Raw genomic sequence first — 144,179 nt, forward strand, 5'->3', positions numbered from 1 at the left:
TTATAGGGGTTCCAGAAGAAGAAGAGAAAAAGAAAGGGACTGAGAAAATATTTGAAGAGATTATAGTTGAAAACTTCCTTAATATGGGAAAGGAAATAGTTAATCAAGTCCAGGAAGCACAGAGAGTCCCATACAGGATAAATCCAAGGAGAAATACGACAAGACACATATTAATCAAACTGTCAAAAATTAAATACAAAGAAAGCATATTAAAAGCAGCAAGGGAAAAACAACAAGTAACACATAAGGGAATCCCCATAAGGTTAACAGCTGATCTCTCAGCAGAAACCCTACAAGCCAGAAGGGAGTGGCAGGACATACTGAAAGTGATGAAGGAGAAAAACCTGCAGCCAAGACTACTCTACCCAGCAAGGATCTCATTCAGATTTGATGGAGAAATTAAAACCTTTACAGACAAGCAAAAGTTGAGAGAGTTCAGCACCACCAAACCAGCTTTACAACAAATGCTAAAGGATCTTCTCTAGGCAAGAAACACAAGAGAAGGAAAAGACCTATAATAACGAACCCAAAACAATTTAGAAAATGGGAATAGGAACATACATATCGATAATTACCTTAAATGTAAATGGACTAAATGCTCCCACCAAAAGACACAGATTAGCTGAACGGATACAAAAACAAGACCCATATATTTGCTGTCTACAAGAGACCCACTTCAGACCTAGAGACACATACAGACTGAAAGTAAGGGGATGGAAAAAGATATTCCATGCAAATGGAAACCAAAAGAAAGCTGGAGTAGCAATTCTCATATCAGACAAAATAGACTTTAAAATAAAGACTATTAAAAGAGACAAAGAAGGACACTACATAATGATCAAGGGATCGATCCAAGAAGAAGATATAACAATTGTAAATATTTATGCACCCAACATAGGAGCACCTCAATACATAAGGCAAATACTAACAGCCATAAAAGGGGAAATCGAGAGTAACACATTCATAGTAGGGGACTTAAACACCCCACTTTACCCATGGACAGATCATCCAAAATGAAAATAAATAAGGAAACACAAGCTTTAAATGATACATTAAACAAGATGGACTTAATTGATATTTATAGGACACTCCATCCAAAAACAACAGAATACACATGCTTCTCAAGTGCTCATGCAACATTCTCCAGGATAGATCATATCTTAGGTCACAAATCAAGCCTTGGTAAATTTAAGAAAATAGAAATTGTATCAAGTATCTTTTCTGACCACAACGCCATGAGACTAGATATCAATTACAGGAAAAGGTCTGTAAAAAATACAAACACATGGAGGCTAAACAATACACTACTTAATAATGAAGTGATCACTGAAGAAATCAAAGAGGAAATCAAAAAATACCTAGAAACAAATGACAATGGAGACACAACGACCCAAAACCTGTGGGATGCAGCAAAAGCAGTTCTAATGGGGAAGTTTATAGCAATACAAGCCCAGCTTAAGAAGCAGGAAACATCTCGAATAAACAACCTAACCTTGCACCTCAAGCAATTAGAGAAAGAAGAACAAAAAAACCCCAAAGCTAGCAGAAGGAAAGAAATCATAAAAATCAGATCAGAAATAAATGAAAAAGAAATGAAGGAAACAATAGCAAAGATCAATAAAACTAAAAGCTGGTTCTTTGAGAAGATAAACAAAATAGATAAACCACTAGCCAGACTCATCAAGAAAAAAAGGGAGAAGACTCAAATCAATAGAATTAGAAATGAAAAAGGAGAGGTAACAACTGACACTGCAGAAATAAAAGAGATCATGAGAGATTACTATAAGCAACTCTATGCCAATAAAATGGACAATCTGGAAGAAATGGATAAATTCTTAGAAATGCACAACCTGCCAAGACTGAATCAGGAAGAAATAGAAAATATGAACAGACCAATCACAAGCACTGAAATTGAAACTGTGATTAAAAATCTTCCAACAAAGAAAAGCCCAGGACCAGATGGCTTCACAGGCGAATTCTATCAAACATTTAGAGAAGAGCTAACACCTATCCTTCTCAAACTCTTCCAAAATATAGCAGAGGGAGGAACACTCCCAAACTCCTTCTACGAGGCCACCATCACCTTGATACCAAAACCAGACAAGGACGTCACAAAGAAAGAAAACTACAGGCCAATATCACTGATGAACATAGATGCAAAAATCCTCAACAAAATACTAGCAAACAGAATCCAACAGCACATTAAAAGGATCATACACCATGATCAAGTGGGGTTTATTCCAGGAATGCAAGGATTCTTCAATATATGCAAATCTATCAGTGTGATAAACCATATTAACAAACTGAAGGAGAAAAACCATATGATCATCTCAATAGATGCGAAGAAAGCTTTTGACAAAATTCAACACCCATTTATGATAAAAACCCTGCAGAAAGTAGGCATAGAGGGAACTTTCCTCAACATAATAAAGGCCATATATGACAAGCCCACAGCAAGCATCATCCTCAATGGTGAAAAACCGAAAGCATTTCCACTAAAATCAGGAACAAGACAAGGTTGCCCACTCTCACCACTCTTATTCAACATAGTTTTGGAAGTTTTAGCCACAGCAGTCAGAGAAGAAAAGGAAATAAAAGGAATCCAAATCGGAAAAGAAGAAGTAAAGCTGTCACTGTTTGCAGATGACATGATCCTATACATAAAGAACCCTAAAGATGCTACCAGAAAACTACTAGAGCTAATCAATGAATTTGGTAAAGTGGCAGGATACAAAATTAATGCACAGAAATCTCTGGCATTCCTATATACTAACGATGAAAAATCTGAAAGTGAAATCAAGAAAACACTCCCATTTACCATTGCAACAAAAAGAATAAAATATCTAGGAATAAACCTACCTAAGGAGACAAAAGACCTGTATGCAGAAAATTATAAGACACTGATGAAAGAAATTAAAGATGATACAAATAGATGGAGAGATATACCATGTTCTTGGATTGGAATAATCAACATTGTGAAAATGACTCTACTACCCAAAGCAATCTATAGATTCAATGCAATTCCTATCAAACTACCACTGGCATTTTTCACAGAACTAGAACAAAAAATTTTGCAATTTGTATGGAAACACAAAAGACCCCGAATAGCCAAAGCAATCTTGAAAACGAAAGAAGGAACTGGAGGAATCAGGCTCCCTGACTTCAGACTATACTACAAAGCTACAGTTATCAAGACGGTATGGTACTGGCACAAAAACAGAAAGATAGATCAATGGAACAGGATAGAAAGCCCAGAGATAAACCCATGCACATACGGACACCTTATCTTTGATAAAGGTGGCAGTAATGTACAGTGGAGAAAGGACAGCCTCTTCAATAAGTGGTGCTGGGAAAACTGGACAGCTACATGTAAAAGTATGAGATTAGATCACTCCCTAACACCATACACAAAAATAAGCTCAAAATGGATTAAAGACCTAAATGTAAGGCCAGAAACTATCAAACTCTTAGAGGAAAACATAGGCAGAACACTCTATGACATAAATCACAGCAAGATCCTTTCTGACCCACCTCCTAGAGTAATGGAAATAAAAACAAAAATAAACAAATGGGACCTAATGAAACTTCAAAGCTTTTGCACAGCAAAGGAAACCATAAACAAGACCAAAAGACAACCCTCAGAATGGGAGAAAATATTTGCAAATGAAGCAACCGACAAAGGATTAATCTCCAAAATTTACAAGCAGCTCATGCAGCTGAATAACAAAAAAACAAACAACCCAATCCAAAAATGGGCAGAAGATCTAAATAGACATTTCTCCAAAGAAGATACACAGACTGCCAACAAACACATGAAAGAATGCTCAACACCTTTAATCATTAGAGAAATGCAAATCAAAACTACAATGAGATATCATCTCACACCAGTCAGAATGGCCATCATCAAAAAATCTAGAAACAATAAATGCTGGAGAGGGTGTGGAGAAAAGGGAACACTCTTGCACTGCTGGTGGGAATGTGAATTGGTTCAGCCACTATAGAGAACAGTATGGAGGTTCCTTAAAACACTACAAATAGAACTACCATATGACCCAGCAATCCCACTACTGGGCATATACCCTGAGAAAACCAAAATTCAAAAAGAGTCATGTACCAAAATGTTCATTGCAGCTCTATTTACAATAGCCCGGAGATGGAAACAACCTAAGTGCCCATCATCGGATGAATGGATAAAGAAGATGTGGCACATACATACAATGGAATATTACTCAGCCATAAAAAGAAACGAAATTGAGCTATTTGTAATGAGGTGGATAGACCTAGAGTCTGTCATACAGAGTGAAGTAAGTCAGAAAGAAAAAGACAAATACCGTATGCTAACACATATATATGGAATTTAAGGGAAAAAAAATGTCATGAAGAACCTAGGGGTAAGGCAGGAATAAAGACGCAGACCTCCTAGAGAACGGACTTGAGGTTATGGGGAAGGGGAAGGGTGAGCTGTGACAGGGCGAGAGAGAGTCATGGACATATACACACTAACAAACATAGTAAGGTTGATAGCTAGTGGGAAGCAGCCGCATGGCACAGGGATATTGGCTTGGTGCTTTGTGACTGCCTGGAGGGGTGGGATAGGGAGGGTGGGAGGGAGGGAGACGCAAGAGGGAAGAGATATGGGAACATATGTATATGTATAACTGATTCACTTTGTTATAAAGCAGAAACTAACACACCATTGTAAAGCAATTGTACCCCAATAAAGATGTTAAAAAAAAAAAGTAATTTAACCATGCACTATAAAAAAAGATAAAAAAAAATTTCATAAAATGTTTTTAGAATGTAGAGCAAAAGGAGAAAGAGATGGAAAATAGGACAAAAAAAAAAAAGAAAGGGAGACCGGTCCAGGAGGGTCAACATTCAAATAGCAAAACTTCCAATAAGAGAGACAGAGAAAATGGAGGGAGATGTATAAAAAAGAAAAACTCCCAGAACTGAAGGATACAAGTTTCTACATTGAAAGAGCCCAAAAAGTACCTAGTAAAATGGATGAAAAGAGACACACACACACCAAGGCACATCACCGTGAAACTTCAGAACATGGAGGATAAAGAAAGGATCGTACAAACTTTCACTGAGAAAGCACACGGCACAGAAAAGGATCAACAATCAGAATGGCTTCAGACTAGGAAGCAAATTATTTTCCTAACCTAGAATGATATACAGAAACCATCAGACAAGTGTGAAGATAAAAAAGACATTTTAAAACATGTGAAGTCTCAAAAACTTTATTCTCTACATACTTATTCTTAGGAAGCTACTAGAGGATGTTTTTCATCAAAATGAAGGAGTAAACCAAGGAAAGAAAAATACAATAGGAGACCCAACATACCAGACAGGCGAAGGGAATGAATCCCCAGGGCTATTATGAAGGGAGATCCCAGGATGACAGTTCCAGGTGTTGAAGGAAGTCTGTTCAGACTGACACAATCAAAAGACTCCAAAAGGATACTATAAGAAAGTGAAACTGATTAAGACTATCTTGAAGAGTCTGATCTCACTGCAGTTTGGGAATGAATTACAGTTACACAAAAAATTAAACAAACAGGAGCGGCCAAGCAGTGCCAGGCCAGGTGGGTACGTCTGTCTGTCTTGCCATGCCCGCACCGGAGACCAGCCCTGGAGGCGGTCCGGGCCCATTCTGTGGCCGGCACCATGAAGCAGGAGTTGGCAGCCCAGAACACCCCACCCCCCAGGACGACGGCGGCCCCCAAGCGCTGTGGATTTCTGGGTACGGCTCCCTGGTGTGGAGGCCTGACTTCGCCTACAGCGACAGCTGTGTGGGCTTCGTGCACCGCTACAGTGGCCGCCTCTGACAGGGAGATACCTTCCATCGGGGAAGTGACAAGATGCCTGGTCGTGTGGTGACCCTCCCTGAAGATCGTGAGGGCTGCACTTGGGGTGGTGTGGCGTACCAGGTGCAAGGTGAGCAGGTCAATGAGGCCCTGAAGTACCTGAACGTGTGGGAGGCAGTGCTTGGTAGCTATGATACCAAGGAGGTCACCTTCTGCCCTCAAGATGCCCCTGACCAACCACTCAAGGCACTGGCCTACGTGGCCACCCCGCAGAACCCTGGTTACCTGGGCCCTGCGCCTGAGGGGGCCATCGCTATGCAGATCCTGGCCTGCCGAGGCTTCTCTGGCCACAGTCTTGAGTACTTGCTGCTCCTGGCAGACTTCAGGCAGCTCTGTGGGCCCCAGGCACAGGACGAGCACCTGGCAGCCATCGTGGATGCTGTAGGCACCATGCTGCCCTGCTTCTGCCCCACTGAGCAGGCTTTGGCACTGGTCTGAGGGGCTGAGCCGCTACGTGGACACAGGGGCCAGGTCCCTACTCCAGTGCACACAGACAGACTTGATATAGCTGGAGCCCACTGAGAACACTTGGTGGGCCGACTGGGGCCTCTCTCAAGCCCCTGCCTGTCTGCCAGCCCCCAGATCTCCTACCTGACACTGACTTACTACTTGAAACTCTATTTATTGCACCATGTTGGTGTGGTGGGCAGGGTGGGGGGCCTGCCCTAGATATAGGGACCCTGCTGAGCAGTGCCCCACCCCAGGCACCTGTTGCCTGATCAGATTCCCCCCAGTGCTGCTGCTATCCCCATACTACCCAGGCCTCCACCTCCCCAGGGAGCCTCCAAGAGCCTTGACCCCTCTGCCCATGACTCCAGACCAAGCATTCCCTAGCCCCAGAAACAACACCCGTCAAAGGTCCCAGCCTGCTGGTGAGGGTAGGAGAGAGTGAGGAGAGGGGACCCTACAAGAACTGAGGCCCCTGCCAGCCGTGCTCATCCCCCAGGTCCCCAGGGTAGAGCTGGATCTGGAGGCCAGACACAGCTGCTGAGGCTGGGCCTAGGCCTCTTACCCATTTGGCTTTGTTTCCCTGTCTTTCTGTCTGTCTGTCTGGGCTACTCCTGTCTGTTTGTTGGTCTATTCCTGGGAAGCTCATCACTATAGGTCCTGGCACCTTCCCAGTCCGTCCCATACTATAATCCATAAGCTGATCTCATTAAAAAAAAAAAACAAAAAGACAGGTATTAATGTGTAAATATCTAATTACTTATAAAAATTTTATGGAGAAAAAAAAATCACACTATATAGCTCAGCTATGAGGAGTATATATAATCATAATAACATAAACAATGAACACTGATGAAAGCAAATTCTAAGACAGCTCTATCAGGAAAACAGGAGGATTGGAAATATGTATGTAGATGACGGCCATACGTGGTGACAGAAGGCTGGGGACTGGGTTTTTCTTAGCTAACTACAGAACTAGTTGACTCTAAATTGTAGTTTTACAATCCCGATAAAATTAAAATTTGAAAGAATGGTGCTATCCATGTTCTCACAAGAGTTTACAGCCTGGTGAAAAAGGAGGCCAAGCAGCTGTGAGAACACTACAGCATCTATACAAAGATTGGGTTGAACATGTGTTATATCATTGTTCTACTGTCTTTTTGCAGACACTGACTTGAAGAAGCAGTCAGCTGCCAGGTATCAAGTTTGAAGGAGTATATTGGGAAAATGTTTCTAAGCAACTGACACAGAGGAAATGAAAAACAAGGATCTCAAAGTCAGAGAAAACTCAGAGAAAATTCATTTAGACATTTGTTAAGGTTTTTGTTTTATTTAAATAGAGGGGATCAATTCGCTTTTCTTTTTAAGGAATATAATTATATGATATAAATAAACTCAAGAGAAGCTCCCAACGGGGACAAGCTAAGCTTTACTTTGTGTAATATTGATAAGTTGAATTCACAAAGGCTTTTACAACCAACATTATTAGTACAGCTGAAAAAATTTTCTAGGTTCAAACTTCTAGTAGGCACCTAAGTTATAACTTATTTTACATTTTAAGAGGGAACAGTGTCTTTCAATAATCTTTCAAAAAGACTATAAGCCAATAAGTAGTTTGACGATGTTTTTAATGAAAAGTTTTTGTACTAAATGTTACATTACAGTTTTGGCGACTAGGTTTGATTTATCTGTCCTACGTTGATATCAGATTAGCCAAAATAGCTAAAACTCACACTGCTTTCAAAATTTCATTTCCTAAACCCCCAGTTTTTCTTTCCTGATTTTATGGTCTGGAGTACTAGAAAAGTACTAATTTTTCCTGCATGAGCTCTTGAATTTAAACATTATGTTCGCATAACATTTAAATGCCAATCAACCTTTACCTGGCTTTATCTGCATCTTTATGGTCTAAGCTTGTTGAAGTTAAGATCTGATTCTTTTTGTTCATACTAGGACAAGAGCAGAATGGAAGCTGAAATCTGAAGTAGCCCAGCACTTTACGCTAGTCATTAGCTTCACCTTGCACTAGCAGACATTAAATAGAGCTGCTCACAGCGGGGAAAGAAACTTCACCTCTTTGCAAGTTTTTGCTTATCTTCTCCATTGGGTAATACCAATTAATGAGAAAATACCCATTATTATGACATCCCTGCAAGAAAAGAATCCATGGGGAAAACATGGAGAATCGATAGTTGACTACAGATAGAAGCTGCTTTATTATATTCTGCTTAGATAGAAAATTTTTAAGATTGTTTTTATAATGTCACGTTTGTGAAAATGAAAACTTGCTAGTCCTAATATCATAACAATACTTTTGAAGGAGGGGTTTGGACTAAGATTCAATTTCTTTTATGAGGGTTCCTATTTGGGATGTTCATTTCACTGAATGTGAAATGGAAATGCAAATAGGGAAGTAAACTGACATTTATTTATTTACTGTTTCCTTTTGGTTTTAAGAGTAGGAAATTTGCCCTCATTTCTGTGACCCAAATTCCCTTTCCTAATTCTAAAGTAAAGCATTCTCGCACCCATGCTGACTGTCCTCAAATATTTGGCTTGAGGCTCTGTGGGCCAACAGGAGGTTAGACTTCAATGAGAAGAGAGGAGATGTAAATTTGAGTTAGTTAGTTTCTTTTAGGATTCTGTGCTGGAAAAGCCCCTTAACACATTAGTCTCATTATAGCAAGAGAGCCAATTCCTTCTGCACAGAAATCCTTGTTTTGTTCTTCTAGACTGAGCCAAGTTATATTGTGACTCACTCATTGTCACTCTAAATCATTACACCCTTTTCTGAGAAAGAAGCAGTCAACTGCTGAGGCAGCAAGGTAGTTAGTCAACTGGCAAGCAGGCTTGGTGCACTGGCACTTAAGCTATTGGAGAATGTTACTTTCAACTCTAAGTAATTTTATTGCTGATCTCTCACCATAAGTACTAGTATCCCACACTGGTATTTCCAGGAGATTGAGCAATGGGATCCCACCTGTCTTGATTGGAAAGTGGAAGGTTGAAATTTTTTGCTCATCATTTAAAACATATTTTATAGTCTCATTCATACTATTCTATCATTTCAAGTTCTGATAGAAGGGGATAGCAATCCTCTTTGTCGCATCTTCTGACTGTCAGTCACAGTGCACCTTTCCCTCTTGTTTTTTTTTTTTTGGTTAAATTGTGAGCTGACTTTCAGTAGAGACTTTCTTCTCAGATGGGAGTCCTGATGGCCTTAAAGTTCAAAACCATTGCATAAAGGCCGTTCTGCATTTGCTTCCGCCAGTTACCCTGGGTTTCACCAGTTCTGGTCCAATTTTACATTAATTTACTGGTTTGGAGAATTCTTCATGTACACAGTATAAATTCGGGCCCTGGATTTCTCACAAGAGGTCGCCCAGAACCCAGGTCAAAGAGAACTCTCTCATCACTTGCCCCTGTGGAAATCTTTTTCTAGTTCCCCTTTCATTGAGGGACTTGCCCTTCCAGGCTCTCAGCTTTGTGCAGGGATCAGTTACAATTCCCCATCTCAGGTCAGCCCAAGGTGGTCTCTTCTGTCCTTGTGAGCATTAAAACCCTCAACTTCTTGGGCTTATATCTGTATTTTATCCCTTGAGGGTTGCTACAGCTTCAGCTTACATGCTTACTACTCTGCCTTCATGTTGCTCAAACCCCAGAAGGCTTATATTTCAAAGAGAAATTCAAAGTGGTGAAAACGAAACGATACTCTAAGCTAGGACCTTAAGCATTCTAAAAAGTCAATATTTTCAAGATGGAGAGGCTCTTATAAACTTCATAAAGTTCTGAGCTCCTCTAAGATGCCGCTACACTTACCACACACTTATCATATTTAAATCCAGAAAACTCAACTACTTATGGCTGTGTATTCAAAGATGACCTCCACACAGCTCTACTGAAATCTATTCTTGTGACATTCAAATTCCCTATGAAAGTCTTAGGAAAAAAAAAAGTTTGCACATAACACCTTGAAACGTTTGTTTGTTGAGTAAAAAGAACGTAACTTTGTGTCAAGGCGTGACTTCTGTGTGTATTTTTAATGAAAAATAAAAGTCTTCTCCACAGATTTATTTCAAACCCTATTCCATGACCAAATCTAATATAAGAAAGAGAGGGGTTGCTTTACAGATAACATTGGCAAGACATAAACCTGTACCCCCTGAGTGAAGTAAAAGTCTAACCTGCAGGTTGTTCAGAGGCTCCATCTTCATGACTGGGCCCAAGGTGTTGAGGCAGGGAGACATCAATGTTCTGGTTTGGCATCAGTGGTGTATGGATGTCCAGAGGAGTGCTGGGGATGACACCAAAGCTAGGAGAGAGGATGAAGAAATCCCAGAGGTTAATCAGGAGGCAGGATTTAGTCACGTCTTTAGGTTTCAATGGCTTTTTACTCCATTTGAAGGAAACATAAGGAATAGTAGGCACTAAAGTGCCCAATTCTAATTTGCTGTAACACTAGTTACAACATAACCTCTTTTTTCCATTAAGAAGATTTGAGGAAGGAGAAAACATTCATAAGCAGAGAACTGGTTTGCTAATGCTCTGATTCTGAAAGTTTCTTATGTTTATCATGCCACTAGAGGGACAGGTTTGATAAGCATCTTTTTCTTTTACATCTTCCTTTAGATAATCTTTGGGAGAAAGAACACTTAAGAATACCCACCCTGTAAAGTATAATGATATTATTTCACTTGCTTGATAACCTGCCTGATCAGACCAGAGGGTGATTTACTGGTAACTCTCATTTTCTTTCTTCTTTACTTACTTACACAGGATACAATCATCGGGAAAGAGCCAGCCTAAGTAAAGCAGAGTTGATTGGCTTAAACATTCCAAACAACACCCCAAAGGATAAGTTGTAGACTCAAATCTGGCCACTTTCTTCGCCTAAGGCAGGCAGTGAGTACCCACAAGTTTGACTTCTCAGAGAAGCCTGCCTAATAATAATACAAGAATAGTAAAGAGATGGGAAAAGCCTGAGTCTGAAGTTACAAAAAACCCAAAAATATATGAGGGAAGACAGACATGTCTTACGTCTCAGGAACATAAGAATACAATTTTAAAAAGATGGAGCAGAAAGGAAAGGTAGGCCCATAGGTGTAACAAATAAACAATGATATAAATTTATAATGAATTTATGTTCTAATGAGCCTCAGGAAGGAAGATGGGATTTTAATATTTATAAAATAATTATTGAGTTTATATAGGTAGTATCAATTTCAAGAGTCAAAGACTAGCAGAAGAAACATTTTCCTTTTTGTAGATAAACTACACTTTAGAGTCCCAAATGCAATAAAGAAATGATTTTGAGTAGACACATCACTCATTTTGGTATCAACACTTATGGGTCAAAAAACCCTTTTGCCCTTTTGATCTTGCTCTCATTATTTATCTATGTGGAAAACCATAAGTAAGCTAAAAAAAGGCTACTAGAACTAATCAGTAAGTTTAATGAAGTTTCAAGATACAAGTTCAATGTACAAAAATCAGTTGTATTTCTATATACTAGCAACAACCAAAAACTAAAATATGCTTCTTACTATAACATCAAAACTATAAAGCACTTAAATGTGACAAAAGATGTGCAAGATCTGTACACGAAAAACTATAAAACACTGCAGAGAGAAGTTAAGGATGACCTAGATAAATGGGGAGACATGCTATGCTAATGGATTAGAAGACTCAATATTGTTTGATGCCAATTCTTCCTCAAACTGATCTGCACATTCACTGCACTCTCAAGCAAAATTCCAGCAGGCAAAAGACCTAGAATTGCCAAAACAATTTTTGAAAAAGAACATACATAGTAGGAGGGTTTATACTATCTGACTTCAAGACTAACTACGGAAAAAAAGTTTACTTTGACTCTTACTTTACACATATTATCTCACCAAAAGTACCTCAAAATGAATTCTAAAAGGTAAAGGTAGGAGCTAAATCTATTAACACTTCTATGAAAAACATTAAAAAAAATTGTAACTGTGGGTTAGGCAAAGATTTGTTAAACAGAACACAAAAAGCAAAAGACATAAAAAGGAAAAAATTGTAAAGTAAACTTTATTTAAATAAAAAACTTGGGCTTCCCTGGTGGCGCAGTGGTTAAGAATCCTCCTGCCAATGCAGGGGACACAGGTTCAATCCCTGGTCCAGGAAGATCCCACATGCTGCAGAGCAACTAAGCCCGTGAGCCACAACTACTGAGCCTGCACTCTAGAGCCTGAGAGCCACAACTACTGAGCCCACATGCCACAACTACTGAAGCCCGCATTCCTAGAGCCCGTGCTCCACAACAAGAGAAGCCACTGCAATGAGAAGCCCGCACACCTCAACGAAGGTAGTAGCCTCTGCTCACGGCAACTAGAGAAATCCGGCACGCAGCAACGAAGACCCCACGTAGCCAAAAAAAGCAAAACAAAACAAAACAGTGTATATGTGCCAATCGCAATCTCCCTTAAAAAAATAAATAAATAAAACAAAAAATAAAAAACTTGTTCTTTGAAAAACACTGTTAAGAAAATAAGGCAAGCCACAGACTGGGAGAAAATATTTGCAAGACATATCTGACAAAGGACTTGTATCCAGAGTATATAAAGAAATTTATTACTTGATAATAAATCAATTAAAAAGAAAAAAAGAAAAAGGAACGATTTGAGCAGATACTTCACCAAAGAAGATATAAGAATGGTCAATAAGATTATGAAAAGAATGTTCAATATCACTAGTCATTAGGGAAATTCAAGTTAAAATGGGATACTACTATACATGTATAAGCATGGCTGGCATTGGTAAGAGTATGGAACAGCTGGAACATTCACACTTATTACCATATGACCCAGCAATACCACTGCTAGGTATTTATCCAGGAAAAATGAAAACATATATCCACACAAAGACCTGTACGTGAATATTCACAGGCGCTTTAGTCATAAAAGATAAAACTGGAAACAACCCCCAGTTCCACCAACTGGTGAAAGTGTAAACAAATCACAGTATAAGCATCGATGGAGTACTACTCAGTAAAACAGAACAGACTGCTGAGACATCTCAAAGCGTTATGCTAAGTGAAAGAAACCAAATGCTAAAGACTCCATACTACGTGATTTCATTTACAAAACATTATAGAAAAGGTATGATTATAATGGCAAAGACAGTTTTCTTATTCCATATGGATGAGTTTTCCCAGCAAAATTCCCTAGGGCCTCCAGTGTTGAAGCTGACCACTGAACAGATGTGCAACAGCCTCCACTCACTCTACATCAAACATCTGCCAACACGAGAGTTTTTACCCACTGCTAAATAGAACACTCTCTTGTTGGACACAAAGTACACTGCTGTGTCAGGATCGAGCTGGGGAACTCAGATTTCTTACCTATTCTTGTTAAACTGAATTGCAAAGTCTGTCATGTGCTGCAGAGCTTTGTTGGTGAAGTTCATTTCCATATAGATGTGCCCTTGGTGGTGAGTAAATATTCCCAGAATCTCCAGGCCCTTAGCCTTTACTGCAGGCAGCCAGACCTGAAACACAGTATAAAGCCCAATGAAACCAGACAGGACGCTTCTGAATAAAGATAAAATTAAGATTTCACTTCCTTAGGCAACTAAGGTGATTTTTATACCATAAATACCAAGCCAAATGCAAAAGGCTCCGGATAAAGTCATATTTGCTGAATTTTGAGATCATTCTCAACTATTTAAGAACCAAAACGAACCCACCAAAAATCAAAAAACAAACAAAAAACCCCCAACCAAACAAAACAAAAACCCAACCCAAAACCAAAGCCAAAAACAAACAAGAAAAACAAGCCCCAAAATAGTCTATGGGGAGCCATGGCGAAAGGAGAAATTCCAATGAGCATAACATGGGGTTTCTTTGGTTAGTAGCTTTGGTAAAAGGCTTAAAAGGGGAAAAAACTGATCTAATGAAAATCGCATGTTTACAATATTTGAAGACTTTTAAAAATCATTACCAAATTCATTATCAGTAATGTGTTAAGGGCAAAGACCATGTCTTATGTATATTTTTAACTCTCGTTATAGTCTCTGGGAAATAGTTAAGTATTCAGATGTCATTTAAGTAATCTGAATGCCTATTTTCTCTATATGATTCATTCGTGACCCCCCTCTGGCCCCAGAATCTGTGATACTCCTGGAGTGTACCAGTTTACACACACACACACACACACACACACGCACACACACATATAAAAAACCAACAGGAATTCATGAACTGTCCTGACTAAAGACAGAATACCCATTAGTCAGTGGGTGGCTAGTAAACATGAGAATATACTCAACCACATTACAGGAAAAAAAGGAAAAAGAAAAGAAGAAAATGACACTATTTAATAGTACAAAATACTATTTTTCATCTATCAGAGGGTCAAAAATTCAAAAAGTCAGTAATGCTCAGTGAAGGAGAATATAAGGAATCTGGCACTATTACATTCTGCTTTGGAGAACATAATTTGATGTCACCTTTTTGGAGGGTAAGTTGGTAATGTCTTATTTATTTATTTATTTATTTTTACGGTACGCGGGCCTCTCACTGTTGTGGCCTCTCCCATTGCGGAGCACAGGCTCTGGACACGCAGGCTCAGCGGCCATGGCTCATGGGCCCAGCCGCTCCGCGGCATGTGGGATCTTCCTGGACCGGGGCACGAACCCGCGTCCCCTGCATCGGCAGGCGGACTCTCAACCACTGCACCACCGGGAAGGCCCCGGTAATGTCTTATTTAAAAAAAATAATTTATTGTTTTATTTTTGTCTGCGTTGGGTCTTAGTTGCAGCACAAAGGATCTTCATTGCGGCAAGCAGGATCTTTTTGTTGCTGTGCAGGCTCTTCGCTGTGGCACGTGGGCTTCTGTCTAGTTGTGGTGTGTTGACTTCTCTCTCTCGTTGTGGAGCACAGGCTCCAGAGAGCATGGGCTCTGTAGTTTGTGGCACATGGGCTCTCTAGTTGAGATGCGCGGGCTCAGTAGTTGTTGCATGCAGGCTCAGTAGCTGTGGTGTGTGGGATTAGTTGCCCGGTGGCATATGGGATCTTAGTTCCCCAACCAAGGATCGAACCTACAACCCCTGCATTGGAAGGTGAATTCTTTACCACTGGACCACCGGGGAAGTCCCTGTAATGTCTTTTTTTTTTTTTTTTTTTTGCAGTATGTGGGCCTCTCACTGCTGTGGCCTCTCCCGCTGCAGAGCACAGGCTCCGGACGCGCAGGCTCAGACACCATGGCTTACGGGCCTAGCGGCTCCACGGCATGTGGCATCCCCCCTGACTGGGGCACGAACCCGTGTCCCCTGCATCGGCAGGCGGACTCTCAACCACTGCTCCACCAGGGAAGCCCCTGTAATGTCTATTTTTAAATGCTTAAATGATCAAGCACATTCCAAGTTTATCCTATAGATATGCTTACAAAAATATACCATGATACACATAAACAAGAATGTTCATGGTAACATCATAATAACAAAAAAGGGGGCGGGGATAGGACTAGATGAATAACCTAAATGTCCATCACCAGGAGGAAGATTAAATACTTTGTGGTACACATCAATAAAGTGGATACAGACATTCAAAAGACTGTGGTAGAGAAAAAACAAGGTGCAAAACAGTATATCCCACTGACAGTATTTAAAGGATACAAACATACAGGTATATGCACGATCTTTTTTTCTTCTGAGAGGACACAGAAAAAGTTAATAGTGGCTACTTATGGGGAAGTGGGGACAGGGAAACTTAATTTTCCACCTGATCTTTCTACATTATTTAAATTTGTCATTTCTAGGTATTACTGTAATGTTAGTAAACAAGTACGTTACATAATCTCTTAATCAATTAAAAGTCTGTGGGGATAATATCCAATGGAGTAACCTTACAACAAAGCTACTAAGTTGTGCCAAAACACTATAGCTCAGTTTTGAATCATATTTCTGGTTACTCTATGTAATGGGTGTGTACACAAAGACAAGACTCCTGCGAAGGACAACTGGTTTACTATCTGCAGCAGGGATCCCCCACACTGAGCTGGATGAGCAGGCAGAGAATTCAGAGCAGGCAGAGAGTTCAGAAAGCAACCAGGTGTGCTGCCCCTCAGAAAGGCAAAATTAAAATAATCCTAGCTTAGCCTGGAAGGCACTATTCCCAAGGGCCGAAATATGCTTCATTTACAGGGAGTTTCCCCTTCCCCTTTTGAATTTCAATCTGAGCATGACATCAAGTGAGGCTGAGACTAGAGGGACACCAATGACACTAACCTAAATCAAAACTCTAAAAAGGTGTAGTAAAATGCATGAAAACCAAATCTGGGCAATGGCACTCTAGAATCCATATGCAGTACCAATGGAAAAAGGAGTGGAAAGAATGCAAAGTAAAATGTTACTTCTCTATTACATCTCTTTCCTCCTGCTGTTGCTCTGTATATCACATCTACACTAGACTGACTTCAGTGTTGACAAGCTAGGCAATATTTCTAAACTAGAGAACAAATACTAAATGCTTAGTATTTCCAATTTTAAGTCTAATTATACAAATGGTTAATAAGGATGCTATGGTGCTTCTTATTGCTAGGTTTAAGGCCGCCTTTCATCCTCCTTGTAAATCCTCTAGAAAAAGAGCCCCAACCTGGGATTTATTATCAGTGAGAGTAACACAAATGTCAGATGCTAAATAATGATGAGTCTGGCTAGTGGTTTATCTATTTTGTTTATCTTCTCAAAGAACCAGCTTTTAGTTTTATTGATCTTTGCTATTGTTTCCTTCATTTCTTTTTCCTTTATTTCTGATCTGATTTTTATGATTTCCTTCCTTCTGCTAGCTTTGGGTTGTTTTGTTCTTCTTTCTCTAATTGCTTGAGGTGCAAGGTTAGGTTGTTTATTCGAGATGTTTCCTGCTTCTTAAGCTGGGCTTGTATTGCTATAAACTTCCCCCTTAGAACTGCTTTTGCTGCATCCCATAGGTTTTGGGTCGTTTGTCTCCATTGTCATTTGTTTCTAGGTAATTTTTATTTCCTCTTTGATTTCTTCAGTGATCACTTCATTATTAAGTAGTGTATTGTTTAGCCTCCATGTGTTTGTACTTTTTACAGATCTTTTCCTGTAATTGATATCTAGTCTCATGGCATTGTGGTCGGAAAAGATACTTGATACAATTTCAATTTTCTTAAATTTACCAAGGCTTGATTTGTGACCCAAGATATGATCTATCCTGGAGAATGTTCCATGAGCACTTGAGAAACGTGTATTCTGTTGTTTTTGGATGGAGTGTCCTATAAATATCAATTAAGTCCATCTTGTTTAATGTATCATTTAAAGCTTGTGTTTCCTTATTTTCATTTTGGATGATCTGTCCATTGGTGAAAGTGGGGTGTTAAAGTCCCCTACTATGAATGTGTTACTGTCAATTTCCTCTTTTATGGCTGTTAGTATTTGCCTTATGTATTGAGGTGCTCCTATGTTAGGTGCATAAATATTTACAATTGTTATATCTTCTTCTTGGATCGATCCCTTGATCATTATGTAGTGTCCTTCTTTGTCTCTTCTAATAGTCTTTATTTTAAAGTCTATTTTGTCTGATATGAGAATTGCTACTCCAGCTTTCTTTTGGTTTCCATTTGCATGGAATATCTTTTTACATCCTCTTACTTTCAGTCTGTATGTGTCTCTAGGTGTGAAGTGGGTCTCTTGTAGACAGCATATATAAGGGTCTTATTTTTGTATCCATTCAGCCAATCTGTGTCTTTTGGTGGGAGCATTTAGTCCATTCACATTTAAGGTAATTATCAATATGTATGCTCCTATTCCCATTTTCTAAATTGTTTTGGGTTCGTTATTATAGGTCTTTTCCTTCTCTTGTGTTTCTTGTCTAGAGAAGTTCCTTTAGCATTTGTTGTAAAGCTGGTTTGGTGGTGCTGAACTCTCTCAGCTTTTGCTTGTCTGTAAAGGTTTTAATTTCTCCATCAAATCTGAATGAGATCCTTGCTGGGTAGAGTAGTCTTGGCTGCAGGTTTTTCTCCTTCATCACTTTCAGTATGTCCTGCCACTCCCTTCTGGCTTGCAGGGTTTCTGCTGAGAGATCAGCTGTTAACCTTATGGGGATTCCCTTGTGTGTTATTTGTTGTTTTTCCCTTGCTGCTTTTAATATGCTTTGTATTTAATTTTTGACAGTTTGATTAATATGTGTCTTGTCGTATTTCTCCTTGGATTTATCCTGTATGGGACTCTCTGTGCTTCCTGGACTTGATTAACTATTTCCTTTCCCATATTAGGGAAGTTTTCAACTATAATCTCTTCAAATATTTTCTCAGTCCCTTTCTTTTTCTCTTCTTCTTCTGGAACCCCTATAATTCGAATGTTGGTGTGTTTAATGTTGTCCCAGAGGTCTCTGAGACTGTCCTCAGTTCTTTTCATTCTTTTTTCTTTATTCTGCTCTGCAGTAGTTATTTCCACTATTTTATCTTCCAGGTCACTTAACCGTTCTTCTGCCTCAGTTATTCTGCTATTGATCCCATCTAGAGTACTTTTAATTTCATTTATCGTGTTGTTCATCGTTGCTTGTTTCATCTTTATTTCTTCTAGGTCCTTGTTAAATATTTCTTGCATTTTGTCCATTCTATTTCCAAGATATTGGATCATCCTTACTATCATTATTCTGAATTCTTTTTCAGGAAGACTGCCTATTTCCTCTTCATTTGTTAGGTCTGGTGCATTTTTATCTTGCTCCTTCATCTGCTGTGTGTATTTCTGTCTTCTCATTTTGGTTATCTTACTGTGTTTGGGGTCTCCTTTTTGCAGGCTGCAGGTTCGTAGTTCCCGTTGTTTTTGATATCTTTCTCCAGCGGCTAAGGTTGGTTCAGTGGGTTGTGTAGGCTTCCTGGTGGAGGGGACTAGTGCCTGTGTTCTGGTGGATGAGGCTGGATCTTGTCTCTCTAGTGGGCAGGTCCACGTCTGGTGGCGTGTTTTGGGTTGTCTGTGGACTTATTATGATTTTAGGCTAATGGATGGGGTTGTGTCCCTGTTTTGCTAGTTGTTTGACGTAGGTTGTCCAGTACCGTAGGTTGCTGGTCACTGAGTGAAGCTGGGTGCTGGTGTTAAGATGGAGGTCTCTGGGAGATTTTTGGCATTTGATATTATGTGGAGCTGGGAGGTCTCTTGTTGACCAGTGTCCTGAAGTTGGCTCTCCCACCTCAGAAGCAGAGCCCTGACTCCTGGCTGGAGCACCAAGAGCCTTTCATCCACATGGCTCAGAATAAAAGGGAGAAAAAGTAGAGAGAATTAGTAGAAGTTTGAAGAAAGAAAGAAAGAAGGAAAGAAAGCAAGAAAGAAGGGAAGGAAGGAAGGAAGGAAGAAAGAAAGAAGAAAAGAAGGAAAGAACGGAGGGAGGGAGGGAGGAAGGAAGGAAGGAGGGAAGGAAGGAAAAAAGACAGAAAGAAAGAAGATACATAAAATAAAATAAAGTATAATAAAGTTATTGAATAAAAAATAATTATTTAGATTAAAAAAAGGGATGGATAGAACCTTAGGACAAATGTTGGAAGCAAAGCTATACAGACAAAATCTTACACAGAAGCATACACATACACCCTCACAAAAAGAGGTAAAGGGGAAAAAATCATAAATCTTGCTCTCAAAATCCACCTCCTCAATTTGGGATAATTCGTTGTCTAAAGGAGGGAGGGAGGGAGGGAGGGAGGGGGGGAGGGAGGGAAGGAAGGAAGGAAGGAAGGAAGGAAGGGAGGAAGGGAGGAAGGAAGGAAGGAAGGAAGGAAGGAAGGAAGGAAGGAAGGAAGGAGGTAAAGTATAATAAAGTTATTAAAATTAAAATTAATTATTAAGAAAGAAAATTTTTAAAAAAACAATGGACGGATAGAACCCTAGGACAAATGGTGAAAGCAAAGCTATACAGACAAGATCTCACACAGAAGCATACACATTCACAAAAAGAGGAAAAGGGTAAAAAATCATAGACATTGCTCTCGAAGTCCACCTCCTCAATTTGGGATGATTCGTTGTCTATTCATGTATTCCACAGATGCAGGTACATCAAGTTGATTGTGAAGCTTTAATCCGCTGTTTCTGAGGCTGCTGGGAGAGATTTCCCTTTCTCTTCTTTGTTCTCACAGCTCACAGGGGCTCAGCTTTGGATTTGGCCCTGCCTCTGTGTGTAGGTCGCTGGAGGGCGACTGTTTTTTGCTCAGACAGGACGGGGTTAAAGGAGCCGCTGATTCGGGGTCTCTGGCGCACTCAGGCCGGGGGTGGGGGGTGGAGGGAGGGGCACGGCGTGCGGGGCGGGCCTGCGGCGGCAGAGGCCGGCGTGACTTTGCACCAGCTTGAGGCCCGCCGTGCGTTCTCCCTGGGGAGTTGTCCCCGGATCCCGGGAACCTGGCAGTGGCGGGCTGCACAGGCTCCCCGGAAGAGGGGTGTGGATAGTGACCTGTATTCGCACACAGGCCCCTTGGTGGCAGCAGCAGCAGCCTTAGCGTCTCCCACCCGTCTCTGAGGTCCGTGATTTTAGCCGCGGCTCGCGCCCGTCTCTGAGATCCGCGCTTTTAGCCGTGGCTCGCTCCCGTCTCTGGGGTCCGCGCTTTTAGCCGCAGCTCGCGCCCGTCTCTGGAGTTCACGCTTTTAGCCACGGCTCACGCCCATCTCTGGAGTTCCTTTAAGCAGTGCTCTTAAACCCCTCTCCTCACGCACCAGGAAACAAAAAGGGAAGAAAAAGTCTCTTGCCTCTTAGGCAGGTGCAGACTTTTCCCCGGACTCCCTACCGGCTAGCCTAGCCGTGGTGCACTAACCCCTTCAGGCTATGTTCAAGCCGCCAACCCCAGTCCTCTCCCTGCGCTCCGACTGAAACCCGAACCTCAGCTCACGGCCCCGCCCGCCCGACCCGGCGGGTGAGCAGACAAGCCTCTTGGGCTGGTGAGTGCTGGTCGGCAACGATCCTCTGTGTGGGAATCTCCCTGCTTTGCCCGCCGCACCCCTGTTGTTGTGCTCTCCTCTGTGGCTCCGAAGCTCCCCCCTCCGCCTCCCGCAGTCTCCGCCAGCGAAGGGGCTTCCTAGAGTGTGGAAACTTTTCCTCCTTCACAGCTCCCTCCCACTGGTGCAGGTGCCGTCCCTATTCTTTTGTCTCAGTTTTTTCTTTATTTCTTTTGCCGTACCCAGGTACGTGGGGAGTTTCGTGCCTTTTGGGAGGACTGAGGTCTTCTGCCAGCATTCAGTAGGTGTTCTGTAGGAGTTGCTCCACGTGTAGATGCATTTCTGGTGTATCTGTGGGGAGGAAGTCAATCTCCGCGTCTTACTCTTCCGCCATCTTCCCAGCACCCCCCAGAGCTCTTTCTTTCATACAAAGGAGAGAGGCTCCAGGGCCTGTAGCAAAAGACAGAAATGAACTTCAAGGCCCTAAGGTGAAGTCAAATACATGGCTAATTTAATGGCAATCACCCTACAGAGTCTGTAATAAGCACTACATGATTAAGAAGGGGCAATTTCTATTCAAAATGGCCCCCTGTAGATGACCTATTAAACACTAACGTGAAAATTAACGTCTAACCTAAACTTTGATTCAGAAGATGACCAATTTCTGCTCTTAGTGTCAAGACACGCCTCATCAGTGATGGACAACCTCCCAGTCCACTTTTCATGGACAGATGGTGAGCCATGGCCTGCCCTTGACTCCACATACTCATATGGATGCGTCTTCACACTAACCATAATGGGGTCAAGTGAAGGTTTAGAGACTTGGGGAAATAGCACATTAAAAAGTTCATTCATAATTTGTTGGAGAAATGGAGAAAACTGAGAGGTACAAGGGGTGGAGTGGGACACCTCTATTTTCTGTGAAGTGAATTTTCTGACATCCTTTAACTCAACTACTGTTGGTCAACTGCTCCTTAAAAGATAATCAAGCGATAATTCTCAGTAATGTTTACATGCATCAGTAATCAGACACGACAATTATCTTAATTTTTAGTTCAGGTCTTCTTCACATTTGAGTTCATTGATTGTAAAACATCTGTACTGGAATCAAGTGTCAGAAAGTAGCCTTTGACTCTAGCAGTTTTCTTGGCTGTATTTTTTTCAGAGTTGTATAGCATATTCTATAAACAACTCATTTAATAATGTTGGCTGCTTTATAGTATTCCATTAAGTATTCAAATGCCTTATCTGCCCGTCGAACTTCTTTTCCTTAAAATGGATTCCTGGCATTTCTAAAATTAAATACTGTCAGAGGAAAGAACTTTGCATTTATCAGGTATCAAATGATGCGCTTTGACCACTTAACAGATGATGTATTGGCAACTATTCAAGGTTCCCATTTGTGGTCTCAGTTTGGAACTGAGTTTCAAGAAGTGTACTAAGTGCACACCCCAACCGTACTAATTAATTACAGGATTTACCATATTTAGTCCTCCAATTGTGTTCATTATTGATATGAAATAAAGCTCCCCAGAGCAAAAAAAAAAAAAAAAAAAGGAAAGATGACAGCTCAGAGCTAGGTTAAAGAACTATAAAAGAGATCAAATGCTGTTAATATACAACTATAAAGAGATGAAAGAGGAAAATGGTAAATTGAATATCTGAATCAGATTCCATGTGTAAACACACATCATAACTCTTGACAACCTGCTAAAGCCAGCCTGTTCTCAAATTCAATTAAGAACATTACTGGATCATGATGGACTGATCATTATACTAGTTACGTCAGAAAAAGTAATTACTTTGATTTCTGTGTATCCAGCTGGTTGCCACATTCCTGAAATCAGAACCCTCCCTAAAAGGACCAAAAATACTAAATAATTAAGGAAGCAGCATTAGCACTTTAAAAGTACTTAAAGAGAAACACAACTTATCTAGAAGGTAGAACAGCACACGAGATATTTGTCAAAGCATTTACCATCTCTACAGGGTACTTTCATTTGAAAGCTGAAATTAAGTCCCCCAGAAGGAGATACTGTGAGACTCAATGTCATTTTCACAAAGTCATGTCCTTCATTAACACTAAAGAGTCTAAGTTCAATTTTCATGAATTATCATTAAAACTGGAGTCAGTCGATTCATTTAGAAGCCATACAACCAGTTCTAATTCAGCAGAATATGTAAAAGAGGCACTGTTTTTATTTTTATAACAGAATCTAAAGACTGCACTCCTTCCGTTTAAAATCTCTGCAAATGAACCTTCTTGGAAGAAGTTTCACAATTTCCTAGAATTTAAAACAAGACAAATCAACTCCATGCTTTTTTCAGACTTCTTACCTGTGCTGCCAAACTCAAGACCTGCTGTACCAGCTCCTGCGTTTCTGATGGTTTCCTGAGAAACAGCTTCACTATGGCAGTAAGCAGAGTGAGCTGTACCTAAGCAAATGTAATTTAATAGGTAAAGTGAAAGGCATTTGCATTACTCCACACCATGAATTCCAAAGTGATATTTTCCCAAATATGACTTACTATGAGGTCTTTCTGATTTTGATTAAGAAACAAAGGTTAAAACTCAGCCAATATCCACAATAGCAGTCAAAGGTTTTCATCAACTGAAAACTCACTAGCCTCCTATCTCCAAATTGCATTTTTTGGCATCAAAAACTGCCGGTTTGTTTCTGGCCCAGATAATCACCTGTATTTCTTAAAGTACACGCTAACATACTGATGGCAATAAAACTGGTTCCTGACCAAATCCTTTTTTACTTCCACCAAAAGCTACAACTTCCAGGGAATTAGGGAATCATTTATCATACTGAGGCAAGAGCCAAGACAGTAGAATTGTGCCAGATCACAACCAATTAAGAGTGGCATGCTAGGGCTTCCCTGGTGGCGCAGTGGTTAAGAATCCACCTGCCAATGCAGGGGACACGGGTTTGAGCCCTGGTCCAGGAAGATCCCACGTGCCGCAGAGCAACTAAGCCCATGCACCACAACTGAAGCCTGCGCGCCTAGAGCCTGTGCTCTGCAACAAGAGAAGCCACCACAATGAGAAGCCCTCGCACCTCAATGAAGAGTGGCCCCCGCTCGCGGCAACTAGAGAAAGCCTGCGCACAGCAATGGAAGACCCAATGCAGCCAAAAATAAATAAATGAAACAAATCTATTTAAAAAAAAAAGAATAAAATTTTAAAAATAATAATTAAAAAAAAAAAGAGTTGCCTGCCAAACCACGAGACTACTGGCTGGTATATGTTCCTTGTAGGGCCTATTAAAATTACTATGATAGATTACACACATGAACTTCAATTTGCATTGAGTACAGATGCCGGGGAAAAAGCTTTAATAATTTATCTGCTTCTCTGGGCCTTTGACTCGAAGGTCTCTCAGTTTTGGTAGAAGACAGACAGAAGATGGGAAGGAGTCTAACCATCCACAAAGAATCTTTTCAAACTGCACATGCCAGCCTTCACCCCAGACAGAAACCCCAGCTGCAACTGAGCCACAACCATTGCTAACAGCAATGGGTAATCATCTTTAGGTGACAGAAAATTAAAAAGTAATAACTACTGCTCTAAGTCAGTAGTTGTCAAAGTGTGGTTCTGGACCAGCAGCAGCAATAGCATCACCACCCTCAACCTTGTAAGAAATGAACATGCTTAGGCCCATCTCAGACCTACTGACTCAGAAACTCTAGGGGTGGGGCCCAGCAACCTGTCCTTTAACACAGGTTAAACACCAGTGCTTAGGTGCTTCTAAGGCTCATTAAAGTTTGAGAACCACTGTCTAAATTAGGCAGGCTTGTTCCAACAGAAGTTAGCACAACTGAAAAAGGTCACCCCTTTTTGGGAGAAAAATGAACATACTATATGTGTATATAAATTCGCACACATGAAACTGCCTAACCTTTACCTTTCCTGAAGTCGTCCCCAAAACATCTAATACATAAGATATAGATGGGAACTTACCTGGGTGCTTTCATCATGAAAACCTTCCAGGAAGCTCTCTAGTAACTCATCTGCATTGTCAATTCTTTCAGCATATTCTCCCACAATCCAACTCATAGCTGCTGGAGTGTCTGGCTCATCCAGTGAGTCTAAGTTCTCACACAAAGTGGCAATGATACTTTCATATCTGATATAACAAAATGGACTATGGTTACTGAAGGCAAAACTGAGAAGTGTATTTAACAGTGAAGCCTACAAAGCAAAAAACCATGGACAAGGTACCCTAAACCACCACCAAACTACAAAGACTTTTAGCCAAGAGAATGTACAGGCTTTAAAGCCAGAAAATTATAAACGTCTTCAATTTTCCTTCAGTTATGTTTTAATAACTAGACCATAAATCTTTATAAAAGCTTATCAGATATTCTTTTCACAAGGAAAAACTAACCTATGGTTTAAGATAATACCACTACCTTACATTTCTCACAGTCTTTCTCATAACTAGATCAGAGAAATTTCCTATTACTTCATTTTACCTTCATCGTAGAGGAACAGAAATTCCACTTTACTATTAGGAAAATGGAGTCAGACAGTAATAGCATCCAGAAACAGTAATTTTGTCTCTTATCCACTATCTCTGCTTTCTATAGAGATCTTTATGTTCTTTCCTCCCAAGGCACCCACACTAATGACCTGTTTTTCTGAAGAAATAAGCAATTCAAGTATTTATTTTCACAGGTCTATAGCTCTCATTCTTTACCATGTTAAATCCATCTCCTTGGCTAATGTGTTTTTTTTTGTTTTTTTTTTTTTTGCGGTATGCGGGCCGCTCCCGTTGCGGAGCACAGGCTCCAGACGCGCAGGCTCAGCGGCCATGGCTCACGGGCCCAGTCGCTCCGCGGCATGTGGGATCTTCCCGGACCAGGGCACAAACCCATGTCCCCTGCATCAGCAGGCGGACTCTCAACCACTGCGCCACCAGGGAAGCCCGGCTAATGTAGTTTTAAACATCAGAATGAAATTGTATAATAAATGAGATATGGACAACTGAATAATACACTTAATTGTTTGCCCTATTTCCACTGATTAAACCAGGTTCTCGATAATGCTTTCTTAAAATTAAACTATCATAATCCCTCAGTAATACTAATCAGAAATGGACACATTTCTTTACCAAGCATATTAAGATATACACCTCCCCACTTAATCAAGAAGTTTAGAAACCCAACCCTCCTCTTTCCTGGGAGAGTGGTAAAAGTATATGATCCTTTTTCCAAAAATACCATTTCTAGAATTTAAAAAATATATATATATATATATATATAGAGAGAGAGAGAGTATACATAATGCTTAATAACCCACTACCTTATTAAAATATTTCTTCTAATTCTGAGTCCACCACTAAGCTAACTAACTGTAAGTCACTTCATTTCACATTATCTTTAACGATAATCAGAAGCCTTAGCACAGTTCATCTCTATGATTATAAGGTAAAATGAGATTTAGGATGCTTATAAGATCTGCTCTTATTTCACTCTTTTCAGGTTCCTTAATTGTTTGCCTTCAAAAGCAAATCTGAAAAAGTATTTTTGTTTCATAACTAAGAGGCCTCAATGTGAAAATTTTTGTGGAGTGAAAATGTAGATTTTGTATATCTTAATGGAAGCAGCTACAATACTTCAGAAAAGGCCTGAAACTCTGACAGTTCATTGTTGCGTGTTCTATAATTTTCTACAAGTACTAGGTAACATACTAAGTGAATAGTGAAGCTGTCACCTCCCTGGCTTTTACAATAAGGTGACCATATAATTTATTATTCAAACTGAGACGTTTCTGAGAGTGAAAAGGGGCACAATTATTAATTATGCCTGGTAAGAGGCATAAAATGGATTATACCCAGACAACGTGGAATATATGGGTATCCTTATTTAATAGTAACTTTATCACCAAAGAATCTGGCTAACTTTAATACATGCCAATTGACAATGCATATTCAGACAGAGCTTCAATTCTTCTAAAAGTGATAAAGCAGAGTGAAAAATCAGATTTTAATCCTTGTGCTAACCAACTTATATGTTTCTGATTTTTAATAAAGTATTCAATTATGACCAGTTACTTTACAAAGACTAATTCTTACCTAGCCAACCTCAAAGTGCCTTACTTAAACATTTCCTAAATGATCTGAGGAAGAGGGGCAGAAGTATCTGGACGTACTTGTTGGGGTATTTGCGGAAGATATAACAATCGCCTCTTGGACCACATAATTTACTTTGGTTTGGATGAGATCAAGCAATGTGCTTACACAGCGCTCTGCAGATTGCTGCAAAGAGGAACATAATGAGAAGTCAGATGATCCATCCAATAACACAACCTCAACATAAAAAATATTTTTTTGGGGCTTCCCTGGTGGTGCAGTGGTTGAGAGTCCGCCTGCCAATGCAGGCGACACGGGTTCGTGCCCCGGTCCGGGAAGATCCCACATGCCGCGGAGTAGCTGGGCCCGTGAGCCATGGCCGCTGAGCCTGCGCGTCTGGAGCCTGTGCTCCGCAACGGGAAAGGCCACAACAGTGAGAGGCCTGCGTACCGCAAAAAAAATAAAATAAAATAAAAAAATAAAAAATATTTTTTTGGAACACTCAGGTGTTATCAACTAAACTAGACTAAAAGATGAGGCACTTAATTTGACCACACTATACTAGAGGCTGGGTTATCTGATGGAGATATACAGAAGTTCTAGATATACTCCAAATTTTACTCATTACAAGAAACAGTTCAAGTGAAAAAAATCATCTTGGATAGCCAGGATGACAGAAATGAGAAGAAAGCATAAGTCAAGGTAGAAGGAAAGAATAAGAATGAAAGAATAAGCCAAGCGAAGAGGTCTTTATCTGCAGTTCATGAATGAGCACAGACAGAAGGCATCTTTAAACCTCTTGAAATGTAACTGCCAAATTTCATTTGTGCACACAAGCATATTTTCCTGGGAGGTTTACAGTTTTCATTATATTTTCAAAGTTCTCTGTGACTCAAAAAACTCTAAGAAAAATTTGCCATCTTCTGGGCTATATAACTGCAAGTCTATGGCCTTAGATAAACTGCAACTTTCCACAGCCTATGGCTCATCTATAAAATAGAATTTAATCTATTAGTCTTTTATTAATGAAGGGAATATGGAAGAATACAAGTGACAAAACTAATGTATTGAAACAATAAGTCACAGTTTTTAAAAGAAGGTTCCAGAAGAGAGATCCTAAAAACCAAGAACTGACTTATCATACATTACAATGTATTATGATGGGTCATTCCATTATATGCCTCCCGATAAGATGCAATAGGAAATTCACAGCAGCATCTAAGAGGTATTCTTGCCAAAAACACTGAATATGAATATTACCAAGCCTCTAGATTTAATTTTCTAAAGGGGATGAAGGAATGAGATAAACAACATCACTAAAATACTATCAGCCAAATCTAGACTCTGGAAAATTCTACAAGCCTAATGATCTAGTCCTTTCAACAAATGGCACCCAAATAAATAAATAAAGACTTAAGAGACGTATTAACCAAATGCAATGTATAGCTAGCGCTCATTTAGATTTTGATTTGAACAAGGCAACTGTAAGAAGACATTTAGACACAATTAGGGAAAACTGAACATGGACTAGGTATTTAATGAGATTAAGAGTTACTGTTTGTTGAGTACGGTAACGATATCATGACAATTTTTTTTTTAGAGGACCTTATCTATTAGATATACACATTGGACTACTCTAATAAGATCATATCTGAGATCTGCATTAAAATATAACAGTAACCCACTCCCTTGAAGGGGGAGGGAGAGGGAGAAGATCAAATGGGAACAGCAATGTGTTGATATTTGTTCAAGATGGATGGTGGGTATATGAGAGCTCATTAATCAATTTTACCTTAGTGTATACCTAAAAATTTCTGTAATAAAATCTTTTAAAGGTACTGTAATTTAAACCATTCCAAGCAATATAACGAAAACAAAATTGCATCTTGAGGTTATTTATATGAGGTCATATATGATTCTGTTCTCTTTTATTATTGTAGTTTTCCCATTTTTGAATTCTATTTTATTCATTTTCAACTAGTTATTTCCTGTGCTGTTATTACAACAGCAAAACAGTTGGGAAATTTTAAATATAAAAGTTACGATAAATTATAAAGCATGTAAGGGTTAAATTATCAAATTACACAGTACAAATAAAGTACTCAGCATAAGGCTTGATAGAAAGCTAACATTTACTGAATCCTTAGTTTCATTATTATAATAAAGATAAACAAAAGGTCATCTCCCATGATGCATCAATATTCAAAAACAATTAAGTCTAGGATAGTAATTTTCAAGCAAATTGTCATCTCACCTATATTGCTTTTGATTAAATTTTAAAAACACCATTAAAGCAGTATGGCAGAGGAACAAAAGTAAATATCCAATCATTGTATATACAAAGTAAGTCCAGAAACAGAGAAAGGCATACAGACATATAAAATTTAGTATATGATAAAGGCAACATTTCATAACAGTAAGGAAAGGATGAATTGTTCTTGTGTTTGATCCCCACACTCTTATCTTTAACCAAACCATTGCCATTAAAGTAGAAAATAAAAGTGAATTTTATATAATTTTGAAGTGAAGCACAATTTTCTAGGTGGTCCACTAAAGATATCATTGGGAGAGGGACTTCCCTGGTGGCTCAGTGGTTAAGAATCCGCCTGCCAATGCAGGGGACACGGGTTCGAGCTCTGGTCCAGGAAGATACCACATGCCACAGAGCAACTAAGCCCGTGACCACAACTACTGAGGCTGTGCTCTAGAGCCCACGAGCCAAAACTACTGAGCCTGCATGCCACAACTACTGAAGCCCGAGCACCTAGAGACTATGCTCTGCAACAAGAGAAGCCACCACAAGAAGAAGGCCGTGCACCGCGACGAAGAGTAGCCCCCACTCTCTGCAACTAGACAAAGCCCACACACAGCAACGAAGATCCAATGCAGCCCAAAATAAATAAATAAATAAATTTATTATTTTTAAAAAAAGATACCATTGAGAGAAAATGGACAGAACTCACTACATAAGGAAATGTGAACTCCTATGCATCAAGAAGTCAAATGAAATCAAAAGGAAAATAATTGGGAAAATAACTATTAATGAAATGAAGGGCTATTAAATGAATTAATACCTTTAATTAATTATAAAAAACTTTAAAAAATCAATGTGGAAAAGATAACACATTGAAACAAGATACACATGCCATGAAAAAGCAATTCCAAATGGCTAAGCATAATGAGAAAAATGTCACCTCAACTAGAGATCAAAGATTTAGCTAAAAGGGTCCTCCTTATAACCATTATTTGGAAAAAGAGCAGAAACAACTTTAAGGTCCATACAGGAAGGGAAAGGCTAAATAATTATGAAGCAATCACCCAGTATATCTACAAACCACTAAAAATGATGTAAAATATTATCAGTAACATGAGAAAATGTCCATGTATAATAAGCAAAAAAAGCAGACTACAAAAACATAAATAAATAGCATTTGTAGAATGATCTCATTTTTGTAAAAAGCACACCTGTTTATGGAGGACTATGTAAACAAAGACTTAAAATCATGTCCACATCATCTCTGGAAGGGTAGAACAGGGGTAGGAGAAAGCAGAGTGTTCTACTTTTAACTTGCCTTTTTTTTATGATTTTATGTAGTAAATACATATGCTTTTTGTTTGCATAAGACGTAAGTCAGTACCTTATCTTAAGCTACAAAAATGAGAAATGGTAAACACCAAAGAACAGAAGAGTGGGAAGTGAGGAATACCTTAACTTAGTGACTTAATCTCTCTCAAACAAAACCAAACATATAAATAAATCTCGCAAACAAAATCATTTTATTTGTAAGAAAAGGAGGGCAGGGGTTTATTTCCTCCTTAAAGAAACAGGTATACACTGTAATATATACAGCTTTAAATCTGTCAATCATACCTCAATAAAGCTGGAGGTGGGGTGGAGAGTAAAATCTATTTAAAAAAACAACCAAACAAAAAAGAACAGGCAAAAGTTACTGAAAAAGCAGTACCATGAAATTGCTTTTTCAGTGTTACTTATTGACTCAATGGCTTATGCTTAATCTTTAACCTAACCAACTTAATATGATAAAATTATACATTTTTTTCACCTCAGGGTACTTAAAGCAACAAGGAAACACCTGTACTTACAGTCATGATAAAAAACAACTCCAACTCTTAACACCCAAATTTTACAATAGGCCCTGTTATCTTAGCTAAGCACTAAACTAAAATTCTTTTTTTCTCATCTGTCATATCTTTGAAACCAACTACACATTAAAAAAGGGTCAGGTGCCCTGAGAGAAAAGAAGCAGCTCAGTCTGGAAGCTACAGAGAAAGGCTATTACAATTCCCTCGCTGGTTCTTGCCCTTGTCCCATGGATAGGTTAGTTAAAAACAGGCAATCACTGTCTCTCCTGCCCCAATAACTGTGTCTGGACTAGGCAACTCTTTCCAACTAATAACTTTCATGATTTAACCAGTTCTAAGAAAAGTTCTTAGGCAAATCCAGGTAACTGGAAATAAGAGAACACTATCTAAAAGGCAGGATTCTTGAAGGCTGATCTTAATCTTCCAAAGGAAGTTCATTCCTCACACACTCATATTCCCACCAGGGCACCCTGAATCAAAGGAAGAAGTGAGAGCCACCAGAAGTTCATCTCTTCCAGAAGATGATGGATAACTTTTCCATTTAGTCACAATAGACGGTACTAACAGCCACTAGGAATCTAGATGCTTTGAGAACACTTTCTAGTAATTCCAGGGATAGAAAAAGCTCTTTAACTTTGGAATGAGACTCTTTGCAAGAGCACTGTCAGAGAGGTTAGTAAGACAATGACATTCTGGCAGTGAAAAGCACAAAATGACTCTTCTGCTACCAAAATAGCTCTGAAAATTGTCTGCATTAATACCATTAGCAGGTGGCTATTCCACAATGAGAAAAGAAAAAGAAAAAAGTTAAGTAGTGGTGGTAAGTTAAGAAGTGTGGGAGTAAAAAAAAAAAGATGTAACACATCAAGATCCAATAAACAGATTTTCCCATTTCTCAAATGGAGCAACAGAAGTATATATTAAGTATGTGAAGCAACCGAGCTGGCAGAACCAGAAGTAGAAACCAGGATTAATTGACTTCTTGCTATAACAACTAGTCTACTAAACGATTTATCAGTGGTAACCATATGAAGCAGCATTCAGTAAATAAAAACAAGGAAGGCCAATTAGGAATTTGGCTTTCAGAGGCACTTCTCTGACACAGCATCTGTTTCCTTCTGTTCCTGTGAAGCACTGGTCATACCGTACAAATTATTTTAGTAACTATCCTTGTGAAATCATATGGCCCAATCTGACTCAAAGTAGAACCGTAGGGACTTCCCTGGTGGTGCAGTGGTTAAGAATCCGCCTGCCAATGCAGGGGACACGGGTCGGAGCCCTGGTCCAGGAAGATCCCACATACGCCGAAGCAAATAAGCCTGTGCACCACAACTACTGAGCCTGTGCTCTAGAGCCCACAAGCCACAACTACTGAGGCCCGTGCACCTAGAGCCCGTGCTCTGCCACAAGAGAAAACACCGAAATGAGAAGCCCCCATGCACCTCAACGAAGAGTAGCCCTCACTCACTGCGACTAGAGAAAGCCCACGCGCGGCAATGAAGACCCAACGCAGCCAATAAATAAATAAATAATTAAATAAAATGTCAAAAGAAAAAAAAAGCAGAATTGCACGTAGTCAAGTAGTAAGAACAAATATGGAGCTCTGAATCCACAGTATCGTTGAGCACAGAAGCCATCATTAATTGCAACAAACTTCTGAATGAGGAAAAACAACAGAGGCTTGGTGACTGATGAAGCAGTGCATTGTAAGTTGTAGCCCTTAATACCTACTGGAAGGCTGCAACCAAGCTAGAACCAATCTGCCCTCTAAGACCACAAAGAAGCTCTTCAAGAGGACTTCCAAGTAAAGATCAACTCCCTTCCCTAAAGCAGAAACCTGCTAGTCAACAGTCCTGCCTATGTGCACAGAAGTCCTGACAACTTTTCTGTCATCTCATTTTTAACACAAATAGGCAGGAATTTACTGTAAGTATGGTATACACTTCAATTAAAAAATCATAGACATGCAACCATCACCATAAAATACTCCAGATAATTAAATTCAAACTGCAGAAACAAAACCAAAAACTGTAATTCACATCACAAGAGATTTAAGAAACTATTGCAACCACAAAAAACGGAATGCTATGAAAAAGTACCCATAACAAGAAACAGCAATGAAGGGAGGCTGTATGGAAAGACGGCTGTGCAGAACACAAGAAAGCAACCACCCAGACTGGAGTAAGGACTGGAAAGACAGAGGACTGGAAGAGAGAAGGGTCTAGAACAAAAGAAAAGTTTTATTAATTTGATATTATGCTTGAAAAGCTGGAAGAAGATAGGAGTGCAATGAAGGCACAATGAAATTAAAAAAAAAGACAAAGGTCATTATAAACTACAGAAAAAACAAAAGCCTTTATAAGAAAGAAAACGCAATCATTTGATTGTGTAGGCTCTACATATTTACAGGCATAATACGCACAGCAACCTTTGCAAGACTCTAGTTGATAGAACAAGAAACAAAGGTATATTATCTCAATTTACAAAGATAATACAGGAACAAAAACCTCATGATATAACTATACAGGGGATCTATACAGAACGGTAGAAGTAGGAGTGATGGAGTATATGAACCAAGTTGCTTCTCTCATAGCGGAAAGTTAATAGACAATGTCTACAATTGGTAAATCAATAAATAGTAGCATAAGGATATTAGAGATATGGAAGTAATCAAAATAACTAAAACTAGGAATAGAGTTAAACATGATTCCCTCGGGAAAGAGAGGGACCAGGGACAGCTGTTTTTCATTAAAAATTCTTTAATATTTTAGCAACGTGCTTTATTATTTTGATAAACTTAAAAATGTAAGGAAAGAGGTGAAGAGAATACCTAGAGTCCCACAACGTGATCAAAACTACCACGGGACACTTGCCTCCACCTTGATGGCACACCGTCCAATGGCCCGCAAAAGTGTGCGCACAAAGTCGACATCCACCTCTGTGGCATATTCCTTCAGTTCTGCCAGAACCTGTTAAAAATCCATGAAGTGAATAATCATTAAGGATTCTCCAACAGCAATTTCATGGCCTAGGTTTTTCTGAAGGCCAGATCTTAAGATCTAAGTTATTAGATCTTAACTTGAATATACTTTAAGTCTGACCTGAGCAATGTTGGCTTGGGATGCCAAACGAATCATGATGTCCAATTTCTCTAGTTTCACATAGATGGGATCATTGTACTTCACAAAGAAAACTTTGATCTCCTGCTTCAAGATTTCAGGCCTGTGGTACACAGAAACACAAGATAAGGAAGGTGAGGCGTATATTGATATTCCTTCTGAGTCTGCATTAACACCTAACCTGTGCTCCTCTGCTCTCCATTCACACGCTCCACTCCAGGGAAAACAACTCACAAACTTCCTCTACACCCCTCTAACCAGATCCATCTGGCAGACTATTTTTATCCTTTTTAAGGAGTAAAGTATATATTGCCAAGAAGAACCACTGGAAGAACAACAACCTGATCTACATTACAGCCTGAACCATATTAAGCAGACACTAGCTATCATACAACTAAGAGTTCCTTCAGAAAAGGAACTAAACTGTAGAGCAACACCAGGCATTCATTGTAGGAACACTCTAAAATCAACTGTTAGCCTCCTGACCCTGGGCAAGTTGCTCTACCATACAGTATTTTCATTTCCACACATTAAACAGAGTTTTAACACAGTCCTCTTTAATAATGATGTTATTAAGTTTAATTCAAAATTACAAACACTTTAATCACCAATTCATTTTTTCCCAACCTTTTCTGGACGATCAGGTTGATGTTCCTCAGGGCGACGTACTGCACCTCTGGCTCCCCAGACAGCAATGTGACAAGTGGAGGGGCCAACTTCTTCAGCAGCATATTGTAGTAGTCAGAGTCCTTGGGTAACAACTCTAGAAATTTCATTAGGACTTTTACTGCTGAAAGCACCACTGCTGAGTTGGCGTGAGATAGCCGAGGAGTTACCCGCTCACAGATACTGAGGACAGAAAATGAAAATTAGTGCCTTAAATTATAATTTCTTTGCTCAATCCAATCTATAAGGTAATGTTGTCAGAGGTTTCCATGGCCCAGGTATAAAGAAATTAGAAAATCAGTTAGAAAAGTCAAAACTCCATACATAGGTAAATTTGGGATCCAACACTGCGGACGCCTCAATCCTAGCAAACTACAAACAGAGCAGGGATATCAGAAGACTTTAGGAAACCAGCAATAAGGGATGTTCAAACTGGAAGGGAACTAGCCAATACCCCAAACACCTGAAGCTCACACCATTTACCTTCCTATTTTATAGTCCTCTCTATCTCGCCATATTATGTAAGGACTCCCTGCCTCACAGCCCATTTCTCCTCAGCCTATAGGAAGTCAAATTAAGCATTCTGAGAGTTATTTCATAGTGAGAGATATCAACCAACTGTGGCTGAAGTTTCACTGTAAGATGCAGAAGGAGATGGGGTGACAGGCAAAACCACCCAACCTCTTGCATCCAGCATAATAAGGGAATCTCGGGAAGGGTGTTTGTTTGTTTGTTTGTTTGTTTTTAACAACACAACACCACTGCAATACTCTCTCAACCTCATCCCCTTCTCCTAGTCCCTGCCACCTACACTTAAATGTCTCATAAAATACAGAATATTTAGTTATCCATTGAGGGTTCTTCAGAAATTAACCTAATTTTGATAGCTCTTAGGCAACGTGAGTGGCTAGCTGACTCAGTTAAGGACACAAGGTAAGTAAGCTGTGTTTTTCTCCCTTCCTCCTGTATCTACTTGGCTGACTCCCTGACCTCCTTTAGGTGTTTATACAAATGCTACCTTCTCAGGGAGACCTTTCCTGACCACCCAGCATTTGTTAGATCTCCTCCTTACTTTATCTTTCTTGTTAGCACTTATCATCATCTGACCTATTATATGCTGTATTACGTATACATATTATATATACTTCTGCCCTATCCCTCAGAATAAGTGTTCCATAAGAGCTATGATTTTTGTCTGTCCACTGCTATATCCTCAGAGCCTAGAACAATGCCTGGCATACAGCACAGGCTCAATAAATATTTGCTAAGTGAATGAGTAAGTGTGAGATGTCAATGACCTAGAGAAAATAAAATTGTATGTAAAGTTCTTTCCAGAAGATATTTGTACTTTCAGTGATGGAAAGAAACTATCAGGGTGAGCTTTGGTTAAATCCAGAGGGAACAATTTCCCAGACAAGTGAAGAGCACTTACATTATAGTAGCTCGAGCTTTAGCCGGGCAAGGAAGGTTCCTATCTACCATAATTAAAATGAAGAGCCAGGGTTTCCCTGGTGGCGCAGTGGTTGAGAGTCCGCCTACCGATGCAGGGGACACGGGTTTGTGCCCTGGTCTGGGAAGATCCCACATGCCGCGGAGCGGCTGGGTCCGTGAGCCATGGCCGCTGAGCCTGCGCGTCCGGAGCCTGTGCTCCGCAACGGGAGAGGCCACAGCGATGAGAGGCCCACGTACCGCAAAAGAAAATAATAATAATAAATAAAATGAAATGAAGAGCCAACAATTCTTCAGAATTATTTTGCCTAGTACAGTGCCTATATACACAAAATGCTCAATAAAAACTGATGATACCTCCAATTCTGTAAACTAAAATGTATGTATGTGTATATGAAATTTAGTAGTCAGTATCTGATAGTCAAAGAAAATCTGCAACACTAAAGTGGTAGAGCTGAGCAGAACAGTCCAGGTGTGCCTTCCAAAATCTTCTCCAAATTCAGACTGATGAGATTCCTATATCTAACGGAAGACATCATACATTTTGCTGGCTCCAACACAGTTTCTCTAGTACTAATTATAGGTATAAGGCAGCTCAATAACTAGTATCAAGCCACTTACTATGTATCTAAAAGAACGAAAATTTTGTTACTACAGTGAGAGACACTCAAAAAACCTTTGTTTGCCAAATGGCTAGGAATTGCTGTATGGGAGATGTGAGACCATGATGAGGGAGTTTTTCAGAGGGTTGTAACTATACTGTTCAAAGAAGAAATGAAAAATACACATCTCCTCTTAGGAAGAGCTATTTTTTGCATGGTTTACTCTACCACCTAAAATGTTCCTAAATACACTGAGAAAATACCACAGGATAGCAATATATATCCCATAAGCCACTGCTTTTCCCAACGTAACAGACCCTTATTCTAATACAGACTTACTAGAAATTATTGAACCGGGCAAGACTCCTAGATACTATCCAGAAAAACAGACTGACCTCTGAGCCTCCTGGTCATCTTTAGGGTTGTAATTAGACAGGCAGTCCAGAATGAAAATCTGGCCCCGTTCGGTACACTCATTCAGGGCTGTCAGTAGCTTATTAATGTTCTGTGGATTCAGATCGAGTAAGTTGCTGTTTGGGTGAGGTTCACTGATTTCAGATAATGCTGCTACAGCATTAGCCACCACCTGGGAAAGAAGCAGATATGACCTTGATTTGTCAAGAACAGTACAACTATTTCTCTGGATCACTTCATAGATCTCAACCCATAACCGTTCCTGAACATTTTACGCAGTCAGCTAGAAAGAGATACACTGCTTTCAAAATGTATAATAAACCACCAATGATGGCATATATAGCTTCCTCATGGTCAAGCAACACAGAATTAAAACAATTCACATATTAGCAGAGAGTCCCTCATGATTTACTATTAAAACAATAATAATTTTAATAGTAGTCAACACTATCAGTAGAATTAAGACACATGAACAGCTGTAAAAGAAGTGAAGGTTAGGGACTTCCCTGGCGGTCCAGTGGTTAAGACTCATGCTTCCACTGCAGGGGGGCATGGGTTCGATCCCTGGTTGGAGCACTAAGATCCCACATGCCTCGCAGCCAAAACAAAACAAAAAACACAAAACAGGGAAGTTTAAATATGAAACATGTACATTAGGCAATGGAAAGAAAAATCTAGGCCAAACAATTTTATAGGTGTATGGGCGTGCATGTACTGGGGGGTGGGGAGGTGATACTTCAGGTGTCAATCACACCTTAAGTCTCAGAGTAAGAAAATGTGACCTTGAAACCATAGTTCACTGTAACATGATGTTAGGAAAGCACATAATCTCCATGAAATTCAATTTCCTCATGTGAAAATGGGATAATTTAATCCACCTCACAGATTAGCTTTAGTTTGAGGATAAAATCAGATGACTTATGTATAAGTGCTTTCTACAAAGCCTTATACAAAGTTAAGGTGGCAATATTACCATAATTCATCAAGACTAAGTTGCACAGTTTTTCATATTAACATCTCTGAAGTTGGGATATATTTAATAATCAACGGCATGTCAGTTTAATAGGAGGTATTTTTCTTTCTACGTAATACAGGAAATAATAATGCATCTTAGAATCAATGAAATATGGTACCTCAAATGTATCCTTAACTCTGGCAGTATGATAAATGAAAAATTGCTACCAAATATAAGAAAGTACACTTGTTGCGTCCGGAGCCTGTGCTCTGCAATGGGAGAGGCCACAACAGTGAGAGGCCCGCGCGCAAAAAAAAAAAAAAAAAAAAAAAGAAAATTCTGTTGAGGGCTTCCCGGGTAGCGCAGCGGTTAGGAATCCGCCTGTAAATGCAGGGAACACGGGTCCGAGCCCTGGACCGGTAGGATCCCACATGCCACGGAGCAGCTAGGCCCGTGCGCCACAACTACTGAGCCTGCGCTCTAGAGTCCTCAAGCCACAACTACTGAGCCCGTGTGTCACAACTACGGAAGCCCGTGCGCCTAGAGCCCGTGCTCCGCAGCAGGAGAAGCCACCACAATGAGAAGCCCGCACCGCAACGAAGACCCAATGCAGCCCTAAATAAAATAAATAAATTTAAGAAAGTACACTTGTGTCCTGACTTAACAGACCCAGAAATCCACACTAGCTGCAAGAAAAAACAGTGGACACTTTATCAAAATTACAGATTATGTCTAATTTAACTAAGAAATCTACAACCAATGAATGTTTAAAGTAATTTTAAGATTATAAAAACACCCCAAAATAAACAAAACAGACAAAAAACTATAGCTCTGTAAAAATGAATTTACAACAACATTTTGCAGTGAGGCTCTCAGCTGTCGCTAAATATTAGCACAGTAAGGCTATATATAAATATTCGGTAAGCATAAATGAGATGCAATAGGTAGCAGCTTCATTAATTATGTATATTGAAAAGATTCTCAAAAATGTCAACTCATTTTTAGTTCTGACTGAAGTCCCTGTTAAAAGCTTGAGAAACTAAGAGTTGTATGATTATCCTTTTGCCAGCAAGAGAAGAAACATAATGGTTACAGTTTAGCTATTGATTTTAATATCCATATCACTTGGGTACTCTGCAGATTATCCCAGTATATGATTTTACCTAGAAGATAAATTCTAGAGAATATGGCTTTTTAAATCAAATAATACATTCATGACAGTATCCATTAACTAAGATAATGATGCCACAAATGGAATCACTTTCAGTTATAACTTAGTGATCAGGACAAAAAATTCCAAGATGAAAAAAAATCAAAGGTTCACTTGGTAAGTATGATTATGGATATAATATTTTATTGTTATTAACACAAATCAAGAAGGATTATCTAGTTCACCTATCACATGATAGCATGCATGAGGTTCTTTCCTGACTTAATTTTTCTTTGCCAACCACACCATCAAGCATGGCCTTTAGTAAAAATTAAAAGCATGAAAAGTGAAACAATAATCTCCATCATCTCAGTGCTTTACATGCAGGGAAAAGGTACTGTGTTTCCCCTGTATAATATACTTAATACACTGGATTACAGGATAAAGGATCAAAATGTCACACTGGAAGAACAAATGCCTGTTTTCCTTTCTTGCTGCCAACACATGCCCAGTCTTGGTCACCAGTTCGTCCAAAACAAATGTCCTGTCACAACTTACCATTTCTGCCACTCAAATCTTTTTAATGTTAAAAAAAATTAAATATGAGGTCTGTTAACAGGAAATGAACAGAATGAACAATTAGAACTCCTCTGCTACCATCACAGGTAACTAGAAATTAAACCAAGTATATAATGCAGCTAATGACGTATATGTTCTGGTGGTAAAACAGGCAATTTTCACTTATTATCACATTAAAACAAGAAAAGAAAGAGGGAAAAGTAAATCTAATTAAAAGATCCAGAGAGATCAGATTATATGATTATGTTTAGAAAAGTCTGCATGGGGAAAAAAGATCACTGCCAAATGGTCACTGAGCCAATGACTGACCAGATGAGATACACCCCCAGTAACAAAACTCTACTGCTATTCCTCTAAAATTCCTTCTATTCTACCTTTCCACTTTCATCTCCTAATCTTCACATTCATACTGCTAAGTTTTCAGAAATATACTGAGGTGGGCCCATAAAGAGCTGCTTAGAGTTCTCCTGGTCAGTAAGCCATGCTTCTCTCACTCTAATGGAAACTTAAAATGAGCATCGAATCTCAAGCAGGCAAAGACTGACTTCAAGACAGCAGCTGGGTAGCTGGGGTATACAGGACAACTCACCTGTCTCTGTGTTTCTTTGGAATTTTGTATAGAATGTAGTACATATATTATCTGTTTGTAAAAATAAACTTTAAAAATAATGGATTGAAACATGATTTACTTCCTCTTCCCAGAGAGCCTTCTCCAAACAATAATTCATTATCAAAAGAAAAAATATGACTCTTGCAGTAACTGCCCTGGTTTACTAGTGTATTAAAACAAAGGTTATGTCTCTTTCTCTTGTACCATCACTTTGAATGTGAACTAAGACTAACATGCATAACATTTTCCCCCCAGAAAACTGGCAGTTCTTTTAGGAAACACTGCCATGAAAAGAACAATGGCCTTTAATTATAATCTCAGAAAAACTGGAGTTCCCAAGAAAGAAAGGGGTTTCTAAAGGAAGTTTTGCTTTAAAAATGGATTTATAAATAGGGTTTAAGTGAGTTTTCTCAGCACATTGGTTGACTTACAAAGAGCTGGCATGTAGGCTACAAAGGAACATGTCCCATAGCATCAAAAGAAATTTTTTTTAATTCATCTTGCCTCCCAATTATGGTAAATTCTGTTCTTTGGAAGACTGCAATAAAACATTCCTCCTCCCCCATCCCACTCCTACCCCCTGTAGACCTAATATAATATGTATACTTTACAGATACAGATATTAAACACAAACATATACATACATACAGAAGTATGCGTGCACGTGCATGTGTGTGTGTAAAATCACACTCAATACTAGACAAATTTTTCTCTGCCTTAACTACAGACTTCCCTTCAATCTGACAGTTCATTGTGGACCCTTGGAGTCTGCTGAATTTTTTTTTAACGTAAGCAATTTGTTTTGACTTACTTTATACTTTACCTAATAGAATTGGACAAAGAGATAAAAGACAATAATAGCTAAAACTTACTGAACACTTACTATGCCATTTACCTTCCCAGCAACTCTAAGGTAGTTGCTATCAAAATCCACCTAATGCAGATAAGGAAATAGGCTTTAAAAATGAATTTATAAATAGGATTAGAGAAATTCAGTGACCTGCTTAGCCAACAAAGCTGGAAAGGGAAAATGCTTGAATACAAACTCAAGGCCTGGGGCTTCCCTGGTGGCGCAGTGGTTGGGAGTCCGCCTGCCGATGCAGGGGACACGGGTTCGTGCCCCGGTCCGGGAGGATCCCACATGCCGCAGAGCGGCTGGGCCAGTGAGCCATGGCCGCTGGGCCTGCACGTCCGGAGCCTGTGCTCTGCAACGGGACCGCAACGGGAGAGGCCACAACAGTGAGAGGTCTCCGTACCGCAAAAAAAAAAAAAAAAAAAAAAACAAACTCAAGGCCTGTATCTGATTCTAGTGTCTGAGTACTAATCACTCTGCCGCCTGCATTTATAGAAGTTCCAAGAGTTGTGAACATCAAATGGGGGAAAGGGAAAGAAAAATCGGAGCTGGGGAGAATACTATAATCAAAACATTATTTGCAGGCAGATTTATACAAGGAGAAAACTGTATTCTCCTACTTTATATAGTTCAGAGATAATCACCTCCTAGCAGCACTTCAAAGAGGGAAGACTTACTATCCAGCTACAAAATCTGATTTATAAGCTACCCCTGTCTCATATGCAGCAATTCTGAGGACATAAATTTGACATTACTTTTTTTATTTTTATTTTTTGGCTGCGCCCTGTGGCTTGCGGGATCTTCTTCCCTGAAAGTGGAGTCTTAACCACTGGACCACCAGGGAAGTCCCAGACCTCATTTTTCTTTTTTAAGGAGCAAGCTGGAGTGGTGGGTATGATTAAAATAAAAATGATCCTGTAAAAAAAGAACTCTAGAAGGAAATCCAGATATACGTTGGGAGTGGAGTATCACAGACAGAAGCTCCTTTAGGAGAAATCTCTCACACATTTCCCTGTTCCTTTGAATGACCTCTCTAATTTCACTCATTTTCATAGCCTCAGAACCCAAGAAAGATAGCACTTCCCAATATAGTGACTTCCTCCTATTAACTATATTTAGAAGACTTTCATTTCTAGCAATGACCTTCAAGGTCAAACACTCTGAACAAACACTTCAATTTTCCCGCTCAATTTACAATCCTTTTGGCTGCTGCCCCTGAAGACTTGAATAAATTGAACGCAGTAGAATAACTGACCAAAACTATTATAATGGAAAATAAAGGTGATTTGCATACTTTTATCCTCTTGAAAATCAGCAACAGTTCAGAATCTCACTTTCTTCTTTATGGAGTTGCCTCAAATAACACGTTAAAGCACAGGGCATTTATTCTAAGCATGTTTCAGTCATTATCATCTCCTTAAGAACAAAATGACTGGACTTCCCTGGTGGCGCAGTGGTTAAGAATCCGCCTGCCAATGCAGGGGACACGGGTTCGATCCCTGGTCCGGGAAGACCCCACATGCCGCGGAGCAACTAAGCCCATGCGCCACAACTACTGAGCATGTGCTCTAGAGCCCTCGAGCCACAACTATTGAGCCCGTGTGCTGCAACTACTGAAGCCCACGCACCGCAACTACTGAGCCCACATGCCACAACTGCTGAAGCCCCCGTGCCTAGAGCCCATGCTCCGCAACAAGAGAAGCCACCGTGGGCTTCCCTGGTGGCGCAGTGGTTGGGAGTCTGCCTGCTAATGCAGGGGACACGGGTTCGAGCCCTGGTCTGGGAGGATCCCACATGCCGCGGGGCAACTGGGCCCATGAACCACAACTACTGAGCCTGCACCTCTGGAGCTTGTGCTCTGCAACAGGAGAGGCCACAATGGTGAGAGGCCCGCGCACCGCGATGAAGAGTGGCCCCCACTTGCCACAACTAGAGAAAGCCCTCGCACAGAAACAAAGACCCAACACAGCAAAAATAAATTAATTAATTAAAAAAAAAAGAGAAGCCACCGCAATGAGAAGCCCACGCACTGCAACAAAGAGTAGCCCCCGCTCGCCGCAACTAGAGAAAGCCTGCGTGCAGCAACGAAGACCTAACGCAGCCAATATAAATATATAAATAAAAATTTTAAAATGCATTGTTAAAAAAAAAGAATACAATGACTATACTGTACCAGTTAATTTTACAGTCATGCTTTAATCCAAGACACTGTCCAGACTGCCAACTAATAATATGCTGACTACATATGACATTCTGCAATGTTCCGTTTTTTTCCCCATCTTCTTTCCCAGAATGAGGAAGCTAAGTGAACACATCTACCTAGTGGAGTCAACACATACCGTTAACAGCAAGAGAGTCTGAATATCTGGTAACAAGTAAGATTTAAAAATTAGACTCAATAAAACTCATTACTTAGTTAAGGGGCTTACATAAGTAGCTTAAGATGTGTTTTGATGAAATGCGAATATTCACAAAGCTAAAACACTACAAATAAATATCTACAAATGGACAAAAGGCACTCCTAAGAAGCCAAGAGTTACTTGGCCCACCAGCCCTAAAATCACACAAAAGCATGCTGCAAAATGAACAAAACAAAAAATTTATTATTACACCATTATCTCCCTTTTGAGAGTAAGTAATCCCCTGCCAAATTAGAGTCTTGAGATCCCCTGCCAAATTAGAGTCTTGAGTAAGTAATCCCCTGCCAAATTAGAGTCTTGAGAAATGAATAAGCCGTGATCTTTCGGTACACTACTGAATTACTATGTACAACAGATCCAGTTTTCAGGAAGCTGCCTACGAAAACTGCTTTAGGCATATCCTTGAACAATTATCTTTTAAAAGTAATCCTGCAATGATGTGTTAAGTAATACTGTAAATAGATTTACTTCATTTGTAGATAAGCTGCCCTCAGAATCACCCTAAAAAATAATGTCTGGCTTTAAATAATGTATACAAAAGAATTAAATATCTTTGGGACTTCCCTGGTGACACAGTGGTTAAGAATCCGCCTGCCAATGCAGGGGACACGGGTTTGACCCCTGGTCCGGGAAGGTCCCACATGCCGCGTAGCAGCTAAGCCTGTGTGACACAACTACTGAGCCTACGCTCTAGAGCCTGCGTGCCATAACTACTGAAACCCGTGAGACCAGAGCCCGGGCTCTGCAACAAGAGAAGCCAATGCAATGAGAAACCCGCACACCGCAAGGAAGAGTAGCCCCTGCTCACCGCAACTAGAGAAAGCCCGCACACAGCAACGAAGACACAACACAGTGAAAAATAAATAAATAAAATTATAAAAAATACTAAAAACAGCTTTAGTTAAAAAAAGAATTAAATACCTTTAAAAAATAAATTTGCCGTTGAAATATTAACCCTTCTAAAATCATTAATAACCAGCACCACGATCACTATACAATAAAGAAACCTTTGTTATTATTAAGGGCTTACTCTATACCAGGTTCACTATTAAGTGCTTTGCAAGCCCTCTTTTATTTTTCACAACGTTCCAATGATGGAGGCACTGTTTATAATCTCCATTTTGTAGACGAGGATACTGAGATGTTTAGGGAGACCACCAAGCTAAGAATGGCAGACCAGGATACACATCCAAGTCTGGTTGGCTTCAGAGCCTGAGTTTTAACCCTCATGTGTTAGTACTGGAGCGAAAAAAAAAAAAAAAGTTCACAGTTACAAAGCACTTTTCTGTTTTTGAGATACTTTCATAAAGAGTGAGTCAACTCTTTATAAAAGGAAGTGATTAAATGCAATTTGGTATGCTGGACTGAATCCTGGAATAGCAAAAGGATATTTGTGTTGAAACAGGTGAAATAAAGTCTGTACTTCAGTTTATAGTGATGTACCAATGCCAATTTCTTAGTTTTGACAAAGGTACCATGGTTATGTAAGATGTTAACATTAAGTAAAACTGTGTGAAGATAGGTATATGAGAACTTTCTGTATGGTCTTTGCAACTTTTCTCTAAATCTAAAAACCCGCCCCCAAAATGAGATTTAAAAAAAAAAAAACCTAAGTTAGTAATAACTGATAAAATGAAAACTGATGATTAAAATTCCTAAGGTGAGAATACACATAAAAAGATCTCCACAAAGTTTATCATAAAGGAAAACAAAAATTGTTTCCTTCCTCTGCAAGAATTTAAAAACCGAAAAGCACTGAGACGGGCACTTGCCCTTATAACAGAGCAGCCTCCAATGATTCCACTTACTCAACACTCTGATCCTGCAGAAATTACCAGCAACTCATCTTTTAGTACCAAATACAACATTACTTACTTGGGGCATCCAGACACAGACTGAGTGAACATGTTACCTCCTACATCATTCTTACCCAGTGCCTACCACATACTGACACTCTCACACATGCCTAAAATTCTACCAGCTCTGGTACTCCTTTATGGACGCTGGGCATGAAGAGCATCACGCATTTCTAATTTCGCTTCTGTATAATATTTTAATTTTATAACTCTTCTTCTATTTATTGATATATGTTTAGGGATAACAGAATTCATATAAAGTACTAAATTAAATGAGGTCATTAAGAGATGATTTAACGTTGCCCACGAGGACAACAAACATATTCTGACAAAAATCCTTCTAAAATTTACAAAGTGATCTAGAGAGACTTCAGTTTTTCAGCATTTAGCATCTCAGACTGACAGCAAACCACCACAAACCTTCTAAAGCCTAAACAGAAATTACAATAATCAGAAAGTACGTCACGTTAGATCTGTTTCTCAATAGCTGTCATTTATTAAGCATTTACTATATGTCAGGCATTACTTCAGTTTTTAAAACAAATTAGTCCTTCATGTTGTTGTAGGGGGCTCCCTGTGCACTGCAGGATGTTTAAAGTATCCTTGAACTCTACCTACTAGATGCCAGTAGCAACCTTCCCATCAGTTGTGACAACCAAAAGTGTTTCCTGACAATGCCAACTGTCTCCCAGGAAGCAAAATCGCCCCCAGTTGAGAACCACTGTCACATAATCTCATGTGGCTTCTACATGCTGGCTAGCACATGGTTAAAATACATACTTTTTCTGAGAAAAAAAAAATGTTATTTTTCATAAAACAGCTTTCCAAAATAAGTTCATATTAAAAGAAGCTGGCAGTTTAACTAGAACCGTTGCTAAAGGCCATACCGGGCCAAGTTCTGAGAGCATGCTGCTTGTGCAGAAAAACCCTCAACAAACGAAAATATGTTTCTGGAGTTTTTTTGGTTTTGTTTTTTTAACTAATTCAGTAGTCTGTGCTTTGGCAGACAGGACAGAGCAATGGAAGAAGGGCATTCCCAGGGGCAGTTCTCAGAGAGATGGTAGAACTCAGAAGGCTTAGAAGACAAGATCAAAGGGGCTAAGGCGCTGAGCCAAAGGATTTAGGAGACCTGAGCTCACAAACAAAAAGCAAAGTACATGTGGTGGGGCTGTCAAGAGAGTCTCTGGAGTGGCAGATTCTGGGGTAAACGTTAACTGAAGTTGGAATACCTCAAAATGCCTCTAAGAGAGAAAAGGAAAACTGCAGTAAGGAGGGAAAATCCTAACGCATGGGCAAAAGCTAGAGAATTATCACTATCACCCAAAAGTGTATCTTTCTCGCAAATATCAATTTAGTGAGACAGAATTTTCAAAACTCTGATTATTTGTGAAGAAATCATAGCTATTTTCCTCTCGTGCCAAAGTGCTTCCTCATTCTGAATACGTTTACTTTCAAAATAATGGACTAATAAATCTGTGTCTGGAAATAAGTTTAGCTTTCATTCCCTCAGAAAGATTTTACCATATGAACCTGTATAGCTATCAAAGAGGTCAGAACCCTTTAAATTAATATTGTAGCAATAATGTTATCCTTTGCCTAATGTCTACTTCATAATCATGGCAGCAGCAGCCATCATTTCATGAACTCTCATAAGCCAGGCACTTTCACAGATGCTTTTTATGCAAGAGCTCAATTAATACTCCTAACGACTCTCTAAGTTGGTACCTCTCACTCTACAGAAGAGGAAACAGACTCAGGGAGGTTAACCTAGGACTTAACAGTGAGAATTTTTTTACTTCAAACTATCTTTTCTCTTTCAAATAGTATTTCACGGAGAGTCAGTTTTAACTAAAGTTAACATATACACACTACTATATATAAGACAGATAACCAACAAGGACCTACTGTATAGCACAGAGAACTATACTCAATATTTTATAATAGCCTATAAGGAAAAAGACTTTAAAAAAATTTTTAATGAAACATAAAAATATTGGGCTTCCCTGGTGGCGCAGTGGCTGAGAGTCCGCTTGCCGATGCAGGGGACACGGGTTCGTGCCCCGGTCCGGGAAGATCCCGCATGCCGCGGAGCGGCTGGGCCCGTGAGCCATGGCCGCTGAGCCTGCGCGTCCGGAGCCTGTGCTCCGCAACGGGAGAGGCCACAGCGATGAGAGGCCCGCGTACCGCAAAAACAACAAAAACAAAAAAAATCAGGAATTGGAAAGATATGTCCCACTCCACAAATATTAAGCAGGGAGAAAAGAGGGCTGGATATCTGGGGCCTACAGCCAAGAAAGCAAAGGAGAATCTAGAAGCTGGTTTGTGCCCAACATAAGTTCTTTGCGCGAAGCAGCAGAGAGGGCCCTCTGAAATCCTGATTAACATACATTCTCCTTTCCTAGCAAGTGCCTCCAAACACAGTACAAGTAGAACACTTACCAAGAAGGAACACCCCTTAAATTGCCCTATATTAAAAAATTTCTTTAAACATTATAAACCTATACACATGCTAACTTCCAAAAAATGTAAACTAAATTCTTTCCAATGATATCATCCATCTATGAATCACCAGACAGAAAGAATGAAATGTTACAATGATCCTGTACATTGTAGCTAAACACAGAAAAAGAACAAAAATTCCATGAGGAGGAAGAAAGCATGTTTATTTTCCAAAACAATTTAATAGAAGCTAAATTTAGAAATGCTGTCTGATTTTTGCTTTTAATGTAGACTAAATTCCAGGCAGAGGAAAAGGAAGTAAACAAAACAAAACAAAACAAAAACCCTAATAAGAACAACCTTATTACTGTGTTCATCAAATCTAATGACAGGAGAATTCTGACTGGATATCCAATAATATTAAGGACTTTCTTTAATGATCAGCTGATTAAATGAGTTTTTCATTCTTAAGATGTTTGGGACTTGCTTTAAAATCATCCAGTAGGAGAGGAGGTGGGGGTCAGGAAAGCATGTATGGAGAGTTAAATTAAACAAAACTGGCCATAGGTTGGTAACTACTGAAACTACAAGGTAGATATTTAGGAATTTATTATACTATTCCCTCAACCTGAGTATGTTTGAAAATTTCCACAATAACAAAAAAGTTAATCAACTACTGTAAGACCTATTCAATAAAACAAAATTAAAAGGCAGCTCCTGTAGTTTCCACTACGTCTGAACCATAAGCATAATTTCTACAAAGATAAAATAGGTAAAACCCCAGGTTACTGACACTACAATGATATGCCCAACATTTGTCAGCCTTGGAAGATAAAACAGTGAGGTTTCACCTGGCTTTCTTCTCCCACCTGGCAAGGATGCACCAAGCCCAGCTGACAGAAGGCTCACCATATGGTCTGAACTGGAAGACAAACTCTGGCATACAGAATGCTTAAATCATGAATATTCCTACTCAATGGCCAATACTTCTCTAGAGGCCCTCTTTTGGAACAGAGGTTGCTTATTTGCAATGCAGACACTAACCATATCAAGAGACACTTCTGAAAAGGTTTTCTGAGGTACAAGAGACCGTTCTTGAGTCCCTGGGGAAAAGTTACCTTCACAAAGCTGTTGACAGCCATGATGGCCATGTCTGGCTGACTCTTGGCATAGTTCATCAAGTAGAGATACACGAGCTTCTTTAGTTCCAGGTTGTCAGTCTGCATACAATTCACTACATCTGGAAAGAGAGCTGAGAAAAGAGGAAGGGAAAGCGAACAGATGTTGGTGCCAGGCTGTTGGACAGAACACAAAGAAACAGCCTTAATTTAAAAAGTGATTTGATGTAAGGACAAATGTCCACTAGTGATAATACTTACCACAGAAATGAATTACTAAAGAATTTATAATAATGGTCCCAAGAAGATGTCTAAAAATAGATTTTTAAAAAACTTTTTACTATGAAAATTTTCAGATTAGAGACAGCAGTTTAATGAACCCATGTATCCATCACCCAGCTGCAAATAAATATTGATACATACCCGATCTTGTTTCATACACAACCTCAATCCACTTGCCTTCTCCCAGTCCCTACCCCATCTAGTTGCTCTAAACAATTTCTAAACAAATCCTGCACATACATTTCATATAATATTTTAGTGTATATCTTTACAAACTTTTTAAAAAAATCACTATGTCACACAAAAAAATTAACCATAATTTTTCATATCAATTCTTTGCAGTTCAAAGCACTACAGTTGTTATGCTTTTTAATGCACATATTCTTCCATCCCTGACCAGTGGGAACTTATTTGATTAGTTTCCTTATTAAAACAGTTCTCAGATAATTAGGACCTTTGTTCAAAATTTTAACCATTTTCAGAACATGAAACAGTTCTAAACGTGTGTGCCATGTACACATTTAGATTCTATTGTATATATACACCCATGAAGGAAGTGACCAGTAACAGGTATTGGGACTCAGACCCTAGATTAGAATCCTGGCTACATTACCACTAGCTGTATGACTTTGGGATTATTCTTTAGCCTCTCCAAGTATACACTGCTTGATCTCTAACATGGAATAACTTCTGATTCAGAAGAACCTCTAGTTCAGAAGACATGAGGACTATAAAAAACATTGTAAGTAAAAGCATCTGTCCCTGTGCCTGACACAGAATGCACTTAAATTTAAACTTCCCTTTTCTTAATGACATTAGGAAGGTCATCATTAGCCTTAGGACCTTCTCAGATGTTTGAGTTACTACACCTCACATCCACCACTAGATGCTGCAATTTACTTGGCATTCTTGCACTCATCCATTTCTTATCAGCAGCATTTGACCCAACTAATAAAAGGAAGATCAATGCATTTCATATTAACATAAATATTTTAAAGTAAAAATCTACCTATTTTACTTATTTTTTTAAATTAAGATGACATTGTTTTAATTTTTGCCAATCTCTTTAATGTCTACTGTAAACAAAAACGGCTGGATTCTCACACATGCTCCTGCATTCAACCTGTTGTAGAATGTTGTTTAGCTGAAGTGTAAGAAGAAAATCCATTTGCATACACGTATATAAATTGGAAAATGGAGGAGTATTTTAATAGCTTTTTCATATAACTGGATGTTCTCCTTTGATACATTAAAGCTAGACAAATGGTTGTTTTTCTTTTTGTTTTTAGTCCACAAATGGTAGTTTCTTAAAAGTTAGGTACAATATGGAATCTGAAACCATATCAATAAACTTTCTGTACTTGGTTGCATTAAAATCCATTCATTTATCACTTATTTTGAATGGATATTTTACCCATGCATAATTTTGTGATGTATGCACTGGTCATTTGGAAAATATTGGTTCAATGAGTTATGCAGATCTTCTCTATGGTGGCATATTTCATTATACAGCAGCAAATAATCACAGTCATTAATTTCACCACCAATCTCATCAGAAAAATCTCTAAGTATTGGGAAGCTATCAAGCTCACGATGGGAGATACAAGTTTTCCAACACTCTAATTTTTACTTTAAAGTCGAAATTTATCTACTGTCAAATTTTTTCCCTTGAAGTGACAGGTTCACTTTGTTCATTTTTTATAAAATGTCTCCCAAATACTGAAGTCTGATTAACGATAGTTCTGTCTGTCAATCTTTCTTTCACAAAGAAATGGTGTTCCCAAGTCAAACAATTGTGCAAGGGCTTTTTTTCAAGTCAACTGTCACACTTTGCTATGCAGTAGAAGTACCTTATGCCTAATTCCTATTTCATCACACAGAATATTAAAAAGACCTGAACTCAAGGTTCAAGGTTTACTGAAATAAATTTTTAGTGCTTCATGCAGGACAGTCCTAAGTGAAACTGCCCTTTTTTCCTACAAGCACATGATGGTGAAGAATACAATGACTACTTTTACAGTTTGGCACCACTGCCTTAATTCACACTAAGGCACCAGCCATGCAAACGTCAACACAGTGAAAAGGGTAAATAACACCTAAGTATTATTACAAGAATAGCTTTGACTTCATGGATTTCATGGAAAGGATCTCGGGAATCCTCAGGGGCCTGCAGACAATCCTTATTTATTTCCAAATGGCCTTCCTAAATTACAGGACAAAAGGGAGGAAAAACAAAAAAGACCCTTTGGATTTTGTTACCACTGATTTTCATCTTGAATTCGGCAATTAAAGGCAGAGTTGTAAAGTTGAGGGCACTGGCTTGAGCCAATTAAAGTACACATGGGCTTCTGCTTCTCAGTGTATTTTTATCATCTTCTAAAACTACCTCAGCAACAGATTTGTAACTGTGTCAGCTCTCAGGAGGTTTTATGCTAGATCTGTACGCAAGTGAAATCAAACTCGTTTCACTCAAAAAAAAAAAAACTAAGTCACAGAGTTAATATAAAAGCAACTACACTTCCTGATGTTCCCAGTGGGACAAACTCATTCTTATACGTTCTGACTGTAATAGCTTTAAATAAAAAGCACTAGGCCTTCCCTGGTGGTGCAGTGGTTGAGAATCTGCCTGCCAAGGCAGGGGACACGGGTTCGAGCCCTGGTCTGGGAAGATCCCACATGTCGCGGAGCAACTGGGCCCATGCGTCACAACTACTCAACTACTGAGCCTGCGCGTCTGGAGCCTGTGCTCCGCAACAAGAGAGGCTGCGAGAGGGAGAGGCCTGCGCACCGCAGTGAAGAGTGGCCCCCGCTTGCCACAACTAGAGAAAGCCCTCGCACAGAAACGAAGACCCAACAAAGCCATAAATAAATAAATAAATAAATACATTTAAATCATGTGGGCTTCTAAGAAGACCTCTGCTTAAAAAAAAAAAAAGGCAGTAAAAGCCATAGAGTAAGAGTCTAAAATGAGCAAAGCAGAAGAGATTACCCTTACCTAACATCTTTCCCCACAGTCATAGCAGCAATCACTTTCTTCACAGCCTCCTTCTTCTTTTCTTTCTTTTCACTGTTGAGTTCAGCCTTTAATTCAAAGACTTCTCCTAAAAGACAACAAACGGGTGAGGTCCCAGGATCAGAGAACTAGAGCAGAACACTGTACTATACAGCAAGTAACACAACAGATGACCAGTGGCAGGGCTGCAACTGAAATAAGATTATTTAAAAATTATAGGATAGGTACAGTTCAAATCCCTAGAATATTAACCAACCCATTGATAAGGATGCTATTTTGGGGTTATCGCCAGAGAGGAAGGTGTAAGCCAGATCTCAGGAAGCACAGAAGTGGGAAAAAGGAAAGATATCTCATGATATGTTACTACGATGGGGAGAGAACGGCATCTGAGGGATGATCTCCTGTCAGAATTTCAAAGTCCTGGGAAAAAAATAAATGCAGGCAGGAAACAGGTTCACAAATCAATGTTTTCAAACCAGAAGAGACTCCTCATTCACCTACTCTCAACTCCACAAACAACTGAGGCTCAAAGGTCACTAAGTGAGCGAGTGACAGAGCTGGCCTTAGAACTGTTTCTCCCGACTCTTTAATCCAGTGTTTCTCAACGTTGGCTACACACTATTACCCGGGAAGTATCTAGAAATGCCAATGCTCAGGCTCCACTCTGGACCAAATAAATCAGAATGTCAAGGAGTAGAACTCCTACGTTCATATTTTTTAAAGTTTCCTCAAGTGATTCTAATGTATAATCAAGGTTGAGAATCACTGCTCTAATTAGTACTTTAAGATGATAATGGGCTTTAAGGCCCTATCCTGTTCAATCAATCTAAGAACAGAAATAATAATCCTGAAGCTTCAAGAATGGTACAAACCAGAGTCATTTCTAAAGATATAATCTTAAATGACTGACTGCTCAGGCGCTGCACCGTGAAATGCCAGGACTGTCACCACTATTTTAAGGCCCAGGCTCACCTATCTTCAGAAAGCTGGAGCTGAAATAAGAAAAAAGGTTAACCACCCTCAACTGGTTTTAAAAGAAAGAAGAAAATATACTATAAGACCACGAAAAAGAAGTTGACTATTGTCACGTCAACTTTCAATCCACAGAATTGCCTCATTTTCTTCCACCTTTATGACTGTTCTTGATGTTCACTTTAACCTCGTTCACCAGTACAGAAATAGTGGGGGCAGCAAACTAGGTGATCTGCTGAAGCCTCTAAATGGGAAGGATGAACTGGCAAGAAGCACAGAAGTTGAGCACTAAAAAAGCCTGTTACATCAAAATCCATCGCTAACAAAGCAAACAAACCGTTACAAAAATCACCCTTTTATTTGACAGCTGCAAAAATAGCACAGACAGAAAAGCTGGGCCCTTTAAAGAGTCACTCTCCTCTTCTCCAAGTCCTCTGCTGCCAAATCCAGCTCTTAGGGTTCCCATCATTTACTTCTGAAAACAGTAAAGGACAAGCAGCACGGTTTCAGAAAATCTGAATTGTGAATAGCAGCAGGAGCTGAAGATCAAAACAGGATATAACTGAAATTATTCCAACTCCAACAGCATAAATTTAAAGAATATGCGCCAGTGGCAGTTCTGGTGGGTGTTACAGGAAGTAAAAGGAACACAGTCTATCCTTTTTTTAAAATGTGGTATTTACCCAGCCATGATTCATCTGTAAGTCTCAAACCTTTATAAAAATCCCTGAATTAAAAAAAGGTTACCAGGACCCATTATAAGTGAAGGTTTGAAAAATCAGGTGAGTTTTAAAATTACATCTTTTTGTGTTATTATAGAAACATCTTGGTCATCAAAGCACACAAAATGTTAACAGAAGAAATAAATACATTTCAGAATGATAAGAGAATAAGAAAAAAAGCTGAAAATGAATGACAAGGGGCTAAATGCTTTTGTACGCTATAAGCAGTAAAAACAGCAAGAAGTTGGGTGGAGCCAAGGAGGAGCACGGAGGCAAGGTATCTCATACATACTGCAGCTTTATTAAATTCTTATCTTCCCCCCTCCTTTTCCCCTGAATCAAATCTACCAAGCATTGCTAGCAGCTAGCAACAGTTCTCAATCTCGGCTACACATCAGAAAATTCTGGGGAGCTTTTAAAAAAAACCCACGTCTAGGCCATATCCCACACCAAAGAAATCAGGATATCTGCAGGGGCAGGACTGGACATCACCTATTGACTTTTACTTCACTGGGCAATTCCAATGTGCAGGCAAGGCTGAAAGCCATGGACTAGTAGCTAATGTAATTAAGCAACTCTCTATGGTGTTTTCTGTATTATAATAGAAGTTTACCCTTAAATAACTCCAAACGACAGAAATATGCTTGTGCTTTCTAGAAAATTTTCTGGTGCTCCAGGCCACTATGTGTGCCCTCCCATTTTCTTTTCCTTTTGAAATCATTTTAATCTTAAAGTTGCAAAATTCCCCATCTGCTAACATTATGCCACATTTGCTTTATCATACTTTTTATATATTTATACATTTTTTTCTGATTCATTGAAGAAGTAAACTGTAGACATCATATCTCTTTAGCTCTAAATATGTCAGTGTATAACTTCTAAGAACAAGGAATTATGTTACATAGCTATAATACAATGATGAAAATCAGGAAGTTTAACAGTGATATACTGTCATTATCTAATCTATAAACCTTATTCAAAGATCTTGATAAAGTCTTTTATAGTAATTTTACCCCCATCCTCCTTGGGCCAGGATCCAATGCAGGATCATGCACTACACTTACTGTCAGGTCTCTTTAGTCTCCTTTAATCTGAAACAGCTGGTCAGCCTTTGTCTTTCATGATAATGACATTTTTAAAAAGTACAGGCCAGTCATTTTCTAGAACACCCTCAGCTGTCATAGGTGTTCCCTCATGATTACACTGAGATTATGCCTTTTGGCAGCCATAATTCAGAAATGATGATATGAAATCATCATCTGTGGAAGGATAAGAAAATATCAAATTTCCATGCATTGTTTTGCATAATCATTTTTTGTTAAAAATTTGAAAAATCATATGTATTAATACATGCATTAAAAAAAAAAATACATGCATAGAAAAGACTGAGGATACATACCGAGTTCCCACCAGGAACAGGAATAGGGAGGGAGGGAACTTTCATTTTTACTTTTTATTGCTGTATTGCTTTAGTAGTACTCCTTGTAATAAAATGTTTATTTCCAAGTAAACAATTAAAAGAATTTGGTGCAACCACTATGGAAAACACTATGGAGGTTCCTTAAAAAACTAGAGTTACCATATGATCCAACAAACCCGCTCGTGGGTATATATCCAGAGAAAATTTTAATTCGAAATGATACGTGCACCCCAACGTTCACGGCAGCACTATTTACAATAGTCAGGACATGGAAGCAATCTAAGTGTCCATCCATCCACAGATGAATGGATAAAGAAGATATGGTTTATATATACTATGGAGTATTATTCAGCCATAAAAAAGAATGAAATACTGCCATTTTCAGGAACATGGATGGACCCAGAAATTACCATACTAAGTGAAGTAAGTCAGACAAAGAAAGACAAATATATGGTATCACTTATACGTGGAATCTAAAAAAAGATACAAATGGACTTATTTACAAAACAGAAACTCACAGACACAGAAAATAAACTTATGGTTACCAAACAGGAGGGGAGGAAGGGATAAATCAGGACCTTGGGATTAGCAGATACAAACTAGTATGTATTAAATAAACGACAAGGTCCTACTGTATAGCACAGGGAACTATATTCAATATCTTGTAATAACCTATGATGGGAAAGAATCTGAAAAAGAATATATATATATATACATACACACACACACACACCTGAATCACTTTGCTGTGCACCAGAAACGAACACAACATTGTAAACCAATTACACTCGATTTTTCTAAAAAAGAGAAAATAAATGTGCTTCTTCCTTTTACCCTCCTCAGATCTATCAATCTTCAATGGATCAATCTTGGATCTCTTCCTTTCACTAAAACCTTCAAGTCAAAATGATGTGCACCACAGCCGTATCTTTAAAAACCCATACTTTAATAATTTACTCAATACATTTTTCTGTAGGATATCCCCAGTGAGATGGTCCAAGACATACATGTCTGAAGAGGTCAGGAGCATTCTACTTGGAACAATCTTACACCACAACTTTTGAAGAATCTTCAAAAAAGGCTGTGATCAGGTTCTCATACTTACCTTTTTTATTGGTTGTGAAGTACTTGAAGTCAGTCATGGTTGTGGATCTTTAATGTGCACCTACAGCAAGAGAAGAGAATTCCTTTAACCAAGTTATTTATGTCCAGCAAGGCATTCAACTAATTTTAAGATCATTTATATACAAGAAGTTCTGCATTCAGAAAGTATCTTCATCCTTACCACCATCACTCGTGATCCAAAGGGATGCAAGGATAATTAAGAATGTAATCCTTGCCTCAAAAGCTAATTGGAACAAAATCCAAAGGCCTAATGGAATAGAGTGATAATCTGAACCTATCAGAGTTTTATGATTTTATCCACAATTATCTCCTCAGAGCCTCCAAGACCTAAAGCTACATCTTTTTACAAATACGTCTTCAGTTAGTCACTCCAATATTTAAAATAAGGAAAAGTTTGTTTCAAAAGATCTCCCCATTACTTTCCGTTAAAGCAAATCTGATTTACTTCCCTGCCTCAAGATGGAGTCACTCTAAGACACATATTCTGAAACAGAGTAAAACTGAAAGAGAAAAAAATTTTATCAACCTCTTCACCATTACATGCAACTGTCAATAAAAGGAATTTCTTTCAGAAAAAAGAGAGAAGTCTAGATTAGTAGGACAATACTCTTTCATGACAAACACCTAGAGAGGCAAACATCTAGAGAGGTGTTACGCATGGATTTTTTTTTAAATTATGGTTTTCGTATTTCCAACAACCTACAATTCCCCCAAGTATTCCCCCAAATAAAAAATATCAGTTTACAGTTAAAAACAATGCAAAAAACTGAGATATTTGTTCAGTCACACTGAGTGCTAAAGAGGATCAGAACTGGTGTTAAAACTTAAAAGAACATGGATCCCAGCTTCAATTTAACTTTTCTGTTCCAATTTCCAGAATTAATCCAGTTGACATAAGACTCCATTAGTAAAACGAAAACAGCATGGACTGATCACATTTCTCCCCAAATAATGAGACAATGTTTTCTGATTTGAGAAACCCTAAGATTTTGTCCAATGTACTTGACTTCTTTAAATACATTAAAACTTTCTTTTAATAATATTCCTGCTGCACTCAAAAATGAGTATCTTCTGGGATTTCCCTGGTGGCACAGTGGTTAAGACTCTGCACTCCCAAAGCAGGTGGCCCAGGTTCGATCCCTGGTACGACCAGATCCCACATGCGTGCCGCAACTAAGAGTTCGCATGACACAACTAAGGAGCCAACGAGCCTCAACTAAGGAGCCCGCCTGCCACAACTAAGACCCGACACAACCAAATAAATAAATTTTTAAAAAAATGATTATCTTCTTACTGACCACCATCATTAATAATACTTATCACCAAATTTTGGACAGATGCCCTGGCACCTACTCATTATTTTCTGGTCAAAACAACATGAGTGATAATATATTTGGCAAACTTGAGCGATAATACCTCCACAAACAATGGTAATTATGGATCTGAGAAAAAAGACCTAAGCACTCAACAAATCAATGCAATTAAGGAAAAAAGCCAGAAAATCATAAAATAATGAAAAAAGGTTGGCTCAAATTTGTTCTCTAAAATGTACTACTTGGACTATTTAAGGGAAATTAGACTCATCTGTTATCTTTCCAAGGAGCTACTTAATGTTTATAGTACTGATCCTTATACAATAGTGCTTTTAGGTTGTACAAGAATTTCACTGAATTTACCTTGTTAAAAGAAGTGAGCTAGAACGCATACAAATCATTACAGAATACAGAAATTTCTGATATGACACTATTTGTTATAACTTAAAGTGAGCCTGTAACAGAGGCTTGTCTTATGTAGTATTTTCATAATGTCTTTTCTAGCTAAAATTCAAAGAATTATAATCTTTTAATCCATTTAATCACTTAATCCATTCACAGTGTAAAGTAAATGTGAAGTAGGCAAACTGAAGAAAGGAGTCCTTCACATAAAAGACCTGGAATAGGGACTTCCCTGGTGGTGCAGTGGTTAAGGATCCGCCTGCCAATGCAGGGGATGTGGGTTTGGTCCAGGAAGATTCCACATGCCACAGAGCAATTAAGCCCGTGTGCCACAACTACTGAGCCTGTGAGCCACAACTACTGAGCCCACATGCCACAACTACTGAAGCCCACAAGCCTAGAGCCCGTGCTCCGCAACAAGAGAAGCCCCTGCGATGAGAAGCCCACACACACCGCAACTAGAGAAAGCCCACGCACAACAACGAAGACCCAACACAGCCATAAATAAATTAATTAATTAATAAAAAAAAGACATGGAATAAATGTGAAGTTATCATCTAAGAACTTATATATACAAAGAGGAAAACCAGTATACAGAAATGATTACAGTACTAGAGCCTGACAGGAGGGCCACAGCTCAAGGCCATTATGGTCTATCCAGGATGTTGTTACACCACTCTAATCCTTTGGGATCATCAAAAGTTAAAACTTGCTTAACATTTAAAGACAAAAGCTGCTTGGAATTTCTGTTTCTTTGAAAAAGCGCCCCCAAATCGTTGTTTTCTAAAGCTCTCATACACATTCACATATATTAAATTTTTAACAGAAAATTTCAGCACAATCTGTTAAACATTAAATTAACCTCGTCTTAAATCGTACCTTTATTAGTGACCCACACATTTCATTACTTCCCCTAACAAATTTCATCATCGAGGAATAGATTTCTGTCCTATTACATTGTGAGCACTAAGTTCTTACTAGAGAATAATGTACCAGCCCACAAAATTTCAGGGAAGAGGAGAGAATCAAGTACATGATCTTAGACCCTAAATTAAGAACCCCTGCTTTTCAAGAGAAAGGAGAAACACACCACTCTCTTATCTCGCACTGTCCTACACAACAGTAATGAAATATCCCTTACACATATTGGCAGAGCAACATTTTATCATGTCAGTTCCTGACTTAAGCCAACAGAAACTCCCCCAAAATAAAAGTAAACCAGCCTAAACAAAAACAAATGAGAAGAGTCGGGGTTGCACAACACTGTGAATGTACCAAATGCCACCAAACTGCTCACTCTAAAATGGTTAATTTTATGTTATGTGAATTTCACCTCAAAAAATTGCATATGTATGCATTTTTTGGCTGCGTTGAGTCTTCGTTGCTGCACGTGGGCTTTCTCCAGTTGTGGCGAGCAGGGGCTACTCTGCGTTGCTGTGCGCGGGCTTCATTAGTTGCAGGATGCAGGCTCAGCAGTTGCAGCACATGGGTCCCAGAGCGCATGGGCTTCAACAGCTGCAACGCGTGGGGCCAGTAGTTGTGGTGCACGGGCTTAGTTGCTCCGTGGCATGTGGAATCTTCCCAGACCAGGGATCAAACCCCATGTCCCCTGCATTGGCAGGCGGATTCTTAACCACTGCACCACCAGGAAGTCCCTGTATATATTTTTAAATGAGACATTGTTTCTTTGTTTTTGTTGTTGTTGTTTTTGAATGAGACACTCTTAATCACACACCAGAGATGAATATGGTCAGATTCTCTAAAACATAGGGTGGTGAAAACTGTTGTCTGGGACTTCCCTGGTGGCGCAGTGGTTGAGAGTCCGCCTGTCGATGCAGGGGACACGGGTTCGTGCCCCGGTCCGGGAGGATCCCACATGCCGCGGAGTGGCTGGGCCCGTGAGCCATGGCCGCTGAGCCCGCGCATCCGGAGCCTGTGCTCCGCAACGGGAGAGGCCACAGCAGTGAGAGGTCCGTGTACCGCAAAAAAAAAAAAACAACAAAAAAAAACCTGTTGTCTGCTTTAGAAGCCAAAGAAAAAGCAGCCAAGATAGAGTTCAAAGAATAAGTCAAGTATTTGCTGAAGAGCCTCAAAAATCAAGTTCCTTCTGGGAGCTGGGGGGGAATTTATTCCTCAGGAGAGTCCCAGGGCAAAGCCAAGCCATCATGGAGCTGGAATTCACACTACCTTTTTAGCAGATCAAACTAGAGAAGTCGCCGGCTGTTCTGAGGACCTGAGGTATGACCTCAGGACATTGTTAAAAAAAAATAATAATAATGCTGCCACAGTCAAAAGCACAATCACTCTAACTTTCCTAGCCCAGAGTATGATGTCACTGCATTTCAGAAAAGGTCTCCCTGTACAGGATTATACATCTAGATTTAACATAACCTAGTTTCTACTAAATATACGTTGTAAAAGTCCCTTCTCAACTATTCCTCCCTCCTTCCGGTGCCCGTAAAGAGAATAAGGCCAGAAGAAAATTAAGAGGGTCTTAATTTCAAATGGCTCTCTGGGAAATGGCAGCTAAATTAGAGTTGGCGAGGCCACTAAATCCCCTCTTCGCATAAAGTAGGACTTTACACAGTTGGTGCTAGTAGGGAAAAAGTGAACAGTTGACCAAATTATAAAGCAGAAAGGTCATCTCAGCAATCTTTCATTACAAGGGTGAGAGGTGCTAATCAGATATTTCAATAATGCAAAGACAATGGCATCTTCAGGTATCATTTATTGCCTAAGAAATGACAGCAGACAACTCATTACAACAGACACACCTGCAATTTCCATTTAAAAATGGCCACAAAATAATTTGTTAATATTATCCGGTAAGAAAAAAGCTCAAAAGTTTTACATCCAATTCTAAACTGAAATAAACTCTGGAAAACTTACGCCTGGAAGGAGAGAAAAGAAGGAAGAAAGGAAAATGCGTCCTACCTGATTCGTTCCCTGTTCAGCTTGGTTCGTAATATTTTAAAATACGGGTGTGTCAAAGAAGAAAAAGAAAAGATGGAAGAACTGGGCTTTCTTGAGTCTCTTAAGTCACAGAATGTTAGCTTTGTATTACCTTTACCACCCAATTTTCAGTGAGGCTATTTGCAGAACACACTATACTTTCTGCTTCTTTGGGAGTTTAAAACTACTAAGATACCTGCAAACAGTTCTCATCTTACCACTACGCTTAGTCATCATTGGAATGTGTTACACGTTTTCTTGTACAGCTGCATCTCCTTCATCTGCTGCTTTCTATTATGACTCTGTAAGTGTACCCTGAGGCTAAGCAACAGAATTATACCAGGGAGGTGATTAATAATTTAAATTGTTCCTCACTGAGACCACTTCCTTTGTCATTCTTCCTTTTCTAAACTTACTGAGTTTTCTTTACTTTCTCTTTTAAACCACATGATTATAACAGTGTTTGGCATTTAAAAAACACTTCTTAAAAGTCAAAGTTTAATGAAGCATTCACACTTTATTCACACTGCTTCATAATGAAGCAGTCAGGTGAGTTGAAAAAAAGTCTGCCCCGCAAATGGGCACTGTTTTCAGTGCTCTGAAAACAAAGAGCATGAATCAATTCTTTGGATTCAAAGAATATGGAATAACAGGAAGTTCCAGTTTCTTTACCTCTGTCTTAATCTACAGTCTTTCTCAAACCAGATCGCTCCTTCTAAGACCAGAAAGAAAAAACTCCGGGCTAAGATTTACTCCCACCTGCTTCCCCCTCTCTCACATCGGGTCAATTCTGGAGGTTTTTCCCTTTCTCCAATGTCAGGAATTCCTCTTCTTTCCCCAGGTGGTCAAGATTCTAGGGATATGTTCCTCCATTACGAGGTGAGGGAGGAGAGGTGTCTCAGCCTCAAATTACAGAAGACGGGTGAGGTCTGCCCATCTATGAGCAAAACTCTGGGGGAACTCCTTTCCCCTTCTGGTACCTGGTCACGTCCCAGCCTCTCAGTGAACGACGCCAAACCGGGAAGAAGGTTCTCCCCTCGGCCTCCAGTCTCTACCGGCCACACCCCTGGCCTCTGGCCCTCCTAATCCCCCACTTCGAACATATCTTTTCCCCAGTGCCCCACAACTCCCAGTTGCCACCCCGCGGATTCCCTCACCCCACTCCAGCGGTGGAGTCCCTTTCTCCAACCCTCTTCCTCACAACGGTCACACCTGACGGCTCACTCCATCTTCAATGGTCACGCTCCTAAGATTGCTCTCCTCCGCCCGTCTCCAACCAAGCCTGGCCCCCTTCCCCAAAAGAGGGACACACCCCAAAGTTAGCCGCCCTGAACTCACCGGAGGCAAGGGCAGGGGTGGCAGCAGCAGCCAGAGAGCACGGCCCGAGCGGTGCTGTAATGGTTTCCTGCACGCCACGACTCCTTCTCCAGGTCTAAGCCACTGCGCAAAACCCACTTGGCCACGGACAAACACGGTGGACAGGAAACTCTGACGTCAGACAGCCTCGCCGTGTGACGTCATCCAGGGAGAACCAGAAAGGCGGTCCTCTCGGTCGCCTTGGAGACGGAAATACTTTGCGCCGTCGGGAAGCGACCTGAGGTCCGGGCCTCCTAGGAAGTTCACTGACTATCGGAACGGATCTATTAAACAAGCTGACATTCCCTGGATTTGTTTCCTCGCACAGGAGTTCTCTAAAAACTTACACATAGGCATAGTGAAACATCCTGTTTTCTTAAAAAAAAAAAAAAACCCAGCTAATTTCCCTGGCCAGTTCAGGAATGTGGACAATGGTGATCCAGCCCAAGACCATGCAAGGGCAGTGGGACTGGAGGAGAGTGGTGCAAGGAAAAACGGTTGACATGGCCTCAGATCTGAGTCTGAATCCATCTGAGATCGAATCCCTGTCCTGAATGTGATTAGCAAAGTTACTTAACGTCTCCTCAACCTTAGTCTTACTTGTGAAATAAATCCAGTGATATAACTCTCTCCAGCTTGTGAAGCTTGAAGTAGGTAAGGCGCCCAGCATGTAACAGGCGTGCTTACACAAAAGTAAGTTCCTTTCAGAAACCAAGACCTAGATATCTCTGTACCTTCCCCTCAAAACGAAAACTTCCCACTTAAAACTGCTCTAAGTAATAATAAAGTCTTTAACCAAAAAAGAAGAAGAGGAATGTGAAGAATGAGAGCCTGAGGTAGAAGTTGGGAAACCAAAGTGCAAAGGGGACTGAGAAGTAGAGAGGTAGAAGGAAAAGCAGGTGGTCATAATCATTTAGGACGTTTTTAGAGTTCTATGAAAGTATAGGAACTATATATCTCTGAGGCCTAGCCGCCCCCTCCCCAAAATTTGTTGAATGGATAAATGTATGAGTGAGTGGTCAACAACAACAGTTGCTAGAGAGAAAAGGAGGAAGGGCCGAAAAGTGTCCAAGGATTTAGCAGCACTAAGGTCTTCGATGTCATTGCTGAGACCATCAGCAGAGATAATGAAGGCAAAAGCCATGCTGAAGAAGTTTGAAGATAAATGGGAGGTAAGGAAATGAAAACAGATAACTCCATAAGAAAGTATGGCTGAAAGAGAAGAGATATAGGATGGTGTCTGAGGGAGAAAGTAGCAAGCATTTTATTTTTAAGTTCTATATTCATACATTTTCTTTACACTAACCCTTTAGGAATACCATGGGTTCAATCATTTTTCCTACCCATATGACTCCAAAATATCTATCTCTAGCCTTGACCTAGTCCCCAAACTTCACCACCAAATTGCTAACCGCACTGATCGTTAAGGCTGCACATATGGCCCACCCAAATTAAGCAAATCATAAGAGTATTGGGGGGGGTGTTTAAAAACTGTGGTTCCAGGTACAACTCACAGAAGACAGAGGTGGATTTTGTAAAGAGATGCCACCAGAAAAATCTTTGATTCATACCTCTCCCCGGTTCAAAAACTTTCAACAGCTCCTCATTTCCTAATTTGTACAGAACCTATCCTTCTCCCAGTTTTCCTCATTTCTTTGCTCTTTAGTTTTCTCATCTACAAAATGGGAGAAATACTAATATCCAATCATAATATTATTACAAGGATGAAATGAATTAGTGTACGTAAAGCACTTAGAACTATGCCTGCACACAGTATGGACTATGTAAATATTTGCTATGATTGCAATTATTTGAACAAATTACACTGCCAGAAATTACTAGCCAGAAATCTGGGGGTCATTCTTGATTTCTCTCTCTCTTAACTGCCACATTCATTCCATCTCCAAGTTGTCAATCCTACCTTCAAAATAGATTTCAAATTCATCCAATCCCTTCTATTCACCTCATTATTCCAAGCCACCATCGCCTCTTGCCTCAACTACTAGAAACCTCAACTCTCCTCCCAACCATTATTCATACAGCAGCCAGATTTTTGTTTCACTTTTTTTTGAAGTATAAACGAACATTCCAAAAAGTGCACATCAAAAATATAGAGCTTGATGAATTTTCACAAAGTAAATGTAACCACATAACCATTACGGGGTCATCTTAAAAATATAAACCTGGTCATGACTCCGGTGTATAAATCCTTCAATGACCTCCCATTATACTTTGACTAAAATCCAGTTTCCTTCCCATGGCCTATGAGTGGTTAGGCTCCTGTCTACCTCTCTTAATATCATTTTATCCTTTTCAGTCACTCCTCATTTCCTCTTCATTTCACCTCTTGTTAGCTTTTGCAGCTCTCAAATAGGCCAAGCTCTTTCCCATCCTAGGGCCTTCACAACTACCGCTCCTCCTACCTAATATTCGTTTTCCCCAACTCCACACAGGCCTGGCTGGCTTATAATTTAGGTCTCACTTTAATTGTAATCTCATAAAGGCACTGCCTGATTACCCAGTCTAAAAGGTTCTTCTCTTCCAGGCCCCACTGCCACCCCCATCATAGCCCTCTTATTCCATTTGTAAATTATATATTCGTCTCTTTACTTGTTTATTATTTCTCTCCCCAACTAGACTGTAAATTCCATGAGGGCAGATACCAAGTCTGTTTTTATTACTACTGTCTACCCAGCACCTAGCATAATGCTTGGCGCACAGCATGTATTCAGTAATAAATGAATAAGTAAATTATTCAGGAATAAATGAATGAATGTCCACAAGCAAAGTACTAAAACTAGCATTTAAGAGCCTCTATATTATGGTCAACAGTATAGACTATGTATTATTGGTCTATTTTCCTCTCTATATTTAAAGCAAACAATTTCCTCCTCAAATACAATCCACGCTGCTCCCTTAGCCTGGAAAACCCTGTCACCATGACTGTGACTTTCTCCAAATGTACTCATCTTTTGAGGTCCACCTAATCCACAAAACTTTCTCAGTGGACATTTGGTCCTGATATAAGATGCAGGAGATACCAGGTTACATCGCTGTATTAGAAAGCAACTGGCAGAAAGAAGCTGAGATAAAACGTGAGGTTTATCGAAACGATAAGGTTTATAAGAAACGATCTTCCCCTTGGTTACAAAGGCCAATATAGCTTCTGTTTAAGCTAGTTTGAACGGCCTCATTTCTCCCAGCTCTTATTGTCTCTTCCTCTAAACTCATCATATTAACCTATCTGATGGCTCTTCACACCTTTTAACGTAAGTGCAATCAATTTCTGTGTCTTGCTTATTACACCATAAACCTGGGAGTGGGATTTGTGATGAGGTGTTTATTATTTATTGGCTGTAATAATTGACATTGTTATTTTTGACTGCCTTTTTTCTCACATAACAACATCAGTTTACTTTTGCAATATTCTCAAAGGACTATTAAGGTGTCTTGCACTCTTCTGGCTAAGAGTGAAACAGCGAGTGGAGATGAAATCTGAACCAAGGTCAGTCAATAGGGATCTGAATCATAAGTACAGTGACAGAAATTTGTTGAAGCTCGTTCACTGCAACAGCGATGCCTGTATGACCCTTTGCTAATTCTTGCTAGAAACATCCAGTAGGACTGTGTAATTCCTGTTCCCTCAGAGTTGGTTTTCCTTATTTTGTTAGCTACTCCATATTCTTCTAATAAATTTTTTAGTTTAAATTAGCCTGTTTTCTGTTGCTTGTAACCAAAGAACCCTAACTGATACCAATGTTTAACTAACTTCCCACTTGTCTTAGGTGATGCTATTTCTCAACTTTGTCTTTTTGCTGTTCACTTAAGAAAAGCCTCTCTGTAAGAGCTACCACTGACCAAGAACATAAAGCTAGGTGTTTTATATAGATACATTATCTCTACTCCTTAAAACTCTGTAAGATAAAATCTTCCATCAATGTGACTTTCTCCAGCAGGTATCCAATCAGACTATAAAACACTTTTTTTTTTTTTGGCCACGCTGCATGCAGGATCATAGTTCCCCTGGCCAGGGATCCAAGTCATGCATCCTGCAGTGGAAGCACAGTGTCCTAACCACTGGACCGCCAGGGAATTCCCTGAAACACTTTTTGGAACCACAATTAAGGTTAATTTGCAAGATTTTATTTATCCTATTGAAACAACTAAACCCAAACCTTGTTCCAGCGTTCTCATTATGTGAAACAATTAACTATCTTTATACCATAAAGTCCTCTATGGTATAAAGTAAGCAAACTTCTATTTCTAGCTATTTAGCCCAGGGGTTGAGGGGAGAGGTTGGAGAGAGAGGAGATGAACTTTATTATCCAAATTCAGTAAACCTGCAGCTACTCAAGGCAATTGCATACGATGTAAAAGCAGTTTGCAAAAGGTCAGGTTAATTACATTAACTTTGGTATACAATGAAAAGTACCTTCTCTGCCAAGCCTCCCCAATTCATGCTAGTTAGAATTCAACAGCATCACTCCGTTTTAGCACTGTATTCATATCGCTAATGTGACGCATCCTACCGTGTTCGAGGGCAGGAACCATTTTCATTTAGTGTAGCAAGTGCCCAGAGTTCTGCTTGAACGTAACCTAACCTAGAAGACAATTAAGGTACCAGCTTGAATGAAAAATAATCGTCCCAAATTCTGAACAACAGCAGGAATTTTTTTTTGTTGTTAATAATTGGCAGCCATAAGGCTAAGCCTTCTATCTCGGCTTTGTCGCTTCAAATCCTTCCCGAAGGCGGCAAAAATAGTGAGCCACCACCCCCGCCGCAAGCAAAGTGAGCCTTCCATCTCCACATTCCCTTGGGTCCCTCGCCTCTCTCTATCGCCCCAGGGAACAAAGGCCTCAGCAACAGGCCGAGCTCTGGCTCCGGGCGCCAGACGTCAGTGCGGCGACCCAACACCTTGCCAAAAAGACTCTGTAGAGAGATATCAGAGCCGTGGCTTTCCAACAACACAGCGATGCAAAACCAGCTAAGAAAAGTAAAACCTACCAGCGGAAAACTCCTCTCCAACCGAGCCCGCTGGGGGCGGAAGCGGAAGTGCCTTGAGATCATAGAGTTCTCTAGTTCCGGTCGCGGAGCCGCGTTCGGGGCTAGAGCGCCTCTCCACGGCCGGCGGGCTCCAAGCGGCTTCTATTTCCGGTTGCGGCTTCTGACATAAAGCCGAGACCCCCTTTTAAACGGGGCGTCGCGGGTTCCTCGCTCCTCGCCTGGGGTCAGCTCGCAAGGAGTGGCTCGGGCGGGGGGATTGCACAGCCCACAGCTGAGCCAGGCCGTTGGGGCCGGCCTGCACTGGCACCTTCGATCCCTCAGAGCCGCCTGGCTTTTGAGCCCTCCGGATTGGGAGTCCGTGATTGGCCGCCTCCAGGACTGCCGCTCGAGAGGCCAGCGCTCCTTCGCCGTACCTGTCCCCCCATAGTCACGCTTTTCCCTGTGAGGTGCAGCATTAATCAACTCACCTCTCCCACACACTACTTCCCTAACGTGGGTGTCCGCGTTGACTTCATTCTTCACCTTCCCTTGAGACCCCTCCCCTCTGCCTCCGGAAGAGGTCTTTTTTGCCCAGTTCCTGTAAAATAGCACCCATCTGGCACCCCCAGAAAGTTCATGCTTACTAGAGAGTTTGTGGGCAAAGTAAAACCCAGTGCACACACGAAACTATGGCTGAGCACGGGGCTCACATCACAACTGCTTCTGCGGTGGATGACCAGCCATCCATCCATCTTTGAGGTGGTAGCACAGGACAGTTTAATGACAGCAGTGAGACCTGCTCTTCAGCATGTGGTCAAGGTAAGGATTTAATTCTCTGAAAAGTTTTAGGAACGTCCGGGTAAAAACCAAGCCAATAATCTGAATTTATTTCTTGGCCTAAGTTTTGAAATAACCAATTAGCATATAATGCACATCACATGATTTAATGGTTATGGAGTCTCTTGTTATGTGTACTGAATACCCAGCACTTCAGGGAGGTTAAGGTAGACCCAGAAAGAAAAGTGTGGAAATTCAGAGGGAAAAAAAGGAAATATAAATACAAGGCATAGTAGCTGTGTAATGGAATGAATTTCATTTATTTATTTTGCTTTAGGTTCTTGCAGAATCAAATCCTGCCCGCTAGGGCTTCTTGTGGAAGTGGTTTGATGAAATCACCCTGCTAGGTCTTCTGCTCCAGCAACATTATCTGTCTAAAACCAGCGCCTCGTTTTCTGAAAACTTTTATGGCTTAAAGAGGATCGTAATGGGAGACACACACAAGCTTCAGAGATTGGCCAGTGCTGGTCTCCCAAAGAAGCAGCTTTGGAAGTCAGTTATTTTCCTGGTTCTTCTTCCCAGTCTGAAAGTGAAGCTGATTTCTAGCCTGAGAGAAGAGGATGAATATTCCATCCACCCCCTACTTCCCGCTGGAAACGATTTTACAGAGCCTTTTTGGCAGCCTACCCATTTGTTAACATGGCCTGGGAAGGCTGGTTTCTTGTACAGCAGCTTCGATACATCCTAGGAAAGGCCTGAGCATCACTCACCCCTGCTGAGTCTGGCTGGGGTTCGGCTAGATCGACTTACAGTTCAGGATATACAAGCTCTGGAGCACAAACCAGCCGAAGCCAGCATGATGCAGCAACCAGCTGGGAGGTAAGCCTTAACATTTCCCCAACATATTTGATTAATAAATCCTAAAATCTTATCCCAATTTTATGAAATTTACCCCCTTCAGTCCACTTTGGGGTATTTCATAAAATCATCGAAAAATTCTTGTGTCCATAAAACAAGGATTGCCATCCTGGTAACCTTCCTCATCATAATGGCTACATTTTTGCACACACTTGCTATGTACCAGGCTCTTTGCTAGGTGTTTACGTATATTATCTGAATCCTCATCACAGCTCAATGAAATAAATGCATTAGCACCACTTAACAGTTGAGGAAAGTTCTAACATTTGAGTACCTTGCCAAGGCCACACAGCTAATAGGCGGCAGAGCTGAGATTCAAGCCAGATCAGTACAATTCTAAAGACTGCTCTTAACCGTGGTGCTATCCTGCTCCTAGTGTCTGTGTTCTCTGACAAGTTCAAATATATTCCTCAGTACTGCTGAGTTGTTTTTTAAGTGAGTTATTTCTTTTTCTGGATCTTCCACCCCCATAAAGGTCTATATAATCAATGGCTCATTAATTTCTTTCTCAAAACACAAAGCAAACAAAGCCCTAGTCATTAAAAACAAAGCTTAGCTCCTAGAACTCCTAAACTACGGTAGGTCAGAAAGAGGGAATTGTTTCAAATAGACACTTACAAGAGAAAACGCCAGTCCAGCAACTATTCAATCCCCAAGCTGAATCAACGATTCTAATGAAAAGTGTAAGAATTGCATGTGTATTAGTTGTTCTGTGATTGTACCTAAATAAACAGTTTCTCCTTTTGCCTCCTTATTCTGTTCTCCAAACAGCGTTGGCGAGAAGATAAAGTCAGCTCTGAAGCAAGCCATGGGAGGTGCCGCCTCATGCCTCTCTACTGGCCTTTCGGTGGGTGTATTCTTCCTGCAGTTCCTTGAGTGGTGGTATTCATCTGGAAACGAAGAAACCATCAAGTCATTGACTGCCTTGCCTACTCCACCACCACCGGTACATCTAGACTACAATTCTGATTCTCCCCTGTTGCCCCAAATGAAGACTGTGTGCCCACTGTGTCGTAAAAACCGGGTGAATGACACCGTTCTCGCCACCTCTGGCTATGTGTTTTGTTATCGCTGTGTGTTTAATTATGTGAAGAGTCACCGAGCTTGTCCCATTACAGGTTATCCAACACAAGTACCGCATCTGATTAAACTGTACTCCCCTGAGAACTGAAGGGGATTAGCACCTTGTCTCACAACGAAATGACTGCGCTATAAGGCCAGAGGGCTGGTTTTCCGCACAGTAAATAGCATTGTTTAATCATCCTCAATTAATAATTGTATGAACTTTAAACAGCCACATGGATTTCTTTAAAAGGATGTACTCGTTGATCTTAACCTTTTAGCTTGCTCCCTAGACACCTCTACTTAGAGTTGACCGAGCTGGTCAGAGTGAGAGAATCAGGACTGGCAGGGGATGTGAGGGTCAGCATAGAGAAGGTGATCAAAGAGGGTACTCGGCACAGAAGCTTTTCCTGTCCCCTTCCTTAAAGGACAAGAGGTATAGAAGCTCTCAGGAAAAACCCAAGTTAGACCTCGTAGAGTGGGTAGTGAAGGGGAAGCAGGCCTTTTGAGAAAGGAAAGCATTTATCTGCCTATGAGGAATAGGTTTTATCGGTTTGCAAACAGTATGAAATATGGACCTGCTTTTTTAAATTTTATTTTATTTATTTTTTTAATACAGCAGGTTCTTATTAATTATCACTTTTACACACATCAGTGTATACATGTCAATCCCAGTCTCCCAGTTCATCCCCCGCCACCACGGACATGCTTTTTATAGAAATACTTAGAAACACTTTCTCCTTCCATATGCTGAGACTCATTTGTTAAGTAACATTTGCTATAGTCTATCACCTTTTAAAGATCCCTTTGTGAACCACACATACCTTCCTTGGGAAACTGGTTACAGGAAAATAGGGGTTGAATGTATATACAGAATAGTCTGAAGACTTCAGTGTGAAAGCAAAGCTATTAGTGAAGAGATGAAGTAAAATACTGCCCTAACTATGACTGTGTAAAGACAGGATCTTTGCATAAGCTCTTTCTGCTTGCTGTTAAGAGCTTGCTAAGCTGACATGAATTATTCTGGCTATTACTAAAGTTTCTATGAAACGCTTAAGTAAATTTTAAGAATAAATGTTTTTTGGCAAAGAGCTGTTCCATGTCATGATTATGTGGAAACTGAAAGATTAGTCGAGGTATTTAGAGTAAATTTTTCATTCAGGCCACCTTTGCGTTTTTTTTGTTTTTTTTTTTGCGGTACGCGGGCCTCTCACTGTTGTGGCCTCTCCCGTTGCGGAGCACAGGCTCGGGACGCGCAGGCTCAGCGGCCATGGCTCACGGGCCCAGCCGCTCCGCGGCATGTGGGATCTTCCCGGACCGGGGCACGAACCCGTGTCCCCTGCATCGGCAGGCGGACTCTCAACCACTGCGCCACCAGGGAAGTCCCTACCTTTGATTTTTTGAGGCATTCTGTATTAACATTTTGCTTTTTTTGCTAATCCAATATTGGAGAGAAATCCTCCAACAGCAAGAATTCAATCTTGAGTGAAATACCTTATTTCTCAAGTGAAATATTGCACAAACACTTCAGTTGCCACCGGATTGGCAGGGTTAAACATACAGGTTAAAAACATACGGGTTAAAAAAAAAAATCATTACTACAAGAGGAAGGATGAAAATTATTTTTAAGTGCCTCTGCTGAGACAGGTGTTGTCCAATACAACTCATTTCAGCAATTCAAAGCACATTTTCTGATAGCACTAAGATAATAGAACTAAATTTTGAAATAGAATATTCTATAGATTTTAAAATATTAACACTTTTATGTACCATGAGAAGAGTATAATGGATATTTGCAAAAATTCTTATTAAACCACAAGGTTTTACCAGAACAAATACCATAGTTAAGTAAACTTTTTTTTAATTTAAAATTTTTTTAATTGTTTCAAAGTTAAACCCAAGACACACTGACTTCACAGGACATCCAATGAGAAATGTTTTTCTAGGCTGAACACGTGTTTCCCCTTAGTCTCCCCCCAAAAAACATGTACATGTTAATTACTTTCATTTTACAATCACTGCTAAATAAACATTTTTAATATAGTAATGAGTCAATAAGGGAACCAAACCAGATTCAGGACTGAAATAATGCAGTTTTCCATGAAGATATCAAAGCCATATTTTTCACCTCAACCTACAAAGAAAAACAGGAAAGTATCAGTAATTCAAAAGAATATTAAACACTCTTACACATAATAAAACCAGTATCCAAATAGGCTAGAACATATCAGTGTGGAAAAAACCACAACCAGAATCAGCTCAGAAGATTAAGGGGTCATGCCCTGGTCAATGCCAACACTGAAGCAATGGCAATGCCAGGTCAGACTATACTTCACTCATCATTGCATCATTGCTTTTCACCTCCTTGTATTATCTAAGAGCAGCCCAACACCCTATTTTCACATCCAAGAAAACTTAGGTTTACCCATGAGAAAAAAAGACTTCTTTTTAGATAAGTTGCAACCATGGGCTTTCAATATTTGATCTTCTACTATTCACCTCAAGCAACTCTGCTGTACAAAAATGCAAACTTGAACAAGTTTTGTTTTGGAGGTGCTTTTTAAAAATTTTTGTAATACAGAGTAGAGTGGAGAAGCATTTACAGTTCAGAAAAACATTTCTTGTTTTAGTGAGTCCAAACACCATGCATGATAAAATCTCAGGGATGTCTGTGAAGGGATTTATAATCTAGTTCTAAAGCAAAATCTTTAGAAAAGATTTTCTCCTAAAATCCTTTATAAAGTAAACTCCAGTTCATTTAACATACAATTTGATTTACAATTCTGCTGCCAACAAAGATGAAAAGTATAGTCATAAAAAATTTTATACAAGAGTCTGCTAAAGAGTCCAAGACCCAGGGAGGCTAGGATTTGACAAAGGTCCATAGCAAAATAACAGCAATGCTGGAAAGAGAAACTGAGGTCTGATTACCAGATTTATATTTTTCCACTACCAGCTAAATACAAGGTTTAATTTCATTTTTCTCCAGGCCATGGGCAAGATAAAGGAAACAATGCAAAGCCTGGGTAATTCACAACATGGATGATCAATTTCTGAATGAGAAAGCTGCCTGCATTTTATTCTAAATGACACCTCGTAGTTTACTATCGCTGACATGCTATGCTAAAGTACTAGGATCACAAACAATGTCAACCTCTCTAGCTTTTCAGCATTGTATCTAAATAACAATTCCGGAGACACAGCATGCCTCCTTCAGCCATTTATAAATGTCAATAGCTTGATACTCCATAGTTAAAAACGTACAGCTATGGTCTGTGTTCTCCATTCAGCAACTGAATTCCACAAAGAGAGGGAAACTAGTAAAGTGCCTGTTTAGAGGCTTGAGCCTTTATCTCATCAACCTGTGCAGAAGTAAGTACACGTTACAAAAAGCAAACAGGCTAAGAGAACTTAAATAACCTTGTCTAAAAGCATGAAACTTGTGAGCAGAGCTCCAAGTGTGCTCCAGCCACAGAGGGCACACTTTCCTTGTTCTCTTCCTCAGTACGCTTTCCTCTGTCTGGAGCGCCTTCCCTACCACTTTCAGTCTGGAGAAAGTCTGTAGTTCTAAAACCTTGTTCAAACGTCACCTTCTCTGTTAAGTCGTCCCTAACTCCCTCAGTCATCCCCTCCTCTGACTCCCACAGCACTTTTTCCCACCACAGTACGCATCACACGCCAATTATTCATCTATTCACGTCCCCCACCTCCCGTCTCTCCCACCAGCCCCATTACGCAGAGCTCCTAAAGAACCAGGACTTCCTCTTACTGGCCTTTGCATCCATTACACTCAGAATGATGCCTGGGACACAGAAGGCGGCTCAATAAGCGACAGTTTAATTCAGTCAGTGAACGACCCTCCCTACTAAACCCTAAGCGCCTGGATTATACAAGCATCAGCACAGTTTATAAAGCCGACTTACCTCCAACATTTCACGTAGGTTAAGGACGTCCCTCAAGTATCTCTAAGCCCTCCGTCCTCCAACTTCTAACTCATGGCATTCTGCATGGCACTCTGCACAGGACCACCAATTCTTATACACGGTGTATCCTCAAAACGATAATAATAACAACAATAATAATACTACTGCTGATAATAATAATAATAACATCCAAACCCCACCAACTTCAGGAAAGACTGAGACGCCATCCTTCCGGGGAAACACAAGGCCGGATCCAGGGCTCAAACCAAAGCCTCAGGCAGAGGGTCCGCAGCCCGATTTGGGAACCCCCCAAAACTCTTACGCCCTAAACTCTCAGGAGGCCTGCCCAGGCCTGCAGAGGCTGACCTCAGCCCACCCGCCGCCGTTCAGTCCCAGAGGTACGGGCTTGGGGCTTTCCACACTGCTCCACCTCGCTACCCCGCCGGCTGCCGCGGCAGCCCGATCCGGACAACCAATCCCGCGACGGCCAGTGGACCACGTGGGCCGCAGCCCTGAGGCTCGGCTGGTGCGAGGAGCAGCCAATCGGAGGGCTAGGCGAACGCCGGGGTTGGGGTGGGGAGGGAGGACCGGAAGGCGCAGGCGTCTTTGCAGTCTCTTCTTGGCTTGGCGGGCTACATGCTCAAAGTTGAAAGCAAGACCCTGAGTAGTCCCCGCCCGCCCTCCAATTCCCTGATCTCCGACCTTGCGGAGACTGACATCCGGAGTGGTTTTGCTGGTGCCTCGTTTCACAACTGGGGAAGGGCATCTGAGGCGGGCCGTAGAGGGTGTGTGTGCCCTGGCTTTCCAGGAAGAACTATCGATTCAGTGTTCCGACAGTATCGTGCTTGCGCCGAATTCCCGCCTGAGGGCTAGGGGTTGGGGTGGACTTTGATGAATGTGTCCCTCTCTCCCCGACCAGGAGAAACTCATTGGCTTGTCAGGGGCTTGGACGCTTCCTGAATAAGCAAGAGGTGCCACTAAATATCAAAGAACTGCGAAAGAGAGCAAGAAAGGCTTCCTGGGAGAGGTGGCATTTGATCTGGGTTTTGAAAGATGCGTTGGATTTGGAGATTCTGGGAGAAAATAATTTAACTCCCGAATTAAATGAGAAAGCATAGGGGAGCTTACCAAATTTAGGTAAAGTTGAAACTGGTGTAGTGTTTTCCAAAATTCAGTGAGTTGGAAATACCAGGAGGAAACTTAACAACATAGATGTCCCCCAGCATCAAAACCAAACGACAAACTCCCGCAATCCAGACTTACAGAATCATTAAGCTTGAATCTGGAGTTGGAACCCAGGCGTGTATATTTTTAATAAGTACCCCAGGGGAGATTCTGATTCACACCAAAGTTTCAGGACCAGTGTTAACGTAAAGAAAGGGGGTGATAAGAGATTTGAAAGACAGGGCAAGACTTTGTTAAAGATAGTGGCTTGCTGGCTGTGTAGTTTAGACTACTCTGGAGAAAGTGGGAGATTTAAAGATTTCAGAGTCTGAGGAGATGGGTGATCACAGCTGAAAACTCAATATGCAACTGTGTTTTAAAAATAGATTGAAGGAAGGCAGAGTGAAAGAAGGGGAAGCTATTGCCAAGTGATTGCAATGGTCCAGGTAAGAGCTAGTAAGAAATGGAGAGGTGGCATATGAAGGACAGCAGGAGGAATGTGATGAGTGTCAGATAGGGATGGGGAGAAAGATATGAGGAAATAAATGGAGAAAAATGGAATGTCCTCTGTACCAGACCTATGAAGGACCTCCATTGTACTTTAAGGATAGACTTTAGGCAGTGAAGAGAATGGGCCTTTGCAAGTGCTGTTTCCTCTGCCTGGTTTTCCCCTTCCTTCTCCAACGTCCTTTCTCAACCTGGTGCATTCTTTTATTTATTTATTTTTTTTATTATTATTATTTTTTTCCCGGCACACGGGCCTCTCACTGCTGTGGCCTCTCCCGTTGCGGAGCACAGGCTCCGGACGCGCAGGCTCAGCGGCCATGGCTCACGGGCCCAGCCGCTCCGCGGCATGTGGGATCTTCCCGGACCGGGGCACGAACCCGTGTCCCCTGCATCGGCAGGTGGACTCTCAACCACTGCGCCACCAGGGAAGCCCTCCTTTTTTGTTTTTTTAAGGTAAGTTTTTTGCTTGTCTTTATGGAAATGAGGTTAGTCATTTTTTATGTTTTCTATTTATTTTATTTTTGGCTGCGTTGCCGTGCGCAACCTTTCTAGTTGTGACGAGTGGGGGCTACTCTTCGTTGCGGTGCGCGGGCTTCTCATTGCGGTGGCTTCTCTTGTTGTGGAGCACGGGCTCTAGGTGCGCAGGCACAAGCATAGTCACTGTCACTCCTTAGAACACCCCAAGCACAATGTTCATATGTTTCTAGCTCTCCAGAATGGCACTAGAGTGTAGTGATCATGTATATGGACTATAGTATTTGCAAGCACCATAAACTCTCTGTTCCTCAGTTTCCCCATCTGTGAAAAGGGAATAATGACAGTACCTACCTCACAGAGCTGTTACGAGAACTGAATGAGAACAATGCGATAACACCTGGTGTTATCACATATGTTGTATTGCAATGAGTTCTTTAATATATGTGTTCCCCCTCTAGATTGTGAACAGGACATGTGTCTTATTCTTCTTGCTAACAGTAGAGGCTGCATGGCAGAATGATAGTAAATGGGTTTTGGAATCAGATAGATAGGAGTCCAAATCCCAGCTCTGCTATGTACTAGGTGTGTAATCTTCAACTTTACTTCCCTGAACTCAGTTTCTTCATTTATAAGATAGTGAAAATAATGCATGTCTTATAAGTTGTTACGAGGACAATTTGAGATCATCAAAGTTGCAGATCTGGCCCAAAGAAGGCAGTCACTAAATGGTGCAAATGATGGGTGGCCCCAGGACATAGTACCATGTTCAGAACACAGTAAGTGCTTAGTAAGTGATTATCGAATGAAAAGCTGATGTTATATGCCAGGCACCATGCTAACCTTTTTATATACATCATCGCAATTCATTCTCACAAGAACCGTATGGAGAAGACACTATTATTATCTCCACTTTACAAAGAAGGAATGTGAGGTTTGGATTATCTTAACGAAGCTTTCTAAGCCAAAAAGTGCTAGAGCTAGGATTTCAAGGCCCTTGGTGCTTTAAAAAACAGCTGACTGAATGAGAGAATGAATGAAAGGAGACTTACCCAGAGTCAGGTGGTGGCGTGGTAGAACCAGCACTGTTACTCTTGGTCACCATGCTATCTAGTCTGCTATTCTAGCCGAATCATCTTGACAAATGAATTGAGAGTGAGATGGACGCTGGTATTTGGTAGTTTGTGTCTACTGACCAGGAAAACTGTGCTATACCTATCTCGGCTGATAAATTGAAATGCTCGGTGAATAAACACAAATAAATTGGGAGCTCTAGTTCTTCGCCAACTGTCAGCAGTGTGGCCAGATCATTTTCCCAAGACCTAGAAAAAAAACACTGTACAAGCTACTGATTTCAAGTTGCTTTGTATCATGAACATTTGCTTTGAGGTATCAGAGCCAGAATGTGAGCTCCTCGCTGGCCTGATAACGTACTATTCATAGCCAGAGGACTTAACTAAGGAACTCTGAAGAAGGAAGAGAAACCCTCTTTGCTCATCTTTCACAGTATCCTTCCTTCTCCTGATTTGGTCCCTAATAGTGCATTAAAGAATAAGAAGGAGAAAACAATACAGTTCCTAGTTCTTCTGCCCCAAAAATGTCCTTCCTGTTGATTGGGAAGGAAAAATGAGGTACTTAGGTAGATTTCGGATTTTGAAGACTCCAGAGCAATCCAGAATCCCAAACTTGAAAGTCAGTGGAAGGAGTAGGGGCATTTGTATTAAACAGACCTGGCTGTGCATGCCATCTCTTCCACTTAACTAGCCATGTAATCTCAGGTTCCGTATCATGTGCCACACTCCCAGCTTGGTCCCTTGTGCCCAAATGCATATGTCCAGTAAATGATGGTCCTTTTTATCTTTCTAAAAGTAAGTGATATCAGAAGGATTTCAGTGTGAGAGTGAAGCTGAGAATTAAGGTAGGTAGTAGAACTAAAAATGAGACTGGGGACTTCCCTGGCGGTCCAGTAGTTGAGACTCTGTGCTTCCACTGCAGGGGGCGCGGGTTCGATCCCTGGTTGGGGAACTAGGATCCCAAATGCCGCGTGGCATGGCCAAGAAATAATAATAATAAATTTTAAAATGAAATAAAAGTGAGACTGAATTTGGAAATGACATGAGTGAAAAAGGGTTAAAGTTGAAGCTGAGAGCAGACCTCTGCAGTTTACTATGTTGCTGTGCTGATTTATTCGTCATAGTATGTATTCTGCCTCCTATCCTGGAAATAACTTTTGAGCCAGACAGGTACAAAATGTCATGCCAACAAAGCAGAACTCCATAGGAAGAGTAACCTCAGTTAAAAAAAAAAAAAACCCGAGGGGGTATTCAGAAACCTATTTCAGAATGCCATTTCAGCATAAGCAAATTGGAGTAGGAACAAAGAGTTGTTTGATGGTTTGACTTATGCAGAGAGAAGTATGTTAGTTTCCTGTGCCTGCAGTAACAAATTGCCACAACCTTGGTTCTCTCACAGCCAGAAGTTTGACATACGAGGGCAGAAATCAAGGTGTCAGCATGGGCTGTGCTCCCCTCAGACGCTCCAGGGGAGAATCCATTTTGTGCCTCTTCCAGCTTCCTGTGCCTGCCGGCATTCCCTCACTTGCGGCCACATCATTCCGATCTCTGCCTCTGTGGTCACATTGCCCCCTCCTCTTTTGTAGGTATCAAATCTCTCTCTACCTCATTCTTTTTTTTTTTAAGATTTTTTTTGATGTGGACCACTTTTTCAAATCTTTATTGAATTTGTTACAATATTGCTTCTGTTTTATGTTTTTGGTTTTTTGGCCACAAGGCATGTGGGGTCTTAGCTCCCTGACCAGGGATCGAACCCACACCCCCTGCACTGGAAGGCGAAGTCTTAACCACTGGACCGCCAGGGAAGTCCCTCTACTGAATTCTTATGAGAACACTTGTGATTGGATTTAGGGCCCACATGGATAATCCAGAATAATTTCCTCATCTCAACATCCTTTCTTAATCACATCTGTAAAGACCCTTTGTCATAGGTTCATCATCATCATCATCATCAATAATTGCTGGCAATATTCACTTGTTCCAGTTTAACCAGCATCCCCAAAAGAGATAACTGTCTCTTACCTGTTTATTTTTTTCACTTAATTGTTTTTTTTAATTACGCAAACAATTGATGTTCATTGTAGACCATTTAGAAAATACAGAAAAGTTAAAGAAAAAAAGGATGGGAAAAGAAATTCAGTGAAAAATCATCTGTAATCCTCTCACCCAGGGGTAGCCAGACCTTCACCAAAGAGTATTTTTCTAGGCTGGGTCTTGTGTCCAACAAAGAGGAAAAGTAGGAAAAAGATAATAAAAGTGAATAGAATAGGACAAACGATTTGGAAGGTGATAGAATAGGTTAATATTGTTCATAATAGATATGTACAGGACAGCTTAATCTAAAATAAATGTAGAGCTTTGAAATGAAATTAACCATGACAGGAGATGCTTGTATGATATATAGAAATAACACTCAGCCCTTTAGAGGAGGGACGTTTTAGCTTTGGCCTCTCACTTGAAAACCTCTGAATTTCCCCACTAATACTTCATTCTCTCCCAGAGGTCAGACCCTGGCCTGCCAATCTGCCCTGTCATAGGCTTTTCTTGAGTCTTTATCAGCCTTCCTCAGGGGTCAATGTTATGAAGACTAGGGGAGTCTGGCAGAGTTCCTGCTCCTCCCAGGCTGATATCAAAGGGCAACAGGGGCTGTGACAGAAGGCAAACATTCAGACCAAAGCCAGATGTGGAACTGAAGCAACAAGAGGAAAAGCAAGAGCATCAGGTAAAAAAAAAAATGTTTTTTTAAATCTCATTCCTCTCAGTTTATGTCTGAGAGCATGAAGAGCTTAGTAAAATCATAGCTCAGGAGCAACTTGTAAAGGAGAATGAGTGAGAAATTTGGGGAAATGTGGAGCAGATGTTCATATGGAGCTAGACTCTCAGAAAACTTTGTATCTATCATGGTTGTCATCAGCAACCAAGTAACATCAATGAGCCTTGGGAGTCATGAGAGTATAGTTCTGCTAGTTCAAAAGCAATTAGATTTGTTTGTGAGTCCCAGCAGGTGGAAGTTATAGGGAGTCAAATTATAGCTGAAAATAAGGAAGCTATTTCTTTCTTTCTTTTTTTTTTTTTTGCGGTACACCGGCCTCTCACTGCTGTGGCCCCGCAATCCTGTTGCGGAGCACAGGCTCCGGACACGCAGGCCCAGCGGCCATGGCTCACGGGCCCAGCCGCTCTGCGGCATGTGGGATCTTCCCGGACCGGGGCACGAACCCGAGTTCCCTGCATCGGCAGGCGGACTCTCAACCACTGTGCCACCAGGGAAGCCCAAGACATTTGGACTGTTTTGAAACTTGGGTAGTATAACATTTGAAAAAACAATTTTAATCTGGAGCAAAATAACATTTGAAAAAAACAAGTTTAAGTTGGCAAATTGATGACACAATCGAGACAGCAGAAACCTGCTACAGTTTCCAAAACAAAGCCTGTCCGATGCAGAAAACGCACATTTGAAGCAAATTAAAGAATTTGGACATTTTTGAAAGCAGGGCCCAATATCTTGAAGTTACACCACAAAATTTTGAAAAAGTGCAAAGAACTTTTTTCTTTTTTTCTTTTTCTCCAAAAACGGATCTTTTTGGTTTCTTGTTTTTTTGGGTTTTTTTTCTTTTCTTGTTGAATCTGCCCCGAGAGCTTCTTGTTTTTTGGTTGTTGTTTTTTCCTTTCTTCTTTCTTGATCCTCTTTTTTGTTGTTGGTTTTGAATTCTTGTTGCCCCAGCCCCCCTTCCTGCTCCTCCCCTTTCTGACTCCCCGTCCCCCCTCGCTGGGAGTGGAGGTGCTGGGTGGGGAGGAGCGGGGAGGAGTGAAGACATTTAGGACAGGACCTCGGAGGGAAGGAGACAAGCCTGAACTGTTGGAAGGCCACTGGGGGTTCAGGAACAAAGGGAAGAATAGGATTGGGGGAGGACACAGAGAGGGCACTGCCCACCTAGGAGCTCCTGGCCAAAGTCAGGTGGAAGGAGTTGTCATAGAAGGTCCTAAGAGACAGGAGGCAGGAAGCTGTCTGTGGGGGGATGGAGAGGAGTGTCTCAGTGACCTGTTGGTTGACCTTCTGCCAGGAGGGAAGTTCCTAGCGGCATGAGGGAGGCGGGCAGAGGCACTAGGGACCAGCTGTGGAGGCCCAGGCCTGGATCTTATTTGCCCGAGTGCCCAGGCTGGTCAGAGATTGCAGGTGTCAAGAAAGAGGAGGGCCTGGAGGCCAGGGGTGACGCCAGCACAGGCACTGTGGCTGCATCGTGGAGGAGCTGCAGGGGCAGGGACCCTGGCCAGCCCTCTCAGACTCCCACCCTCTTCCAGAATTAGTTACCCCTCAAGGGGCCTTCTACACATGGGAGTGATCATGGGATCCTTTGGGGACATGGCAAGAGAAGGGTCCAGAGCTCAGGACTTAGGCCAGTTTGGGGGAGAGCTGCACCCTGGCTTTATTAGGCAGGCTGTTTCCCACCCTGCCGCCTCTGGCCACAGTAATTAAGCTGGGGGTTGCCATGGTAACTGGGGATGAGACCAAGCCCCCAGGGACCCTAGGGCCTGCCACCCCCTCACCCACAGAACAGGCTACCATGTGGAGCTGAGGCCCACGGCCTGAGTCGAAGGAAACGCCTGGACCCTCCCAGGATCTCTAGCTCCAGTGGCAGCCTTGAGAGCTCGCTCTTCCTAGGAGCAGGAAGGAGATTTGCTGTGTGTGTGGGGGAAGGGGTTCCCCTGGGTCCAGCAGATGCCCTGAGGAGGGCCAGCCCCCAGCCCTGCCTCTGCTAGGCTTCTTGGAAGGTCTGCCAGGCATGGGGAGAAGTGCTGTAGGGCACACCGGCAGGAGGTGGGGAGGGATCGTCTGCCAGGGTTAGCTGGGGAGGGAGGGAGGAGAATCCGTTCTTGCACCCCAGGGATGGGAGTGACATGTCCCCTGAGCTCTGGGCTGGAACTCAGCAGGCCTGGGAGCTGGGCGGTGCTGCTTCTGGTCTGACTGTGTCCTTGTCCCCCACCCCCCGGCCCACCGACCCGCCCCCTCCCCACGCAGATATCCGGGACTCCGGGAAGAAGCCGGTGATGCTGTTTCTGCATGGAGGCTCCTATGTGGAGGGCACCGGGAACATGTTGGATGGCTCTGTCCTGGCCACCTACGGCAACGTCATTGTATCCACACTCAACTACCGGCTTGGGGTGCCTGGTGAGGGTGGGCAGCCAACTCTAGGGGCTGGAGTCTGGGAGGAGGGCCTGCTGGCAGGGTTCCTCTAAACCCAGCAGAAGCAGAATGGCTTCTGGGTTGGACTGAGCTGCCCAGAAAGAGGGCAAGCGTGCTGTGACACCCCCAGGAAGCCCCCTTTCTTCCTCTACCCCCAGGTTTTCTCAGCACTGGGGACCAGGCTGCAAAAGGCAACTACGGGCTCATGGACCAGATCCAGGCCCTGCGCTGGCTCAGTGAGAACATTGCCCACTTTGGGGGCGACCCCGAGCACATCACCGTCTTCGGATCTGGGGCAGGGGCCTCCTGTGTCAACCTTCTGATCCTCTCCCACCATTCGGAAGGTACCAGCCACCTCCTCAGCCTGTCCCTCTTGTCCCCTTTCTCACACCCTCAACCCCAGCAGGTCCCCCTTCTCCTCCCTCAGGCTGATACAGCCCAGCCTAAAGCCTGCCTGTCCCATCAGGGCTGTTCCAGAAGGCCATCGCCCAGAGTGGCACTGCTATCTCTAGCTGGTCTGTCAACTACCAGCCTCTCAAGTACACGCGGCTGCTGGCGGCCAAGGTGGGCTGTGACCGGGAGGACAGCGCCAAGGCCGTGGAGTGTCTGTGCCGGAAGCCTTCTCGGGAGCTGGTGGACCAGGACGTACAGCCCGCCCGGTATGGGGGTGGGAGAGGGCCAGGTCCAGGCCTCCATTCTCCTTGCTGGTTCCAAGGAGGTTGAGGGTGAGAGGTGCCCACAGGCCACAAGCATTCCATTTAGCCAGGAGAGGGGGACTTCAAGGCCCTCCCGGGGCCCTGCCTTCTCCCAGAAGCCTTCCCTAGGCGGAGGTGCCTAATCAGAGCCAGTGTGCACGAGGCTCCATGAAGTGCTTGAGGGAGGACTTCCCGAGAGGTCAAGTACCCTGAAGGGCTCAGAAGGTTTTAACTAGGGGAGAGGAGTCTTCTGAGCAGAGGACTCAGCAGGCTGTGAGCTGAGAGGAGGCCGGTGAACAGGTGATGCGACCTTGACCCCTTCTCCCCAGCTACCATATCGCCTTTGGGCCCGTGGTGGACGGTGACATAGTCCCCGATGACCCTGAGATCCTCATGCAGCAGGGAGAATTCCTCAACTATGACATGCTCATCGGTGTCAACCAGGGAGTGGGCCTCAAGTTCGTGGAGGACTCGGCGGAGAGCGAGGACGGCATGTCCGCCAGCGCCTTCGACTTCACCATCTCCAACTTTGTGGACAACCTGTATGGCTACCCGGAGGGCAAGGATGTGCTGCGGGAGACCATCAAGTTTATGTATACAGACTGGGCCGACAGGGACAATGGCGAGATGTGGCACAAGACCCTGCTGGTGCCCTTTACTGGCCACCAGTGGGTGGCACCGGCTGTGGCCACCGCCAAGTTGCACGCTGACTACCAGTCCCCTGTCTACTTTTACACCTTCTACCACCACTGCCAGGCTGAGGGCCGGCCCGAGTGGGCAGATGCAGCGCACGGGGATGAGCTACCCTACGTCTTTGGTGTGCCCATGGTAGGTGCCACCGACCTCTTCCCCTGCAACTTCTCCAAGAATGATGTCATGCTCAGCACCGTGGTCATGACCTACTGGACCAATTTCGCCAAGACCGGGTGAGGGCCAGAGGGGCTGGGTTGGGCATCCCTGCAGGTCAGGGCACACACCGCCTCCATCCTCAGCCCCTTCTCTCCCTCTCCTTCACACGGCCATCATTCCTCCATCAAGGCACTCTTGCCTTCTCGACTCAGACACCTGCCGGACAGCTCTTCTGTGTGTGTTGAAGACTCAGAAGAGTTGGACAGAGAGGTCCCTGTCTTTTCTGGGGGGTGGGGTCACTTGGTGCCTTCGGCTCCGTGTCTGTCTCTCCTTCCCTCCCTTGCCCACCCAGCTCTCTCCTTCTCCTCCCAGAGCTCGGCCCGCTGTCTGAGTGCTCCCATCTGTGTATCTGAGTGTGTGTGAGGGTTTGTGTCTGTCTATTGCTGTCTCTGCCTCTCTCTCTTGAAATCTATTGATATCTCTGCTTGCTTTGATCTGGTTACTCTGTACTCGCTGGTTTCCCCCTGGCTGTCTCTCATGTCCTTTTGTGTCTCTGTTTCCATATGTCTCTATCTCATTCATTCTCAGACTCTGCCTCTGTCACTGGTGGTCTGTCTCTGCCCTCTCTGCCCCTCTGTCGTCATCTCAGACTGTCTCTGGCAGTCTGGCTCCATCCCTATTTGTCTGTCTGTCTGTCCGTCTCTGGCAGTTTCTCTGTCTCTTCGTATCCGTCTCTGTCTCTCTTCCCGTCTCCCCAGCTCTCTGTGGCCTCGCCTGCCACAGATGACAGACACACATTCCCTGCCACGGGGAAGAGAGGAGATCTTGCATCCCTGTGCTGCCTGGGAACTTGTCTTCCCCTGGGTCCAGGATGCATTTCTGAGTGGAAACATGTTCTTGCATGTGGATGTACGTTTTCCCATGCAGACAGCCCCTTTCTCTCCAGCACTTCCCTGCATCTTAGGGCCTCAGGCCCAGCACTTAACTTCTCACACAGCAGGTGTGAAAGGACTTCAAACTGACAGAAGCTGAGGGGGAGGGACAAACGCTGAGGAGATGAACAGAGCCTAAGCTCTTCCCTTCCTTCCCCTAGAGTTCGGGGGGTGGGGTGGGGTGGGGCCTGCGTGGCACCTGCCACCCACAGAGGCCGTGCATGTTTGACCAAAGCCCTCACCGCGGTCTGAGGGCAGCCCTTCTTCCCTCAGTCCTCAGACCGTCGCTCATCCGTGCCAAACTGCTGAGGTGGGTTTGAGGGGCGAAGACCCCCCAAAACTTGCCAAGGATTCCTCAGCCCTGGGCCAGGGCAGGTAGGATACAGGAGAGGGGGAGGTGGCAGCTAAAGGGGTCCCGCCTGCATCCTTCTTCTCGCCATGTCTCATCCCTCCCTCTCTGCCCCTGTTTTCCCTCCGCCCTTTGCCGTCCCCCTCTGAAGACATCCCTTCCTGGTCTCAAGCCAGCTTCTCCCCTCAGCTGCCCACCCCCTCCTTTGACCTGCCCCCTCTCCCCTGGGCCCCCGGGGCTGAAGGAAAGGAGCAGTGGAGGGGGGAGGGGAGGAGAGCAGGGGAGAAAGACTTCCCCGGACAGGTTGGGGGAGAGAACGGGGTCAGCTGTACTGAGGAACAGATGGAGGGGGCAGTGGGGGACAGCGCTTGGGCAGACACCAGCAGGAAGAATTTGATTTGAAAGGATGTGTGTAAGGTGACTGCCCAAAGAGAAACGGTTTGGGCCTCTGGGGAAAGGAACAATGTCGGGAAGCGTTTCAAGGGACACCAGCCGAGAAGGAGCCAATCCTCGTCTGCTGGCATTTTGTGGGTTCATTGGTGCCAAATTTGAATAGGGGGTGGAGTGCTGTCTTCCACTGACCCCCAAATCCCTGGTCTTGGCTCCCCAGAACTTTGCCTCCTGACTGTCCCTTCTGCCCCCACCTCCACCCATGGAAACTTAGTTCTTTTCCTACCCCTTCCCCTGCCTGGTCTAGCTCCTTTCCAAACAGCCCTGCCTTCTAAATGCTAGGGACCTGGGCCCTGAACCCTGTAGACAGATGCCCCCCAAACTGGGGCATGGGAGGGGGGCTGGGGGACCCCATGATTCAGCCATGGACTGCAATGCCCAGCCCCTGTCCCCAGAACAATTCCTTGACAATCCCCTGTCCCCACCCCAACCCTTCGCGGCTCTGTACACATTTTTAAACCTGGCAAAAGATGAAGAGAATATTGTAAATTGTCGGAGTCCAGCTCCAACGAGTCCAGGTAAACCTGAGGGATGGACGGCGTCAGCGAAGGAAACAAGACCTGACACCCTTTGTAGATGTCAGCACGTCAAGCACAAATTTATTTTTCAGAGCAAGTATTTATATATAGGCAGGTTTCATCATCATGTACAAAATCAAAACATCTCAACATGTTCTAACCTCAAAATATTTTTGTCAGTTTTCTGAAAATGTCCCCAGTTTCTAGATGTACTAACAAGATAATTCCCCAAGTTCTCATTAGTTGCAGGTTATTTTCTAATAGTTAAGCCAAGCTATTATGTAAGGTCTTTAATACAGAAGTGCAATCTTCATGTTCTTTCTGCATGGGCAAGTTTTTTTTTTTAACATCTTTATTGGGGTATAATTGCTTTACAGTGGTGTGTTAGTTTCTGCTTTATAACAAAGTGAATCAGTTATACATATACATATGTTCCCATATCTCTTCCCTCTTGCGTCTCCCTCCCTCCCACCCCTCCAGGCGGTCACAAAGCACCGAGCTGATCTCCCTGTGCTATGCGGCTGCTTCCCACTAGCCATCTACCTTACGTTTGGTAGTGTATATATGTCCGTTATATATATGTCCGTATATATGTCTCGCTTTGTCACAGCTCACCCTTCCCTCTCCCCATATCCTCAAGTCCGTTCTCCAGCAGGTCTGTGTCTTTATTCCTCTCTTACCCCTAGGTTATTCATGACACTTTTTTTTCTTAAATGCTGGGCAAGTTTTTTGAATAGTGCCTTAAAAATATTTACAATATATCCTACAGTTCCTGTGTACCTGACTCCACTAGTAGCACTTACAATACCTCCTACGCTCCTGTTTATCACCTGGCAATTGTTGCCAGAGTATTAACCTTTCTTTATAGTGGACCCATATGAAAGCAAAATCATCAACAGCCCCTTCGTAGGGCCACTGTTGTTCAATTGGGGGTGTTTTCCATAGGAACATCCCTATATTTCCATTTGTGTATTGCGTTCGCAGTTTCCTGGGGCTGAAATAGGTACTTTCCATTTTGTAATAACAATAGTGGGGGGGGGGTAGTAGTTTTTCTCATTTTCCTAACCCTGGGCGCAAATCTCCCTTGTGCTGTTTCCATAGATAAGCTTAACACAACCAAACAAATCAATAGAGATGTAGTCCACCGTCCTGGCACAGTGCTGCTTTGCAGTCCTGCCTTTGATTGCATCATGACTTTGTCACGGCGCAGGAACTCCAGGATGGAATATTGTAAATATAAAAGTTTAACTGTTGGTTTTGCCTGCTGTTATGTTGGGAGGTAGGGGTGGGGCTCTGAAGAGACAAACCCTGGAGAAGTGACTCTGCCAGTGAGGGAGGAGGAGGGGGTCCGAGCCCACAGCCCTTTCCAGTGAACAGCTCTGAGGTCAGAGAGAAAGGGGGAGTGAGTGCTGGGGTGAGGTGGTCATTGGTAATGGGGTTGTTCAGGGAGTTAAGATCAGGACCAGTGTTTGTGCAGAGGTCAGAGCCTGGTGTAGAGGACCAGGCAGGGGCTGATGGGGACAGACACCAAACAGGCCAGAGGGCCTATGGGCTGTTGCAGGTGGCTGGCTACAGGAGAGACATGCAAGGTGAAGGGTTTGGCCTCTGCTAAGCCCTGGCCCAGGCTGGAGGGTCAAACACAGGCCCAGGACTCTCCCTCTTGGCACACTGTGAGGGAGAGCCCCACATCGTTGTGACCCGCTTACCCCCAGGAGCCTCTGGGACAGGAAGGCGGCCGGTAGTACTGTGGGCACAGTAGGTTGGGGCCCTAGGGACCCCCATGGCCACGGCCACTCAGTCACTGTGTCCTCCCCCACCTAGCTCTGGCGCAGACTCCATGGCTTCTTACACCAAGTGTTTCGTGTTATTTGTGAGAAAGGTAAGTGGAGGATGGGGAGGTTGGGGAATAGGAAAGGCAGAAACCAGGTGTTCTAGCCCTGACCTTAAGTGGACCCCTTCCCCTCCCGCTCTCCCTGCTCAGACACCATAACTATGCAGCTTTTCTTCCTGCAACCTGCCTCTCCATTCCTGGAGGAGCCAGGCTCCCCACCAGCCTCTCACCTGTCCCCGATCCACAGAAGCTTCTAAGTTATGCTCACCTGGGAAGCAGACCCAGCCCCCGAAGCAGAGCGCCCCTGCAGTCTGCCTTCGGTGCACCATGGACCCTGTGAAAATGATCGTGTCCCCCCCACCCACTCGCCGCTATCGCCGTCGAGACTCTTCAGCACGCCGCGCCCACTGCCCCATAGCCTGGGCCCCTGACAACTGACAGCGATGACGAGAAGCCCCCACGTCAGCACACAACAATCTGCCCCCACAACTGGAATTGCCCCAAGGACTGGGAAGGTTTTCAGTCCACCCAGGGGTTCTGGACTCTCTGGGCCCAGGATGCTGTGGAGCCACCTACCCAGACCATCTGCTTCCAGCAAACTGTAGAGGGAAGGCCGCTCAAAAGAGAGGCAGTCAGAGCTGGGCCTACAGGCCTACGCGTACCCTGTGAACCCCCGCCCTACAGCCCTCAGGCCCTGAGCCACAAGAACGGTTGGGGGGTGCCCCAAGCAGAACAGGAGCAGTGCTCGCCAGCCCAGCCACCCATCCTGGGCCCAGCCCACGTCGCAGACATCCCCCAGCGCCACTCCCCAGGGCGCATAGCCTATAATGCCAGAGACGTGAGGCGGCAGCTGTGGGAGCTGACCAGGGAGGTGGAGGTCCTCTCCCACTGTTACCCCCTGGTCTCTGGATCCAGCATGGCTGAGGGGACGGGAAAGGCCTAGGTATACCGTTCCCTGACAGAGAGGTGACTGGGAGAAGAATAAAAAGAAGAGAGGAGGTGGTTTGTGGTGGTTTGGGGGGTGCCAGGGCCCACACAACCACAGGGAATTCCCAGGATGTCCAGTGATTAGGACTACACGCTTTCATTGCTGACAGCCCCAGTTCAATCCCTGGTCGGGGAACTAAGATCTTGCAAACCACACTGCATGGCCAAAAAGAAAAAAAAAGAGAGAAAGAAAGAGAAACAGCTAGCGGGCATTTTCCGTCAAGACTCCAAACACACAGCAGGTGCTCAATATAGACCCACTTAATGGAATCAGCTTAAAATGATCGATAACGTTAGTCAAATGAAAATGAACAGAGAAGCAGGGTGATTCATAAAAGGCCTATCTGCTCACATTCCAGGAACCCATCTGGTATGGAAGGTGAGGTCTATATTCCTCTATATCTGTTGAGATGTTCATTGTGCAAACAAAATGACTTGAGGTTCACCAGGTACCACTTTCACAGACCCCAGCAATGAACCCCAGCAATGATCCCAGGACTGCCTCCACAAGAACTCAGGCCTTGCCCGAGACCCAGGCCTCCCCAAGAACCCAGGCCTTGCTCAAGATCCAGGCCTCCACAAGCTTCCAGGCCTTACCCAAGACCCTTACCTCTGCAAGAATCCAAGCCTTTCCCATGACTCTGACTTTCAGAAGAATCCAGTCATTACCCAAGATTCTAGCACCCAGAAGAGCTTAGGTTCTACTCGAGATAGACGTTTCTTTAAACGTCCATATCTCATCCAGCCCTCTGGTCTCCACAAGAACACACCATTTCTCCAAACTTCTGACATTCAGAGGAGCTCAGGCTTTATGCACGATTCTGGAGTCTATAGGAATCTAGAAAGAAAGCAAGAGACTGTATTCTATAAAAGTCAAGAGCTCTCCCTAAAAACTGGCTTCCATAATAGCCCACACCCTTCTCAAGATTCTGGATATGACAAGAGTACAGGTAATGCCCAAGATGCAGGAGTCTCTAGGAGTCCAGACTTTACCCAAGATTCTGGGCCAGAGAAGCGTCCACACCTTGCCTAAGACTCTGGAGTCATCAAGAGCTCAGGCCCTTGCCAGGAATCTGAAGAGCCCAGGCCTTGTGGAAACCCCTCGCCTCCATAAGGGCTCAAGCCTTACCCGAGACTCAGGAGACTACAAGAATCCAGGTCTTACCCAAGATTCTGGAGTCTGCAGGAGCCAAGGCCTTACTCAAGATTCTGACCTCCGTAAGTATCCAGGCTTTACCCAAGCCACTGAAGTCAAAAGGAGATGTGGCCTTACCCAAGATGCTGGAAATTACAGGAGCTCAGAACATACCCATGACCCTAACTTCCACAAGTACTCGGGAATTAATCGCGATGCTGGCCCCCATAAGGGTCCAGCTCTTACTCAAGACTCTGGCTTATCCAAGAGATCAGGCCTCCATAACAACTCATGCCTTATCCCAAACCCTGGCCTCCACAAGAACCATCTGGAACTGACTCTGTCCAAGTTTTGGGCCCACATCAGACCCGAAAGTCATTTATATCTGAGGCAGTTCCTCGAAAGGAGGATGCTGGGCAGCACATACCATGGACTTCTGTCCCACCCAGTCAGAACTCCTGCTCTCCCAGGGCTCAGGTGGCCTACAATGACCTGCAAACCTTCTCAGAGGTACCTGTACTAATTGAGCTGCAATCACCCTCCCGGCGAGCAGGCAGCCAAGACTGGGTGTACTTCAGTTCCTCCAGCCTGCCAGAACTATCGCCAGATGTCTACGCCTCCCAAAACCAGCTGGAAGCCCTACTGTCCTGGGTCAGGCACCCGGCTAGGACATGTGGTCTTTGACGCCCGCCAGAGACAGTTCAGAGCAGGCAGGGACAAGTGCGAAGCTCTGTCTCCCAGGCGCCTTCACCGAGAGACATCCAACAACTCACCAGAGACCATCAAGGAGTGGGGATATCAGTGTGTGATGAGCAACTTAGAAAAAGAGGGACAGATATGCATGAGGAGTAAAGAGACAAGAGAAGTGTTCTGTGGGTGGTTGAGGACATCCACCCCAGCCCAATTCCACAGGACCTGATGAGGACCTAAAGTATCCCCGCTTTCCCTCCATCGCTGTCTAGCTAAATCCGTTATCCCCAAGGCCCTAGAGCTGCACTGTCAATTACAGTAGCCACTAGCCAAATGCCTGTTGGAATGTAAATTAGTTAAAATTAAGGAAAATTAATTCTGTTAAAAATTAAGTTAAAATGTTAAAAATTCTCTTCCTCAGGGAACAGAATTTCCCTGGCATCCAATTCTGTTCCCTGGTGGTCCAGTTGTTGGGACTTGGCGCTTTGCCTGCTGTGGCTGGGGTTCAATCCCTGGTCGGGGAACTCAGACCCCGCAAGCTTCATGGCTTGGCCAAAAAAAAAAAAAAATTCTGTTCCTCAGTGCCATGACCTTCTAAGGGCTCAGTAGGCACATGGAGCTAGTGGCTACTGCATTGGATGGCACAAATTTAGAACATATGCATCATCATGGAAAATGCTATTGCAGAGCAGTGCTTTAGAGTTTAGAGCAATTTTCCTTTCCCTGTCACCCACCCCCAGCATCTTAAAGCTCCCCCAGAGCCTAGAGAACTTAGCTCTTTTTAGGGTGGTTCAGAAGCCACCCTCTGGGGAGGAGGTAAGATGTGGGGCTGGACACCTAATGCCTGATTTCCCCAGACTGTGAGAAAGAGCCCAGGCTTCAGCTTTCCTCATCTGGTCTCTTGGGTCACGACCAGGTGTATGGAAACTTGCCTCCCCCATTCTGGGCTGTGTTTGGGGCTCTTGGTTACTGAGGGAGAAGACCTCTCTTTGTCAGTGACTAGGAAACCTTGTGTTCTAGGCTCCCCAAATTGAGCGCTGGATTCTGAGGGTCTCCTCCTTCATAGGCCTCTAAATTTTTCGAGGTGTCTCCACTTAATTTTCTTGCCCATGGACTTAGGCCTAGTTCACTGGGGGACAGACCCCTGGGACAAAGGAATGTAAGAATTCCTGGGCTGCCGGCCCGAAGCCTGGCTGCGCAACTCCCCCCCCCCCCGGCCCACGGACGGAGCCTCCCCAGCTGTGCTCACAGCCAGCCCAACCGCAGCCCGCACCCCTTCATGGGACACTTGAACTACTCCCGGGATCCCCACAAGGTGCGGCGCCGGGCAGCCGAATGGGCCGAGATGCTGCCCGTGCGTCGCCCTCTGGCCACGTCCGCCTCCCTCACGGTGCTGGCCGAGGCCTCGTACAAGCGGGCCCTGGCTCCCAACTCAGCGCTGCTCCTCCGCCCCTCCCAGCCCCTGCCCGACGTCCAGGCTACCGAGCACCCTCCACCTCCGCCCACCTTCATGCCACTCAGCCGGAACCCGGGGGGCAATGCCAACTACCAGGTGTATGACAGCCTGGAGCGGAAGCGGCAACCGCAGGAGAGCCAAGCGCGGGCCAACCCGCTGCTACCTTCCACCTCGGCCTCCAGGCCCTCTCTGCACAGTAGCCAGACTGGGAAAATGAACTGACCGGGCGGCAAATGGGGGCGGGCGCGGGGTGGGGGCAGGGCATGGAGAGATTAATAAAGAGCGCCAGAGTCCAGGAAACATTGGTGGTCTGTGGCTTGGAAGCGCCACTCCTTCTGCCAGCCTGGGCCCCTGCCCTTGGCTTCCTGCAATAAGAAGCCAGTGTCCCCTTCTTGGCCTGAGGGTCCCCTTGGTTTAGTGGCCACAGTTCTGCCAGCAGGCCCCTCCTGGTCCTATACCATGCAATAAGTACATCTGCAGCTGCAGACTCCAAACCCCTGGTCTCTGGGCACCTCCTCTGTGTCTCAGCTCTCCCTGTCCACAGAGAGCCTCATACAAGAAGCTGCTTCCAAACTGGGAGGTTCCACATCTGGGCAGGTCCAGCTCCAGGCCCAGTGAAGGGCATGAAGAAGGCTGAGGCTCTGGACTCCAGCCAGGCCTTCAGCAGGCCTCTGAGGCCAAGGTCTTCCTAGTCTCAAGAGGGGCCAAGAGACGAAATGTGTCATTTGAACAAGTGAGTCAGCGGGCGGTGAGCAAATGAATGACCACTCGAGGGGAGGTGTGCCGGCCACCGGGCCCTGTTTGACTGTCCAGGCTCAGCTTACCTGACCCTGGTTACCAGGGAATGCCACTCTGGGCCCTCCTTTTCGTCCCCCTCCCTCACTGTGACCTCACCACCTGCCCCATTATGACCCAGTCTGGCTCCCAGTGACTATGTGGAGGCCAGGGTACCCAGGCAGTCCTTGGACCCCCGGCCATGGGTGAGCGAGCCCTCTACCGAGCCGAGCCGTTCACTGGCCCCATCCCCAGGAAATGCCAGGAGCAAGGATACTCAATTCTTCTGATCCCGGTCAGCTTCATCTTGCTCAACGTGGGGATCAACGTGGTGACTATGGTCAGGGCAGGATCTGTGCAGCGCGGTTGGGGGAGCCCTGGGGTCTTGAAGGGGCTGAGGTGGGAGGGCTGCTGGGGTGTGGCCGGACAAGTGTTGGATTTCAGGGCTAACCCTGCTCCCGGTCTCCCCCCTCCCCTGCTTCCCTCAGCTCTGGAGGCATCTGAAGAGTTACTTGCGGGTACTTTTCAATCGTATTTTCCCCAAAGGTGAGTGGGCGCCAGCGTGGGCTCAGGGGATGTGGGCCTGTCCCCTTTCTTCTATCCCTGCCTTGATTCTCAGCCCCTCAGGAAGCCAGGCCCTGACCCATCTCGCCTTTCCCCGCAGACAAGCAAGCCAGCTGTGTAGGCAGCCATCGCATGTGCATGCGCTGCTCCGTGGATCCCAAGAACCTGTGCTCAAGAGTTTCTTCCCGCTTCCGCCATCGCCCAAGCTTCCTGCTCGGGCACCCAAACCACCACCCAAACTCCTGGATACCAGACACAAATGACGAGAATGCTTCTAAGTGCTGCTGGATGCCGCCTCAGTGTGGATGGGCTGGGGCTTCCACGGAGGCTCCATGGGGACTGTGGATGGAGCGGGTAGTGGGAGCTGGGGAGGCCCCTCCGGTCACAGCCTTAAAGTCCCAAGCCACCTTGTACTCCAGGCAGGAGACATCTTCCAAGCTCCGAAGGATGAGCAAGGTGGACGTGGTTCCACTCCGCCTGCCCCAAGACAGCAAGACTAAGACACCAGACTCTGACCCAGCCCAGGTCCCAGCCCGGGCCCAGACCCGCTCCCCAGTTCAGCCCCCTGCGCATGCTCCTGCCAAGGCCCAGGCCACCTCCTCAGCCCACCCCCCTGGGCACACCCGCCCCCCACCCTGGCTGAGACCTGCTCCCGAGGCCACGCCCATGAGCACACTTCCGCCCAGACCCAGGCCTTCTCCCTAGTGCACCCCACTGGGAACACTCCTGCCAAAGCCCAGACCTTCTCCTCCACCCACCCCTCTGAGCACGCCCCACCTCAGGCCCAGACTTGCTCCACATTCCACTCCCTTGAGCACACCACCCCCCAGGCCCAGACCCCCTCCCCAGCCCTCACCCCTGAGCACAGCCCTGCCCAGGTCCATGGCCCTGAGCATACCTCAGCCCATACCCCAGCCCAGGCCCAAGACCAGGATACCTCACATGCCTCAGCCCAGTCCCTGGGCCAAACTTCTGTCTGCACCCTGACCCATGCTCATCTGACCTATATCCATGCCAACACTCTGGTCCTTCTCCCAACTTCTGCCCCTGCTACTACTCCTGCCCTAGCCCCTACACCAGCCCCTGTCCCGATCTTTGCCACAACCTCTGTCCCAGGGCTGGGCATGGCCCTGACAAACACTCAAGTCCCGTCCACCACCCCTACGCCCATCCTAGGTTCTATTCCCTCTACCTTGTCTGCCTTTAGCCAAGGCCTCTCCTCCGGCCATGTGGTCTACCATGACCGCAGGGTAAAGCAGAACTTATTCCATGTGTGTCTGCCTCAGAACTCTGGGTATTCCAGAAAGAACTTGCTGCTGGATGCCGCCTCAGTGTGGATGGGTTGGTATCCCCTCCAGGCCCCAAGAGGGTCATGGTCTGGTGAGCTCTGGTACAGCAGAGCAAACACTGAAGCAATGTAGTAGGGACAGTGCCAAGCCCTCCACAGGATCCATACTGGGTTACCTGGAGTTGGGGAATATGGAAGGAAAGACCTCAAATGATGCCAAAGACAAATTTGTACAGTCCAAGACCTTCCCTTACTGCAGCTTCCATCCTTGCAGGTCTCAGAAGAGAAACACAGACCCCCAGACTCCAGTCTACCCCACATTCCTGGTGTACTCCAAGGATGCTGCACCTTCTCAACCTTGCTTTCATTCTCCAACCAGTGCCCAGAGCTCACCATGCACCATGCCTCCACCATGCACTCTTTCTCTGCCTCTTGTTTCTCCCAGATCCTTTGTCCTTCAACACAGCAACCACCAGAAGCCCTCCACCTTAATACAACCCCCCACCTTTCCCCCAACCTCCAAGTCTCCTCAGTCTGTCCTCTCTTCCCAGGGCCCCATCCCTCCCCAGTTATCCACTACTTCCCAAACCCCAAACCAGCCCCAATCCCCTGAACTTCATGAGAGTCTAGGCCTCAACCAAGGCTCTGTCCTCCAAAGGACCCCAGGCCCTTCAAAAGACTGTAGAGTTTTCAGAAACCCAGGCCTTACCCCAAATCCAAGCCTCCACAAGGACCCAGGCCTTATCCAAGACCCAGGCCTCCATAAGAACCCAGGCCTTACCCGAGACCCAGGTCTCCCCAAGAACCCAGGCCTTGCTCAAGATCCAGGCCTCCACAAGCTTCCAGGCCTTACCCAAGACCCTTACCTCTGCAAGAATCCAAGCCTTTCCCACGACTCTGACTTTCAGAAGAATCCAGTCATTACCCAAGATTCTGGCTCCCAGAAGAGCTTAGGTTCTACTCGAGATAGACGTTTCTTTATACACCCATATCTCACCCAAACCTCTGGTCTCCACAAGAACACACCATTTCTCCAAACTTCTGACATTCAGAGGAGCTCAGGCTTTATGCATTATTCTGAAGTCTATAGGAATCTGGAACGAAAGCAAGAGACTGTACTGTATAAAAGTCAAGAGCTCTCCCAAAAAACTGGCTTCCATAATAGCCCACACCCTTCTCAAGATTCTGGATGTGACAAGAGTACAGGTAATGCCCAAGATGCAGGAGTCTCTAGGAGTCCAGACTTTACCCAAGATTCTGGGCCAGAGAAGCGTCCATACCTTGCCCAAGACTCTGGAGCCAACAAGAGCTCAGGCCTTTGCCAGGAATCTGAAGAGCCCAGGCCTTGTGCAAACTCCTCGCCTCCATAAGGGCTCAAGCCTTACCCGAGACTCAGGAGACTACAAGAATCCAGGTCTTACCCAAGATTCTGGAGTCTGCAGGAGCCAAGGCCTTACTCAAGATTCTGACCTCCGTAAGTATCCAGGCTTTACCCAAGCCACTGAAGTCAAAAGGAGATGTGGCCTTACCCAAGATGCTGGAAATTACAGGAGCTCAGAACATACCCATGACCCTAACTTCCACAAGTACTCGGGAATTAATCGCGATGCTGGCCCCCATAAGGGTCCAGCTCTTACTCAAGACTCTGGCTTATTCAAGAGATCAGGCCTCCATAACAACTCATGCCTTATCCCAAACCCTGGCCTCCACAAGAACCATCTGGAACTGACTCTGTCCAAGTTTTGGGCCCACATCAGACCCGAAAGTCATTTATATCTGAGGCAGTTCCTCGAAAGGAGGATGCTGGGCAGCACATACCATGGACTTCTGTCCCACCCAGTCAGAACTCCTGCTCTCCCAGGGCTCAGGTGGCCTACAATGACCTGCAAATCTTCTCAGAAGTACCTGTACTGATTGAGCTCCAATCACCCTCCCGGCGAGCAGGCAGCCAAGACTGGGTGTACTTCAGTTCCTCCAGCCTGCCAGAACTATCGCCAGATGTCTACGCCTCCCAAAACCAGCTGGAAGCCCTACTGTCCTGGGTCAGGCACCCGGCTAGGACATGTGGTCTTTGACGCCCGCCAGAGACAGTTCAGAGCAGGCAGGGACAAGTGCGAAGCTCTGTCTCCCAGGCGCCTTCACCGAGAGACATCCAACAACTCACCAGAGACCATCAAGGAGTGGGGATATCAGTGTGTGATGAGGAACTTAGAAAAAGAGGGACAGATATGCATGAGGAGTAAAGAGACAAGAGAAGTGTTCTGTGGGTGGTTGAGGACATCCACCCCAGCCCAATTCCACAGGACCTGATGAGGACCTAAAGTATCCCCGCTTTCCCTCCATCGCTGTCTAGCTAAATCCGTTATCCCCAAGGCCCTAGAGCTGCACTGTCAATTACAGTAGCCACTAGCCAAATGCCTGTTGGAATGTAAATTAGTTAAAATTAAGGAAAATTAATTCTGTTAAAAATTAAGTTAAAATGTTAAAAATTCTCTTCCTCAGGGAACAGAATTTCCCTGGCATCCAATTCTGTTCCCTGGTGGTCCAGTTGTTGGGACTTGGCGCTTTGCCTGCTGTGGCTGGGGTTCAATCCCTGGTCGGGGAACTCAGACCCCGCAAGCTTCATGGCTTGGCCAAAAAAAAAAAAAATTCTGTTCCTCAGTGCCATGACCTTCTAAGGGCTCAGTAGGCACATGGAGCTAGTGGCTACTGCACTGGACGGCACAGATTTAGAACATTTGCATCACCATGGAAAATGCTATTGGAGAGCAGTGCTTTAGAGTTTAGAGCAATTTTCCTTTCCCTGTCACCCACCCCCAGCATCTTAAAGCTCCCCCAGAGACCAGAGAACTTAGCTATTTTTAGCGTGGCTCAGAAGCCACCCTCTAGGGAGGAGGTAAGATGTGGGGCTGGACACCCAGTGCCTGATTTCCCCAGACTGTGAGAAGAGCCCAGGCTTCAGTTTTCCTCATCTGGTCTCTTGGCTCATGACCAGGTGTACGGAAACTTGCCTCCCCCGTTCTGGGCTGTGTTTGGGGCTCTTGGTTACTGAGGGAGAAGACCTCTCTTTGTCAGTGACTAGGAAACCTTGTGTTCTAGGCTCCCCAAATTGAGCGCTGGATATTGAGGGTCCCCTCCTTCATAGGCCTCTAGATATTTCGAGGTGTCTCCACTTAATTTTCTTGCCCATGGACTTAGGCCTAGTTCACTGGGGAGACAGACCCCTAGGAAAAAGGAATGTTAGAATTCCTGGTCCAGTATGCATTGGTCTAATCTGTGCGCGTGTCTCTGGTGTCCTATCTTTCTGTCCTATTATTCTGACTCCTAGGTTCATCCTGGACTTAAGCTGTGTCCATGATAGCACTGGTCGCTGAAAGCCATTTCCTTCCACTGATAATTTTTCATTGCCCTGCCCTAGCCCAGCTGGAGTTTCCTCTGGACTTGATTTTCAGTCCTGATAACTCTTCTGTATACACACATAAACTGCGAGATTCCAAAGTGTTTTTCCTGACACCACTTGTGTGTCTGAGGTGGGCAACACTAATATGTCCCTTCCCTGAGTCAGATGTCCATCCCTGTGTCACTACATGCACACTATCGGTGTGTTCTTGTCTAACGTTACCACCACCGATTCCAAGGAGATACGTCCCAGCTGGAGAGCCCATTTCCAACAGCTCTCTGGCTGAGCTCTGAACTTGGACAAGTCATGTGCAACCTTTCTAGGCTTGCAGTCTCATCTCTAAACTGAATTTATAATTGCATGCAAGAACGCTTCTAGATTTAAATGACCAGGGCTCCTCTACTCCCAAGTGAGATGTAGAGTCCCCTATTTCTCTGCATTCCCTAGTGTATGTCCCTCATTATTGTTTGCTATTCAGATCCATCCTATTAGGCCTCTGTTCTAACCCCAAGGAGTGTTTGTGCGCTTCACCTGGCCTTGTAAAGACACAGAATAGTTTATCATAAAGACACAGAATAGTTTATCATAAAGACACAGAATAGCTTACCTCCATAGAAACTACAACTTCCATCAGGCACTACTTCAACGGAACAGGAAAGGATGTGGGGGCGTGGCCCCAATGCCCTGGTAGCTTTGAAGACAAACTACAACTCCCAGGATAGCCGCGAGATCTCTGCAGAGCGAAAGGAGTGACTGAACTCTGACTGGAGGCCGGGCTGGTCCGGCACCACCCCGACAGTCTCCAGAAAGGGGCGTGGTTATAATTTAAGGGCGTGGCCTTACAGGCAGCAGGAAGAAGTTACCTGTTGAATCTTCCTATCCATTCTCTTCCCAGCCTTTGTAGCTAACCCTAAGAGGGAAGCTGCAAACCACTAGCCTCTTCTGAAAAAGAGGTAAGGGGACGTAGACAAGGGGCAGCGAAGGAGGCTATTGCATACCTTAGGAGGGGCCAAACAGCTACTTTCTACCTGCTGAGTCAGGTGAACCGTTCCATGGGGGCGGGGACCAGCATATGAGAAAAGGGCAAGGACGGAGGAGGTATTTATTTGTTCTCTTTCAAGACTAAATTTAGGGCCCTTCGTCTGCAGACCCATTGGCGGACCGTGTCTTGGGAACCCTCTTGGCCTCTGGAAGAGCCAAGAACGGGGGCCAGTTTTCCGCAGCAAAAGGTACGGCCCGTCTGGGCTTCCTCCCGTCTGTGTATTTCCTAGCCCCCAAACGACAGAGCCATATGGCTTCCGCGGTCTGGGGGAGTGCTCCCTGGTGGGGCCCACCGCCCCCAGCCCCAGCCCGGCCGCTCACGGACATCGACTTCTGCTCTGGGGCGCAGCTGAAAGAACTAACCCAGCTGATCCAGGAGCTGGGTGTGCAGGCGAGCTGGAGTGAAGTTCCCAAGCCAGGACCAGATCTCCTCCAGGCCAAGGACTTTGTTTTCTCTTTGCTTGCTAAGTAACCCTCCCAGCCTTCGGGAACTTACAGCTCTCAGCTCCGCCTCACCCCGCCCCGGCTCTGGATCACGACTTTATGATCCCTTCTCTTTCCTTAGGTCTCGTTCACCGCCGGGACCCTCGCTTTCCTCCTCAGGCAGAGCTCCTGCTGCTTCGTTGCGGGATTCGCGAGGGCTCCCTGGATGTGGGGCCTGCGCCTCTAGGTCCCTACGCTCGGGGACCTCACTACGACGCCGGCTTCACACTCCTGGTGCCCGTGCTTTCGCTAGATGACACTGGGCAGGAGCTGCAACCGGACGTGGGATCGTGTTACACATGGCTCTTCCTCCCAGAGCAGGTACGCGGAACCTCGGTCCGGGAGGCATGGCAGGATTGCCTAGGACCCCCACTCCCAGGAGGACGTGATTCGATCCACCCAGCTCGAAGCAAAGAAACTCCCAAGGATCCGCAAATCTCCGTGGACCAGCTACACGTCACTGAGCCTGAGGCACACGAGTCTTTGGAAAACTCACCTAGTAATGTTTCAGTGCCAGAATTGCCTCACCAAACGTAACCGATGTTGGCTTTCCCTCACCACCGAAAAAAACGGATGGTGACGTCACCAAAGCAACCGACGTTAGCCCAGTGCCACAGCCGTTGGAGGCTCCGGAGGCATGGCCCACATTGTGCCCCGCCCAGGTGGTGCCTGGTTCTCTGTTTCGCTGGCTGCGGTCACTGAGTCCCCGTTTCCGGTTCCGGGTGCCCCGCGCTTGGTCCACGCAGCCCGCCACGCGGGGGTCACCACCATCCTCCTGGCTACGCCCGGGCCCCCGCGCCGCCTCCTGCTTTTCGACTTGATCCCCGTGGTGTCCGTGGCCGGCTGGCCCCAGGGGCCTCGGAGCCACTCGTGGGCCGGCCCGCTGGCCTCGGAGTCGTCTTCCTTCTACCTGGTGCCCGGCGGCGGCGGCGGCACAGAGCGGCCGGACGCCTCCGGCTGGCAGCTCTGCTTCGCCGGCCAAGAGCTGGCGCTCAAGACGCGCATATCCGTTCCCCTGCTGCAAGCGCACGCGGCGGCTCAGGCGCTGCCGCGCCCTCTGGTGGCCAGGACTAGGGTCGCGGCGCCCTACCTCCTGCGGACGTTGCTCTACTGGGCGTGTGAGCGGCTGCCCGTGCCCTCTCTGGCGCGACCCGAGAATGCGGGCGCCTGCTGCCTCGGGCTGCTGGATGAGCGGGGCCGGGTGCTCGAGGCCGGGACGCTGCCCCACTATTTTCTGAGTGGCCAAAAGCTCCGTGCGGGGGACGGCGCCGCTTCGCTGCTCGGGGCGTTGGCCCTGCTTCGCAGGGACCCTGCCAGCGCCCTGCGCGCCGCTGTGGAAGAGGCCAAGGCTGCACGCAAGGGGGGCGGCTTAGCCGGCGTGGGAGGCGGGGCCCATTAAAGACGCTGTTCCTACTAACCTGGAATGTGCTTCTGCTGGCCAGCGGGATGTGGAGGGGGCTGCTCTCCCCTCACCTGGGAGACAGGCTGAGCCCTTTGGGCCCGAAGAGCCCGTTCTAGAAGGCCTCCTCGCCGGTTCCTCCGCTTCCTCCCACCCTCCTCCCGCCCCATCCCTGGCACAGGTCGTTCCATTCTGGCCTCTCCACTTTCCAAATCTGTGGCCAGCACCCCGCCCACTCCGGTGCAGCCCCTGGCATCCACCTCCCGCCAGTTGTTATGGTCTTTTCGCTTAGGGGTCAATAGGGATGGGGGTAATATATTTGCTGAAAAAACGTGTAAAGGAGAAAGGTATGGACACCAGGGACTGACCAATTTGTCTCACACAAAAGCAGAGACATTAAGGAGGCCGGATTTCACCCCAGGCTAGACCTCACCACCACCGCTATCTCTTCAGTTATTCCCCCCACCTTCCTCATCCAGTTCTGTCCTCCATCCCGGGCAATAGGGTCCCTTTCTCCATTCTCGGGGCATCCGCCATTCCATCTATCTAAGCCCAACCTCTCCCCCCATCCAGAGTTCCATTCAGTGAAGTCACCTCCTTGTCCCTCCTCCTCTGAACCCGGAGACATGCGAGACATGCGGCCTTGCCTCGGCTCCGCCTGTCTCTAAGACCGTCGCCACTCCCTGCCTCCAAGGAACCCCGGGGTTCCGCCCGCCCAGCTTCACCTCCCCCTCTTTCCCGGCGTCTCCGCCTCCTGCCCCGCCCCCGGACCGGCTCTCGGGGCAGGGGAAGCCGCTGTCGCGCCGCCGCCTCAGCTTCCCACAGCCGCTACCGCTGCCGCCGCTGCCGCCGCTCGGTTTGGTCCAGCCGCCAGGCCCAGTGCTCACTTCGCCAGACCAGGGCTCTCTGCGGAGACACTCTCACTCCTTCCTGGGGTCCGGGACGTCTAGCTGGGCGTGGGGGGAAACTCCGCTTGTGGGGTACAGGGAGGGAGGAGCCTGGAACCGGAGCCAGCGCCAGCCGTCCCCGGATCGACAAGAGAGGACAGGTTGAGGGGCGTCGGGGAAGGAAGAGGGGGCGCTATAGGCAGTCCCGGGGAGGACAAGGAAGCCCTGTCGCAGAAAGCTCTGATGCGCTCTGACTTATAGCGCGTCTGTTCACATTTGGGGACCCGTGACAACGTGGGTGCACTCCTCTCTCGGGGGGCTGGTTGGATTGGAGGGCGTGGAATCTAAACAGCACCAGCTGTCCCCGAGGAAATTAGGGGCTGCCAGAAAAAAAGAAAAAGCCAAAAACCTATGCTCCTTATTCCGAGGTGACACAGGGCCCTCCAGACAACCACCTGGTGTAACCACTAGGAAGGGCGGATTTGGAGGTGACTTCAAAAGGAGTGGATGGTAACAAGGTGAGGAAAGGGGCTCAGCAGCTGGAATGCTGTGCCACTAGAAATGGGGGTGACTTGGTAAAAAGCGGTATCGTCCAGAGACAGGGTCTGGGAACCTCTTCTTGCTGATTGGCGACAGTCTGGATATTTCAAGGCATACTTTTTTGGGGATTTCAGTGAAAAAAAGTGGGGGATTCTTCAATTAGAGGGTGGCAAAAGAAAAGACCCCAAGGTTGGGTTCTTCCTAGACACTGGCAGCACCCCAGCAGGGGTGGGGTGAGCTAATATCCCCAAAGCTAAGGACCCACACCCTTAAAATTACAAGGGTGGCTTTGGCAGGAGTGCAGGGCCCGGAAATAGGGTGGAAAGGTGCCTGGGGATATTGGAACCACATCGTGGAAAATTTGAGGGTCTTGGCTTTGGGATAGTGTTAGTGGGGGACAGGGACACTGGAGATCAGAGAAGGGGGAGTTTTCTGTGGGGGGCAAAGGTCGAGGGTGGGGTCAACTGACAGGTACATAGGCTGCTGGGTCTGGCGAAGCTAGCACGAGGCCCAAGGGTGGGAGCTGGTGCCTGGGGTGGGGGTCGTCTAGGGCTTATCCTCAGGTCCCGTGGGTGAGGCGGCGAGTCGGACTGGAGAGTCAACAGCATGTCCTGGTGAGCTAGCGGGCTTCTCCAGGGAGGCCCAGCCCGCTCCGGGAGCCTGCCGGTTTTGGGGTGTCTCCTCCCGTGGTGCCATGGCGGCACTGGCCAGCAGCCTGATCCGGCAGAAGCGGGAGGTCCACGGGCCCGGGGGCAGCCGGCCCGTGTCGGCGCAGCTGCGCGTGTGTCCCCGCGGCACCAAGTCCCTTTGCCAGAAGCAGCTCCTCATCCTGCTGTCCAAGGTGCGACTGTGCGGGGGCGGGGGGGGGGGGGTCGGCGCGCGCGACCGGACTGCTGCCCGGGTGAGTGGCTGGGGCGGGGTCTCCGGGCCGGCGGTCTCTCTGCCTGGGAAGGTGAGGCCAGGGACTCGGAAGAGCGGGGCCCGACTGACAGGGACTGCCCGAAAGTGAAAGGAGGTGGGCCTGGACCACAAACCCTCGGCCAGACGATGCCTCAGTTTCCCTTGTCTCGCGCCCATAACCCCGAGTCTCCTCGCTTTCGAGGGCAGGGGGAAGGCTTGAGGGGCTAAGCCTGGTGCCCCGAAGCCTGGAAGCTCCCGCTCGCCCCCCCCAACACAGGAGTCCCCACCCCCACCATCCTCTGACTACGTGCCCTCTCTCTCAATGAGAGATTCTTTCAATGCCGAGTGGAGGGGCGTGGGGGTTCCGGAAGCCTGGGTCACCCCGAGGGTTTCTGCGGCTTCGGAAGCCCCGCTCCCGCCCCGGTTCCCCCGCTCCTCCGAGCCTTGGCTCCGTTCCTCCTCGCCGAGCTTGCCTGGCTCGGTACCAATCTCCCCAGCTCTCCCCCGGGTGTCCTTGCAGCTACCTCGCGAGTCCGCCCCTCTGTGCGCCCTTCTCCCGTGACGTGCACTTCAAGAAGGAAGCTGGGCACTCCCCAATGACCGCCTACGCGGCTCAGAAATCGGGCCCCACGGGCTCAGGAGACCCTCTGCCGCGAGGAACTCAGACACACTACACGGCTGGATACCCGCACGGAGACTGGCGGTCGTACCACCTACGAGGGGGTACCGGGAACTCGGCCGCAAGCGCCAGGCAAAGAGAGTTGTGAAGGTTAGCCTGTGGTCCCCGTCCCGGTGCGACAGGCGGGAAGTCCCTCTGGCCTCGCTCCCGTCCGCTCGCAGCTCCCTTAGGGGGAGACCCCCCACCACCCCGCTGCCGTCCTCCTCCCCCCGCCGCCGGCCCTCCGCAGTGGTAGGTCAGCAGCCCACCCTTTGAGTGGGACCCAGCCCCCACGTGAGTCAGCCTGCCTCACCAGCTCCCTGGCCCCCTCCCCCATTTCCTTGGTTTGGTACCGAATATCCCCCATCCCAGGCGGGTTACCTGGCTGAAGGGGAGAGGCTGAGCCTCAGGGACGGCTGGGACCCCTGCGAGCCAGCAGACAGACAGACAGACAGATGGGTCAGTGTCAGACAGTCCGGCGCTGGGCCAAGGCGAGGCCCGCGCGAAGCGAGCGGCAGCTGCAGCAGCAGGTGCTGAGTCAGCGTCAGGTCCAGTCCCACCCCCACCCCTGAGGGGGCGCCCCTACCCTGGGGTCACCTTAATGCCCCCCACATTCGCAAACACACTGCCCTTTCAGCAGCTCTGCCTGTCTCCCTCTGTCCTCTGCGTTTCCATATATCTCTCCCCTTCCTCTTCCTTCTTCTCCCCTCCCCCCATTCTGGTTGAGCTGTAGAATAGGAATTAAGCCTTTAAATAAATTTCAATCAATTCAACTGAAAGCTGGTTAGAGGAGGCAGAAGGGACCCACACCCCAGCTTCCTCTGGAGTCAAAGAGAGGTGGGAGAGAGCTTGCTTAGAGGGTCAGGGAGCTGGGGCCCTGGGACCCTCTTCCTTCCCTCCATCCTCCTTTCTTTCTCTCCTCTGATCCCGCCAAGTGTAGCAATGTTTCTGGGAACAGAGATGTCATGTTCCAAGATGAATGTCTCTCTCTCCAGAGCCTCAGCTCAAAGGCATCGTCACCAAACTGTTCTGCCGCCAGCGTTTCTACCTCCAGGCGAATCCTGATGGGAGCATCCAGGGCACCCCAGAGGACACCAGCTCTTTCAGTGAGAGGGGAAGCCAGCTGCTGGGTGGGAAGGGGGAGCACAGGCACAGGAGATGACAGTCCTATTGTGGCTTCAGGTTCTGTTGTTTTCAGTCTGGCTCTTTGACCCCGCAAAGGAAGAAGTAGAACTAGGACCATAATTGAGGGGGGGCTCAGATGGGAATTGGAGGCTTGGGGTACCGATACCCCTTCTCTCCACCCCCAGCCCACTTCAACCTGATCCCTGTGGGGCTCTGTGTAGTCACCATCCAGAGTGCCAAGCTGGGTCACTACGTGGCCATGAACGCTGAGGGGCTGCTCTACAGCTCGGTGAGACAAGGGGGCAGAGTGGCCTGGAGTCAGGGGACTCCCCTAGCTACAGCCTTCCCAGCTACAGATATTTTGCAACTCAGGGATTCCTCTCCCTCCAGCTCTTGCCGACACCCTGTCCTCACTGCCCGCTCCCAAGCACCTCCTGTAGCCTCCCTCCAATCCCTTCTCCTCCAATAGCCTCCTAAATACCCCCAGGCTCTTTGAATGTCCAACTCTTTCAATCTTTTAGGACCCCTGTGTCTTCTCCAACCTCCTCTAGACCTCATTATTACTCACTTCCCCAGAGTCATTCAGGATGCTGCGGAAGGATTCAGGAACTCCTCCAAGCAGAAATTCCCTCCAGGTGCCCTGGATGGTGAGAGGTTGGGAGTAGAGCAGAGAGAAGTTATCTTCTTATCCCAGGCCCCCAGAAGTCTAGTTCCCGGCCCTCGGGGGGCCACCAGACTCTTCCTCATCCTCCCTTTCTCCCAGTTCCTGCGTGGACTCAGAAGTTGGCTCTGCCAGTCTCAAACATATGGATTATATCCTGCCTTGTTCTTCCCAGGGCTCCCTTCTGTTCAGTGATGTGTCTTTTTGTGTTTCTGTCTGTGTGTGCCTTTCTGGGTCTTTGTCTCCTCAGCCACATTTCACAGCTGAGTGTCGCTTTAAGGAGTGCGTCTTTGAGAATTACTATGTCCTGTACGCCTCTGCTCTCTATCACCAGCGTCGTTCTGGCCGGGCCTGGTACCTGGGCCTGGACAAGGAGGGCCGAGTCATGAAGGGAAATCGAGTCAAGAAGACCAAGGCAGCCGCCCACTTTGTGCCCAAGCTCCTGGAGGGTGAGTATGGACCCCCAGGGAAGAGGTGGACCACATGGGACGGTATTGACCTTGACATGGACATTTAGTGACACACAGCTAAGGGGCTGTAAGTGTTTTAAGAGGACACATGCTATGACAGATCAAGCCAGGAAGGCTTTGGCCTTTGGAGGTTTGGGAAGCTCTCCTTCTGTGGGTTCCCAGAGGAGCAGTGTAGGGGAAGGGAGCCCTTCCGAATGATCACATGTGACAGTTTTTCCAAATGGTTAACTATTACATTACATAGCTTGCTGGTTTTCCAGCCCTCTATAGTAGTTACTTCCCTGCCTGCCACTCAGCCCCAAAGCCAAAACCACACATTTTATTCTTTGGGTAGCACAGCACCCCACTGCTAGGTACTAGTTTCCATATTGGTTAGCTTTCACTACCATAACAACCCCCCCACCTCATCCCCCAAATCGGTGGCTTCTAACAAGAAACATTCCTTTTTGCTCTCAAGTCTGCAGGTCAGTTGCATCTCTGCTCCAACCTGTGGGTCAGCTCCTTGCCCCACGTCTTCCCACTCCTGGGCTCAGGCTAAAGGAACAGCTCTTGTTTAGGATATGTCATTCTCCTGGCAGAGGATCCAGGAAAAAGAAACTTGCAATGCTTTTAAAGCTTCTGCTAAGCTATGACACACGTCCTATCTGCTCACATTCTGTTGGCTCAAGGAGGTTACATGGCCAAGCACAAAGCCAATGATGTAGGACAATATATTCTGAATCATTTTAAACAAGAATAGAGTCTCTCACAGATGTCAAGGAGCTCTTGATATATTCTTATATAATCCTTTGTTAGGATGTGGATTGCCATATACTCTACGATTTGTAGCTTATTTTCTTTTTTCTTTCTTTCTTTCTTTATTTGGCTGCGCCGGTCTTAGTTGCAGCATGCAGGATCTAGTTCCCTGACCAGGGATCGAACCCAGGCCCCCTGCACTGGGAGCGTGGAGTCTTAACCACTGAACCACCAGGGAAGTACCTGTAGCTTATTTTCAAGTTGTCTTTTTAAGAAAGAAAACTCTTAATTGTAATACAGAAAATGTATCATTCTTTTCTTTTAGAGTCAACATTTTCGTATCTTAAGAAATCTTTCCCTTCTCCAAAGTTCAAAAGATATTTCTATTAAGGTTTTCTATTAAAATTTATAGGGGCGTATCTTTTTTTAAAGAAGATGTTGGGGGTAGTTTATTAATTAATTAAGTAATTTGGGCTGTGTTGGGTCTTCGTTTCTGTGCGAGCGCTTTCTCTAGTTGTGGCAAGCAGGGGCCACTCTTCACCGCGGTGCGTGGGCCTCTCACTGTCGCGGTCTCTCTTGTTGCGGAGCACAGGCTCCAGACGCGCAGGCTCAGTGGTTGTGGCTCACGGGCCTAGTTGCTCCGCGGCACGTGGGATCCTCCCAGACCAGGGCTCGAACCCGTGTCCCCTGCATTAGCAGGCAGATTCTCAACCACTGTGCCACCAGGGAAGCCCCAGGGGCGTATTTTTAACATTTAACCATCTGCAGTTGATTTTTGCATATGGTGTAACGTAAGGATCCAATTTAATCTTCTCTTCCATATGGACTGCCGTTTTTCCAGGCCTAATTTTTGAATTGATGTGACATACAAGCCATATCACGTACCATAGCATCCTACATACGTGGTTCTGTTTATGGACTTTCTTTTTATTGGTCACCTACTTTATCACTGCATTGACCATAATGAGCCATGGTATCTGGTTAAGAAAGGCTCCCCTCTCTTTTTTTGTTTGTTTTTTTGTGTTTCATCCAGGAGTGTTCTGGCTGTTTTCACCCTCTTACTCTTTTATGCCAAGTTTGGAGCCATTTCATCAAGTTACAGGAAAATCTCTGTTGGGTACCAGTCTGTGCTCTTTACACGTGCAGCTCATTGAACCCTCACCACTACCTGATGAAGGTCAGTGTTATTTTCCTCATACTACAGCTGAGATGCACAGAGATGGACTGCTGGCACACAGCTGCAAAGCAGTAGCTCCTCTGCATGCTCCCAGCACCCAGCTCACCCAGGCAGCCCAGTGGATACACTGATAAGCCTGAGACCACAAAGTCTGGGTCATCTGCGGAGTCACTAGCAGTGCATGCTGTCACTTTGCTGAGGATCCCTGGTGACAGCAGAAACCATGCAGGTTTCTAAGTTGACCATCTAAGTCAGTTCATTCTCACTGACTGAAAAACAAAACAAAAAACAAACAGGAAACTGACCCCTGGAGATAGTTCATATTGAAAAAGGCGGCAGGCTGGCAGTGGGTCTCCATAATAGAGGGGAAGATGTGTGTGTGTGTGTGTGTGTGTGCGTGCGTGTGTGTTGGTATTCACATCAGAGCAAATGACTAGTATCTGGATTGTCTCATCAATTCCATATTTCAGTTCTTGAAAGAGCAGGTAATCTTATTACTAAGAAGATTAAGTCACTCAAGTTCTCTATCCTCTTAGTTCATGGGAGTGCTATTTAAGACCCTTCATTTGCAAGGTTATTTTGAGCAAAATCTATGTAGAGCAAGTGGCCCTCCACACTGGGTCAGCAGCTTCAACACCACTTGGCAGCTTGTTAGAATGCAAATTCCTGGGCCCCACTCCAGTCCTACTGAGTCTTATCACAGGGTGTGAGGCCCAGTAACCTCTGTATCAGCAAGAAACCCCCTCCAGGTGATTCTGGCGCTCCTGAAGGTTGAGGACCTCTGGTGTAGGGCATCCACCACAGCACCCAAAGCGGTCAATTTTCAGTGAATGCTAACAAGTTTGGTCAAAGGTCACAGAGCTAGTTCATGGAAAGCCTAGACCTTACTTGGTCTCTGGCCCTACCGAATAACTTTTTTCACCAACTGGAGTCTTATCTCCAAGGATCAAGAGCTGCAAGTTCAGATATTTGTATTAAATAGATCACCTGAAAATATTCAAGTTTAGGGCTTGGAAGAATAACAGAGGTGAGCCTTAGGCCTGTGAAGCACCATGGACAATTCTTAGCTTGTCATTTAAGACTCTTGTAGGTTGAGGCTGGGAGGCTGACCAAGTCCAATGTACACATGGCATTCTTAGAGATGCACATGTCTGTGTATACAGCCCCTCGAACATAGGAGTTGCTAAGGGTCCATTATCCGCGAGTGGGTTAAATCTTTACTGCAGTTGTCAGGCTGGCTTACATTGGGTTTTTTATATTACAGATAGCTTTGGGAACAGAAATCTTTATTATAACAACATTAAAGTAAACAAACAAAAAACCAAATCAATAATAGTCATCTCTCTCAAAGAGCTGTTCGTTTCTCACTTTCCATTGTTTAGCTCTTTGTAGACAAATCTTCATCTCGTCCCATCCACAGTGAACTCCCAGTTTTGTGCTCTTCTTTTTCACTGACTTTATCATAAATATTTTCTGTGATGTTCCCTAGTCTTCATAATTGTCATTGTGATGTGGCTGGAAAAGACTGCCTCAAACTGAGATAACGGGATTTAATTGTAGATATTTGTCTGGCTACCACTATTTCCTAAGTAACTGTGTTGTGGCTACTTTTCTATAAGTCAAATTTTCTTCTTGTTGATGTTTTTCTTTAGATTAACTTCCTAGAAGTGGAATTACAGCAAAAGAGAGTATAAACACATCTGACTACTGGAGCGATAAGAAAGATGTTTCCGAAAAAAAGCGACCATTTCTTTGTTAGTGGCAATGTATAAAACACTTGTTTTATAAAAAGTAGTCCTCAGCATTGGGTGTCATTATTCAACTCCTCTCCAACTTTTTTTTTTTTTTTTTTTTGCCAGTTTAGTGAGCATGTAAGTTTACCCTGTTATCGTTGCAATTTTCATTTCTGTAAATCCTATATGCCTTCTTCCAAAGACATCTGGTCAAACGGGCTTCAGAGAGAACTCATTTCAGTTAGGGTGTACGTGTATGTGTGTGCATGCTGTGTAGCTATGGTTCTTTGTATCTGGATACATATAAGAGTCCGAGTATCTGACCGTCTCTGTGTGTGCATCCGCTTCCATGTTTATGCCTCAAAGAACAGACGTGTTGTGGAGTGTATATGTCTGGGGTTCTGCTGCGGACCTTGTTTCTGAGCATGTATTCCTTGGAGTATGCTCATGTGTATGTGTGAATAAACTGTAGCGTGGAATCGTGGAGAAGATGCAAGTAATGAAATCAAACACAGGCCACTTGTGGCTTAACACAGTTCTCTCATCTGTACCTTCCTGCATAGCTCTGCTAACATAGGGAACCAATTAATGAATTCCAAACAACAGTGAAATGTTTAGAAGAGTTGGGACGATTTGGAAAAAAGTGGACAGATCCTACAAACCTCTAGTTTTCATGCAGAAAATAAATAAAGCTTCAGTGGGCTGGGACTTTGAAAACCATTTATCAAATGAGTGATACTGGGCAGTGATACATACCACCACCAACAACCCCCGCCCATGCCTCCGTGCTCTGTTCTCTGAGTCTAAAATGAAGATCGGAGCAAAGGATGCTTGTGAAAGTTAAATAAGATGATGCTCATAGAAGGTGCTCAGAAGACGTGGTCCCCTGTAGGAAAAGGAGTAGAGGGGACCCAAGTCCCAGGCCTAGGGCCCCAGTCTCTTCTCAGACTCTGAAATAGACAATGACGATTCCTAATTGTAAGTGTTGCCAAAGGTCTTCCCAAAATACCTTAACCAGAGCTAAAAATCTTACACGTCATTGCTAAATACATGTAGTTTGGAGGTAGACCACACTCTTCAAACCATGGGGTTTATGATGAAAAGATAGTCAAAGGTCCTCATGGGGTAGAGGGAGCTGGAAATCACTGACACAAATCTGTAGATTTCAAACTTCTAAAAAAAACAATAGAACCACCCACCCCCAACCCTGTCAACACACACACACACTTTTATCCAAACAACTTTTATGGGGAACCCCAAGCTATGAAACAGATGGGGGCGGGGGCAGGGGCAGAGGCAGAGGATAGGTGGGCCTGCCTACTCCTCTCTGGAATCTGTCGAGGGGCTCCTGTGGCACGTCCACACACCCTGGAGCCCCCCAGGTGAAAACCATGCCTCTAGATAACCCCAGAGTCCCGGCCAGCACTGCGACTCTCTAAGGCTAAACCGCAGTTTCCAAGCAGTAACAGACCGGCTAATGTTTTCTGAGAGCTTCCTATACTCCAGGTTCTGTGCTTAGCTCCTGACACATGCTATCTTATTTTGGCCTCACATGTTCTCCAGGAGGAAGACCCTAGTAGTAAGTACTCTTAGGATCCCCATTCTCAGCTGAGAAAGATAAGGCCCGATGCAAGGATACTGGGCATTATAAGAAAAGTGTCCAAGTTCATTCAGCTTGAACATCATGGAGCCAAGAAGCAAACCTAGATAGTCTGGGTCTCGAATCTGGGTTCTTAACGCAGCCTGTAAAGCCTCCCAGTTTTGAGGGTTAAGTAGCATCTTTGTGAGTTAAAGTTCCCAATTCCCCATCAATTGACATTGTAACACCATTTTTAGTTTTGGGTTTTTTTTGTTTGCTTGTTTTGTTTTCTTTTGCTTTGTTTTTAAGAAGAGGTATGGGAGTGACCCTCAATTCACCTCAATCTCTTATCTAAAACCCTCTGTGATCAGGCCAAAAGAGTAGAGCTCAGAGTTACTGTCTAACTTGAGGATCAAGCCATTGACTTTGACAGCAACCATGGCTGCTGGGAAGATTGTTCCTGCAAGTATTTTTTGATGACAGGACAAGGTGGGAACGGAAACAGAGAGTAGCATCCGATACCTCTCAGGGCTTTAAAACCCGCCTTATTCGACTCCCCTGGTGGCACAGTGGTTAAGAATCCGCCTGCCAATGTAGGGGACAAGGGATCGAGCCCTGGTCCGGGAAGATCCCACATGCTGCGGAGCAACTAAGCCCGTGCACCACAACTACTGAGCCTACGCTCTAGAGCCCGCAAGCCAAAACTGCTGAGCCCACATGCTGCAACTACTGAAGCCCATGCGCCTAGAGCCCATGCTCTGCAACGAGAGAAGCCACCGCAATAAGAAGCCCACGCAACACAACGAAGTGTAGCCCCCGCTCGCATGCAGCAATGAAGACCCAACGCAGCCCAAAATCAATCAATCAAAAAAAACCGCCTTATTTACCAGACACTACACTCCAGTGACGTAGACAGGATTATCCCCATTTCATGATGGCAAAACTGAAGCTCAGAGAAAATCTGCTTGAGATCCCCTAGGTCAGAAGCGTCAGAGCCTGGATTTGAACCCAGCACTCTCTGACCTTCCATCACTCTACACGAGACCTTGGGGAGAGTGGGTCCTTGCCCTTCTTCAGAGCCTTCCTCAAAGCCTTCCTTCTTTGCCTGCTTCCACCATAGCCCTTGTCACCAGCCATGCCAATACTTGTTGCCACTTTTGCCTCTTTTACTACCCAGAGAGCCTTGGTGGCAGAGTGTGAGTACACACAGGGCCCTCTGTGAAGGTCTGCTAGGGAGTGAACAGCCCAGTCCAAGTAACCCAGACCTCCGAGGAGATGAGAACCACTCCTCCACGAAGGAAGGATCTTAGATTACAGGAAAGTACCACTGGACTGCCCAGCACCACTGGACTCCAAGCACTGAGAACCCCTCCGGCCCCTGGAAATTCACACTTCCTCCCTCCCACACATGGTGGCCTTCTTTGGTCTCTGGGAAATCCCAGGGCAACTTTTGACTTCTAAGTGGGTGCCCAGGAGCCACATTTTCCCCCAAAGTTGAGTGTGTGATGGGGTATTCAAATTCTCCCAGCAAGAAGGACTCTTGTCTGTCTTTCCCTCTGCTTCAGGACCAAATATCGCACAGGACAGTGTGTTTAAGAACCTGGGATCTGGAGTCCACCAGACATGGGTTTGAGTCATGGCTCTGCCTAGCTCTGTGATTTGGGGTAAATTAACCTCATTAACCTCCCTGAGCCTCCAAGAGGAAACAGTTAGTAACTAACCGTGACCGCACAGTGATGTTTTGAGACTCAAATAAGATAATGCACAGAAAATGCTTAGCACAGGGCCTGGTTCAGAGCAGGTGCTCAAAAGGAGTGGAGCCTTGAAATTGAGCCCTGCCCTCTCTCAGAGGCTCTGAGCGGCTGGTAAAGGAGGAGCCGGTGGTCAGAGTGGAGCAGGGAGAAGCTCACCTGTGGGAAGGGGGGATGGGGACAGGAAGGGGAGCCCAATGCTGAGTCAGTGGGAGCTGCGGAGGGCACAGTGACTCAGACAGATGTTCCCACTCAAAGAACCTGCCCCAATATTAACCACAGGAAGCAGATAGGAGTTCAGGCAGTAGGGCTTTTCCATGGTAGAAACCCACGGGCAGTGTGCTAGGGAGGTGGAAAGGGGACACCAGGGTGGGCAGGGAGGGGAGAAGATTAAACTTCAGGCTGTAAAACAGAGAGGGAGACACAGGGCACAGTCTCTCCCACAGCCCCTCGGAGCGAGGTCCAGGAAGATGAAAAGGGCAAGCTGCCTGGGACCAGGAAGAAGCCGGCTCCAACTTCAGTAGAACACCCTCTTTCCTGTAATCTAAAATCCTTCCTTCGTGGGCTGAGACCGGAGAACCTTAGTTGAAGCCTAGAAAGAGAAGAAAGGAACTCGGGTTGACTGAGCCCCTACCCTGCGCCCAGGGCCAGAACTTTATAATGAGCTTTATCTCTAGATGCCTCTCTTGTGTCCACACAACCCAACACTGCAGGGCAGCACCCCCGTTGCATATCTAGGGACCCAGGTGAGAGAGACGGCACCAGCTAGACGTGGCAAAGCGGGGCTTCAAACCCAGACCTATATGGCTCTCTCAAACCTGTGCTTTTCCTTTCAGAAAGGCAGCACCATTCTTTAGCACTGAAGCTGTCGGTCCTGGGTTCAAGTTGACACTTCTGTCAACCACTAGATATGTTAACTCGGATCAGTCACTCATCTCTCTGGACCTCAGTTTCCCTGGCTATAAACCAAAGAGAGTAGTGGTACCCACTGTGTAGGGTGTGGTGAGGATTGAAGGAGCTCAAGCCAAGCCTGGTACAGAGTCAGTGCTCCATTTATGTCGACTGTGGAGCTTGTGTCCTTCTCCAATAAAGCCACTCCCTGGGAGAGTGGAAGAAAGCACGGCCGCCCCCACCCCGTGTAGGCTGCAAAGGAGAGAGCCCTGGGCTTGGGGGCTAAGGACATGATTTCAGAGCCCAGCCCTACATGTTACCTGGGGTGTTACCTTGGACAAGTCACTGGACGTCTCTGAACTTCAGTGTCCTCACCTCTAGAATGAGGATAGTGAGGCTACCAACTGTGCAGGGTAATGGTGTCACGCCGGGTAGGTGACAGCCCCTAGCACGGTCCAGAGGAGAGCAGAGACCAGGAGGCAGGGACTGGAATTGCCCTGTGGTGGAGACTGATGAACTGTGGGCAGTAAGAAAGAGAGGGGAAGGGGCGTGGAGGAAGGTTCAGATGCCCAAAAAGATCCAAACCCTACTGCCAAACCAAGGTGGGCATTTCCCAGCCACAGAGAGAGATTATGATATTCACGGAGCAAAGATGGATGGGAACATTACAGGACTGGGATCTTTACCCTTTTCTGTCATCTTCTGCTGACGGTGGCCACCAAGAAACTTACTGTACACAGAGACCTTCCCGCTGTGTAACCCAGGGGAAGTTGCTCACCCACTCTGTCCCTTCTCTTTTTGGTGTCTGCACTAGGAGAATGATGTTCACAAAGCTCGTGACTGGGAGGGATGAGAATGAGGAGGAATAAACTACTGGAAAGGAAAGAAGTAGAAGACCTTAGCAAAGAACCCCTCCCCACCCCCGCCAGGGCATTCAGTGGTATCTCCCTTCCTTCGCTCCCTGGCTGGGAGATGGGGGCCTGAGGACGTCACAGGAAGGTGTGGCAGAGGAGGACCAAGCCACAGAGACCAAAATTAGCAACAAGTTGGGGCAGGGAAACCCTGTGTGGGTGCAACTCTGAGGGAGGCAAAGCTCCAGCAGGGGAAGGTGGGTGTGGACTGCTGTTCCCTCCCAACTTCCACGGGGTCAAAGTGGAACCAGCATGGGCTGGGGTTGGGGGGCGGGCCGGGGGAGTAGGGCATGAAAGATCCGGGATCATATTCCAGCTGTGTCTGTGTGAGATCGTCTATTTGACAAGGGTGTACTGAATACTCTTTATACCCAAGGCACTATTCTAGAAGCTAGACAAGGGTATGACAGGAAGAAGCCCAAGGGCCTGACCTCAGAGAACTTCAAGGAGAAGAGAGATGCAAGGCAAAACCTGACCATGGTCCAAGGGCGAGACCAGTGAAATGCCATGAGGAGTTCAGAGGACAGAGCTGGGAAGGGAGAGAGATCCAGGTCAACCATCTGAGCCAGAGCTATGAGCATCACAGTTGGAAAGGACCTTAGAGGTTTTCTGATTCAAACGTCTCATTTTCCAGATTAGGAAACTGAGACCCGGGGAAAGGGAATTCTTTGCATGAAGTCATGAAACGTACTGGCATCAGCAGAGCCAGCTGAGGACCTAGGTATCCTGACTCCTCAGGCCCATCCCCAGCACTATCATGGTTCCATTTACACCCCTGACCAAGGCTGACAGGTGATCTAGCAAACGGAGCTCAGGTAGTCCAGGACAAATCCATTGTCAGAACCGTAAGAACTCAACATACTCAACCATGGCCTTCAGCTTCAGGTAAGATTCAATTCAGCTGCACAAAGAAACCCAAAACATTCCGAGCTTTTGTACCCTAGTTTTTAATCTCTCAGGTGAAAGTCTGGAGGCCTGAGGTCCAGGCTATAAGAGAGCTCTGATCCACAAGGTTGCCAGGGACCCAGGCTCACTCCAGCACCCTCTTTCCATCCCTAAGTTGCGGCCTTGGTCCTACAGCCTCGAGTGAGGGTACCTGCACTCCCGGCAGCAGGGCAGGATGAAGAAGAGGGGGCAGACCTTGTCTTTTAACAAGGGTTCCTGGAGGCTGTCACATGACACATCACTTTACAGCCTCCAGTGGGAGGCTGGAAAATAATTTTTATTCTGGGTGGCCATAAGCCCAGCTAAAAGTTCTGTGACAATGGAAAAAGGGGAAAATGGATAGTTGCCTTTTGTTTTCACTCCTAAGTTCATTTTCTGGGCCATGCACCTTCAGCCTCTCCTTCCCCAGGTCCTAAACATCCTGGATGGAGCCCTCCCTTGTTGCTTTGCCTTATCAACAGCTTGGGCTATAATCACCCTCCCTCCCCCAGCCCCACTCCCGCACCTTCCCCAGCTCAGCTGCTGTTGCCTGCTTCTCTGGTGAGCCAGGGGGCCACGTGGAGGTGGACAGAGGCAATGCTGGATGGATTAGGAGGCCCGGCATCCGAGTTATAATTCTGACTTAGCTCATCACTTATTCTACGATCTTCTTCTAATTATACCCCCTCTCTGGACTAAGAGAGAGAGTGCACTTCAGATCCAGAGGAGGACAAAATGAAAATTAAAGGGAAAACATCACCCAATTTACCCTACCGAGAACCCTGTCCATAGACCCAAAGATGTGTGTATCATCTTTTGAGCACTCGGGAAAGCTTTGATAATGGCAAAAGACTGGAAACAATCCTTTAAGTGGGAGCTGGTTAAGCACTTTACACAATAGAATGTTCTGGAACTTATAAGAAGGCTGAGACCACTTTATGTGCGCTTATATGAAACAATAACCAAAAATACAGTAAGTACTAAGAGCCAGAGACAGAACAGCATGCATAGCAGGAAACCATTTGTGTGAAACCATATGCACTCAGAGTTACATACTCCCTTGTCTGTGTGTAAAATTCCTCTGGAAGGATACTCCAGAAGCTGTCTCTAAGGAGAGGAACTCATGACTGGAGAAGACAAAGAGAGGCTTACTTTTTACCCTAAGGGCTTCTTACATTTTACACCACGAAGCTAAGAAAGAGAAAGGAAACATTTCATGATAAGTATTTAATCTTGGGCTCAGAGAGTTTTCTTCTCTAGACCTTAACTTTTAGAAAAGGTGAGAACACTTGATAAAGCAGCTGAGGCCCCACCTGGTTCAGCTCTGTCCATGATCATTGTCACGGCTGCCCTCAAATCCACCAGAATCCATGACCCTCCTCCCTTTTGATGCGGCTCCTGTGAGGAAGAGACTGCAGATGCTGGGGAGGAGGGGAGAACGTGAAAAGGAGGCTCTGGGTCTTGTCAAGCTGAGCTCTTTCTCCCAGAGATGCACCCTTCTGCTCCTCTTATGGAGGGAAGAAGATTGGTCAGGATGCACATATCCCAAGGGACAGAAATCGCTAAACTGAACTTGCTAAAACTGCCCAACTAGTTTAATGGCTCATATAACCCAGGGAAAGAATTGGATTTGGGGACACTGGATCAGGAGCCTCCCCTACTGTCAGAACTCTCCATCCAGCCCATCTAAGTTTTTTCTAATGCGGTCTTGATTCTTTCTTCCATTAGGTAAGATCCTTCCAACTATGGAGATGTAACCACCAGCAGCTCTGGGCTCACAGCCAATAGCTCAGCTACCTGGAAAAAAGGGATCACTTTCTTCCACATCCTGATAGAAAACCCCCAGGGCATGGAGGCCTGGTGACAGTCATTGACCTAGCAAGAGTCACAGGTCCACGTGTGCACTAATCAGCGCACCGAGAGAACCATGGCCCTCCATCATTCGCAGCTCAAGTATCACCTCCTCTGAGAAGCCTCCCCAGATCCTTCCATTAAGCTCTCATTGCACGAGTATCTCTCTTTTACAGCACTCATCTGAGCTCCGCTTCTGCATGTTTGCGCAATTATTCAGTTAGTATATGTCCCCCCACAGACACTAAATAGAAGCTCCACAAGGGTAAGAACTGCTATAGTTTTGCCATCGCTGTATCCATAGCACTTGGCACACGGACTGGCACATAGTGGCAGGTAGTGGAAATAGTGCGTTCCAAAGCAGAACAATAAGAAACTGAACCTGAACCATAAGGCTATCCAGGGGAGAAGAATTCCAGGTGGAAAAACTAGTCAGTGCAAAGGTCCTGAGGCAGAAACATGTCTAGAAGAACAACAAGGAGTCAGTGTGCCTGGAGTGGGCGAGGAGAAGTTCAGTGTTAAGCCTAGGGAAGAAACAGCAACCAGATCTCTACAGAGACTAGGAAGCCATTGCAAGACCTTTGACTTTAACTCGGAGTAAGTCAGAGGTTTTAAGCAAAGAATTGACATGATCTAAATTGTGTTTTAACAGGAGTCCCCCTGCTGCTTTACGGGGCAAGGACAGAACAAGGATCCAGTTAGAAAGCATTGCATAAGCCAGATGAGAGATTATAATACCATGAGCCAACATGTAGAGGGGACGGTAACTGTTGTCAGGGTTGGATATGTTTTGAAGTTAGAGTCAAAAGGATTTGCAGATGGATTGGATGTTGGTTGTCAGAGGAATAGAGGATTCAAGGATTTTTAGCTGAACAACTGGAAAAATGAACTTGTCATTAACTGAAATAAGCAAGAATATTATGCTTGTAATGCATCTTCGACATCCCAGAGAAAATATCAAGCCCCATATACAAGTAGATGGAGGTACCTGGAGCTCACGGGCAATGATGTTTGGGAGTCATTAGGTTTAACTATATGAAGGTACTGATATTCAATCCCTGGGACCCATAAAACGGTGACTTCTTATGCATCAGCCTAGAGATGGTTGTTAAAACCATCGTATTGGATCCGATCACCAAGGATTGGATGTAGGCAAAGAGGAGGCAAGGTTCATTGACTGATCCCTGGCATTCTCTATGGTTAGAATGTCAGGAAGGTTAACAGAAGCCAGGAAAGAACACTAAGAAGGAAGGGAGGGGTGGTGGTGAAGGAGGAACAATAGGAAACCAGGAGACTATGGTCTCCTGGAAGCCAAAAAAAGGAAGCATTTCAGGAAGGAAGGGGTGATCAACCGAGTCAAATGCTTTTGAGGGTTCAAGGAGAATAACTGACAACTAGCTTCATCATTGGTCCCTGGGGACCTTGACAAGCCTTACTACAACGGATTCAAGAGAGGATGGAAGAAAAGAATTGAAGACAGTGAGTATAGACAACTATTTACAGAGCCTACTTTTCTCTTAATGCCTGAAAGGGCTGCTGTATTTGAGGACTGGCAAAGGACTGAGAATAGAATATTCGTAATCATACTACATAGAGGGAAATTCAGACACAATTTCCAATCCTCCCCACTAACGGTTAGTGGACCCCTTAGCTAGGAAAAGAATTTCCATGTGTAGAGCCTACCTGGATCCGTATTCTGTATCACCCAGGACCTGCTTAACTTGACCGAACTGGTCTCATTCCACACCGGTCTGAGCTGGGAAGGTCACTTCCACGTATCAACATGTTTAATATTAATTATAGAGATTTATCTGTCTCTCAGTGTGCAATTGTTCAAAGTGCTGACTTTAAGCAGAGTTCTTATTAATTATTTTCTCAAGAGAGTTGCTGTCTCCAGTAGCCTTGCAAAACATCTGCAATTACCTGGAAAGACTTCTCTGTGTAGCTGCACTATAGCTCCCTCTGGGAGCTTATTAATATTGCCAAGGCATGAGCTCAGGCCTTCAGACTTCAAGAACCATGCCCTTTCCACTGTGAAACACTGCTTTTTGAGCCATTTTTTGAGATCTTTGGGGAAGTAATACCTGCAATGTAATTGGTATGTTTACCTATAGCTTACTCTGCGCTCCAACCCTGCCTGCCCCTGGGGTCTTCAAATAAATCACCGCAGCTAGAAAGGCAGAATGGAATTTTTACAACCGCAGTAAAGAACAATTATTTAAATCATCCCATCTTGAAAGAACCAGGAACTCAATCACCCCAGACAGATGTGGGCCATAAAAATCTGTTAGATCCTAAGATCTACCACCCCAAATACTGACCATTTGGGCTGATGAAATTCATCCTGTCAACAGCAGAATGTCCATGCTGAAAAAGAACACACGTCATCAGTATCAAGGCTGTTCGTTTGCTTGGGTTTTTTTAAAGGTCGTTGTTTAAAGGGTAGCCCCCTGTGGGAAAGAATGCATGAGAATTCTGTTGAATTTTTTAAGCCTATGACATTTAGGCATTAAATGATATTTGAAAGCTCTCTCTCTCTGCTTTGGTCTCTATCTTTGCCCCTTTCTCTCTCTCTTCTCTCTCTCTCTACCTCCCCCAGATACTTTATAGGGAAAAAGAAGAGTGGCATTTAAATAATATATGATTTTTATTATACACGACTTTAAACTTCTAAAATTATACAATAACCTTGAGACTTTAAAAATTCCCTTTGTAGCTGTCCTTGAAGAGTTTGTGGCATTGTGGTCCAGCCTGAGGGACAGTTCTAATTCACAGCCCCCTTACAGACATTTAATGATTTGCCTGCCCTGGGACCTGCTAGGGATTTACCTCCAGGGCTTGGGCTTTGCTTCATTCCTCGGGTGGGGACTCTCTCCTCGTACTACCATCCTCAGTGCCAAGCGAGCACCAAGGAACATGGGAAGATGACTTTCCCCCATTACTGAGATTTTAATAGCAACTGCATGGCAGACAAGCCCACCACAGCTTCCAAAATGAACCCAGTGGGCTGGGAGCTTCTGCTGTTGGATGAAAGTGGACCAGTGACCTTTTTGCAAAGAGGCTTTGATGAGACTCTAAGAGTCTGAGTGGAGTCTCTGCCTTATCTAGAACACCACTAATTCTGACTCAGTTGGGCGGCAGAACACCTTGTACAAATTCCAATGCAAAGCCACTCTAGATGCTCTCCAGGGCCCGATGACATACCTGGCTGGAGCTCCCCAAAGGTCTTCAGCATGAACAAAATAGGAAAGGCAACCTTACCTGGATAACATAAAGACACCCAGGGCCAATGACTCACTGACCCCACAGCACACACCAATACCAGCCTTAAAATATAGCTGCTAGGAAACTAACCAGGCTAACCTGTTGAATAGAATTGCTTAATATTAACCACCTGAGGGCCACAGTGCTTCTGCCAAGATGAATAATTTGGTAGGTCATCACCATCATCAACATCATCATCATCATCATCTTAACAAATGGTACTCACCAAGTGCCTAACCTATGCCAGGCCTGCAGCATTCAGTGTTTACATGCATTATTATCTCAGCGAAGCTTCATGACAAACACGGTGGTAGTTATAATTATCCCCATTTTACAGAGAAGGATACTGAGACCCAGTAAGTTAATCAAGGTCATCTGCCCAGCAAGGTGAGAATTTGAACCCAGATTTATTGGTTGGCAAATTCATTTTTATAATTATCATGTTGTACTGCCTTAAAAGTTAAGAATGTCATCAAATTCTTCAGCCTTACCTAGGAGGTTGTTAGTGCCTCCCTCTTGGGATAACACACCACGCACATTCACCTTCCGATCTTAGCAGAATGCAGAGAAAGTTTGACAAGTATCTCCCCGAGGCAGTGAAGTGCAGTGGAAAGAGCCCAGACAAGGGTATATTTTCTATATCTACCCTTCTTGGCTAAGGCTCTTAGTTTAGGCTCATTCATGCCCTCTTGTCCCCCACATTTATACCTGTAAAATAAACTTAATAATACCTGGGTGTCTTAGCTAAGACACTTTTTGTTGTAAGTGACAGAAACAGAAGCCAGTTTAACTTTTCACTTAGCACAGTGCTTGGTGAATAGTCGAAGCTCCATAAATATGTGTTAAACGCATGAATGAGTATCTTAAGAAAATAGGAAATGTATCAGAAAGATACTGGGGCATCTCATAGCATCAAAGAGAAACCTGGACATCAAAGCCCGGGAAGATCAAAAATCATAGGCAGGTCTGGTGATCCCAGAAGGAGGAGTGCACGACAGAGTAAGGGCAAAAACTGGGTCTACCAGCTCCTCCTAACACACCTCTCCCCGACCCTGCCTGGGGAGTGGCCTGGGGTGTGTGCACACACATTTGGAATGTTAAGGTCTCGTGGAATGGTTATATGAGATGTCAAAGCTGAAAGGGATGAAACAATAGAGGTTCCAGTTCCAATCAAGATTCTGAACAAACCCAGCTGCTCACCCCCTACCCAAGATCATCTCCAAAGGAGCCCAAAGGAATTAGAAAGGAAAAACTAAGAACCAGGAGAAACTTCTGGAGGCGGGGTGCTAGTTGGAACTGGCGGGTAGGGTAGAAGGTCATAGTGTCTTTGGCCTGGGCAGAAGGCAGCCCAGCACAGCAGTGGAAATATAAAAGAGAGGGGGAAATATTAGGAATTCTGGTCTTACTTCTTCCCAGTCATAGCTTTGGGAAAAACCTATGGAGACTCAACCCTCTGATCTAGGTATCCTCAGGAGTAAAATCAGAGCTTTGCTGGAGTCCTGTGCTTAGGAGAGGCGGAGGCAAGAAGATGGAGCCACCAACTATTGGCAGTTACTTCCTCTCCTGCCCTGTCTGAACCTCCAGGGCTGTGAAATTACATTGTAAGGATTGTGTCCTCCTAAAGCTGCCTCTTCCTGCCAGCAAAGCATTAAGACCTCATCAGAGAGCTGGTGGGGGGGGGGTTGTTTTCTCATGCCTGGGGCTCCCAACCCTAAGGCTCACCTCCCCCTATACATTGAACTCATTGAAATTGGAACAGAGGGGTCTGGTCTCTCACTACAAGCATTGCCCAAAGGCGTTGCCTACATTCCCAGAAGCCAAAATAACAAAACAATTGAGAAACACAAATATTTCAATAGGAAGTAGAGTTGTCTTTCTGGGTCCAGAGGCCAAGGCTGGGCAGGGGACTGAGATCCCAGCATTGTGGGAAGGGGAGGAAAAGGGGCTGGTACTGTTACTGAGCACATATCTTGTGGCAGGTACTGGATAAGCTGCTACAAAAATCATCTTGCTTAATGCTAACCTCTATCCTTTGAAATAAGACTTGTGGCTACCACTTAACCGTGAGAAGCTGAGGCTCAGAGTGGCCAAGTGGCTTACTGAAGGACATCCAATTTACAAATTATATCACTGGGATTTTAAGCTAGATCTGAGGTCTTGTACGTTCAGGTTCAAGTCACTTCCTGGTTGTGTGAACTTGACCCAGTCACTTAACCTCTCTGACTTCAACTCCCTGTTTTGCAGAACAGGAATGAGAAGTGCCCCTAAGTCATCATGTTGTGGTAAGAGCACAATGAGTTTAAACAGCTCCTGACACTTACCTAGTACTCAATAAAGACTGCTTGTTATTTCCGTTATTCTCACCTATATATTCCCTTTAACAGTCTGTCCTTTGGGTAAAAGGTAATAAATCACCTCTCTTGTTTTTTAATTTTTATTTTATGCTGGAGTATAGTTGATTTACAATGTTGTGTTAGTTTCAGGTGTACAGCAAAGTGATTTGGTTATACATACATGTATCCATTCTTTTTCAAATTCTTTTCCCATATAGATTATAAAAAATATTGAGTAGAGTTCCCTGTGCTGTACAGTAGGTCTTTATTGATTATATATTTTATATATAGTGGTGTGTATATGTTAATCCCAGTCTCCTAATTTATCCCTTCCCCCACCCGCAGTCACCTCTCTTCTTGTTTAGATAACAACCAGTTTGGTTTGTTACTTTTGCTTCTTAAATAGGAAGTCTACCCGCATGGTCTATAAGGGTGACTGACCAACAGGGAAACTTTTCTCTGGCTTAGAAGAGCGTATTTTGTCAGCTGTCTGATGTCACTCTTCTAGCTTGGTACCAGGTTAAAAGGTATTTGGGAAGACAATTTGGCACCTGAACTTAGCAGCTGTGAAAGGACTTTGAGGGGGAAGAGGAGTTCCAGAGACCCCACACAGAGTTATTATTCTTCAGATCACACGGAACCTTACATGATATCACAGTTGCATAAAAGGTACTAATACATTCCAAGTTTTGACCAGGTATCAGGCACTGGGCTAAGCCGTGTGTGTGTGTGTGTGTGTGTATACATAAATATATGTATTTTGTATATATGTATGTGTGTGTATATACATATTCATACGCATATGTTTATTTATGTATATATGTATACATACATCTGTGTGTATAGAGGGTATAAATATATGTAAACATATGTGAATATATATTTTATATACATGAGTATGCATATGTATATATACATATTCATATCCCTAGACGTACTCATGTATATACATTTCTATATATACTGTATGTGTGAATATGTAATAGTGGAGAGAGACAGAGAGTGTGTATATATGTGTGTGTGTGTGTGTGTGTGTGTATCCTCACAGTAGCCCTCATTAACAGCCCATTTAAAAATTAGGGAAACTGAGGCTCAGAGAGATTAATTAACTTGCCAAGGTCACAAAGCCAGATTTGATTCCAAATGGTCATGACTGGGAAACCCATGTTCTTTCCACACTCTTTCCTCTCCTAAAAACAACACACAGGGACTTCCCTGGTGGCACAGTGGTTAAGAATCCACCTGCCAATGCAGGGGACATAGGTTCAATCCCTGGTCCGGGAAGCTCCCACATGCTGTGGAGCAGCTAAGCCCGTGCATCACAACTACAGAACCCAAGCTCTAGAGCCCGTGTGCCACAACTACTGAAGCCCACGTGCCTAGAGCCCGTGCTCCACAACAAGAGAAGCCGCCGTGATGAGAAGCCCACGTACTGCAACAAGGAGTAGCCCCCGCTCGCCGCAACTAGAGAAAGTCAGCACGCAGCAACGAAGACCCGATGCAGCCAAAAATAAATAAATTTATTTTTAAAAACACATAAATATACACAGGACAGATCTAGCTCCCTGAAATATTTCTTCTGAATTCTGTGTACATCGACTCCAGGCATCCCCAAAATGTGTCTTACCAAACCCAAGGGTGGGGGAGGGAGGTGGCAGCATGCTCTGGGCGTAGCAGGGTAGCCTAGGTGTGCCAGGCCAAGAGACCAGAGAACCAGTTCCCAGTGAGCTGCCTGACGACCTCAACCCCCTGGTTCCTAACCCTTGTCTGTCTGCTCATGTTAAAGGGCCACCTAATCTATAATAGAACGTTTAGACTCCCATGCATGGGCTCAGGAGAAAGTGTTTGGACTTAAGAATACGGAGCAATAATTCCCTTTTGGTTTCTATTGAAACTTTGCACGTTACAAATTGCCTCTTTGCAGACTCTAAATAATGCATGACTCTCCAATGATTACTGAACAGAGTTTTTTTTTTTTCCCTACAATATCCTGTGGTCTATTACTGGTCTCTGGCATTTTCATAATCTTAGTCATCATCCGTTTAGCATCTCTGGTCTGCTGTGCACACAGCAAGGGGGCTTATTCAATAACGGAGCTGCTCGCAACACCTGGCAGGTGGGCGGTTTTGGCTAAACAGGTAAGGAAATCAGGTTCTTGACTGGGTGACCCATTGGACCATAAGTTCCACGTAGGCAGAGTCGGTGTTGGAAGGGCTTAAAGGGACGGGGCCCCAGGACTTAGCATGGTCCTTGGCACCCAGTAGGCATTTCATATTTATTGAATGAATAATGAATGGATGAATGTCGGGAGGTTATATTGTAAACATCCAAAGCAGAGTCTGATCCCAGGTCTGCAGCTCTGAAGTCCATATCCTTTCTGCTATATTCTGCCATCTTGTCATTATATTTTGTTTTTTCTCATCCTTTTTCTTCAATCACACTTTTCAAAATTTGTGTGTGCCATTTATTTAGCTGGGAAGAGATTTGCATTTTCAAAGTTCACGTGTTAGTTTTCAAGTCAAGGTGTTTTCATGACCGTCATTTCTCTGGGCTTTCATCTTTCACTTTTGATTATCGTATTCAGAATTCCCCATTTCTCCAGGGATTAACTGGGGGGTTGGAGTGAGAGGGGCAGTCAAGAGTACTGCTTACATGGGCAATGGCCTGTCCCTGGGCTGCCCATCTTAGGGTCCCCAGGCCTCCATGTCCTTCACTGGCATGGACAGCAGGCCCAGCCCACAGACCTTCTCTGCCAGCATCCTACCTTACCCTCCCCGCAACATGGGGGATGGATGAAAAGTCGGGTCTATTAATCAGGACAGGCTGAGATACGTTGTGGTACCCAGCAACCCCAAAGCTCACTGGCTTATAATGAACAGTGGTCTATTGCTTGTTCATGGTACATGTCCAGCAGGGGGCTTCCAAGGGTTCTGCTCTACCCCCAGGCAGGTGGAGCCACAGCCATCTGGAACACTGACAGTTAACATGGTAGAGGGAAAGAGAACTTGATGGGGTCTTACACCAGCAACTAGATGCTTCACCCAGAAATAACATATGTCATGTCCACTCACGTCTTGATGGCCAGAGCCATTCGTGGGGTCCCATCCAATCACAAGGAGGCTGGGAAATGCAGTGCCACCAAGGGCCCACAGAGGAGAACCAGAAATAACTGATAAACCACACGAATGACGGCACATCTACCAAGACCACACCCCATCTTAAAAACCTTCCCAGCTTTCTCTCCCCACCAAGATCCAGTATGAGCCCCAGAGCAGAACACATGAGGCCCTCCCAAGTGTGGCTCCCACCTGATCCATCAGCCTTGCCTCCAATGCTCCTCCACAGCACCTCCAGCCTCCAAAGACCCAGATGGCTGTCCATGCTTCTGCCTTGAACTCAGGCTCTTCCCACCCGCTGATCCGCCTGTGAACTCATTTATGAAGACGCGGGGCAAATGGCTCCTCTTCCAGGTCAGCCTCCTCTGACATCTCCAGTTAGAGTTGAATCCCCACCTGTCCTCCTTAATGCCTTGTTCATTGTCATCTTGCCCCTTCTGTGTCTTCATGTGTACGTGTCCTCCATCACTCAGACCCCATGGGGCAGTGGCTATGTGCCGTTCAGAATACCCAGACCTAACACCATCTTCAGTTTAAATGAGATATTCAGCATATATTTCTTGACTATTTGGTGATGATTATTTCAACAGCACCTACTACTGTGTGTCTTATCAACCTTTATAAATATGATGAGTATAGGTTCTATGGTCTAGGACTTATTCCATAATTTTCCAAAGGATGGGCCACCTCATTCATGCTGCTGCATCTTAAGCCCATCTGCATGGCTATTTGGCTGCACAGTGAGATTTGACCTTGAGAATCAGGAAAGTATGTCACAGAGAAGAAAGTAGATTCTGACTTATGATAGATCTCTATGATACCCGGACTTGTAAAGCCTCATTGTCACCAAGACTTAGATGGCATGACTCCCATAACTGCATTCTTACTACTCTCCTAGAAGGATAGGTGTGGGAGGTGATACTAGGGGCCTGTGCCTGGAGAGAAAGGAACTACATAAACTTGTGAATTAGCTATGCCTCTGTTCATGTATGGGACACATCATACATCCAGCTGACACATGAAGGAAAAATAAGTGCACAGGAGCATCTCTTCGAAACTCTTCGAAGTCTCTTCGAAATTGTCTTAGGGACAAAAGGAAGCAGGACTTGAATCCTGCTGTGATTTCACCTTCTCTCTGGCCTCTCTACTTTTTTCTATGTGTCACCTTGAACCTTCTGTCTCTACAGACCAGCCTCCTCCTCTTTCCATTTCACAAGGTGGGAAATAGGGTATCAGCGAGACTATCGCTTCATACATAACAACCCCGACCATGAGGAAGGCTGCACAACTCTCTTGGCTCCAAATCTAAAAGTCCCAGGGAAAGGACACCTTGGCCCAGCCAGGGTCGAGGGCCCATTCTTAGACTAATCAACTGTGTCCAGAGGCTGGTATTCCACTGTGACCTAGGTGCTCCCACCATGTGGAGGAAGGAGAAGGTTGAGGTTACTAAAAGCCATGTTGGCCCAGGACTCCTTAAGTCTCATTTGAAAGAATCAACATTGTCTAATGTTGATTAGACATAGCAGTTCTGGGTGCATAGCAGTCATGAAGGGCATTTGTCAAAAATACAGATTCCAAGGCCCTGTCCCTAGTAAGTCTGACTCAGTAAGTCCAGGCTCAAGTCAGGGCATCTATGGTTCAGACGAGCATCCCAGGTAATTCTGATGTATCAGAGGCACTGGCTTAGCTTGCGCTTCAAATTCAGTTTTATGTCTCTGTTTTATTCATTTCTATTTTTGGGTTTATTACTCTTTCCACTTTCCTTTCATTTGATAATTTTTACCCTTTCTGGGTTATTTAGGTAGAGATTTAATTCCCAGTTTTTCTTCTTTCTCGCTATTAGAGACCATCTTACACAATACTTTCTCCTCTAAGTACCAGCATGGCAGCATCCCACAAATTTATATGATATGCTGTGTTTATATCTGTGTTCTTTAAATACTCTGTTCTGAATTACTCCTCTTTCCGTGGTATTATTTTGGAGTGCCAAATTCTGTGTGAATGGATAACCCGTTCTGGTTGTGAGATTTATTTTGAATTTCACTGAACTGCCGTCTTAGGATACAGAAGGCAAAATGTTTCTGTCTTTTCATATTGAATAAGTGGCTTTGCTTCCCAGTAAGTGATATATTCCATGAAGAATCTATCCAGGAAGATTAACTGGTCAAGTTCAAGATTTGAGTATTGCTACTCTATACCCCACCCCCATTGAAAAACCATCCTTAATGTCACTCTTTGTTACACACGTGTTTTTACAAATGTAGCAGGCAGCAGGTGAAAAGAGCAGGTCCTTGGATTTGACACCCGGCTGTGCTTCTAATTAGCTCTATGCAACCTTGGACAAATGATTCATCTCCTCCGAGCCCTTTCCTTCGTCTGGGGAAATCATGAGTGAAGATAGGCATGCCCTGGACATTGGTAGCATCAGTTATGCAGAGTTTGCCCTGCAGGGTCAGCCAGATTTCGTTAGATGAGTGAAGACATAGCAGGGGTTTCGAGAAGGGGGTGCTGTTCTCGGTACCCCAGGAGTACATCACAGTCTTTCAATGAAACGAAGCTAATATGAGCTGTAAAAACTGTTGATGGAAGTAGACATAAGCGTTGTGTCTGCTTAGCTGCTATTTAGCCCATAGAAGAATATGAGCATTGCTCCCCTCCTTCATTCCCCAGTCCAACTCTTCCTTATTTTTTAAAACTCAGCTCAGAGTCAATTCCTCCAGGAATTATTCTGCCCCGCTGCCTCTATCCCACACCACTGATTCCTGTACACACAGATCACCTTGGGTCATCCTCCTGGTCATTTCCTTCTGCCTTGTACATCTCCACTACTGCACTCTGAGCTTCTTAATGGCAAGGGCTGGGAAACATTTCAAGGAGAGTAAGCAAGAGAGAAAGATACCTGATATCCAGTACCCAGTGTTGAATGGAGCAACGTATGGAAGAGGATGGCTAGAGCATATGCATATCGTCACAAGGATGCGGAATGAGATGTTTATTCAGCAAATATTCATGGAACACCTACTCTGTGCCAAGCACCAGACATAAAAGAGTAACAAGAGCGTCATGATTCCTCTGGTGGGGAATATAAACTTCGAAGCAGGCTGGTGTGCGTGTGGGGTGGGGAGTGGTGGTGAGTCCGAGGATGGGTGAAGCACAGGGTGCTGTGGGAGCATACAGGACTAGGCATCTCTTGCCACATGGGGAGGTCCAAGAAGCTGCCTGGAGAAGATGGCTTTTAATATGAGGCTTTAGAGATGAGGAGTTAGCAATGAACAGAAAGGGAACAGAAAAAAGACTTCCAGCCAGAGGGGACAGCAGGTGAAAATGCAAGAGGACATAGTGAGCGCAGTAAAAGGAGTCGTGTTGATAGTGGCTGGATGTTAGGGGGAGGGGAGGGAGGGGAAAGAGAAATGAGAAGCGCCGGACCAGATAGGAACCTGTGAGCCATACTAAGGGGGTTGCACTTGAAGAGCAAGGGGGACCCACTGAAGAGCTCATGCTCACTTAGGCAAACCTAAGTGAGAGATGGTGGCAGCCAGAGTGAGGGTGGGGTCACGGCTCGCGGGTAGGAGGGGGTAAGAGGGATTTTTAGAAGGTAGATGCATGGACTCGGGGACTGACTGGCCACAGGGGTGAAGAAAGCAGGGCAGTCCAGGATGTTGGGGGACTTCAGTGGTATCAGCCACCAGAAAGAAAAGAACACCTGAGGAGATGAAGGTTTTAAAGGACAGATGGAGAAGATGGTGAGGTTAGATTTGGGCAGGTCACATTCGCTATGTCTTTGGGTCACCAGAAGAAGAGGATGTTCAACAAGCAGTTGGCTGTTCATAATACTAATGACAACAACGCAATTTGGCCCTCGTGACAATCTCAGGAGGAATAAAAACGAGGCACAGAGATATCAAGTAACTTGCCCAAGGTCACACAGCCCAGGCAGGGGTGGTTTCATACAAAGACATTCAGGTTCCAGAGCTCATATGAAGGACGTAAAGCTCAGGAGAGAGTTGTCCTGAGCCTGGAGGTGTAACTGCAAAGTCATCTACACGTGAACAGAGGGCCATGAAGCCAAAAGAATGGATGTGGTTGCCAAGGCACAGCGTGGCCAATGGGGAGAATCAAGGGCATAAATAGCCCCGGAAGGAAGAGGGGGACTGGGCAGACGAGGAGGAACCAAAAGATGAGACTGAGGGGACGGCCAGAGAGGTATGAGGGAAGTCGAGAAGGAAAGCTATTCCCGAGTCAGAGAAAAATGTGGTCCAAGAAGGAGAGAATAGCCATATGCTGCTTGGAAGTCGAGAAGACGAGAACGCAGAAGTGACCGTAGGAGTTAAAAATAAGGAAACCGAGGGCTTCCCTGGTGGCGCAGTGGTTGAGAGTCCGCCTGCCGACGCAGGGGACGCGGGTTCGTGCCCCGGTCCGGGAGGATCCCACATGCCGCGGAGCGGCTGGGCCCGTGAGCCATGGCCGCTGAGCCTGCGCGTCCGGAGCCTGTGCTCCGCAACGGGAGAGGCCACAGCAGTGAGAGGCCCGCGTACCGCAAAAAATAAATAAATAAGGAAGCCGATAGTTGCATTGGGGAAAACAGTCTCTGTGGAGTGATGGGAGCCAAATCCTTAAGCTACTGAGTTGAGAAGGTTGTTGTAATGGAAGGGATGTGACAGCAAGTGTAGACCAGCTCTTGAATGTGCTGTTGAAGGGGGGATGGAGAGAGGCAATGGATAGAGGGAGTCTTGGGCTTAGCTGAAGAGTACCTTTCTCGAGGGTTTATTCATCGTCGCTATTTTAAGTTGAATACACGAAGAACATTCAAGTCCCAAAACATCTTAAAGAAAGAAAGAGTTTTTCAATAATGAAGACAGTCAGGTCTATATAAGTATGAATGGGAAGGAGCTAATAGAGAAGACAAGTTTGAGGATACAGGACAGAGAGTGTAATCAGGGGAGTGAACTCTCCGATAAGGCAAAAAGGGGAGGGCTCCAGGAGGGACAGATCCAAGTGTGAGCAAGGATGCTGCTCCCAGAGAAAGAGGAAGAAGAAAGGAAAGACAGGATGGAAAAGAGAGTGAAGACCACGGAAGCAGAGGAGGACCACCGACATCCCTGGGCTTGGAGACATGAATTTTCCACAGGGTCTTCCTTGGGAGTGCCCAGCAGCCCAGGTGTGACAGAGGTGGACAGGTCGACTGATTCAATGTGGCAGATTTACCAGGAGAGTGTAACCAAAAGACAAAGGGACAGAGGAAAATACTGACGCTAAAGTGGTAGGAGGGACTTCCCTGGTGGACCAGTGGTTAAGACTCTGCCCTTCCACTGCAGGAGGCGTGGGTTCGATCTCTGGTCAGGGAACTAAGATTCTGCATGCTGAGCGGTACAGCCTAGATAGATAGATAGATAAATAGATAGATAGATAGATAGATAGATAGATAGATAGATAAAGTGTTAGGAGACACATTCCGTGGACTCCAGCCTGATTGGAGGAGCTGCGAGTCCTCTATTGTCATTCCCGTCCCAACCCACCACTCACCCACTACACCCTTATCATGGGACTCATGTGATCTAGTCAAGATTCCCTCTTGGTCTTCTCTTTCTAATATCCAGAGCATCCTCCTGGGGTGGGAGAGGAGGGAGTTTACAGAAAAGTGACGTTACTTAAAACCATCAGCCTCGGGACTGCCTGACCCTATGGGACTGTTCCCAGGCCAGGCCCATTGGAAGGAAAGGTGAATCTTCCTTTTGTCTAAAGCCCTGAGGTCTTTGGGGAGCTTCCCAGCTCGGGTCTAATTGTAATCCCTAAGTACATATGCTATGTCCCAAAGTCAAAATATACAGTTAATGCAATACCAGTGTAAATCTCCCTAAGTCCTCTAATAGAATTTGACAGCTCTGAGTATGGAATGTTTATTCTTCCAGGTGAAGAATCATCAAAGGATTTGTCTTTCAATGGCAGTGATAGACCATCCGTCTGGAGCAATTACAATATGCACCGTCAATCAGTGGAACCAGCCTATGCTGAGCTAAAAGCAGCAAAGGTCACCAGAAGAGAGATTCCTGAGATGAATTTGAACCCTGGTAAAACTAACGTTAGGCCAACAAAGGAGAACACCGAGGAAAGAAATTGTTCTTTAATAAACATCACCGGGACTGTTGGCTAACGGTCCAGGGAGAGTTCATTTAAATTCATACAGCACACCTGTCAAGTTCAGCCGTATGGCACCGTTAATCTGTGACAAACCCGGGAACAAGGGACAAGCATTACCATCCCTGACGCCAATGAGGAGATAAATTCCCAGCTACTGAAGAAACAGATACCACCAGGGCTCTGATGGGTGGGTTCAAATATCTAAGAGTGAAAATTTTTACACTGCCATGTAATAAAAATCAATATCAAAAGGAAACTAGCAGCATCCGTTCCGTCTGTCATATTCCCCTTCCCAAGCTTGCTGACTGCCCCAAACAGATAACGGATGGGCCGCTACATGACTCCCCCTGATAAGTGGTCAAAGGAGATGAACAGAATTACTCCAGGAAATGGAGACAGTAAATCACCATGTGGAAACAGGCACCATCCCGCCAACTAGGAAATAAAATTTAGAACCAAGCACATTTCAGGTCCCGTTACATGCCTATTAAAGTCACAAAAAATAAATATGATAAAACCCAAGATGGGCAGCCAGTGAAAACACATCCTTCAGCATTGCTATCGAGAAAGGCTGGACCAATTTACATAAGCAATCAGGCAGCAGATGTGAGGACTCTTTATCCTCTGACCCAGCGATCCTCTCTCTGGTAACAGACCCCATGGTATTAGCCCCAAAGAAAGAAAAACAGGTCTATAGCGGCGCCGCTTGTGATAACTAAACACTGTCAACCACCTAAAGGCCAAAGAAGAGGGGGCTAACCAAGCAAAGAGAAATGGGTTAACACAGTGGAATAACACGCTGCCATTGTGAATGACGGAAGTGGGGGCTTGGTAAGTTCTGGAAACGTTTCTATGAAATATGCATGGTGGTCATTAGCGAGCACATCAAATGTCTTCCTGGATTTTGACAAAGAACAGACTTTGGATGGGATACTGTTCCCTTCAAGTTTAACGTTCACAAAGATTTTATGGTAAGTTGGATGCTAATTTTAGTGGTTCATTCACAATTCAATGAGTATTGACCCCATGCTAGACACTAAGGATATTAAGATGAGGAAGAAATGCTTCCTACCCCCAGGAGCCTGTGGTCAAAAGGGAAGACACACACACACACACACACACACATATGCACACACATACATACTAAAATCAAGTGTGGCAAATGGTACAAGAGGTATAGATACGGTTTCATGCACAGAAGGCAAGCCATGTGGACAGCATTACAGATCATCATATGCAGAATTAGGATAATTCATAGGTTGGGCAGAAGTGGAGGAAGGCAGTGTTCCAGGGAAGGAACAGAATTGCGCAGGCAGTGGCCATAGAAATCCAGTGTGTGTGTGTGTGTGTGTGTGTGTGTGTGTGTGTGTGTGTGTGCGCTCTATCCCAATAGATCTGATGAGTCTGGGATGCTTCTCTCCTGGGGCCCAGGACTGTCTTCCCACGGCCAAGCCAACCCTGCCATTTCTCATCACTACCTTCCCCTCCCAAACGAGCCCCTTCCCCCATTCACCCCCACCACACACACCCCTCCCTGAAATCATCCAGGGCCAGTTGCCCTGGGTAAAGATGATCTGGTTGTGTCATATGCTGTGTGAATAGGGTTATTCTAAAGGCCAGTTTAAACAGGAAAGGATTCTTATTTTTTAGAGTCCACATCTAATTCACGGTGGAGTGTTCTTTCTTAAAAGGATGCTTGGATAGGATCCAAGCATATTAAAAGGACACATGGAACCTCAGGTGAAATTATCCTGTTTCCAGTTTCCTGAACGTGCTGGATATGGAAACTGCTGTTAATAAATTGAGCAAAGTGAGGAAAGTCAATCAAGAATGCAAGCTCCCCAGGTCAGATAAATATTAAAAGATGTGCGGTGTGTAAAATGTCATAAAGAGCTATCAGGAGAGCAAGCAGCCACAAGTCGGCATTTGAGCGTTGATGTTTTGAAAGCTGTGGACGTTATGACAATTCCACATACAGTTTTGTTTGACGATATACAGCTTGGCATTTAGAAACTAGTATGTGTGTGAGAAGGAAAGCTGAGAGCTTTGCAAAGGAAGCCAGGAGGTAAATCAAGAGTTTCTTATCTGAGAATAATAAAAGAAGGGGCTTAATGACATGGTATGATCACCAACACCTCAGCATCAACCTGTGACTTTGAAAAAAATCCCTTCTCTGCCGAGATGACCCAACGGCCGATGGAGATGTCTGGTCTGTAATCAGGGAGTATGCAAGTGATATCAACACAGTCACAAGTGCAGAAGGCGACCACTCCTGACTGTTATTCTTAGAAGGCTGGGGTTCCCCGAAGGAGGGGCCGTTCCAGAGATAAATTCAGCGAAGAAAGCTGGGTCAGGAACACCCAGCGATTGGAGAGCAATAATATTCTGGGGGGTTGTGTCGGACTGCCCTGGGGGTGAGCAGGTAAGAGGATCTCTCTTGCAAAAGTTGTCATGCAGGGCTTCCCTGGTGGCGCAGTGGTTGAGAGTCCGCCTGCCGATGCAGGGGACACGGGTTCGTGCCCCGGTCCGGGAGGATCCCACATGCTGCAGAGCGGCTGGGCCCGTGAGCCATGGCTGCTGAGCCTGCGCGTCTGGAGCCTGTGCTCTGCAACGGGAGAGGCCACAACGGTGAGAGGCCCACGTACCGCAAAAAAAAAAAAAAAAAAAAAAAAAAAGTTGTCATGCAACAGCAAGTAGAACCTGAACTTGAGCATCAAGAGAATAATTACAGCCACTGAGCCGGCTGAGAGTCTGTAAGAGATACTTGAGTCTGAGCTGATCCTTTGAAAGGGAACGTTAGTATGAAGTGAGCTGACAAGATGGAAAAGTGGCAGCTGAAGGTTGTTCACACAAGTCAGGAAATGCTGTATATCGATCACACTGCATTATCAGAAATCCTTCCCCGAGTTCCCGTGTGTCTCCACATCACCAATCATGGTTCCTCTTGCCCGACAAGCCTTCAAGACATCCCCGGTGGTTTAGTCGAAGTTGCAAAATGTGTCCAGATGATTCGATCAGGATGTCTTTAAATCACGCCTAGTGTATGTTTGAGAAGCAAAAGAGGGGAGTGGAGTGGAGAGATCAGAGAATCCCCTCGAGGGTTTATGCACACACAAGGCCTCCCTGCCTCTGCCCTGGGAATGGATCATGGTAACCAGCCAAGGGCACTGGGACCTGGGCTTGAGGGATGGCTGGAGGAGAGTCTTGTGAGAGAGACGACCAATGACAGGGACTGGCTGACAGCCTGGCTGCCCTGCAGCCCACGACCTTCCTCCCCTGACACGTACCAAGTCCCCCCGCTTCCCTATGGAATGGTCCAAGCTTGTCATTTGGGGTGGGATTGTGTGGCAAAGACTGCTCTCTGATCACCAAAATCTGCATCCACTTCTTGGCCCATAGCTAGACGGCTTTTCTCAGTATCTCTTGCAGTCACGTGGCAAAGGTCTGACCCGGCCGATGGGAGATGAGCAGAAATCTATGTCCCTTCCAGGGCCACCCTCCATACAACTGTCACTGAGGCTCCTCTTTGCTGGTGCTCCTCTCCTTCTCTAGCCGGCTGAAATGGAGCCGACCGTTGGATTGTTTACCAAAGCCCTTAGGTGAAGGTGGCCGAGCTTCTAGCCGCCTGGGGTCCAGAGACAGCACGAAGGATGGCCTCCTGCTGACCTGATTGCACACCAGGCCCGTGGCAGAGGGAGGGAATAGTCTCTGTCACATCTGAGCCACTGTACAGTTGGGGGTTTATTTGTTACAGCAGCAAGCATTACCCTAACCCACTTAGATGGCAACCTAGCCACCCAGCTCTGACTCTGACTGAATCCAGCCGATGGATGATCTCCTGGACCCCTTGCTTGCTTTTGGCCATTGGAGGGATGGTGGCAGCATACACTTAAGGCTGGTCAACAAGGGGGATTGGTGGCTGCCTTGAGTGGCAGCCCCCTAGGGCCTCAGGAAGGAAAACAGAGTCTACAAAATGCTGCAGGGCCACCAAGGCAACATGATCCACCCCTGTGCTACATGGGCTATGATCTGCTGGACCCGTGAGGCGCTGGATGCCACCTAAGGGCAGGAGACGGCTCTGACATCAGGGCAGCAGTGGCAGGAAAGGGGACCTGTGGGGAGGCCCAGGCAGCCAGCCACATGGCGGGTACATCTGCCTGTGTCTCACACCTAGCAGTCTCTTCCTAGAAAAATATCCCTTCCGTTGAATGTAATAAGTCTCCTTTTAAGTAACACATTGTTGGGCTTGTTACTTTTGCTTTCAGGACCCTGAAACTGGTTAAAAGAGCAATTCACATGAGCCACAAGGGAAGGAATGACTCAGATACCTGGACTGGTGACTCAGATACCTGGACTGGAACAAACTCTCTCCACAGCTGGGCAGCTTTTTAAAGAGGAAGACTGAGTCACTTGCTAAAGACTTCTCAAAGAGCCAGAATCCGTGTGCTTGCATCAGACCCCAGCCTCGTGTTCAGTTCTTGACTTTATACTGACTAACAAGAGCATATGGAGAAAGCCAACCAATAGCAGGGACAGGAAACCAAGTAGCACACAACAAAGTCCAGGGGCTGTTTAGTCAAGAAGAAAAAACCCCAGGATGGCTCTGATTCCAAAGGTCACATATCTGATGGTCCCCCAGATGGGTCCAATGGGGCCAGGGCCATGGGAGTGCAGTTAGATAGATAGACAGGCTTGATTGAACACTCAGTGTAGAGGAGGATTCATCTTCTTACGGTTACAGCTGTACCAGGGGTGGAGTGAGTTGGTCTGGACAGTGCTGAGCTCCCTGTCATTAGAGGCATACAAGCAGAATCAGAAGGGCTGTCTCTCAGAAAGTTTGTTACAGGGGATCCTCTTTCTCTGGGAGAGCAGAGGCATGTGTTCACAGGAGCTTTCACGTCCAAAATGCTATGCTTCTGAGTCTTTCCCCAAATAGAGCAGCAACTATTGTTTTGTGTTCTCCCTCCTGGTTCCACTCCCCTTTCTTGGGATAATAAATGCCCCAAGCACACTTCACAGGGAACACCTCTCCTAATCTATGGGCTCTGGAACAAGCGGAGCCAACTCCAGCCCCAGGCACACATGTTATCCAAGTTGCCTAAGCTTAAGGTCAGGCCATATGACAGTGATTAGTTCAGGAGTTAGTGAGCAGCTAAGTTAGTCCGATCAGAGTGAATTCTGGGGTTTATATAGGAGCTACCAGGGAGAAATTCTTTCTCTGTCTCTCTCCTACAGGCCTGGAAACAGGCAGGCTGAAACTAATCTTCTACAGTCTTCTTGACAGTGGGCTTCAGGATGGAGCCACCAACAGAACTGGGCTTAGAGTCAGTGAGAAACCAGGTTCTGATCATATTGCTTCAGTGCCTGGATCCAGCTATACCTGAAGTCAGAAACTTTTCAGTTTATTGAAACAATATATTCTATTTTCAATCAATAGTTTTCTTCACTTTCAACACACAGAGAGAGAGAGAGAGAGAGAGAGAGAGAGAGTATCCTGGTGAATGTGACAGGTTTTAACAGAGGAGTCTTGGGAAAGAACTTATAGGTCCTGAGTGAATAATGAGAAAAAGAAATCAACATAGCCTTCAGAAAAGGCTGTAGAAAGAGGAGAGGGGACCTGTTAGCCTTCTGTCTTGGACCCCCAAGACTGGGCCGCCCATGGGAGAGCCAGCCATGGGAGCACCTGTGTGCAGTATTCTCCCTAAAATTCCAGTCCAAGAAAATCATCCTAAATATTCAAAGCCATCCAACACGGAGCTGCTCTTTGAAGCATTGTGTGTAACAGTGAAAAACTGGAAACAGTCTAAATGTGCAACAATCAGGGGTTGGTCTAGCAAGCTTCCTGCCTTCAAAATGACATTTATGAAGTGTATGTAATAACATGGAAAATACTTATAATAGTGAGTGAAATCAGGGCATGAAATGGTCTAGTCGATATGAACTCAATTATGTGAAAAGGAAAAAAAAAAAAAGAATCACATATCACATACAGGAAAAACAAAGGACGTAAATGTACCCAAAAGTTAATGCTTGAGTGGTAGGACCATTTTTCTTCCTACTTTGCTTTATTATCTAAATTGTCTTTGTATTTTTATAATGGAGGAGACTTTTGTGTGATGTCAGTGGGTGATGTATGTAGGGAGAGGGACTCACAGAGACAAGCAATTTCTGAAATAAGAGACAGATGGGCGACATCACTAGCCCCTTGCCGGTTACAGGCAGGAGACCCTGGCAAGATGGTAAGATCTGGTCCCTAATGTGTCACTCAGCAGCTAGATGACCTGTGGGTCTCTTTGCCTCTCTAGACCCCAGCATCCTACTCTATCAAAGACAAGGCATCAGAATAAATGTTCCGGAAACAACATCAAACAAGAGTCAGAGTACCTGGGTTCTCCACCCAAATGCTTAGCCATACATTTGCTGAACGAGTTCCCCTCTGGACCTCAGTTGTATGGATGGAGACGATCCACCAACTCCCCCCTCCCCGTGGGCTGTGAGTCACTGTGCATATAGGGGGTTGTCTTGTAAGAAAGCCCTCTCCCACTCGGTCCTGCCTCGGCCCTGTCTGCTGTCACCTCTGCCCACTCGAATTAAACCCTCTGTAAATAACAAGACAGAGAGAGCTCTGTCTGTCTCTCTGATGACTTTTCAGGCTGTGTTCTTTCTGATTTTCCTGTTGCAAAGCCTGTTTACCTGCTCTCCAGAAACATGGCTGGGCAGACAGGAGCCTGGCACTGGTCCATCAGACGCAGGTCCCAGAGGAGGAGGGTCTTAGGAATTCACAACAGTAGATTCCAAGCCTGTGACTCTTGGGGTGCCCAGCAGAGCACCTGATAATACATGTCCCAAAGGGCTGCCTTCTCCAAGTGGATAGAATTGTCCCCGTTTTATTCAAGACCCAAGTCCTGGAAAGGGGGAGTGGTCCCACCCACCGGCTGCTCGGAAGCCAAAACTCCAGAATCAGGGCTGAGTGGCCCCGAGGGGCTCATAAGTAGAAAGTGCAAGAACGAAGGAGGTGGAAACTGGACAGATCATTAAAGATGATCTGGTTCACCTGCTCCCAGGACGGATGGAAAAACAAAAGCCGGAAAGAGCTGAGACCCACCCCAGATCACAAGGCTTGTCAACAGCAGAGTTGCCTACCCACCGAATGCACAAGTGAAGTGACTCAGAAGACACCCAGAAAGGTAGTCTGGCTCTCTAGCTCCATTGTGTGCACTCCCAATTATGACCACTAGAGGGCAGAAAAGGCCTGCCAAAAGCGCAGAGCTGATGCTGGGAAAGGCGGGGAACCCAAATACCTGAGCCGGTCCCCGCCTGGCTCTGTGGGCTGCGGTGACAGGGCCCCTGTCTCACGTGTTGGCCCCTTGTCCTTTCCCTGCCCTATAAATATTCCTGCTTCCAGGGCTCTGTCCTCAGACCTCTGCTTTTTCCGATCTATTCTCCTCCTCCCTGGGCTATACATACACTACAAAGTATGAAATAGATAACTAATGAGAACCTACTGTATAGCACGGGGAACTCTACTCAGTGCTCTGTAGTGACCTAAATGGGAAGGAAATCCAAAAAGGAGGGGATATATGTATACGTACAGCTGATTCACTTTGCCCTACAGCAGAGACCAACACAACATTGTAAAGCAACTATGCTCCAATAAAAAATTTAAAAGCACACACACACCATCTACATGCTGATAACTCTCCAATTTATGTCTCTGTTCCCGACATCTCCTCAAATTCAGACGTGTATTCCAATTGCCTACCTGAACCTCCATTTGGAGATCTAATTAATGAAGCCAAACATTCCCCCACCTCTGCCCCAAACCCCACTCTTCCTGCATCTCAGTCAATGGTTATCTTATCCTTCCCGTTGCCCCGGCCAAAACCCTTGGATTCACTCTTCCCTCACCATCCGACATCCAGTCTGTCAGCAAATACTGTTGTTTCTACCTTCAAAATCCCATCCGTCACCATCCAAGCACTCCTGACCATCTCAGACACAGCACCTGAGTACACCCACCATCTTCAGTCACCTGGACCTCCTGACTGGTCCCCAACCCACCCTGGCCCTACAGTCTATCGTACACAGCAGCCAGGGCAGCCCGTTTAAACCATGAGGAGGCAGGTCTTCTCCACTGATAGCCTGCATCTCCACTGCCCCCTCTGCCAGCCACGCTGCTGTCCTGGCTTTGTTCCTGGTGTGTCTGCCTGGCACGCTCTCCATGTCTCACGCCCACGTGGCTGTCTCCTCCACCCCCTCAGGCCACCGGTCAAACACACCCACCAGTGAGGGCTTCCCCAGCCACCGTCTTCCATCCATCCTCCCTTCTCTGCTTTATTTCCCTCACAGCAGCGATCCCATCCTGACACACTGTACAGTTTACTTAGTTTCATGTTTATTGCCTTTTTTTGTTGTTGTTCACCGATTGTGGTCTCACGGGGGTCACAATCAGTGTCTGCGCTGTGTCCCCAGGACAGGGCATGTAACCAGCGCTCACTGAATAGCTGTGCAATGGTGAGTGAGTGGGGGGATGAGTGAACGACGGCGAATCCCGCATAAAAGAGCCTCAACTGACCAAGGAGAAATCCATTCTCGGCCTGGAGGGCTTCCTGAGAGGAGGATCATCCACACAAGAGGGGCCTTCGTCCAAAACAGAACGCAGAATTTTCCCGAAGTCTGGGCAAAGTGGAGGTTGACAGACTAACCTTTTTGGACGCCTCTGTGGGTTAAGAGGACGAGCTCTGGAGCCCGAAATGTGGGGCTCAAACCCCAGGTCTGTCACTTACCGCCTGTAGGATGCAGACAAGTGCACAAACATCTCCACGCCCCAGTCTCACAACCGGGAACCGAGAACAGTAAAGATAACAGCCTGGCAGGGCTGTCTTGAGGATTAAAGGAGGTAATGCATGTAAAGCCCACGGAACAGTGATTGACACCTAGGAAGTCCTCTGTAAGAGGCCGCTGCTGCAGGTGTTCTGTGCTTCGCATATCTCGTCTGAGGCTTATAGCTACACTGTTGGGTTAGGAGTATCATTAGCCCATTCCGCAGATCAGAATGTTGAGACTCGGAGATAATCAGTTGCTTACCAAAGGCCTCACAGCTAGTGAGAGAGGATCCCAGCACAGCTCTTTCTGACTCCGTTTCTCTCGAGGGGGTGGGTGGCCGAACACTGAGCCCTGAATCTTGTCCCTGAGCCCCTCCTTCCCCCCCGCCCCTCTCTGGTTTCTGCTGCTGCCACAGCCATCAGGGCAGCCCGGTGCTTAACAGTCTCTGCTTTACAGCCCTGGCCCAAGGGAAACACAAACTCTTTCCAGCTCTATTAGCAGCTCCAAGTCAGGCTGGCATCTTAAAGAGAACTTTGCTCAACATTAAAGCAGTCGGGATCCTCAGGTGGTGGTTTCTGTTCCCGAGCTGACTCCCCACCAGTCCTTCCCTGTCCCAGTGGGGAGGAGACCACCAGACCATGGGGCAACACCACAGCAGAGGTCCCACTGACCCCACCCACTTCCTGGCCCTACCCTGGAGATTCTTATTCAGTGGGGCTAAGATGGACCTGGAATCTGCATTTTAACAAGCTTCCCAGGTGATTTTTTGTCTCGGGGAAGTTTGAAAACCACTGGCATTGAACTGAAGGCATGAACTCTGGAGTCAGACTGCCCGGGTTCAGATGCCAGCTCGGCCCTTTCCTGTGTGACCCTGGACAGTTTTCTCAACCTCTCTGATCCTCTACTTCCTTGTCTGTGAATTGTGGGTCATAAAAGCTGCTAGCTGGCAGGGTTCCATGAAATAATGTGTATAAAGTGCTGGAGACAGTGGCACTCAGTACACAAGTTATTACTGCTATTTTTGGCATTGTTGCCTTAGGTATGATCCAAAGAGAACATTCCAGATTCTCAGATTCCCTTGGGCGCAAAGCTCAATGCAGTGTGATTCACAAGTCCTTGGTGCCACACAGATTCGGGGACCCAGCCTCGGGGACTCAGAACAGTAGGGGCATGGCCTCCCCCTCTAGAGGGAGAGCTGACACACGTTATCACCCTGGTAACATCTCCCTGAACCACACGGACCCCTCCCCCTGCAACCAGAACTGTGCACACAGGAGGGACATGGCCCTCTCGGACACCCTGGGCCTGCATTGAGCTGCAAAGTCACACAGAGGTGCCCAAGGCCAGCAACAGACCCCATAGCCCAGAGGGAAAGGGGCACGTGGAGGGTCCTGGGCATCTCCTCTGGGCCTCGGGGAGCCATCTGTCTATGGCCTATGGTTAGGTGCTAACTGACCTCCACGTGTGCCTTGGAACGCAACCTCCTTTGCCTGGAGATAAGCCCCCTTTCAGGAAACCAGTGCTCCCCGGCTAAGAAGATGCTGGCCCTGCGTCAAGTCTGTGTGACTCTCCGACAGAAAGCACAGCAATGGAATTATACCCA

The 144,179-nt window shown here is 44.9% G+C and overlaps 4 protein-coding genes, 1 long non-coding RNA gene and 4 pseudogenes across 10 annotated transcripts; 7 read left to right on the plus strand and 2 right to left on the minus strand.

Moving 5' to 3' along the window:
* Positions 1 to 5,380: 5,380 nt before the first annotated feature.
* Positions 5,381 to 63,270, minus strand: LOC309837704 (AP-2 complex subunit beta-like). The gene is given in 16 exon segments (XM_082678461.1): positions 5,381 to 5,469; positions 10,505 to 10,632; positions 13,693 to 13,838; positions 23,568 to 23,666; positions 25,198 to 25,363; positions 27,391 to 27,415; positions 27,418 to 27,496; positions 34,288 to 34,383; positions 34,516 to 34,636; positions 35,161 to 35,382; positions 37,646 to 37,836; positions 49,645 to 49,778; positions 52,922 to 52,923; positions 52,925 to 53,027; positions 57,159 to 57,218; positions 63,184 to 63,270. Coding segments are annotated over 15 exon segments (1,584 nt in total). The 5' UTR covers positions 57,196 to 57,218; positions 63,184 to 63,270; the 3' UTR covers positions 5,381 to 5,434.
* On the plus strand, positions 5,674 to 6,311 carry LOC309837707 (glutathione-specific gamma-glutamylcyclotransferase 1-like; annotated as a pseudogene). Its single transcript has one exon. The product of its transcript is annotated as a glutathione-specific gamma-glutamylcyclotransferase 1-like (transcript).
* Positions 63,271 to 68,576: 5,306 nt separating the features above from the next.
* LOC309837706 (peroxisome assembly protein 12-like) lies at positions 68,577 to 72,044 on the plus strand (annotated as a pseudogene). The gene is made up of 3 exons (XR_014298553.1): positions 68,577 to 69,004; positions 69,300 to 69,841; positions 70,652 to 72,044. The product of XR_014298553.1 is annotated as a peroxisome assembly protein 12-like (transcript).
* An 801-nt stretch (positions 72,045 to 72,845) lies between these two features.
* LOC309837708 lies at positions 72,846 to 75,327 on the minus strand. 2 transcript variants are annotated; one of them, XR_014298290.1, is made up of 3 exons: positions 75,232 to 75,327; positions 74,866 to 74,993; positions 72,846 to 73,076 (listed from the first exon to the last, which is right to left on the minus strand). It is a non-coding gene; the product is annotated as an uncharacterized lncRNA (long non-coding RNA). The 2 variants fall into 2 exon arrangements; XR_014298291.1 differs by having other exon boundaries at positions 75,188 to 75,327.
* Positions 75,328 to 82,979: 7,652 nt separating this feature from the next.
* Positions 82,980 to 84,890, plus strand: LOC309838418 (neuroligin-2-like; the record flags this gene model as incomplete). Its single annotated transcript, XM_082679476.1, has 4 exons — positions 82,980 to 83,250; positions 83,424 to 83,609; positions 83,732 to 83,924; positions 84,290 to 84,890. 4 exons carry the CDS (start codon positions 82,980 to 82,982, stop codon positions 84,888 to 84,890), a joined length of 1,251 nt encoding a protein of 416 aa, XP_082535602.1.
* Positions 84,891 to 85,700: 810 nt separating this feature from the next.
* Positions 85,701 to 92,751, plus strand: LOC309838419 (spermatid maturation protein 1-like; annotated as a pseudogene). Its single transcript has 3 exons — positions 85,701 to 85,718; positions 88,880 to 88,937; positions 89,137 to 92,751. The product of its transcript is annotated as a spermatid maturation protein 1-like (transcript).
* LOC309838420 (uncharacterized protein) lies at positions 91,619 to 97,697 on the plus strand (the record flags this gene model as incomplete). Its single annotated transcript, XM_082679477.1, is given in 7 exon segments — positions 91,619 to 91,800; positions 92,953 to 93,108; positions 94,074 to 94,137; positions 94,420 to 94,477; positions 95,081 to 95,849; positions 95,851 to 97,113; positions 97,115 to 97,697. Coding segments are annotated over 7 exon segments (3,075 nt in total).
* Positions 97,698 to 100,474: 2,777 nt separating this feature from the next.
* LOC309837749 (transmembrane protein 102-like) lies at positions 100,475 to 102,106 on the plus strand (the record flags this gene model as incomplete). Its single annotated transcript, XM_082678520.1, is given in 4 exon segments — positions 100,475 to 100,688; positions 100,790 to 101,233; positions 101,236 to 101,370; positions 101,373 to 102,106. Coding segments are annotated over 4 exon segments (1,527 nt in total).
* A 559-nt stretch (positions 102,107 to 102,665) lies between these two features.
* Positions 102,666 to 111,032, plus strand: LOC309837968 (fibroblast growth factor 11-like; annotated as a pseudogene). The gene is made up of 6 exons (XR_014298554.1): positions 102,666 to 104,434; positions 106,087 to 106,197; positions 106,402 to 106,505; positions 107,128 to 107,326; positions 109,116 to 109,259; positions 110,912 to 111,032. The product of XR_014298554.1 is annotated as a fibroblast growth factor 11-like (transcript).
* Positions 111,033 to 144,179: the final 33,147 nt, after the last annotated feature.

This window comes from Grampus griseus (assembly GCF_964374135.1).
Source record: "Grampus griseus genome assembly, chromosome: 20".
Taxonomy (NCBI): Eukaryota; Metazoa; Chordata; class Mammalia; order Artiodactyla; family Delphinidae; genus Grampus; species Grampus griseus.